Source organism: Peromyscus californicus, unplaced genomic scaffold (assembly GCF_007827085.1).
Source record: "Peromyscus californicus insignis strain IS unplaced genomic scaffold, ASM782708v3 Scaffold_2__1_contigs__length_46816999, whole genome shotgun sequence".
Classification (NCBI taxonomy): domain Eukaryota; kingdom Metazoa; phylum Chordata; class Mammalia; order Rodentia; family Cricetidae; genus Peromyscus; species Peromyscus californicus.
The window spans coordinates 36,109,677-36,253,855 of record NW_026294540.1 but is presented as its reverse complement, the minus strand read 5'-3'; the positions used below and the strand labels follow the sequence as shown (position 1 = coordinate 36,253,855).

The 144,179-nt window shown below is 36.5% G+C and overlaps 2 protein-coding genes and 2 pseudogenes across 2 annotated transcripts in view; all 4 read left to right on the top strand.

The window, feature by feature from the left end:
* Positions 1-30,060, top strand: part of LOC128120828 (vomeronasal type-2 receptor 116-like) — a 38,903-nt gene extending 8,843 nt beyond the window's left edge. Inside the window, exons 2-7 of the mRNA XM_052755032.1 lie at positions 8,853-8,980; positions 17,407-17,698; positions 18,042-18,845; positions 19,743-19,970; positions 21,062-21,185; positions 29,132-30,060. Coding sequence (XP_052610992.1) covers positions 8,853-8,980; positions 17,407-17,698; positions 18,042-18,845; positions 19,743-19,970; positions 21,062-21,185; positions 29,132-30,060 — 2,505 coding nt within the window. The remainder of the gene's footprint in view (positions 1-8,852; positions 8,981-17,406; positions 17,699-18,041; positions 18,846-19,742; positions 19,971-21,061; positions 21,186-29,131) is intronic.
* Positions 30,061-59,980: 29,920 nt separating this feature from the next.
* On the top strand, positions 59,981-69,746 carry LOC128120823 (vomeronasal type-2 receptor 116-like; annotated as a pseudogene).
* A 10,849-nt stretch (positions 69,747-80,595) lies between these two features.
* LOC128120822 (vomeronasal type-2 receptor 116-like) lies at positions 80,596-94,046 on the top strand. The gene is made up of 7 exons (XM_052755027.1): positions 80,596-80,610; positions 81,232-81,395; positions 86,466-86,757; positions 87,120-87,902; positions 88,673-88,900; positions 90,009-90,132; positions 93,118-94,046. Exons 1-7 carry the CDS (start codon positions 80,596-80,598, stop codon positions 94,044-94,046), a joined length of 2,535 nt encoding a protein of 844 aa, XP_052610987.1.
* Positions 94,047-112,217: 18,171 nt separating this feature from the next.
* LOC128120820 (vomeronasal type-2 receptor 116-like) lies at positions 112,218-134,119 on the top strand (annotated as a pseudogene).
* Positions 134,120-144,179: the final 10,060 nt, after the last annotated feature.

Here is a 144,179-nt window from a genome sequence, read left to right as displayed (position 1 = left end):
ACAGAGATCTACCTAGCTCTGTCTACCAAGTGCTGGGATTAAAGGCATGCGCCACCACCGCCATGCTCTTGCTATGGCTCTGATAGCTCTGACCCCTGGGCAACTTTATTTATTAACATACAATTAAAATCAAATTTCAGTACAAATAAAATACCACCATAACCTATGTTTATATACCCAGTGAGATTACATTGGAGAAGATTATACTATCTTGTGAGTCTAAGGTTTTGTAACAAATTCACATGCTATCTTAACTAAGGAAAAATATAACTATGACTGTCTAGTCTTCAACTTCATAAAAGACCCCAGAAGTGTGAAAAGTTATGCATCAACAGGGACATCTCACTATCTGGACAGTCACTCAAAGTTCTTCTTTAACAATGGGGCATCCATCTTTTGCCCGTAGACCTAGTATATTTGACAGATGTTCCTGTGAAGCAAGGAATTCTGGAGGAAAGTCCTACCTTGTCTTGGCAAATTTCAGTAGTCCCTTTTCTTGCATCCTGCTAGTCCAGTTTGGACAGTATATTGTCAGCAATGGACACAATGACAGTTTCTTTGCCCACATGGCTAGCGTTTGCCATAAAAGAAAGAAACTCCATATAGAGTTTCTTTGATGTCCATCATCTTCTCTGACATCGATTGGTGCTGCCAGGAGTAGATGTGTCAATGTCATGAAAAGCCTTAGTTTATTAAATATATTAAATTCCATACTCTGTAGTTCATTGTAGTTTTTGAAGACTAGATATTGAAATACATCTGTGAATGACCTTGAAAACATACCTAACATGAGTATAAATTTGACTATTATAGAAACCATTAATTTATATTTCTTAATTATTTTACATTAAATTTTAAATGAGCTGCCAAAGTACATTATCCCAAATAAGAGTAGAAACATACATACAGCATAACACAAATAACTTTAAATTTGTATTAATAAACTAAAATCCATACCAATGTAAAATTATTTGAGATTAACAGTTATTTTTTAAATTAAAGTAGATTCATGACTCACAAATATAGGATAGATAAAATATTTTTTTTAATTTTACAAAATACTGATAGACTAGATATTGTAATTGTAATTCTTGCTTGATATATGTAATTTACTAGTTTAAAGTTAAAACCTTTTTGTTTAGAAAGAAAAGGGGAAGTGATGAGAGAATGTCTCTTTGTATGCTGTGAAAATATGTTGATTTGATTGGTTAAAAAGTAAAGCTGTTTGGCCAATTGTGAGGCAGAATAGGGTTTGGTGGAACATTCTAACTAGAGAGGAGGAAATTGAAAGGCAGAGCAAAGAAGACATTGCCAGCTGCCACCATGACAAGCAACATGTAAAGATACCAGTAAGCCACGAGTCATGGGGCAAAGTATAGATTTGTAGAAATGGGTTAATTTAAGATGTGAGATCTAGCTAGCAAGAAGCCTGAGCCAATAGGCCATACAGTTCATAATTAATATAAGCCTCTGTGTGGTCATTTGGGTCTGAGCAGCTACAGGATTTGAGGATGCAGGAGAAGGGTGGGCACAGGAAAACTTTCAGCTACAATAATCTGTCATTTTGTTCCATTGTTTCTATATCATATCCCCACTTTTTCCCTTTAGAAAGAGATCTCTGAATTGAATATTTTTCTTTATCTTTTTTTTTTACTATTACCCATAACATCTTGTAAACAATCCCTCTTAAATTTTGACAAACATCCATAACCAATCTTTTGGGAAAGTGGGCATAGTTCTCTAGAGAACTTTCTCTTGTTTGGGGCCACTGGTAATCTTTTGGGGACATGAGAGAATTCAGGACTATGGTCAAGTCCTCATGGGAGTACTCTGTGAGGCTGGATAATTCCAGCCAGCAGCATTGAAGCTGTTCTGGATGCAGAACTCTGAGAAAACTTCAACAGAGGCATTTTTACATTCTTGACCAGTTGGGCCACTCATTTTTCAATGTTGTCTGGTCTACTTGTTCTGAAAACACATAAATTTTTAAAGGTAACTTACATATGTGTATCAATAGAGGTAAAAAATATGCATTGTACACATGTCAGTCAAACATGACATTTTGTTTTGTGTTTTACCAGGTAAAATATACAACACATGTCTTGCAGTTCTTTTAGGATTATTTCTTTATATCTGCAATCAGGATTTTCAGGGGTTCTTCCTCAATCAAACCTGATTTTCTTAACTTTGAATGAATCCACAGCATTTTAGTTTCTGTGGGAATAAAAGCAGAACCTCTTTCACAAAGTAACATATCTTTTGATTTCCACTTTGAGGTCAAGAAATTTTAAAAAATATGTAGGTTGCTTCAATCAAGTAGCATTTATAATCAATGTCTCTTAGCAGCTATTGATCCTTCCTTAGCAATCCAGAAATTAATTCAAAGAGAACACAATAATATACAGTATCAAGACTCTGTGCATTTCCATCTTTACATGACTTATTTTATATTATATTACTCCCTTTTTAAGGACTTTATTATTCCTAAACAATTTTATATACTTTTTCTCTTTATAATTTCAAGCATACTAACATTTTAAAACACACTGTAACACTTTTAGAGCTTTCTCCCCTCTGAAACCCTTATTTACTGCATAACCTCAACCTTTTTCTGACTGCATGAGTTTAAAGTGCTAATCTCCATGGCTGGGCATGGCTAGGGCCTCCAACTCTGTTCTGGCTGTTGGCTCCTCCTGCCTGGTGATCTAAGAGCCCAGGGTTTGGTGAAAGCACCATCGAGAGTCACATTTATCACCACAACTCTGAGGAGCTTCTGGGCTCATGATGGCCCCAAGCAGCACTCTGCTGCTCATAAACCCCATCTGAGTGTTTGGTAGCAGGGCCTCTCAAAAAAGCCATCCATGCTACTAGCATGAACCAGGAAGTTATGTCTTAAAGGAGCCCTAGAGGGAAATTCCAATCTCTAGATAAAATAAGCAATGTTCAAATTTATTTTTCTAGTAACAGCATGTGCATCAACTTTTGGTGAGAGTCATCAGCTGTAACAAAGTATTTATACTCTAAGATGCCAAACTTAAAGTTAAGGAACATCTTTTTACATGCACCTCTCAAATTCAAGTATGTTCATTTTTGTAATGAATCAAACATAAACATCAGTACATGTGTGAAAGATTGTGTTGAATTATGAGCAAAAAATTGTTCTTCTTTTATATTAGTTACTTCACAATTCCCTGAAAATAATTACCTGATTTTTAAAACATGAAAGGAAAGATAAGCCTATTTTGCTTCCTTTTCAGGAGAAGTATCATCATTATTGCAGGGCAGACACAGTAAGAGGAAGATAAGCTCTAGGTGGTGAGAGCATGTGTTATCATCTCTTAAAATCATAGTGGACAGGAAAACTGATAATGAAGGCCAAAATCTGAGGTCGGTAGAACTTTCAAACATCTGTGACTAATAACATACTTCCATTATATAGGCTCAAAACCTTAACAGCACTACAGCCTCCATGTACCACCAGAACCTGGGTACCAAAAAAGACTGAATTAAGCCAGAAAAGAAGGAATTGAGCAAAGACCCCGAATTTCAGGTCTAAATCCAACATCTAAGAGTACTATTGGGATGATCTAGTCCAAGCTAGGGCATCTCATACCTTCAAATCAGCTTCTGTACACACATTACCTAAGTCTTGGATCAGCACCACAGCATTCATATGGTTGTTCTCAGCAAAAGACGTTTCAGATGCAATATCATTTAAGAGTACCCTTACAGGACTATGGGCATGCCTCACATGACTTGTCAGTGAATTATGAATCCTTGATACAAGCTTCCTTGGATCCCTCATGATAGCAAGTCTTTTTCATTCCTGTAACACAGAACCATTTCTAAACTTCTGACATGTACTGCCGTGTCTAAAATTATACCCTGGTGCATGGGTCAAAGTTACAGTAATCTCTTTGTAATAATCCATGGGGATATGTCTATATTTCATTAGGCTCATGCATAGTTATATTTGATCGGCATTCTCAGTCAACTATATTTCAAAGGAATTGTCATTTTCTCATTTTGAATATTCTATAGGTGCTGTTTCACCCCGTCGAGATTGTAAATATTTTCCTTGTGCAGAGCGTTTGTTTTCTGTTCAATGATTGTATTCTGTTTGCCAATTACAGGAGCTTTGCAACAACTTTGCCTGCAGCTTTACCTCCCTAAGTTTTATACAAGATAAAGTAATTCTTCATTTTTATTAACCCTTTGTGAATTTCGTTTAGTGGGTTTGATGATATTCTTCACCTCGATTTAGGAACTTTTGATCTAACCTCTATCTTTATCAGCTTAACTTTGTGCCCTATTTTTCAAACATCATTTAATAGGTCTTGTCCATATATGTCTGAATTATTTGTAAATCCCGTGGAACACAGTAGAGACATCAAGGGTATTTTTCTTTGAGAAAATTTGCATTAGTCCTGGCAAAGATGTATCAAATGACAGTAGTTCTCAGTCAGTGGTAGGTCTTCATTGCTACCTCCCATCTTTTTTTTTTTTTTTTTTTTTTGGTTTTTCGAGACAGGGTTTCTCTGTGTAGCTTTGCGCCTTTCCTGGAACTCACTTGGTAGCCCAGGCTGGCCTCGAACTCACAGAAATCCGCCTGGCTCTGCCTCCCGAGTGCTGGGATTAAAGGCGTGCGCCACCACCGCCCGGCTTCTACCTCCCATCTTAATACAGGTATTTGGTCACCCCTGTGCTTGTATTAGGCATGTGCATTCTGCCACATTTAATGTGAGTTCATATGCTCAACTGCCTTCTTCTGGACTAAGAAACTGTTTCCTTATAGTAAAACAAATGCCAGTGACTCTTATAATCTTTCTACACTTTCACAATGATCCAGGAGCCTTGTGGGGAGCAGATGTGAAGTAAATGTGTCACTTATGACTGACCATTTTCTACACTTATGCAATGTACCTTGGTCAATTTTTTTGTCTCTGTATTAGTTACTATCTGCTCCAAAGAGAATCTTTCTTTCATGTTAGTTAATTCTGAGATCACTGTTCTTACAGTTTGGAATATAACACCTATTTGTTTGGAAATTAAATACTTGATTGTAATTGAGATCACAATGTAAAAATAATTTGGTTATCAGCAGCCTAAAGAGAACAGGTAACAGTATTGTCTTCACTTTTGTGATCTTATGCAAATAAAAATACAAAGCGTGAGAAGTCATAGGTTGGTGTTGTGAGATATTTTGATCACACTCTGACACTTCTGATTCCACACAATAAAGTTATACCTTGAATTAAAGGGTGGGTCCAGTGACTAGTTGAGTGGAATTGGCCATAGACAAGCCAACACTTTGGATTGAGAAGATGAACAGGAAGGAAGGGCAGAGACTAGAATTTGGGTTTGCTCTTGGTTCTGGGATGAGGGGAGAGACACCAGGAAGCAGAACAAGCAAGATATGAAAGAGGAATAGTAACAGCCACAAGCTACATGGAAGCATATAGATTAATAGAAATAGATGAATTTAAAGTATAAGAACTAGTTAGGAACAAATGTAAGTTATAGGCTAATCTTCCATAATGAATGAGTCTCTGTGTTGTTATTTGAGGGCTGACTAAAATGTACTGTTACATGGTGGCCTATTTTGCTCAGTAAATCACTTTGGATATATCTTTGGGTTTTCATCCAGCATTTTGCACATCAAGATTCAATAAATTGAAAATCCTTCACATAAACAGATAATAAAGTATTGACTTCATATTTCTCTATCACTGTGACATCTTATCTGCCCAGTTGATTATGAGCAGCATGCACTGGAATTTAAGTATTTTTAGATATTTAATTGAGGGATTGGTGTACACTGACTACAAAAATATCATTCTGCTTTTATGGTTTTTACTTAATGTTCAGTTTTCTAGCCTGTGATATTTTGATGAGATGTCTCCAACCTAATGAAATTAATTTTGAAAGTGTCTTAAATTTGAACATTTTGTCATGATGGCGATGGGGTTCAAATTGAGTGTCTTCTCTATTCAAATCACGTCCTGTACTACTTTCTTCAATACCCTTTTTGGGGGTCATAGCTCCACATCTTCAGATAAGAATCTGTGACTTGAAGCAAAAGAGAAATCAGGAAAAAAGAAAGCAAACATTGCAGGGTGGGGGGGCATAAATAGGAAGAGCAGTGCACCAGTGATCCGAAGGGAAATGATGAAATGGGATGGGGTGACTTTATTTGGGATAGGGAGGGAGGTAAATACAGAAGGGGCATGAAGGAGGGCTAAGTGACTTGAAATGTGATAATTTAAAAAGGAATCATGCTATTAACTGTCTATACAAAATATATAAATGGATATAAGTCAGTGCATATATATTGCATATGGAAATTTCTCATCTGACTGAATGTCCCTCTGAAGAGCAACAGAGCACCTAAAGAATGTTAACTCCTGTCATGAGAAACAAATTCCAAAACTTTTATCCAAGAAACTTCTAAAATATTAGAATTTAAGTTCCTGCTACCAAAAAGAAGATACATTTTAGAAATAGCATCCAGACAATCTGAATTAAACATATTCTGGAAATCACTGTAAAGCCCTGCTTCAGTGTAAGAGAAGTTTTTCTGTAAGGTTCAAAAGAAGAAATGGTATGTAAGGAATTCTGATTGCAGAAGAAATAGTCTCCCCTAGTGAAGAGCACACAGCTTTAAAGAAAGAACTGGAAACAGGACACATTTAAAATGGAAGGATGTAGGTGAAATGAGGCAGAAGGGTACTTCAAGGATGTCTAGATGGTTAGAAAATGGTAAGGAGAACCAATAAAAACTAACCTTTGCAGAAATACTCTAATGAACCCATTACCTTATAAGCTAATTTAAATAAACAGTAACATTAACTCAGAAACAGCCTGACTCAAGGCTATTGTTCTGCATCATAATTTCTAAGACCCCTCTCATATCAATGTCCACTTTGTTCAAATTTCCACAATTTTCTCCCCATTCTAATGAAAATATAAAGTGTTTTGATTTCTATCATACTGACATATGGATTGTAAGGTAAACATACATGTGACAGATCACAGGAAGGGACTTACATCCTAGTGATAATGTGAACTCCCAAGTGTCAGACAATAAAACAAGAAATGAGATAAAAAATATGTCAGTCATATACAAGAATTGTGTGGTGTTTTCTGTGTTACCCAGCAGATTGTTTTCTGAAAAATATTTGCACCAGCTCACCCATCTATGTACATAGTGCTTTGTTCTGTTAATGCTACAAAACTGAACCAAATATGAGTGTTTTAACACATGAGAAATATATTCTCCCACAAACCTGGAACACAGAAATTCAAGCTCCATGTTTCCCTGGATCTGCTGATACTCTGAACCTCTGATACTCAGGAAACTCTGGTTTTCCTGAGTGCCAAATCATGATGTCTTAGTAGTCCTAGCTTCCATATTCTCCATCATGGCCATCAGTCTTTCCAGCGACATCAGGTCCAACCATAATGACCTTATCCACACTGATCACCTCATAAAATTACACATTTTCAATCGGGAGTCACGGGAATCAGGGCCTAGACACTTAACAGAGTCATCTGGGAGACACAAGTCTAAAGTTTTTTATAGCCATTGTCAAGTTGAAGAAAGTGCAGGCTCCTGTGACAGTAATTATTTCTATTTTCAGAACTTGCTCCTTTCTTCAGCAGATGAGTATTGATGTATGTGGCAGTGCTCAGGTTGGAAGCTAGTTGGTATATTCAACTTTACCACTTAGGTTCTGTAAAGGAACCTTAGTGAAGTTATGGCTAACATGTTATGTATATTTGCATATGTGAAATTAAATTTACAATCATGACACATTCTGCTCCTAAGATAAACTTCACTTAAAATATTACAAATGAGCATTTTATACATGATGCATGAAGTATATAAGCTATTATTTATGGATTTAGGGAAAAAGAAGGAGTGCATTCAATACTTCACATTCAAAGAAAACATAAATAGTGGCTGAATCTTTTCTCTGGCTGTAGGAAGGGATCAGGATTTTATATTAAATGAACAATTCAACATTGAAAAAACACAATAGCAAAGTAGATCTGAGTTCAAGACTTAAACAGAAAGTTTAGTCTCATCTTTTATTGAGCCATTGATTTGAATTTCATGAATTCAGCCTATCAGTTTCCCAGGGTTGGCAAAGAAAACATTTGGAATACAGGGAGACATGGAAAAAATATACAGACTTGCAAGATTTATACAAAAAGTGTTTTTAGACTCCTCCAGGCCATTGATAAGTTAGATTGGTATAGGAAATAATCAGTTTTAAAGAGTAGGGAATCCTACTGATTTTCACTGAGTCATGTCTGGTTGGGACATTTTCCAGGATGTTTTCCTTCTGATCTCCCCTGGCATCCTCCCTTGCAAGGTCTTTGCATCATCCTGAGTCACTGTCTCATGTAACTTTTGTGATAGAGTGTTCTTGCCAAGTCCATTCAAGAGGAGTCATCACTGGAGTCTTGCTGTTCTGTCTTCCTAGATGAAGTCATGGGGCCTGTGGATAAAGAAGATCCCAAATGAGTTTTGAAACTTGTTTTTGTCTTGAGTGCAGGGTCTCAGATGGGAAGTCTCAGGGAAGAAAATTGTCCAAAATTGTCCATGGAGTATAGAAGAGGCCTGTCAAAAATATCTGTGATTAGAGTGATGATGTCAGTCACCAAAAATAGTACAAACTCTTGTACCCACAAATACATGTTCTCTATATGTGGCGGCTGAACACGCTGGGATCTATGTCCCCCATGCTTACTGTGGCAGACACTTGTATTTTACGATGTTCTCTCGGGTTTTTCTTTTCTTGCTCCTGCAGACTCTTGTTCCTTTTTCCTCTTTTGATGCTTTTCAGTGTGATTCCGAAGCACTAAGCACTTTACATAGTGATGGAAATGTGATGATTGCTGCACTTTTTACACTTTTTAATGATTATTGCATGAAAATATATGATTTCAGATGTGAAGATAAAAAGACAATAGAGTAAGTGCTTTTAAAATTTATTCCTTTCCAGAATTCAGATTTCATTGTCTTCAAGTAAATTTGGATTCACATGAATTTAACTTTAATTTCCCATCCTGGCATTCCCTCTCTTGAATTCACAAAACTTTTTTTCATGTGTGTCTTCATGTTCCCTTTTTTACTCTCAAGAAAGTAGACTATGTATGAATGCATGCTATTTTACACATTTGGTACTCTGAATCTCTCTACATTCCTCTGCCTTGCATTTAGTTGTTTAGTGGTGAGACATTTTTGGGTTTCTCTGCATACAAAATATTTTTTAAAAAGTTTACGGTTTTTTGGGGGCAATTTTCAAAGTATAGTTTTTCTCATTGAGAAGAAATAATGTCATTGATTGCAGTGACTATAGACTCCTTATATGATGGTAGACTGACATGGGACTGCCTGTGCTAGCTGCTGCTGTTTGGGAAGTCAGAATATGAGAATCTGGAGTTGGGACCTCATCTGCTAAAATGATTTCAAAATGACTTAAATTTTTGTCTATAATCTTGATTAGTAATCTTTAAGTTTCTGTCAATTTGCATCATTCTCTCCATTTCATTCTAGTATTTCCAATTATTTACAACTGGTGTGGGTGTGTTCTGCAAGACACATAGATGTTGTTGGTGACCTCTGAGGGTTGTTTCTTAGTTTGATGTCTGTAGGATTAGAGGGCATGGCAGACAAATTAGTAGAATTGAGTGGACTCTGCTAGAGAGAAATATCTATGTAGGATTCTTTGTGAAGGATGTAAAATTTTTTTTATTACATGCAGACATTTCTGTAGCTATAGAATCAACTTATTAAGGTCTGAAATGGAGGAAGATGGCTTGCATTCAATTTAGAACAAAACTCTCTAAAATGGAAATGCAGAAGCAAGGTATAGGTAGAGAGTCATCAGATAGGCAATTAGGAGTGAAGATAAATTTAGGTTCTTGTGATACAATTGTGTTTTGCTGAAACCTGGATGTAGTGTTAAGTCATCAGCTCTGGTAATATAGAGCAGGAAAAATTATCAAGGAGGAAAAGATGATAGATATAAGTATGTAATGACAGGTTTGTCTGAAATATACACAGCAAATATGATGACAGATATCCATTTACAAGAGTGTGCCTATGTGACTATATGTGGAAAGTGGTTTTTTTAGTTTTTTCCCTAGTACTTGATTTTCCTCACATTATGATTCCATGCACACAGGCCTGATCTTTCTGATAATCATAAGAAAAATAACATATAATGTGTGGCCAGGAATGTATTCCATTACAATAACACTTCATTGTCTTAATCTCAATTTTATTTTACATTTGTGAAGCCTTACTTAAAAGATTATAGGTAAACACTATATACATATATATATCATAATATATACATACACACACACACATATATATATTACAACTTAATAAGTGGATACATATTTATTACCAGGTATTATATATATATATATATATATATATATATATATAACATGAAAAATATTTTCTTCAGATTAATACATATTAATTCACATGAGCCACAATGACAATGTTTTCTTGTCAGGTACATTTTTAAGTTATTTTATGAATGACTACAATATTCCTTCTAAGAGACTACAAACAGAGAATCTTTCTACTCATCTGTGAGCATCATTTTTTTTTCAAATATACTTAAAGGTAAAGTTGGCATGGTATGTCAAAATGGCATTTGAACAATACAGTTACAAGTATATGTGTTGTGTTCAGAAACTGAAACAAATGCATGCTTCCTTCCATCCCCTTGAGCCCTCCTTGTTACTTAGCTTCTATGGGTCTGTGGATTGTAGCATAGTTCTCATTTATAGCTAATATCCACTTATAAGTGAGTACATGCCATGTTTGTCTTTCTGGGTCCAAGTTACCTCACTCAGGATGATCTTTTCTAATTCCATCCATTTGTCATCAAATTTCATGATGTTATTTTTTTTTACCCGCTGAGTAATACTCCATTATGATAATGTACTACAATTTCTTCAGTCATTCATAGGTTGAAAGGCACCTAAGTTGTTTCCAGTTTATGTCTATTACAAATAGAACTGCTATGAACATAGTTGAGCAAATGCCATTGTGGTACAGTGGAGCATTCTTTGGGTTTATTTCCAGGAGTGGTATAGCTGGGTCTTGATCTCCATCTATTCCTAATTTTCTGAGACACCAACATATTGATTTCCAAAGTGGCTGTACAATTTTGCACCCCCACAAGAATTTTTCAGTGTTTCCCTAGCACCACATTCTCACCAGCATGAGCTATCACTTGAGTTTTTGATATTAGCCAAATTTCTGGTATGTGTAGAATGGAAGACCAGTTTTCTTTTGATTTGCCTTTGCCTAATGACTAAGGATGATGAATATTTCTTTAAGAGATCCTTGGCCATTTGAAATTCCTCTGTTGACAATCTCTGTTTAGGTGGTACCACATTTTTGTATTGTATTTTTTGGTATCTCAATATCTAGTTTCCTGAGTTTTAATATATTTTGGATATTAGTCCTCTGTCAGATGTGGAGTTGGTGAAGATCTTTTCCCATTCTGTAGACAGCTGTTTTGTATTTTTGACAGTGTCCTTTGCCTTACAGAAGGATTTCAGTTTCATAGAGAATATATTAATTGATAATTTGGACTTCATAATGTTTCTAATTAGATACCTTCTTTCTAATAATCATGTTTCATGTTAAAGGACACAAAATTTACTGTGTGGTTATTATAAAAATTCTCATAGTATTATGTTCATTTCCAATAGTTTTTACATTTCTTTTTATGAAAATAAAAATATGAATTACAAGACTATTCAAAAGTCTTCCATTCTTATCTTTATTTTTCATTTTTCTCATTTATACTCACAATATACAGACATAAGTATGTCAAATTTTCTACTCCATTTACCTTTATTAATAATATGAACTGCATATCATTCAATGTCCTCTGAAATATCAATGGTTTAAACACACATTAATTTTTCCAGTCTTTATTTTATCCTTTTTACTGAATTTCTAACATATTCTATATCTTTCGATTTTTTCAAAGGAAATGATGGGCATTGGAAACATTCAGAAATTCATAGTGGACATTTTTGCTCTTTGTCTCTTCCTGCTCATTGGTCTTTGTATCTTGAAACATTATCAAACTACTCAAAATATTGGAAACAATCAATGTTTATTTTTTTTTTTAGTTTTGAATTTACCTGATGATCAATGATGTTGAAAACTTTGTAAAGTAGGTTCTAGCTGTATGTGTTTTTTTTGGTACAGGATCCGTTCATGCCATTACCCATTTGTTGGTTGGAGGGTTTATTTCCTTAATTTATAACTTCTTTATTTAATTGAAATGTTTTGACACTAGTCTAGCATCTAAAGAACAAATGGAATGTGTTTTCTCCCATTGTATGATGTTTTTATTGATAGTTTTCTTCATGTACAGAATATTTTTTCTTTTTTTTGTAGTTGCATTTTCATTTAGTGTGCTTCCATCTTATGATATCTGAGGCTGATTTCTGTAACATTGGCATTCTATTCAGTAGGTTCTTCCCTACACTAATGTCTTGATAATTATTAGTTGTGCATTCTTCTATCACATTCAGTGCTTCATGTTTTAAGCTAAGGACTATGATCATATTGAATCAATTCCTATACAAGATAGAGGATAATGGTCCCTTTTCACTCTACTGTATGTTGATACACAGCCTGTCAGCTGCCTTTTTGTATAGACAGTTTGTCCTTAACTCCTCATTTTCCTCTTTGTTTAAAAAGTATTTGACTGTAACATTGGGGTGTAAAGATAATTACAGCTATCTAGAAATATCAGCTTACCCCAGTATAATGGTTTATCATCAAGAAATCTAATCATAAGTATTTAAAAGTCTGTAGGAAAATAGAAATCCTTATTTGATGTAGGTGGGCATTAAATTGTATAGAGATATTCTAAAAATCATTTTGAGCATTCATCAACTTTAAAAATAGAAATAAAATGACATAGGAAACAGTAATTCCACTTCTGGTTTCATCTCTAGATAACTCAGCATTCAGTCATGGAGATTTTCTGTCACTGTGAATAGTGTTCTTATCATTTTTTGTTTTATATTACTTTTGTTTTATTTTATAATTTAAATACATTTTATTTTTTATTTTTCAGTATAAATTTACATTTGTTTCAATATGTTTACATAACTACATATACATTTCATCAAAATATTAACCATTTCTTCATGATGAAAACATTCTTTTTCTTTCTAGATCTTCAAATGCATGAGGAGTGTGTGTGTGTGTGTGTGTGTGTGTGTGTGTGTGTGTGTGTGTGTATGTGTGGGTAAGTGTTTGTTGAATTTGTGGACAATATGGTATAGGTTATTTTAACCAGCTTCCAAATTCTATGAATATATTATTTTCCCTAATTACATGTTTTTTTTTTATTTTTATTCTACTCATTAATATTTGTTTTATCTCTGTTGGCAGTGTAGTTTTTATTCTGTGTATTACAACTCTGGATACTTTTTTAACTTTGCACATATTTGCATGTATACATATAGTTCTTTGAATACATTATAAAGAGGATCAAGGTACATCCCAGGGTTAGAAATTTCAAAGCCACATATCTTGATACATATTTGGAATCCAGAATATATAGGTTCTAATGCCAGTGAAGAAATGGAATTGGTAGTGGGGTGATAGCAAGCAGGCAAAAGGCAAACGTTTCCTTCTTCCATGTCCTTATATAGGCATCCATCATATATGATCTCCATTAAAGATATGTCTTCCAGCCTAACACTCAAGATTAAGGAAGTGAGTAAAATACCAGGATTAAAAGAATGTTTCCCTACCTCTAAGATCCAGATTATATATAATGAGGTAGATAACAAAGAATAGCCATTGCAAGTCCACCCTTTGACAAATGGACATACAATCATACATCATTTCCATGTGATTAATATCCAAATGAACATACCATGAGACATAGGAGGTTTAACAAATACATTTACTATGTTTTGTGAGAATATTCCGTCAATGGGGAAGCTTCAAGTAGTGTCTGTCCCTTCTCTTTAAGTTCTCAATAATACCAACTTTCATAATTATAAATGTTCATCATCGGGACCCATGGATTCATGAGCCTTACTTATAGAAAATAGGTAAGGTAGCCGGGTGGTGGTGGTGCACGCCTTTAATCCCAGCACTCGGGAGGCAGAGGCAGGTGGATCTCTGTGAGTTCGAGGCCAAGCCTGGTCTACAAAGCGAGTTCCAGGAAAGGCGCAAAGCTACACAGAGAAACCCTGTCTCGAAAAAACCAAAAAAAAAAAAAAAAAAAAAAAAAAAGAAAATAAGTAAGGTCTTTCTGATGAATGTGCAGTGATCCAGAGCTGGTGACACTGAAAATTCTTTATTCAGTATGTATGATGATAATTTATCATTTCATAGGTAGTATTCCCCTCCCACCTCTTAAAATATAATCAAGTCATCATCTTATTTTTTAAAGTTGCATTAATTATTAAGATGTCCCTCTGTGGTTATTTTTGTCATTTGAAGGTATTAAGGTAACTGTTGTTTAACTTATCAGATAGGAAAAAAAATCCCTGTGTTGGATCTTCAAACACATATTTCTTCATTTATTTGTTTTAATGAGGTTTCATTGTTGGGAAATATCATTATTGTTGGGTCTGTGATTGCAATATGATGAGGGAGAGAACACTAACATCTGTTAAACCAGAAGCAAACTTTATTCTAGAAGAAAATCAAAGAAAGAAATGAAGATCACCAAGGGGAACATATGCTTATCAGCTAGTTGAGACCACAACCAGAGTTCACAATCTGGAGCTGTCTCAAAAGGGGTGGGTTTCAAGCCCCTTTTTATAGAAAAAGTAAGCATCAAGCATGGGTTGCATGCTGGGAGTCATATAGAAACATAAGCATGGGACAATTGCTAGAAGTCACATAGAAACAACTATTAAAAGTTGACTTTGGGCCGGGCGGTGGTGGCGCACGCCTTTAATCCCAGCACTCGGGAGGCAGAGCCAGGTGGATCTCTGTGAGTTCGAGGCCAGCCTGGGCTACTAAGTGAGTTCCAGGAGAGGCGCAAAGCTACACAGAGAAACCCTGTCTCGAAAAACCAAAAAAAAAAAAAAAAAACAAAAAAAAAAAGTTGACTTTGGTCCAGGCAGTTGTTGGCTATATGCGGCAAGGTGGTTAAAAGTTAATCCCTGGCTATTGACAAAGGAGCTGGCTGAAAGCAGAGATATGCTGTTAGAAGTTAACCTTTGGAGCTGATGACTGACAGCTTTTATTCTTTTAGGTAAACAGTTTTATATTTCTATATTTCTCTGCTCTTCATTTATAATCATTAAAATATTAATTTCTATATGTGATTTCATATATGTATGCATATTTTGTATATATATCACATTTAAAGAACAGATATAACTTATTTGCACATAAAGGATGGCAATTTTCCAATATCAGTAGCATATACTGGTTTACGAACAATAATATCTTAAAAATAATTGATAAATTTAAGGGATATGAACCATATTGTAGAACTAGAGTTGGGGTAAGCATCAAGGAGATATCATTTTGACTGGAACTGTATGATTCCATATGTCTTTGACTTAAAAGTACACATTAAATTTATATGTAAAACCTCAGGTTAGTTATTCCAAAGAAGTATTCAGGAACATACTCATTTCTATTTATTGTACCTATGTGGTCGGGTTGATTAAGTACATATTTTATTTAAGATTATATTAAGTTTAGTATTACTATGAACAAATTGAATGAAGGCCAAGTCAACAATTTTACTTTTCAGGAGCATTTACTTATAATTTTTTTATTAAATACATAATGTGAACAACAAACCATGATTTCACGTGGACAGTCTATACATAATTAATACAAAAGAAAATTCTAATAAACCAAGATTTTATAATGATTGCTTGTTGGGATTAGATTTTTATCTTTTTCATTGTAAAAGGGAAACAACAAGAGATCTTTAGTAAACATGTTGTTAGTTTTGGCAGAAACAAAAGCAGACATTCAGCGAACAAAGGAGCATGAGAGACAAAGGACATTTTATCTCAGTTAGAGGAAAATGGACTTGGACTTACTAGTCATAATTAGCAGTGAGACCAAATAGAGCCTACATAGTTGTGCTTTCCTGGCTACAGCTTGTCCCTCAAATTGCAATTCATCCTTAGAGTCTCTGTTGAGATCTTTAAATTCATATTAGGATCTCTGTAGAAGCTAGTAATTTTATCACATAATAACCTATTAATGTTAAAAACAAAACACAGGTAAAAACATTAAAAATAAAACAAAATAAACAACATAGAGTTCTGATATTTTCTCCATGGTCATATATAAAATGAGTATGGGGATTCTACTGGACTCAATGGGACCATGGTATATCATGGTGGCCACCATTTCAGATTGTCCCAAGAAGTCACATGGCATATGCTTTCTTTATGATATCATTAGTAAAATTAGCTGCCAAATCACATGGTTGCTTCCATTTTGATGAGGATCCACAAGTCATGTGTCCAATAATCAAGGTCATATTTTTTTGCTCAAGTTGAACTCAGCTGCAGAGTAATGTAATTACATATATCATCAGGGCATTCCAGGTTGTGTAATCCACTTTGTGTGGGAGGTAAGAACACACTGAAGGGATAAAGAATGAGGCAGGCAGATGGTGGAAAATACAAAATCCTAGCACACAGTACTCCAGAGGATTCAAGTTATGACTGTAGGCTGTTAAACTATAGGAAGCTCACTCAGTTATTCTGATTCATTGTATGGCTCTCAGAAAGGAGAGGGAGATGTCAATCAGAGAAAGGAAAGGTTGTTCAAAAAGATATGTGTGGGTGTTGGAAAACCTAACCCCTCCCAGGTTCATATCCAGGATTGCTTTGGACTTGATGCATGTGACACAGGCAGACATCCCCATAAGCATCAGTGGCCCTTATTCAGAAGAACAGAAGGCAGCAGTCTCCATCTATGTACACACAGAGTGAATGTGGTGTGGGAGCACTGGAGTTTATACAGCAGAGAACAGGAGAGCCTTTAACGATGGAAGTGTTCCTCTCCTGGTTATTTCACTAAAGTATCAAAGAATTATAAGGTTTTTGTTTGTGTTTTCCCATACTAGAGATTCCAAGGTTGTTATCAGTTCAAGGCAATTTTCGTGTCCAAAAATTTTAGAGATACCTGAGGCTTTTAGGTAATTAAAACATTTTTTACTATATACCGTGGCATTCAAATTATAATCATTATCTTAATGACAAAAATTATTATTTGTAGATGTATAACACTGACAGTATACAAGCCTTTGGTACCGTATTATCAGATTGTGATCCAGCATCATACTGTTAGATAAGATGTGAGTCCCCAAAATAAATACTGACAATCTTTCTCTCCAGGTTCAAATTGAGGAGCTACCAGTCTTCTTTGGCCTTCATATTTGCCATTGAGGAGATCAACAGGAACACTCACATTTTACCCAACACATCTCTAGGATTTGAGCTCTATAACGTCAAAAGCAATCAACTGGATATTCTGCAGGAAACTTTTCATTGCCTCACAGGAATGGGAATAAACATTCCCAATTACACATGCAGAAGGGAGAACAAGGCTGCTGCTTTACTTACAGGAACAGCATGGGAAACATCTGCACGTGTTGGGAGACTGCTGAATCTCTACAACTATCCACAGGTGAGGAACATGTCTGTGAGTGAACAAGAAACCCATATTAAACTGCAGACATTTCAGGTGTTTTCAAATGCAAAGAAGTGAGGCTGTGTCATTCATCTGGATATATGTCCTCATATACTTTGCTTGAGATAGAGAAGAGGAAGAGGTTGGAGCCTATAAAAGGTGTTTAGAAAACTTTGTGTCTTGTGAGGAATTCTTTATAAATGTCTTCAGAAACAGGATGGGAGTTTAAAACACCATGAGTAAAAATCAGTATGTACCAACCCAAAGTGTCACTTCAGGTGTAAGACTATGCTATGTGTCAATGTTTTCCTTCTTGTTTCCTATTTGAAATTTCCTTCAGCTTACTTTTGGGCGATTTGACACTGTTCTTAGTGACAGAGGCCAGTTTTCTTCTCTCTACCAGACAGCACCCAGGGACACATTTCTGTCACATGGCATTGTGATTTTGATGGTTCATTTCAGCTGGACCTGGGTGGGACTGGTTCTCATAGATGACCACAATGGGGCTGAGATTCTATCAGACCTGAGAGGAGAGATGGACAGGAACAGAGTGTGTGTAGCTTTTGTAGAAATGATTCCTGACAACTGGATTAACTCTGGCTACAAATCCAGAACAAGTCATAGGCAGATCCTGAAATCATCTGCAAATGTGATTTTCATTTATGATGTCACTATATCTTTATATGGTATAATACTATATATAAGTATACACTCAATTACTTGGAAAGTCTGGATCATTAAGTCACAATGGGATGTATCTACTGATGTTCCTTTTTTCATATTTGATCCATTCCATGGGAGTCTCATTTTTGCACAACACCATGCTGAGATTTCTGATTTTAGGAAGTTTATCCAGTCATACAAGCCTTCCACATATCCAGAAGACCATATCCTTGCTCTTTTGTGGAAGAGATATTTCAATTGCTCTTTTTCTGGACCTGATTGTAAAAGTTTGGTTAACTGTCTACCCAATGCTTCCTTGGAAATGTTGCCTGGAAATGCTTTGGAAATGGACATGACTGAAGAGAGTTACAATGTATATAATTCTGTATATGCTGTGGCTCACAGTCTCCATGAGATGACTCTGAAACACGTGGAAATTCACCCTCATGGAAATGAGGAGGTAAATACCTACCATTGGGAGGTAATTTCTCTTCCTATATATTTTATCAATAGCCCTGTGATAGACTGAGGTTTTCAAAAAGTCCACAATACATGATACTGTGGAGGTTTTACCAGAAAGCACCTGAGAGACTGTATGTTATTCATCATCAAGAAGTCTTTGCAGACACATATGGCATGTTCATGATAAATGGGTCGAAATAAAAAGATTTAAATGAGCCGGGCGGTGGTGGCGCACGCCTTTAATCCCAGCACTCGGGAGGCAGAGTCAGGCGGATCTTTGTGAGTTCGAGGCCAGCCTGGGCTACAGCGCGAGATCCAGGAAAGGCGCAAAGCTACACAGAGAAACCTTGTCTCAAAAAACCAAAAAAAAAAAAAAGATTTAAATGTGTATATGTCATTATCTACTTTGTGTTACAATTAGCCTCAGAATCTGCTCATGATACTATGCTCAACTGAAACCCCATTATCTCTAAGTATATTTCAAAACAGAGATAGGAGAATTAGATCCTAAATGGTCAAATGCTACTAAATCCATATAGTTCAAATTCTGAATCTATGGTTATGTTTCCTATCAGACCATTTTATTACTTTTTGTACATAAACACTGAAATTTACATACTGAAACTTTGAGTAGATTAAATATTTCAAGATTGTAAAATTTGCTTGAATCAACATTCATGGAGTAAATATTTTTGTGAGTCTGCTTGTTATTCTCTAAGTGTGTGTGAATTCTTTCTTTTGAAATAACAGTCTAGAACCATGATATATTTTTATTCTTCATCCATTAAAATGCTGATAGCTTGGTGTAGCTTGCAATTAATGTCAGGGATCTGGGACAATGAGAGCTATTGATTCATTGGGTTCTGTTGAACCTTTAGGGAAATAAATTCATCATAAAATTCTGCATTTCTTATAGCTTCACCCTTATCTCAAGACTATCCATTACAAAAATGGTGCTGGAAAAATTATGGTTTTGGATTCACAAAGGAAATTAGATGCAGAATATGATATTCTCAACCTCTGGAATTTTCCAGATGGTCTCAGACAAAAGATAAAAGTTGGAACATTTTCTCCAAATGCTCCACAGGGCCAAGAACTGTTTCTGTCTGACCATATGATACAGTGGGCTATAGGATTTACAGAGGTGGGCTGGATCTTATCTCCTTGTTTTGATCCTCATGTCAATAGACATTTGTTTGTGGATGTAATGATTGTTGGTTCCTTACTCAATGCCCATCTGCATGCCCCAAACTACTGTCATTTGAGAAAGTTTTTGTAGCCTTATACAGCATGTGATTGTTTGTTTTTCCATACTTTTATCTTCGGACACATTTTTCCAATAATAAACACAGTGTCTATTTATTAAGTTTTCATTCCCGTCCTGAAACCACCTGCCATGAGTCGTAATTTGACTCCCAGATCAGGAAATATCAGGACATGGTCATTTTGCTTTCAGGCACCTGGCAATGCACTGTAGCATGGAGGGCACATGTGCATGTGTTAATTACATGTCTTCCTCTTGAATAAGGAAGCAATTTGTCAAACACTCAAAAAAACATGATTACATAACTTATGAACATAGACTTTATTGGGCCACACTTAGCATGAGCAGTTCATAATGATTCAGTCAATCATGTTGGGAAGAACCTGAGAAAGTGAGTCATGTATCTTCAGTCAGGAAAAAGATAGATATGAACACTCTCTTCAGACTTTTTTGTTTCTTTTTTCAGTTCTTAATAGCAGCCAATAAAATTGTGCTATCTAATTATAAAATACATCTTCCTACTTCAGGTACCCTAATGTAGATCATCTCTTATAGAAAGGTAGAAGGACTAGTTCATATGGTAATTCTGAATCCTGTCAAATAAACAAATGTAAATTAAACATCGTCATTGGGAAACAAACATGCTCTCACTCCAGCTGTCAGGAAGTATACAACAAGATCAGGATGGCATTAGAGTTGCCCATTTAAACATTCAGCTAACTTCTTATTTTGCCCAACCTCTTATATTTTCACAATGATTCAGATTTCAATTGTCTTTAGATCATTGTTTAAACACATTGATCTTCATTGGTATACTATATTTAAATTAGAAGCAATGCAGTAAATCAAGATTCTGAAAAGGAATAATTATAAAAACTTGTCATCTCATTGTTCAACATTGAGAAATAATGCTTTTATTGTTTTAAAACTATAGACTCCTGAGTATTTTCTCTTCACTTTATAATTCTCAGCTTCCTCGCTCTGTGTGCAGTGAGAGCTGTGTTCCTGGATTCAGAAAATCACCCCAGGAGGGCAAGGCTGCCTGCTGCTATGATTGCATTCATTGTCCAGATAATGAGATTTCCAATGAGACAGGTAAGTGTCAGTGTTACTGGGATATTTCCCACCTCTTCACAGTGTTCTGAAATGTTTAAGCAGATGGACAAGTTCTGTAATTTAGAGATAAGTCCTGTGATTCTTTCAGTTAGAAGTAATAATAATATTTTGGTTCATTTTATCATCATTTTAAATGGTGCTCAGGTCATAAAAACTCCTACTTGATTCATGTATTTGATTCACTATAGCCATTGTTCCTTTCAGAGAACAACTTTACCGATCACAGAGTAGTCTGCTTTATTTCACCATGGCATTTAACACACACACACACACACACACACACACACACACACACACACACACACACACACACAAGCATGCATGTACACACAAATACTCTATGAATCAATGACTTTCCTTGTATTTCAGTTCATAGTTAGCACACATTAATTTAAGGACTGGATCCTTAAGACCTTCATTTGCATAATTTTAGTCATGATTCTAGGTTCATCAGATGTGATCAGAAATGTCATATTTGATTTACCTGTGGACATATTTAAAAATGTTTTATTTTAGATTCTTTTTCATTTTGTTTTATTTCTGAGTGTTTTGTCTGCATGCATGTATGTACACATGTACTTGCTTAGTGCATATCAAAGTTAGAAGAGGGCATCAGATCTCCCGGAGGTGGAGGCACAGATAGCATTGACATCCCTACAGGTGCTTACAACTGAAACCAGGTCCTCCTTAAGAGTAACAGTATCCTGAACCACAGATCCATTTGTCTACCTTCATCTTTTTTATTTCCCCTATAAATAACGTTCAGTATTCACTTAATGAGTATCTTTTCTTCCCCTTTTTCCTCCATCCCCATGTGAGTACTAGAAACTTCAAGCTAACTTCCATGGAGAGGGATATCCTTCAGTAACATAGGTATTAAAGATCTAAAACTTGTTGTGTACCAGAATATATCCACTAGGTAGATATGTCAATAACCTATTAAGAGAATCTTACATTGAACAAAATTGATTTTAAATCAATATTTGCTATGTATCATAAATTTGAATCTAGATTTGTATCCTTTCTTTGTTAATTTGAATAACATAAGCTAATGATTGTGATAAGTAGTCATTATCTCATTGTATACAATTGACTCTATTTTTATAAAAAGTTAACGATAGCATTATTAAACATAGAAGAGGTAAATTACGGGACGGGACAATGCCTTGTGACAGCTAGTTGAAAAGACACATCATCACTTTCGTTAATGATACTGTTGTGAATAATCCATGCATAGATGCATACCCTTGTTCTCAGAACAAGGCAGGGCATTAAATTTGAAGGACCCTCTTTTCCAGGAATAGGTGGACAAAGTAGAGGAACCTTATGTCAGAATATATCCAAGGAAGAGGAAATAGGCATGAGACAATTGACAATATTAAATGTGAGGAGCTAACACAGACACAATATTGAACATGGAGAGAGAATATAAGAGGATCCCTCAACCTTAACATTTTTGTCTAATGAGATTTTTCATATATTAATTGGAATATTTTGAGTAACACAATGGGTTTCCTGAACACTCAGATATTTTAACTTTAATTCTTAAAGATAAAACTTGCAATTTTTTGGTTGCTTTAAATTACCTAATTTAAAATGTACATATTAAGACTGATTCTACAGACCATCAAAGACTTATTGTTCATACAGGTGCTTTGTGTACACTGGGAACATGATAAGTTCATGCATATGATAATTATATTCATTAGTGGAAACTAAAACATCAATATCAAATTCTGCATGGTTGCAGTTTTTTGTTTTTTTTTTCTTTCTGTTTTTTTTAAATTTTCCTTGAGGAGTTTTTTTTTTTGAGTTGATTTTTTTTTTTTAATTTTGCAATACAATTCAGTTCTACACATCAGCCATGGATACCCCCGTTCTCCTCCATCTGGCTCCCCCCACCCTCCCTCCAGCCCACCCCCCATTCCCACCTCCCCCAGGGCAAAGCCTCCCCCGAGGACTGAGACCAACCCGGTAGACCCAGTCCAGGCAAGTCCAGTCCCCTCCTCTCAGGCCGAGCCAAGCGACCCTGCATAGGCCCCAGGTTTCAAACAGTCAACTCATGGAATGAGCACAGGACCCGGTCCCACTGCCTGGATGCCTCCCAAACAGATCAAGCCAACCAACTGTCTCACCCATTCAGAGGGCCTGATCCAGTTGGGGACCCCTCAGCCATTGGTTCATAGTTCATGTGTTTCCATTCGTTTGGCTATTTGTCCCTGTGCTTTATCCAACCTTGGTCTCAACAATTCTCGTTCCTGATTTTAGAGGAATTGCTTTGAGTTTCTCTCCATTCAATTTGATGTTGGCTGTTGGCTTGCTGTAAATTACCTTTAGTATGTTTAGGTATGTTCCCTGTATTCCTGACCACTCTAAGACCTTTATCATGAAGGGGTGTTGGATTTTGTCAAATGCCTTTTCTGCATCTAGTGAGATGATCATGTGGTTTTTTTCTTTGAGTTTGTTTATATGGTGTATTACATTGATGGACTTTCGTATGTTGAACCACCCTTGCATCCCTGGAATGAAGCCTACTTGATCATGGTGGATAATTGTTTTGATGTGTTCTTTGAGTCTGTTTGCCAGTATTTTATTGAGTATTTTTGCATCAATGTTCATGAGGGAGATCAGTCTGTAGTTCTCTTTCTTTGTTGTATCCATGTTTGGTTTAGGAATCAGGGTAATTGTAGCCTCATAGAAGGAGTTTGGTAATGTTCCTTTTGTTTCTATTGTGTGGAACAATTTAGAGAGTATTGGTATTACCTCTGCTTTGAAGATCTGGTAGAATTCTTCGCTGAAACCATCTGGTCCTGGGCTTTTTTTGGTTGGGAGACTTTTAATGACTGTTTCTATTTCGTTAGGGGTTATTGGACTATTTAAATAGTTTATCTGGTCTTGATTTAACTTACATATGTTGTTCCTATCCAGAAAATTATCCATTTCTTTCAGATTTTCCAGTTTTGTGGAGTAGAGGTTTTTGAAGTATGACCTGATGATTCTCTGAATTTTCTCATTGTCTGTTGTTATGTCCCCCTTTTCATTCCTGATTTTGTTGATTTGGATGCTCTCTCTGTCTTGTGTTTAGTTTGAATAAGGCCTTGTCCATCTTGTTGATTTTCTCAAAGAACCAACTCTTTGTCTCATTAATTTTTTGTATTGTTCTCTTTGTTTCTATTTTATTGATTTCAGCTCTCACTTTGATAATTTCCTGGCGTCTATTTTTCCTGGGAGACTTTGCTTCTTCTTGTTCTAGAGCTTTCAGGTGTGCTGTTAAGTCACTAGTGCGAGATTTCTCCAACTTCTTTATGTGGGCATTTAGTGCTATGAATTTTCCTCTTAGCACTGCTTTCATAGTGTCCCATAAGTTTGGGTATGTGATGTCTTCATTTTCATTGATCTCTAGAAAGTCTTTAATTTCTTTCTTTATTTCTTCCTTAACACATTGGTGATTCAGTTGAGTATTATTCAGTTTCCATGAGATTGTAGGTTTTCTGTAGTTTTTGTTGTTGTTGAAATCTAACTTTAGACCATGGTGGTCTGATAGAACACAGGAGGTTATTCCAATTGTTTTGTATCTGTTGAGATTTGTTTTTTGGCCAAGTATGTGGTCGATTTTAGAGAAGGTTCCATGGGGTGCTGAGAAGAAGGTATATTCTTTTTTGTTAGGATGGAATGTTCTGTAGATATCGATTAAGTCCATTTGAGTCATAACATCAGTAAGTCCTTTATTTCTCTGTTAAGTTTTGATTTGGGAGATCTGTCTAGTGGTGAAAGTGGGGTGTTGAGATCTCCCACTTTTAATGTGTGGGGTTTTATATGTGGTTTAAGCTTTAGTAATGTTTCTTTTACATATGTGGGTGCCTTTGTGTTTGGGGCATAAATGTCCAGAATTGAAACTTCATCTTGGTGGATCTTTCCTGTGATGAGTATGTAATGTCCTCCTTGATCGCTTTTGATTGATTTTAGTTTGAAGTCTATTTTGCTGGATATGAGGATGGCTATGCCCGCTTGTTTCTTAAGACCGTTTGAATGGAAAGTCTTTTCCCAGCCTTTTATTCTTAGATAGTGTCTCTCTTTGAATTTGAGATGTGTTTCTTGTATGCAGCAGAAAGATGGGTCCTGCTTTTGAATCCATTCTGTAAGCCTATGTCTTTTTATAGGTGAATTAAGTCCATTGATATTGAGGGATATTAATGACCAGTGATTGTTCATTCCTGTTATTTTTTGGTGGTAATGTGTGTGTACTTCTCTTCATTGGGGTTTACTGCTGTGGCTTTATCTATTGCCTGTGTTTTCGAGGGTGTATCTGACTTCCTTAGGCTGGAATTTTCCTTCTGGTGCTTTTTGTAGGGCTGGGTTTGTGGATAAGTATTGTTTGAATTTGGCTTTGTCTTGAAATGTCTTGTTCACTCCATCTATGATGATTGCAAGTTTTTCTGGGTATATTAGTCTAGGCTGGCATTGGTGGTCTCTTAGTGTCTGCATTACATCTGCCTAGGTCCTTCTGACTTTCAAAGTCTCCATTGAGAAATTGGGTGTTATTCTGATGGGTTTGCCTTTATAAGTCACTTGGCCTTTTTCCTTTTCTGCTCTTAATATTCTTTCTTTATTCTGTACATTTAGTTGTTTAATTATTATGTGGTGAGGGGACTTTTTTTGGGGGTCTAGTCTGTTTGGTGTTCTATAGGCTTCTTGTATTTTCATAGGCATTTCCTTTTTTAAGTTGGGAAAGTTTTCTTCTATGATCTTGTTGAATATATTTTCTGTGCCTTTGAGTTGGTATTCTTCTCCTTCTTCTACCCCTATTATTTGTAGGTTTGGTCTTTTCATGGTGTCCCAAATTTCTTGGACATTTTGGTTCATGACTTTGTTGGCTTTAGTGTTTTCTTTGACTGATGAAACTATTTCTTCTACTGTATCTTCCACACCAGAGATCCTCTCTTCCATCTCTTGAATTCTGTTGGTTATACTTGCATCTGAAGTTCCCATTCGTTTACTCAGATTTTCTATTTCCAGCATTCCCTCTGTTTGTGTCTTCTTCATTTTTTCTATTTCCCTTTTCAGGTCTTGGACTGTTTCCTTCATTTGTTTCATTGCTTTTTCTTGATTTTCTTTCAGTACTTTATTGTTTTCTTCCAGGACTTTATTGTTTTCTTCTAATTTGTTGCCCTTTCCTCTAGTTGTTTACAGCGTTCTTCCCATTTTTTGTCTTTTCCTCTACCTTCTTCATGATGTCATTCATAAGGCTGTTTTCTTCTGCTTCTTCCAATTTTTGATGTTCAGGTCTAGATGTTGGAGGAGGGCTAGATTCTGGTGATGCTGTATTCCTCTTCATTTTGTTGTATGTATTTGTGCTTTGACACATGCCCATCTCCTTGTGGTTCGTTCTTGGTCTTATCAGCACACTTGGTTCAGACAGAGCTGACAGATTCAGGAAGTCTCTCTCTCTTGTCCAGATGGAAGCTCTCTTGTCCAAATGGGAACTCCGGAGCAGGATGGGAGCTCTTGTCTAGATGGGAAGTCCAGGGAAGTATGGGAGCTCTTGTCCAGACAGGAAGTCTGGGGCAGGATGGGCACTCTTGTCCAGAAGGGAAGTCCGGGGCAGGATGGGAGCTCTTGTTTCTCTCTCTCTGGTCCAGAAGGGAAGTCTGGGGCAGAATGGGAGCTCTAGCCCAGAAGGGAAGTCCGGGGCAGGATGGGAGCTGGGGGGCCGGTCTCTGAGTCTCAGGAAGTGGCTGAGGTTTCAGGCGGATGGGTGTGGGGGCAGGGCGTGGAGATTGCAGTGTCTGCCGGTCTTGGAGAAGGGGATGCTCTGGTCCGGAAGGGAAGTCCGAGGCAGGATGGGAGCTGGGGGCCGGTCTCTAAGTCTCAAGAAGTGACTGGGGTCTCGGGTGGATGTGTGTGTGGGGGCAGGGCGTGGAGATTGCAGGGTCTGCTGGGGTTCTTGGAGAAGGGGATCCTTCCTGGTGGGACTAGAAGGGAACCTGCCCAGTGGCCGGAACCTGGGGTCAAGTTGGGCAGGTCTTCCCTGGAGTGGCTGGTGCCCAGGGATGGGGTCCAGGCTGAGCCAGGACACTCACCTCTGGTCCAGAAGGGAAGTCCGGGGCAGGATGGGAGCTGGGGGCCGGTCTCTAAGTCTCAAGAAGTGGCTGGGGTCTCGAGCAGATGGGCGTGGGGGCAGGGCTTGGAGATTGCAGGGTCTGCCAGGGATCTTGGAGAAGGGGGTCCTTCCCGGTGGGGCTAGAAGGGAACCTGGCCGGTGGCCAGAACCTGGGGGCAAGTTGAACAGGTCTTCCCCGGAGTGGCTGGTGCCCAGGAATCACAGTTTTTTTTAACTAACTCTTTTATTTTTCATTATTTCTTTTTTTATAAATATTTTTATTTTATAATTAATTTAATTTTACATATCAGCCATGGATTACCCTGTCCTCCCTCCTCCCACTCCCCAGCCCTCCAATATCAAGACCATGATTGGAAAAAGCACAGGGACAAATAGCCATACTAGTGGAAACACATGAACTGTGAACCAATAGCTGAGGAGCCCCCATGGAACTGAACCAGGCCCTCTGAATAAGTGAGACAGTTGATGAGCTTGAACTGTTTAGGAGGCCCCCAGGCAGTGGGACCAGGACCTGTCCTTAGTGCGTGAGCTGGCTTTTTGGAACCTAGGGCCTATGCTGGGACACTTTGCTTAGCCTTGGTGCATGGTTGCAGTTTAAGAAGACACTTAAAAATATTATTAGTAAGAAAGAAGAAAATAAAATATAAATGCTAAATATTCCAAAAGAGTGAATCCTATACTTTCAATCCTATAATATGAGATGTATGTACATTTAAAAGACTCCTGTTTATGTCTCTATAAAATATTTGTCATAACTTATATACCCCATGCTTTCACTAAAGAATACATGGGGTTGTGCTGATGAATCATTCATGATTTGTTAGAAACCAATAGAAGTAAACACATGGGATATAGTAGAGACAGATTCCCTTGAGAGTCTGAGCACAGCAGGAAGGCATATCTGAAATAAACAAATAAAATGCTGATAATGGAATAAAAGACTCTATAGACACTAGCAAGAAGATGAATTCAATAGATTTTTAATTAGAATTTTAAACACCAATTAAACAGCAAATTCTACTTTGGAAAAATTTGAAAAATTTAAATGAAGTATGAAATGAAAATATTTTAAAGAAAAAGTGTAATAAATACATGATACTTATATCTTTTGAATTCAAAATGTAACACAAAAATTATAAATGATAGAGTATCACGAATCATTCCATTATCAACTAAGTCTAAACTTGATAAAGAGTTTTATATCTACCTGTTAAATAGTTCATTTCTCCCTGGATATGATTAAATAGTTTCACAAGGGGAGTTTTTACATCTCTCAAGAATCTAATAATTCTCATTCATACAAGTACCATCAGAGAATGAACACATAGGAGTATTCAATAAATTCTTTAGAAATAGGTAGATTTTGATATTAGGACTGAGAAAACATTAGAAGAAAGAAATTTCAAAGCACATAATCATATACTTAGCTCACATGAAAAAGTCACACAAGGGAATTCAGAAGGAGGTCTAACTATAATCAAGTCAGGTTTATGTAATTTAATTCAATAATTTATGAAACATACAAAGAACAAATACAAATGATCACATAATTAAAAATATATAGAAGTATAATCATGGAAAGGCTAGATTTGTTCACTTTGTGTCCAACAAAGAAGATAGGCAGTATCGATGTGGAATAATTGATAAAGAGAATTTGAGAATTTTCACTACTGACCACTGATTTAATTGAGTCTCGAACAATAAAGGAAATGTGGTTAAAAGTCAGAGAGCTGATGCTGTGAATTGGTTTGAGATAAAAGGGTAACCTGAGCAGAGACTCACGATAAATTTTATTCCTGAGTAGATATGGATCATTGTGTGAGGTGTCCAGAAAGTCATTATGCAAACACAGAGCAGAACCACTGCCTCCAGAAAGCAGTGACTTTTCTGTCCTACGAAGACACTTTGGGGAAGGCACTCACCTACTTGGCCCTGGGCTTCTCTGCACTAACAGCTGTTGTTCTTGGTGTCTTTGTGAAGCACCACCACACTCCCATTGTCAAGGCCAACAATCAGGCTCTCACTTATATCTTGCTCATCACTCTAATCTTCTGTTTTCTCTGTCCATTGCTATTCATTGGCCATCCCAACACAGTCACCTGTGTCCTGCAGCAGAGCACATTCGCAGTCCTGTTCACAGTGGCTCTTTCCACAGTCTTGGCCAAAACTATTATTGTGGTTCTGGCTTTTAAGATCACATTTCCAGGGAGGCTAATAAGGTGGATAATGATATCAAGGGCTACTAACTTCATTATTCCTGTCTGCACCCTTATCCAACTTGTGCTCTGTGGAATTTGGCTGAGCACCTCTCCTCCATTTATTGACTCAGATGCTTACACTGAACATGGCTACATAATTATTATATGCAACAAGGGCTCCACTATTGCCTTCCATTCTGTCCTGGCATACCTCTGCTCCATGGCACTTGGAAGCTACACTATGGCTTACCTGTCCAGGAACCTGCCTGACACATTCAATGAAGCCAAGTTCATCACTTTCAGCATGTTGGTGTTCTTCAGTGTGTGGGTCACCTTCCTCCCTGTCTACCACAGCACCAAGGGGCAACACATGGTGGCCATGGAAGTCTTCTCCATCTTGGCTTCCAGTGTAGGTCTCCTAGGTTGCATCTTTTCCCCCAAGTGCTATATTATTTTGTTCAGACCACATAGGAATGTGCTTTATCATGTCAGGAACAAAGTACCTTCTAGAGGAAAAGTGGGTCTTACAGCTTAGTCCATGTTTTTCTGAGTTACATAGAACAGTTCAAGCCTGTATAGCACAAATCCAATTGTCAGAGATTATATAGCAATTTAAGATTTTACATTTATTGCTGTAATTCATCTTTATTCTTTCTTTGTGTAATATTTTTACATATTTCTCTAAATTAGAAAAGCTATTTCCATAAAATTCATGGTCTATCTCAACTAATATTATAGAGAAGATGAATGGGACATGTATATATTCTTTACCTCTTCAACACTGCATAACTTTGCTTAATAGAACCAAATGTTTTTATAGGTATCCATGTGTTTTTTATGCTCTTGGTATGATTTTTAAATTCATCGTGCTTATGTTTCATGTATGCTTTTTCTATGAAGGAAGGCATATTTTTAAAATGAATATAATTTGGTCATGAATATATTACTCTGCTAAATAATTAATTTCATAATGAGCGGCATACTAGAGTTGAATCAAGACCAAATTATTTCTTAATACAACCCAAATCAGATACCAGAAATTAGATATTATACAATCAGTTCCATGATGTTACTGTTAAATCTCTGAAAAATGTGAAAATTCCTGCTGTAACCACTTCTGTAGAATTCATCATGTCTTTCTTTGACAAAAGATATCCGAATGATTTGTGTACTCAGTCATTCATAATACTTCAATTTTGAAAAACTACTCTACATTCTTTCAAATGAAACTGTATATTATGTAACTTCTGCATATTTATGAGTAATCATTTCTCCATTTTTATCAACATTTATTAAAACTTATGTAATTCTTTGGGAATAACATTTCTGACTCTTGTTAGTTCTTGTGTATTTGCAAAAATGTCTAAGACATTATGTACTCTGTGACTTGTATCTTGTTATTTGTTTGTAATCAGTCTTTTTATGGCTCACTAGCTGTTAAACTTTCAAGAATAAGGAGGATGGTAAATTATAACTATAACTGTAATTAAATTAAAAACAAGCCAGATTCTGTCTTTCAGAACAAGTCATCAGAGTGACTTTTAAAAATTTATTTTCATGTATAATATTTTGTGATCATAGTTTGTCCTCCCTCATTTCCTCCCAGATTCTCCTTAAATTCCAAACAAACACTTAATGGCTTCTTTTCTTCTCTCTTTAGAAAACAAACAGCAAAAACTCAACTAGAACAAAACAAACAAGCAAACAAATAAACAAAACAATAAAAAGTATGTAGAATACTTGGAAATGCAGACACACACACATACACACAAACATACATTCACACACAGGTGTACAGCCTGCAACATAAGCTACTGCAATAGTGACATACATCTTAGGGGAGTAACCAATCAACATCTGATTTGACTCTTGGTCCAATCCATGAAATGGAAAACATACCTGACACTGTTTTCCTGTGTCAATACATCTGAAGCTAGACAGCTCAAGGACCTAGGGTAAAACCAAATATTATACTTCTAGTAACGGAACATAGCAATAAAATGACTACTAATGACATTCTGGAACACATCAGTGTCTTCCTCAACCATTGTCAAAGAAGCTTCCTCCTGAAGCAGATGAGAGCCATTATAGAGACCCTGAGCCAGACATTATGCTGAGAATGATAGACCTTGGAATTTGCAGTCCTAAACTGTGTGCCTCCATCTAATCCCTCCCCTCAGGACCTAGGGAACACTGTGGCAAATTAGACAGAAAGAGTGTTGGAGGCAGAAGGGATAGAGGATACCATGAGAACAGGACCCTCTACATCCAAAAGATAAATGCACATATGCATTCTCAGAGACTGAGGTAACATGTACAGGGCCTGCATTGGTCCTTAACAATTGGGACCCCAGAGCTGAAATGGGAAGTGTTCACATTCCTTCATTCCTAACCCAACAGGTATTTGCAATTACTAGGAAATTACCAATGAAAGTCTAGTATTGTCTAAGAGAGTCTCATTAAGGCAACAAAAAAGTTCTTGTAAACATAGGGTGCAAAATTAGCGCTAGATTGCCAAGAGAAAATAGAGTCAATGGTGTCTTTGCAGCTTCCCTGTATCATAATGTCCTCTCAGGGCTTTTCATTTTTTCTCTTTTATTTTATATTATGTATTTTGTGTATGTATTATGGCTTCTAGATTCATGATATTATGAGATTCCTGAGAGTGTGAATAAGTGGGTCTCTGTGTCTATATGTTTCCCATGTGCTTTCTTGGGTAATTTTCCTTTTGTGCAGTAGTTTTGTACTATTCTGATATGTTAGGCTTTGCTTCATATGACACTATCTTGTATTATATTTTATAAGTATCCCTTGGAATCCTGATTGTTTTCTAATGAGAGACAGAATGGGGTTTGTTCTGAGCAGGAGGAGTGATGGGGAGGAACACAGAGAAGAAGAGATTGGGAAAAGTGTAATTAGGATATACCATGTAAGAAAAAAAAGATATTTTCTATAAATGAAAAGGAAAGATAAAAAGACATAAAAAACATAATTAGAAACCATAATATCTAAGCAAATGATATTAGCTAAACTATTTTAAAAAAGAGAATTATGAGCCCTAAAACTTCCAAGGTATAATAATTTCAATTTTTTTTTATTAATTTATTTTGCAATACAATTCAGTTCTACATATCAGCCACGGATTCCCTTGTTCTCCCCCCTCCCGTCCCCCTCACCTTCCCCCCAACCCCCCCCCCATTCCCATCTCCTCCAGGGCAAAGCCTTCCCCACAGACTGAGGTCAACCTGGTAGACTCAGTCCAGGTAGGTCTAGTCCCCTCCTCCCAGGCCGAGCCAAACAATCCTGCATAGGCCCCAGGTTTCAAACAGCCAACTCATGCAATGAGCACAAGATTTTCTTATTTATTGAAAATAGATTTTTTCATACACTGTATTCTTATCATGAATTTCTTTCCCTCATTACTCCCAGACCTTACCCAACTTTCTACCCACCCAAAAGTACATGCTCTCTCTTTCTCTCTCAGTAAAAACTCACAGACATGTAAAATATATACATAAGTAAATAAAACAATCCATAATAGGAAACAAACAAACAAAAAATTGAAAACTCACAAATCCCCATGAGTTCCTTTTTTGTTGCCATCTATGGGACGATGTAGGCCTTCTTTGTGGTTTCTGTACCCTGAGAAACCTCAATGGAGAAAACAAATGCTTCCTTTCATTTCCTAAGCAGGTTTATGTTTCTGTAGTGATTAACTGAAGAAATTAGAATTTTCTTCATAAAGCATCTGTAGCAATGAAAAATTGTTCATAAGACAAGTGGAAATTGTCTTTTAAATGAGCTCATGATCGTTCCTTAAAATGTAATAAATACCTTTTATGGGAAATTAAACCTAGACAGATTATCTCTCTAAAGTTAACATGGGGCTCTAGTTAAAATTTTTTCAAAATATGCAATGATCACATTTATTCTTATAATAACAGGCACAACTATTGTGGTGAGAGACAACACCTAAAAGACAGATATTTGCACTCAATCTTCATAGTTTAAGCTAACATATTTCTTTAATAAGAGACTCTCCAGTTTAAGCATTCCAATATTCCAAAAGAGTCCAACTTACATATCAGGGCACATGTACAAGGACTGCATTGATTTATGAATATATGATTGTTCATGATTTTGATTTGTTGCTTCTCTCTTTCCTGTGAAAACATTGACCTGGAATGAAAAAGAAATAGCAGACAGGCTTATTTTTCTTCATGGTGTTTATGAGATATCAGCATTATTAAAAGAAAGACATATAGGATTCAGGTGAGCTACATGTAGTGAGATTTGGGTGTATCAGCTCTTCATAGTAGAGGACAAGGAACCTGAGACTGAAGGCCAGAGCCTAAGGTAGGTAAAAATACCTTCAAAAGTCTTTGAATTAATGGCCTACTTTCACTATATGGTCTCAAACTCATTAAAATCCTACAGTCTCCCCATCTTACCAGAAACTCAGTATCACAAAAGACTGAATTAGACAGCAGTCATCAATAAAATACTCCACATTTCAGACGCACACCTAATATCTAAGATTAATATTGAAATGATGTGGTCCATGCAGCAGCATCCCATAACATCAGTTCTGCTTGCTATAACACAAATTACTTCTGTGTGGGTTCAGCTCCACTGCAGGCATATGGCTTTCCTCAGCAAAAGACATCCCAGATACAATATGCTCTCAGGCCCTCCCTCCTAACAGGACTCTGCCCTTGCCTTTGACCATTGTCAGTTAATTCTGAAACCTTGATGCAAGCTTCATGGGCTCCTCATGTTGGCAATTCTTTTTAATTCCTGCAACAAAAAACACTTTTTAAATTCTTTCATATCCTGTCACCATCTTAAAAATTCCACCGATGTCTTGGGTCATAGCAACAATAGTCTCTTTGTGATAGCCATGTGAATGTGTCTGTATTTGGACAGTTGCTAGCAGGGATTCATTTGGCCAGCATTTCCAGCAAAATACATTCTAAAGATATTGGCATATTCTCATTTTGATTTTTCTATGGGTGCTGTTATAACCAGAGGGGAACCTAAATATTTACACTGTGCTTCAAAAAAGTTTTCTGTCTAGTGGTATTCCTCTCTTTGCCAATTCCAGGAGCTTTGTGAAAAAATGACAACTTTAAATCACTGTGTTTGAACCAAGATTAAGAAAATAGTTATTTCTTTTTATTAGTTCTTTGGGAATTGTGTTTAGTGGGTACTGTAGATTTTCTTCCCATTCCTCCAGTTATATTAGTTCTAACATTGATCTGTATCCTATGAACTTTCTGCCATAGTTTTCAACCATCAAGTAATATAAGTCCTGTCCATAGAGACATTTGGATTGCATTCCACTGGAACATAGTTGAATAACCCAGGGTATAACTCTTGAAGAAACACATGTGTCAAATGACAATTACTCTTCAGCTACTGATGTCTTCATGGCTACCTCCAATCTCAAAGCAGGGATTTGTTTCCCTGTGTGCTTGCAAAAGGTGTGTGCATGTTGTCACACTTAATGTGAGTTCATATGCTCAGCTGCCTAGCTGTGTACTGAGGAAACTGTTTCCTAGTAGTTATCAACCATTTCTGTCACTTTTAATATTTCCATTCATTCATAATAATTCCTTAACCTTTAAGAAAGAGATACAATGTAAATGTCTCAAATACTGGCCAGTATCCACTCTTTCTTTAAAAAGATTTGCTTATTTATTTAATTTTTTCATTTTCCATGCAACCCACTCTATGTACATCCCTTCCCTCCCTTTTTCCTGTTCCCCCAAACTTCCCCCATCCCACTCCCACCAACTCCTCATAGGGTGTAAGGTCTCCCTTTGGCATTCAACACAGGATGGCATACCAAGTTGGGCCAGGCCCAAGCCCTCCCCACTGCATCAAGGCTGAGTAAGTCATGACACCACAGGGAATGGGCTCTACAAAAACCAGTTCATGTACTCAGGATGAGTTCTGCTCACATTGCCAGGAGACCCACAAACAGATCAAGCCACACAAGTGTCACCCTCTTCAGATGGCTTAGTGTGGTCCTATGCAGGCTCCCCAGCTGTCATTCTACTGTCTTTGGGCTCCCACTAGCTTAATTGAGACCCAGAAAGACAAACACAGTATATACTCACTTGTAAGTAAATATTAAATACAAAGCAAATGGTAAACAGGCTACAACCCACAACCCCAGCAAAGCTAGGAAAAGAGGAGGACCCTAAAATGGACACCCATGGATCACTCTAGGAAGGGAAAAGGCTTATGATCTCCTGGGCAAACTGGAAGAGGGGAGTAGAGAAGTGGAAATAGGGGTAGGAACTTGAAGTTCCAAGATGGCCGAGTACAGGGAGGGACAGAAATAAAGATCAATGAAAGAGATATCTTGACAGAGTGAGCCATTATTGGGTTAGGGAGAAATCTGGTGTTAGGGAAATCCCCAGGAACCCACAAGGATGTCCCCAGCTAAGACTCATAGCAATACTGGATATGGTGTATGAACTAGCCTTGCCCTGTACTCAGACTGAGGCTACCACAATTGTCATCATAGAACCTACATTAAGTGTCTGAAGGAAGCAGATGCATAGACCCACAGCTACGCACTTGGCCAAGCTCCTAGAGTTCAGTTGAAGAGATAGAGGAGGAATTATAGGAGCAAGAGGAGTCAAAATCACAATGGGAATAACCAAAGAGACAGTGGACCCATTATTCACTAATATTCCATGTACTTTGGCCAATAGTTTCTCTCAGTGTTAGTCTCCACCTGGTCTGAATAAATGTATCTTTTTGCATAACTTAAAACGAGGTACTATTTACATAGTGTTGCAAATATAAATTTGTAAGGAATATAATACATAATTGATTGGATATTAAATACTTGATTGTGATTGAGATCACAATGCAAAAACATTGGAAGTCTGCAGCCTAAAGACAATGGATAATAATGTTGGTCACACATTTATAGTCATAAGGAAATGAAAACAAAAAGCTGAGAAGTCTCAGTGTAGATGGAAGTCTCAGACAACATTTCCATGATACAAGATAAGTAGAAAGGGTCTGAGTGACAAATGAGAGAGTCTGTTCCTTGGAGTGCAAAAAAGGAAGGCCAATGGAATCCATAAAGAGGAGTCAGGACCCATTTAAAGTGGAAACCAGAAAGGCATTGCAGAGAGAAGGAGGAAACAGCCTACATTTCCCAAATGGAAATCAGGAGATATTATATCAGAGGACCCACACAGGATAAGGCATCTGTGACAAAAGCCCTATTTCTGAAAGCCTGGGACAGTATATGGATCAGTACCCCAAAGAGCCTGGGGATTGTGTTGTTCAAATATTAGATGGTCTTTTAATAAAAACCCAGAGCCAGATATCAGGGTGAAAGATGAAAGTTCAGAAATACATAATAGCCAGCCACTAGTTCTTACCTCAACGAAATATCAGCCTAAAGAGAGAGAGAGTACCTGTTTCCTCACACCTTGTATACTTTTCTTTGCCCTGCCATATTACTTCCTAGGATTAAAGGCATTTTTGCTTCCCAAGCAAAGTCATGACATCTCATGTGCTTAAGTAATTAAAGGTGTGTGCAACCACTGCCTGGCCTATATATAATCTAGTGGCTGGCTCTGTCCTCTAACCTGCAGGCAAATTTGTAAGATACTAAAACTTATGAGACACTCTGAAAGCAATGCTACGAGGAAAATCATAGCACTAAATGTCCACATAAAATACATGGTGAAATCTCACACTAGTGACTTAACAGCACAACTGAAGGCTCTAGAACAAAAAGAAGCAAACTCACTCAGGAGGAATAGATGCCAGGAAATAATCAAATTGAGGGCTGAAATCAATAAATAGAAACAGAACAATACAAAGAATCAACGAAACAAATTGTTGGTTCTTTAAAAAAATCAACAAGATAGATAATCCCTTATCCAAATTAACCAAAAGGCAGAGAGAGACCACCCAAATTAACAAAATCAGAAATGAAAAGTGAGACATAACAACAGACAATGAGGAAATCCAGAGAATCTTCAGGTTATACTTCCAAAACTTGTACTGTACAAAAATGGAAAATCTGAAAGAAATGGACAATTTTCTGAATAGGTACCACATACCAAAACCAAAGTAAATCAAGAACAGAAAAGCTATTTAAATAGACCAATAACTCCTAAGGAAATAGAAACAATCATTAAAAGTCTCCCAACCAAATAAAGCCCAGAACCAAATGGTTTCAGCTCAGAAGTCTACCTGATTTTCAAAGAAGAGGCAATCACAATACTCTTCAAATTGTTCCACACAGTAGAAACAAAAGGAACATTACCAAACTCTTTTTTTGAGGCTACAGTTACCCTGATTCTGAAACCACACAAAGATGCAACAAAGAAAGAGAATTACAGAACAATATCCCTCATGAACATTGATGCAAAAAAATATTGGCAAACTGAATCCAAGAACACATCAAAAAATTATCCACCGAGTAGGCTTTATTCCAGGGATGCAAGGGTGTTTCAACATATTAAGATCTGTCACTGTAATACACCATACAAACAAACTAAAAGAAAAAATACCACCTGGTCATCTCATTAGATGCTGAAAAAACCTTTGATAAAATCCAACATCCCTTCATGACGAAGGTCCTAGAGAGATCAGGAATGTAAGGAACATACCTAAACATAACAAAGACAATTTACAGCAAGCCAACAGCCAAAATCAAATTAAATGGACAGAAACTCAAAGCAATTCCACTAAAATATGGAACAAGACAAGGCCAACCACTCTCAATATATTTATTCAATACAGTACTTCAAGTTCTAGCTAGAGCAAAAAGACAGCAAAAGAAGATCAAAAGGATAGAAATTAGAAAAGAAGAAGTCAAACTTTCACTATTTGCATGCTATAAGATCATATTCATAAGTGATGCCAAAAATTCTACTGCTGAATTCTTACAGCTGATAAACTCCTTCAGTAATGTGGCAGGATACAAGATTAACTAAAAAAAAAAATCAGTAGCCCTCCTATATACATGATAAATTGACTGAGAAATAAACCAGACAAACAATACCCTTAACAACAGCCACAAATAATACAAAATACCTTGGGATAACTCTAATTAAGCAAGTGAAGGACCTGTATGATATGAACTTTAAGTCTCTGAAGAAATAAATTGAAGAAAATATCAGAAAATAGAAAGATCTCCCATGTTCAAGGATAGGTAGGATTAACATAGTAAAATTGGCAATCTTACCAAAAGCAGTCTACAGATTCAATGCAATCCCCATCAAAATCCCAACACAATTCTTCACAGAGTTGGAAAGAACGATTCTCAGCTTCATATGGAAAAAAAAACCTGGATAGCTAAAAGAATCCTGTACAATAAAGCAACCTCTGAAGGCAAAATGATCCCTGACTTAAAGCTCTACTATAGAGATACAGTAATAAAAATAGCTTCTTATTGGCATAAAAACCAACATATGGACCAATGGAATTAAGTTAAAAACCCTGAAATTAGTCCACACATGTATGAACACCTGCTTTTTGAAAAAGAAACCAAAACTGTGCAATGGAAAAAAGAAAGCATCTTCAACAAATGGTGCTAGCATAACTGGATGCTAACATGTAGAAGATTACAAGTAGCTCCATATCGGTCACCACTCACAAAATTCAAGTAAAAGTGGATCAAAGACCTCAACATAAATCCAGTTACATTGAACTTGATAGAAGAGAAAGCAGGAAGCAGTCTCGAATGCATTGGAACAGGAGACTACTTCCTAAATATAATACCAGTAGCAGAGGCACTGTGAGCAACAATTAATAAATGGGACCTCTTGAAACTTTGAAGCTTTTGTCGGGCAAGGACAATGGTCAATAAGATGAACTGACAGCCTACAGAATGGGAGAAGACCTTCACCAACCCCATTTGGGCAAGAAACTATTCTTGCCTGGACTGATTGACAAAATGTATTGACTGGACCTGCAGGACCCATAGAAAAGTGACCACTGAACTTTGCAAGGCAAGATAGTCCGTCAGGTTCCTGCTTCACAGAAGAAACTGACAGACATTCTGCAGGACACAGAGAGAAGTGACTGTGAAACTCTAGGCCTGTGGGCTGAAGATGGATGCCCCAGCATTGCAGAAGAACTTTAGGTGACTGTCTAGACAGCCAGTTATCTCTATAATTCTAGATTTTTGGAAGTTGCTTATAATGCTCTTCCAGTTTACTTAGATAATATTATATCCTTCTGGGGTCTTTGATGTAGTTGAAGACTAGATAGTTACAATTATAATTTCCTTGGTTATGTTAAAAGATAAATTAGATATAAAACTTTAGACTCACAATTATAGGATAGATAGAATATTTCCTTACTTTTGCCAAATACAAATAGACTAGATATTATAACTATAATTCTTGCTTTGTAACTGTTTTGGTATACATAATTTTTTATGTGAAAGTTAAAACTTTCCTTTTAATTAAACAGATAAGGGGAAATGATGTGGGATAATGCTTTTTTACATTGGTTTAATAAAATGCTGATTGGCCAGTAGCCAGGCAGGAAGTATAGGTGGGATAAGCAGACAAGGAGAATTCTGGGAAGATGAAGGCTGAGTCAGGAGATATCATCCAACTGTCCAGGGAGCAGCATGTAATGGCACACAGGTAAAACCATGGAATCTGTGGTGACATATAGATTACTGGATATGGGCTGAGTTTAAGTGAAAGAGTTTGTCAATAGTTAGCCTGAGCTAATGGCCAAGCAGTTTTAATTAATATAACCCTCTGTGTGTTTACTTGGGGCTGAGCAGCTGTGGACCAGGTGGAACACAAGAAAACTTCCAGCTAGAGTTATCCAAGTTTTCTCTGCAATGCTGGGGATCCTTCTTTGGCATACAGGCCTAGCATATCTGACAGAGTCATCTTTGAAGCAGGGTTTTTTAAAGGGCATACCTACCTTGGCTTGGCAAGGTTGGGCTATCCTTTCTTTTGTGTCCTTTTTGTCCATTTTGGACAGCATACTGTTAGCAGTCAAAGCAATGGCATTTTCTTACCCAACAGTTAACTTGCCACAAAGAAAGTAAACTCCACATGAAGTTTCCTCGTTGCCCATCTTCTCTGAAGTATATTGATGCTGTCAGGAGGAAACAAGTCTCAATGTCATAAAAAAGAATCTATGTTATTAAAAGATCTTAAATGCTATATTCTATCGATCTCTGAAGTGTTTGATTATGACCTATCTATCTAAAACATATTTCTCTTTGACCTTAAAACCATGCCTCACCTGATTGCATGTTTGATTGTAATAGGTGACAAAATACTAACTTGCATTTCTTTATACTCTGATTAGTTGGTAATAACTTTCAAGGACTAGCAATTTGCATTATATTATTAAATTAGCTGTATATGTGCAATACCTTGGACAATATTAGAAATATATGAACAGTATTTTCTAACAAACTTAATCTCAAAATTGTATCAATATGCATAATTTGTCTATAATATATAAATTCCAACACAATATAAAATATTTAAAAGTAGTAGTTGCTTTCTAAAAGTAGACTCAATAATCTATCTTTGTGTTTTATCATATATATATATATTTTTTTCTTTTCAGAGTAGATTCAATAATTTATCATTTTATTCTATTATTTCTAAATCGTTTTTTCAAAGTAGATTCAAAAATCTTCTTCTTACTTATTTTTTATTTTTCTTTTTTTTCATTTAAGAAGAATCTAATCTCCCTTGTTTAGACTTTTTCATTACCTTTAACAATTAATGACTTGTAACCAACCATCCTAAATAATGACAATTATCCATAATCCATATAAAGAACAAAAACTCCTAATACCATCTCTTGGGAATATAGGTATCATGTTCTTAAAATTACTTCTCCTGTCTTGGGGTGAAGACATCTTTAGGGTATCCTGAAAAGAAATTTTTTTGGGTTAATTGCCAGGTCCTGGGAGAGTTAGTTGTATAATTTGTCCATTCTCAGCATAATGAGAAAGCACCAGGCTTGTCTCAAGTCCTCCCTTGAGTAGTCTGTGAGGCTGGATAATCTCACATAGCCACTTCAAAATTGTCCTGAGGCGGTTGTATTCCAAAGTCGATCTTTGGGTGGTGTTTGTCATCTTAGTGGTTTTATCATCGTCCTGATGGAATCATCATTGTGGGAACCCATCACCTTTTTGAGATTTCAAAGTCAATATTAGGTGTGATCATGGATATCTGCAGAAAACTGATAGAGACTCAAACCCAAAATTATGTACAGGAAGCAAGATGAAGACATTTTCTAGGATTGGTTAGTACTCTATATGACCATTAATATCATGATAAAAGTGATATATATATATATATATATATATATATATATATATATATATATATATATATATATATATGCATTATGTGTCTGTAGAGAACATCAGAAACAAACATTTGGGAAGACTTATGAAATGTTATCCTGTAAGATAGGTGATATACCATTAGGCCAATTTATTCTTTTTCTTGGGACATTTTTCTGGATGGCTTGTCATTTTTCTTCAGATGTCTCATTTGTCCAGTTTTCTTCAGATTCCTTAGCCTTCATTCTCCTGAAAGACAAACACAAAGACTTTCCCCAATGCTAACTTTGGGGAGTTTCCAAATGTAATTTTGATTTATAGTTTCTCCTGATTTTTTTGTTCTCTCTTCTATAGCTGCTCTATCATCCAGAGAAGTATGGTTTTTGGCAATAGGCATTAGGCTCTTTACATGCTCTGGAAAAGGGTTATTCCATGATGTCAGGAAAGGACTGAATCAATTTGTAATGGAGGCCTGCAAGAGGCCCCTCAGGGAGTTTCACCAAGGCAAAGGATTCCCATGTCTCTCCTATGTTGAGCTACATTCATTATTCCAATTTTTCTCTTGCCACAATGTCTGCATAATCCAGAAGGGAGGAGAGTTATATTGACATTTTTCCTTGAAGACAATTGTTTTTTAGGAACCCCCTATTTACAGTCACTTTTTAGGTGACATTGTTTACCACAATTGAAACATCTGACATGACTATTTTTCTTCAAACCTATAAAAATCACCTATCCTATCCAAGTATCATCATGGTCAGGAGATTCAATATTAATGGTATCTTGGATCCACTCCTCCCTTTTGCACTGTGCCTTAGCATTTTCAAAAGCCAGAGAAGCAATTATTATCTGTCTATCTTCTGAATTTTATCATTCTATTTACTGCTGGAGACAGCCTTTGTAAGAAATCAGTGACAGTTTCTTTTGAGCCCTGTATAACTTTTGTAAATGACTCAATTTTCTTTCTTATTTCTTCAATTCTGTCCCAAGCATTCAAGGCTGTCATTTGGCATAAAGCTGGGATAGGGCCACCATATAGAGATTGCCTCTCTACAGTAGCATAATCTCCCTCTCCAAGAAGTAGAGCTGGGAAAATTTTTATACTTCTAGACCTGCTTCATTGTTCAATGGTCTTAGCCTCATCCTTCCATCAGATCCTCCATTGTAGTTGGGGACCAGCTTCTAAGACAGCTGTAACCCAATCTCTCCAGTCTTGAGGGATAATTCTATTACAAGTTGACCACAAGTTTAACATCTGCTTTACAAACAGGGAATTCATACCATATGATACTTTAGCTTCTTTGAATCTCCTCAAATATAACATTTGCACAGGAGTCCAGTCAGCTCTTTCACAGCCTTGAGCAGTTGGCAGTTCCTGTAAGGTTACTGGATAGATTAATGTTGGCTGTTTGAAAGCCTTGGGCTGTTTCTCTGTAACCATATAATGTAATGCCCAGGTTGCTTCACCTTTAAATTCTTCTGTCTGCGTCTCAATGTCTCTATGATCTGTTTTAACAAGATTTTTCTAAAATTTTTATCTTGGCACTGATATTAACCAACTTTTTTTAGTGGTAAAACAAAAATTATCAAACAAATACTATTTATCATTGATGGTACATCTATCTTTTCAGCATTAATTATACTTTCACTCATTTTTCCCATTTTCACACCATTTAATATATAGTAAGATAGAGGCCAAATGCCTTCCATTGTAAAAATATTTCCCATTTTTAAAGTGGGAAAACTTCCCTTTAAGAAATTCCAATTGACTCATCAAGTCTCATTGCAGCAGTGATTCAGAAGACAGTGTGGCACAATCCTGAAAAGTGAACCCAGAGAAAGCCATGTTCTACTGGGAGAGGGGAGAAACCAAGGAGCCAGCAGTCTGCACAGGGGACCATGCAAAAGCAGTTAATTCCAGTGTGTTTGGGGCCTGGACCTGGGAAGTTTGCTGCAGAGAGGCTGGAATGAAAACTTAGCCAGCAGGTTACAGACTCTGGCCCATATGTCATGGAGATTCCAGCTACATATAGCTCAGACACAAGCTGGGGCCTGCAAGGTTCCTGGCAAGCATCAATTTTGTGACTTTATGCCCCAAAAGTTGGACATCAGATGCTGTTCAAATCTTTGATAGTTTTATAATAAAAAAACCATAGCCAGATATAAGAATGAAAGCTGAAATATCAGTGAAGCAGAACAGTGAGCCAATAGTTCTTACCACTACAAAATCCTCAGCCTAAACAGAGTGAGCTCCTATTGCCTCAAACCTTATATACCTTTCTCTGTCCTGCCATATTACCTCCTTGGTAATATGTGTGTGTGTGATTCCCAAGTAAAGGCATGGGATCTCAAGTGCTTGGATTAAAGGTGTGTGCTACTACTGCCAGACCTCTATGCTTAGACTAGTGACTGGTACTGTCCTCTGATCCTCAGGCAAATTTATTAGGGTACACAATATATCATCCAGGATAACACTGACTAAATTTGTTGTGTCAGGTGGCCACAGTAGATAGTCATGGAATGTAGCCTGTTCAGACACAAACACTCTAATTAAATTCAAGGAGAAAAAGGCTTGAGGGGGTAGATTTCCATTTCTTCCCTTCTGTGATGAGACGTGACTTACTCCTTGTAGCCAAGGTGATAGTATAGGTGTAGGGAGCCCAGAGTCAATAATTGGCTTGTTATCCACATTTTTTTATTTCTATACTTGGTTTACTGACCATATGACTAATACCTTATCTACAGCCTTACCCCTACTTTTATACTCACTGCTCAATGGGCTGTGAAAGCAGTGAGGTGCTCATGCTGAAGCTAATTCTCCACAGTTCCATACCTCAGAGACTTCATTTGTCTTAGATTTCTGCCTTCCATCAGTGCAAAAATATATTGTGGCTTCTGCATCACATAGTGTCATGCATAACTCAGAAACTCTTCATGTTATTGAAGTTATCAGTAACCACTTCTATGTAAATAGATATGGTTTTTTTAGTTGAATGCCTTCTTTTTGATGATAAGAATACCTTGATGACTCCAGATTATATCAAGCACACAGCACATAGATAGCCATTGTGGTGGTGGGATTGCTGTGTCCCACAATACAATTTATCTGAGGATCAGAGGAAAAAGACAGCCACTATATTTAATATAGACATAAGGCAATGGTAGCATGTGCCTTTAATCCTATCACTTGGGAGGCAGGGATCTCTCTAAATCTCTGTGAGTTCAAGCCACACTGGCGAACAGAGCCAAGCGTGGTGACACACACCATTAATCCTAGCACTAACCACAGAGGTGTGGAGGTCTGTACTGACAGACAGGAAGTGACAGAGCTGAGCATAATGAGGAAGTGATGTAGCTGGGCTGAGAAAGCCAATGTGAGAACAGAACAGAAAGGCATATAGGTGTGGGAATACAGGAAGTACGTTTCCCTTTGGAGACTGAGGTGTTGGTGATATGAGTTTAGTTTGTGGTTTTTCCTATTTCCATGATCTCTCAGGTTTTCACCCCTATATCTGGCTCCATGTTTTTCATTTCATGTAGTAATTTGTCTACAATTAGCACTCCAAAAATTGTGGCAAGAATTCATTAAAAAACCACTTGTGACCTTACAGTGCTGCCAGCTCATGCCTGAGCTGCACAGCTCAGGCTGGAGGTGCACACGGCCTGAGTTTCTTTGACTTTTTTCTCCTGCAGGGTGGTGAGCTCTCTCTGGATTACCATCTTTGAATGCCATCACACTAGGTAGCTAATTTGAAATTACCTAGGACTTCTACTGTTCTATGCAGTCAGCAGACTTGATGAGTCAATTAAGATATCTTAAAGGGAGAAATTAGTTAAAAGAAAATTTTTTCCCATATTAAAAAAAATGTGAAGCATTTTTACAAGGGAGGAAATTTGGTCTCTGTTTGATAACACATTAGGTAGTCTGAAAATGGAGCAATTAAATAACAGGATATTTAATGTTCATGGGATTTACATAATGTCAGTTGTGAATATTATTATGTTAATATAATTATGTTTAGTTATTTTTGTTTTGTCATTAAAAAGGTTGAATAATTTAAGTGCCAAGATAGATGTTTTAGAAAAACTTGTTAAAATAAATCATAGAGAAATTCATACCCAGACAGAAGAATTTAAAGGTGAACCTATCTCAGCATTGAATTATACAGTTACAAAGAAACAACCTAAGGTTTTCAAATAGCCAACATTAATCTATCCAGTAACATTACAGGAACTACCAAATGCTCAAGGCCTACATGATGGCCTCTTATAGTTATTGGTTTAAAAGAAAGTTCCTTCTCAATAGCTTTACAAGAAAAGGACAGAAAATGATTTGAATTCATGGTGTCAACTTATAATAATTCTCAGCTGGTTAAGAGATATCAATGAAGGATTCTCCCAAGGGGATGTTAAATAGCTCAACCCTATGCAAATATTTTGTACAACATCCATTGGACATAATATGTAAACAATTTCATAAATCTATAATTTTTCATTACTAGCTGACTCAAATGCAGATAACTTAGAAAGAATGTTGGAAGAAATAAAGAAAAGTTTGCCTTAAGTGGGCATTACAATTTGCTCCTGAAAAATATACAAAGAGGAGATTCTATTTATTGTTTAGGATATAAAGTAGGTCTACAAAAAATTAGACCCCAAAAGGTACAAATTAGGAGAGCTCAATTATGATCTCTTAATGACTTTCAAAAATTATTAGGAGACATTTATCATCTATGAACTATTGTTGAAGTGAAAAATGATGAACTGAGACATTTGTTCAAATCCTTAGAAAGTGACAAAGACTTAAATAGCCCAAGAGAATTATCTGCTGAAGCTGAGATAGGATTGGCCTTGGTGAGAAAGAAAGTACAGGAGGGACATGTGGATCATTTGGTTATGTTACCTTCTAAGCATTCACCTACAGGAATTTTAATGCAGAGGGAAGATATATTGTAATGGATATTTCTACCAAATAAACAGAGTAAAAAATGTAAAATTTATGTGGAAAAGATCTGTGACTTGATTTTTTTATTTTATAATTTAATTTAATTTTGCATATCAGCCATGGATTCCCTTGTTCTCCTCCCTCCCACCCCCCATCCCGCCTTCTCCCAGCGCACCCCCCATTCCCATCTCCTCCAGGGCAAAGACTCCACTGGGGATTGATTTTAACCTGGTAGATTCAGTCTAGGCAGGTCCAGTCCCCTTCTCCCAGGCTGAGCCAAGTGTCCCTGTATAAGCCCCAGGTTCCAAATATCCAGCTTATGCACTGAGGACAGGTCCCAGTCCCATTGCCTGGCTGCCTCCCAAACAGATCACGTGGACATGTGGATCGTGTGGATCCAAAGCTTGATGGCATTTTGGTTATGTTAACCTCTAAGCATTCTCCTATAGAATTTTAATGCAGAGGGAAGATATTATATTGCAATGGATATTTCTACCAAATAAACAGAGTAAAAAATGTAAAACTTGTGTGGAAAAAATCTGTGACTTGATTTTAAAAGCAAAATTAAGACTGTCAATTAGCAGGAATAGACTAAGCAGATATTGTAGTACCTTTAACTAAGGATGACATTGACAAATTATGGATAGTAAATTAACCTTGGCAAAGAGCTTGCAGTAATGTTTTTTGGAGAGATTAACAGCAAATAGCCCCAAAATGTTAGAATTCAACTCATAAAGAGAGCTAATTAGATTCTGCCTCACATTATATGGGAAACACCCATATCTGGAGCCCACACATTTTATATGTATGCAAACAAAAAAGCAAAAGGAGGTTACAAAGCAGAAAATTTAAGTAAAGTGGTCCAAAGTCCTTACAATTTGGTTCAAAAATTGGAATTCTATGCTATTCTGATGGTAGTAATGGATTTTTCAGAACCTCTCAACATAGTTACTTACTCTCAGTATGCTGAAAGAGTGGTCTTACATATTGAGACTGAAGAATTTATCCCAGATGAGTTGGAATTAACTTTGTTATTTATTCAGTTACAAGATATAATCAGGAATAGGAAGCATCCCTTATATATAATCCACACATGATCCCATATGGGGCTGTCAGGCCCTCTAGCACAAGGTAATGATGAGATCAATAAACTATTGATGGGAAATGTGCTGGAGGCCTCATAATTTCACAAAAAATTGTGTCAATAGTAAGGGTTTATAAAAGGATTTTTCTATAACCTGGCAACATGCCAAGGAAATTGTAAGAAAATGTCCTACTTGTTCTTTTTACAACCAGACTCCACTACCAGTAGGATGTAACCCAAAGGTACTCAGAGGAATGAAATCTTGCAGATGGATGTGTTTCATTTTGCAGAATTTGTAAATTGAAATATGTACACTACACTATTGATATTTATTCAGGATGTCAATGGGCAACTGCTTTGAGTTATGAAAAAGGTGATTTAGTAATCTTGCATTTGTTAGAAGTTATGGCCATCATGGGTATACCTGCATAAATTAAAATTGACAATGCTTCAGCATATGTCTCTGGTAAAATAAAAGGTTTCTGCTTATTATAATAGAAAGCATATTATAAGTATACCACATAATCCTACAGGCCAAGCTGTCATAGAAAGATTAAATCTAACTCTAAAGGATATGTTAAGTACACAGAAATTGGTAACAAGTTCCCCAGAAATAGATTACATAATGCTCTATTAACTTTGAATTTTCTCAAAGCTAATGAGAAAGGAACAGCAGCTACAGAGAGACATTAGACAATAGAAAAAACTATGGCATTATATCAGCCTATATACTTTAAAGATGTGCTGACCTCAGAAGCAACCAGGATATGTATTATGTTGGGGACAGGGTTTTTTTTTGTTTCTACAGGAGAAGAAAAGCTATGGATACCATAAAAATTGATAAAGTTTTGATTTGAACAAGAGAGACCTCTTAAATTGGTGATAGTTCATCAACCAGCATAATCATCTAATTTAAATTAACTTATACCACAAACAAATGCTTTTCAAATAATCAGATATAACTTGCCAACAGGAAACCTCCACAAAGTTAGTGATTCACTGAAGAAGTTCTCTCTTTCTTCTTAAAGCATCTGATATCTTTAATTAATTAATAGAAAGTAAATAAAAAAGCATCCAGTGTTATGAAAACTTGAACTAAGAGAAGTAGGAATTGTTTTTAAAGCAAACTCATGTTCTTACTTTCAAATTTAATAAACACTCGGTAGTGGCACAGACACATCTAGAAAAATTACCTTCCTGGAAAGAAATTTGTAGTTCTAGATGAAATAAACAATATGCAAATTTATTCATCTAGTAACAGCACATGTAACTACTTTGGTGAGAGACATGAACTGTAACAAAGTATTTATATTCTTAGATGCCAAAGCTAAGGTTAAAGAAATTCTTTTTACATTTACCTCTAGAATTGAAGGTTTTAATATTCTTACAGAATGCTACACATACATCAGTTCACATATGGAAAGATTGTGTAGTCTTATGAGCAAAAAATTGTTCATTTGTATTAGTCACTTCTCACTCTCATGAAAAAAATATCTGAACTGAACAATGTAAAGGAAGCTAGCCTATCTTGCTTCCTTTTTAGCAGAGATATCATTATTTCAGGGTAGAAACAGAAGGATGCAGGTGAGCTCTATTTGGTGAGAGCATGAAGCATCAAGTCATGTATTAGAGGACAAGAAAGGTGAGACTGAAGGCCAGAGCCTGAGGTCAATAGACTCTCCAAATGTCTGTGAATAACAACCCACTTGCGTTACATAGGTCCAAACTTTCAAAAGTCCTAGAGCCTCCATATATCTCCAGAACCTGGGTTCTACAAACAATTGAATAAAAGCCAGGAAAACCACCACTGAGCAAAGATCCTGAATTTCAGATCTACATCCAACATCCAAAAGTAGTATTGAGATGATGTAGTCCCCACTAGTGTGTGTCATACCTTCAGATCAGCTTCTGTAACACACATTATCCCAGTCTTGGATCAGCACCACACCATACATATGGGTTTCCTCAGCAAAGGACATCCCAGAGGCAATATCATTTCAGGGCCTAATTACACGACTGTGGGCATTCCTCACACCATTTGTCAGTGAATTATGAAACCTTGCTGCAAGCTTCCATGGATCCCTCATGTTTGCAACTCTTTTTGCTTCCTGTAACACAAAACCATTTCTAAAATTCTGACATGTCCTGCCATCATATTCAAATGAGCCCAGGTGCATAGGTCAAAGTTACAGTAATCTCTTTGTGATAATCCTTGAGAATATGTCTATATTTTATCACTCTCTGGAAAGGATCTACCTATATGATCAAAATTTTCAGTCAAATATATTTCAAAGAAATTGTCATTTTCTCATTTTGTGTCTTCTATACATGCTGTTTTACTCTGTCATGACCCTAAATATTTTCACTGTGCAGAGCATAAGTTTTCTGTTTAATGATGTTAATCTCTTTACCAATGACAGGAGCTTTGTCACAATCTGTGACTGCATCTTTAACTCCCCAGATTTGACCTAGATCAAGAAATTCCTTATTTATTTTTATTAGTTGCCTTTGTGAATTTTGTTCAGTGGGGTTTGATAATTTCTATCCTCTCAATCTAGGGATTCTAGATCTAACCGCATCTTCACCAGCCTAACTTTCTGCCCTACTTATCAATCATCAAGTAAATAAGTCTTGTCCATGTATGTCTGGGTTGCTTGGTAATCCCATGGAAAACAGTTGAGGTACCGGGGATATCAAACCTAAGAAAATCCACACTACTTCTCCCTGAGCAAGTATCAAATGCCAGTAATTCATGAGCTAGTGGTAGGATTTCTTTGCTACCTCCTTCTCAATACAGGGATTTGTTCACCCCTGTGTTTGTAATAGGCTTCTGCATGCTGTCGCACTTAATGTGAATTCATATGCTCACCTGGGATGAGGGAGCTGTGGTTGGGATGGGAAGGGAGGCAAGTAGAGAAGGGGGAGGTAGAAGGCTAAATGACTTTTAGGATCTGTACCAACATCAAAAGTAATCATATTATTAACTATATGTATAAACTATGCATAATGCATATAAGTCGATATCTAAATATATAAAAGTAGTTCATATGGGAATTTTCCATTTGATGGAAGGCTCCTCTGAAGAGTAACAGACCACTTAACAAAAACTGTAATACCTGCCATGAGAAACACATTGCTGAGTTGTTGTTGAGATTTGTATAGAGACTTCCAAAATACCAGAATTTAAGCCCCTGCTACTTGAAAGAGCATGCACTTTGGAAATAGTGCTAGAGACTCATGAGTTAAAACTATTTTGAAAATCTCCTTCCTGATGTCTTTCTTCAGTATAAGAGAAGTTATCTAAAGTTCAAAGAGGGAAATGGTAAGTAATTCTTGTAATAGAAGAAATAGTCTACCCATGAAACATCACACATCTTTAAGGAAAGTAGTGGAAACAGGACAAGTTTAAAATGAAAGAAGGTAGGTATAATGAGGCAGAACAGTGTTCCAACAATGTGCATGGGATATAAGATGTGGAGAGGTATCAGTAAAATCTAAGCTCCTGTGGAAATAATCTAGGCAAACTCACTGTTTTATAAGCTAATAAAAAACTAATAATAATTGAGATACAGTCTAACTAAAGATCTTTGTTCTGCATCATGATTTCTAAGTTCTTTCTTATCTCAATGTCCACTTTGTTCAAATTTCCACATTTCTTTCCACCTGTAATGAACATGTAAGTTGTTTCAATTTCTAAAATATTGACATATGAACTGCAGTTTAAACATATGTTGGCAGATCAAAGGAAGGGATCTTAAGTCCTACTGCTAACATGAAAATCCAAGTATCAGATAGTAAATTAATTATTGAGAATAAAAATATATATCAGTAATACAGAAGAATGGTATGGCTTGTTTTAAATTACCCAGGAGAATATTTGCCGAATATATTTTCCACCAGCCCAATACCAAACAAAACATGAGTGTTGTAAAACATGAGAAATCTGTTCTCCCACAGTTCAGGAATACAGGAATTCAAACTGGCATGCTTACATTCTGAAACTCTGAATAAAAGTAATTACGTTTTTCTGTGGGTCAGGTCATGACATATCAGCAGTCCTCAACTCCATGTTCTCTGTCTGGCCTATTGGTCTTTCCAACCACATCAGGTCCAACAATAATGGCCGTATACACACTGATCACCTCATAAAATAACCAATTTTCAACCAGGTGTCTTAGGTATTAGTGTTTAGAGGCTTAACTGAGCCTTCTGGGAGACACAAGTCTAGAGTCATTTATAACCTTTTTCAATATGAAGAAACTTCAGGTCTCTGTGACAGTCATAAATGACATTGTTGTATTTAGAACTTGTTCTTTAATATGTAGCAGATGTATAGCTGAGCTGTGAGGCAGTGCTTGGGTTAGAAGCTAGATGATACATTCAACTTTGCCACTAGAGTCTGTAAACTGGTAGAATGGAACCCATGTGAAGCTATGGGTGAGATGTTAGGTATATGTGTGCATGATTATGTTTTCAGAATTTATATTCACAATTATTGAACTTTCTGCTCTTCATATAAACTACATTTAATGTATTGTCAATGAACATTTTATACATGCTGAGTGGAGTATATAAGCTCTCATTTAATTAATTAATTAGTTAATTAATTAAGGAAAATGGAGGGGATGTTTTCAGTACTTCATATTCAAAGAAAAGCAAAAATAGTTGCTGAATCTCTTTCTCTGGATGTACGGGGTATCAGGATTTTATATTAAATGAATGATTCAACATTGAAAAGAACAAATAATAGCATAGTAGGTCAGAGGTCAAAAAGTAAAGAGAAAAACTAATCTCATCATTGATTAAACCATTGATTTGGAATTTATGAATTCAGGCTGTCAGTTTCCCAGGATTGAGACAAAAAAACCATTTTGGAGTATAGAGAGACATGGAAGAAATATTGGTATGTAGTCATGCAAAATTTGTAAAAAAAAATAAAAATGTTTTTAGATTCCTCCAGGACATTGGCAAGTTAGATTGGCAATTTTAAAAGTTTTAAAGAGCAGGATGCACTACTGCTTTTCACTGGACCATTCTGTTCAGCACATTTTTTTAAAGATCTCCCTTGACCTCCTCCCTTGCAAGGTCTTTGCATCATCCCGAGTCACTGTTTCATGTAACTTTTGTGGTAGAGAGTTCTGGGCAAGTCTATTCAAGAAGTGTCATCCCTGGGGTCTTGCTGTCTGACCTCTTAGATGAAATCAAGGGGCCTGTGGCTAAAGAAGATCCCAAATGTCTTTTGAAGCTTGTTTTTATCTTGAATGTCAGGTCTCAGATGCAAAGTCTCAGAGAAGAAAGGTTTTCTAAATTCTCCATGGAGTGTAGATGGAACATGTCAAAAAGTGTATGTGATTAGAGTGATGACTTCAGTCACCAACAATATTGCAAACTTTTGTCCCCCACCCCCAAAGAGCTCTATATGTAGCTACTGAACACATTGGGATCCCTGTCCCCCATGCTTACAGTGTGGTAGACACTTCTATTTTATAATGGTCTCTTTGATTTTTCTTTTCTGGCTCCTGAAGTCTCTTGTTCCTTTGTCCTCTTTTGATGCTTCTCAGTGTCATTCAAAAATACAACAACATTTACATCATGATGAAAATGTGCTGATTGCTGCACTTGTTCCACTTTTTTATGTTTTTGACAGCACAACAAATGATTTCAGAAGTGAAAAACAGAGTATGGTCCAGTAAGTACTTTTAAAATGTATGTCTTTTCATTATTCAGATTTTATTATCCTCAAGTACATTTGAATTCACAAGAATTTGTTTTTTTCCCATTTTGACACTCCCTCTCTTATACTCATAAAACTCTTTTTCAGGTACGTCTTCCTGTTTCCATTTTTCTTCTCCCAAATATAAAAGTTTGTTTTAATTAATGTTATTTTACCCATTTGATACTCTGAATCTCTCTAAGTTCCTCTGCAGTGCCTTTATCTATTCAATGATGGGACATTTTCATGGCTTATTATGCAGATGGAATATCCCACAACTTGACTCATTGTTTTGGACCATTTTCAAGGGTAGTTGTTCTCCTTTGAGAAGAAATGACGACATTCATTTCAGTGTCTACAGAGTCCTTATGTGATGGTAGAGTGACAGGGACTGCCTGTAGTAGTTAGTGCTGATTAGCAAGTAGGTATATGAGAATCTGGAGTTCACTCCTCTTCTGTTCCAATGCTTTCAAAACAACTTACAATTTTTATCTATAATTTTGATTAGTATTCTTTTTAATTCTGTCAATTGTGTACCATTTGCTCCATATCATTCCTATGTTTGTAACTATTTACAGTTGGTACAGATGTATTCTGAGGTTACATAGATAGATGTTGATGGTGACCTCAGAGGGTACTATCTAAGTTAGTTTTGCAAAGATTAGAGGACAGTCTCAGTCAAGTTAACAGAAGTTCTTGGACTCTGCTGAAGGGAAATGCCTACACATAGTTCTTTATGAACCAAGTAAGATCTATTTTATTCTGTGCATACATTTCTGTGGCTGTAAGATTCATGGGACCTGAAATGGAGGATGACAGCTTATACTAATTTTTAACACAATACTATAAAATGGAAATGCAGAAGCAAAGTTAAGGTAGAGAGTCAGAATCAAAATATAGACAATTAGGAGTGACGATGAATTTAAGTCCTCGTGATATGATTGTATTTTTATTGAAAGCTAGATGAAGTGCTAAGACGTACAGGGCCTGCAGAGTAGGAGAAATAATCAGAGGGGAAAAGTTGATGGATATTATGTTTTGACAACTTGTTCTGAAACAGATAAAGCAAATATGGTGACAGATATCCATTTACAGGAGTGTATCATTGTGACTACATGAAGAAAGTGGGTTTATTTTGTTTTACCCTCTTACTTGATTTTCCTCATATTTTGATTGGATGCACAAGGGCATGTTCTTCCTGATAATCATAAGAAAAAGAACATAGAATGTGTGGCCAAGAATATAACTCATTACAGTAATTTTTATGCATTATTCTCTAAATTTATTTTACTTTCATGTGGGTCTAATTTTAAAGATGATAAGTAAACAGGATATATAAATATATCCATAATAGTGATATATTTGTATATACATATATATACAGACATACACATATGTATATTTTTCCAATTTTATATACATTTATATATGTATTTCAAGGAATACATATATAACATACATATATAACATATATGTAAATATATAACCTTTCAGATTAATTCTGGTTATGAATATGAGTGGGACGCCTAGTTTCCTGGTAAGGTACATCTTAAAGTCTTTTGGTGAATGGACGAAAATATCCCCTCTAAGTGATTACAAACAGACAATCTCTCTACTCATGTGTGAGCATTATTTTTTTCACATTTACTTCAATGTACAATTGACATGACAATTGAAATGCCATTTTAACAATACAACTATGAGTGTAGTTGTTGTGTTCAGAACATGAAACAAATGCATGTTTCTCAAACTCCCCCTTGAGGCCTCCTTGTCAATTAGCTTCTCTGTGTCTGTGGCTTGTAGCATGGTTATCCTTTATGACTAATATACACTTATAAGCTAACACAAACCATGTTTATTTTCCTGGGTCCAGGACACCACACTCAGGATGATCTTTTCTGGTTCCATCTCTTTGTCAGTAAATTTCATGATGTTTCTGTTTTTAACAGCCAAATAATACTCCATTGTGTTAATGTACCTCATTTTCTTAATCTGTTTTTCAGTTTAAGGACACCTAGGTTGTTTCCAGTTCATAGCTACTATGAATTAAACTTCTGGGAACATTGTTAACCAAGTGTCCTTGTCAGAGTGTTGGAGGATCTTTGGGTGTATTCCCAGGAGTGTTATAGGTGAGTTTTGGGGTAGATGTATTCCCAGTATTTGAGAAACCACCATAATGATTTGCAAAATGGTTGTACAAGTTTGCACTCCAACAAGCAATGGAGCAATTCCCCTTGCTCTACATCTGCACCAGCTTGAGCTGTCAGTTGAGTTTTTGATCTTAGCCATCCTGAAAAGTTTAAGATAGAATACTAGCGTTGTTTTGATATTCATTTTTCTAATGGTTAAGAATGTTTCATATTTCTTTAAGTGATTCTCAACCATTTGAGGTTCATCTGTTGAGAATTTTCTATTTAGAGTGTACCCCATTTTTAATTGAATATTTGTGTTTTTTGCTATTTAGTTTTCTGAGTTTTTAAAATATAGTTTGGATATCAGCCCTATATCAGATATGGAGTTTGTGAAGATCTTTTCCCATTCTGTAGGCAGTCATTTTGTCCTTTTGACAGTGTCCTTGCACTTACAGAAAATTTTCAGTTTCTGGAGAATATATTCCTTGATAATTTGGAGTTCATAATGTCTCTAATTTGGTGCTTTATTCCCAATAAAAAATGTTTCATGTAAAGGACATAACATTTGCTTTGTGATTATTCTAAAAATTCTCACAATGTTATATTCATTTCAAATATTTTTTATATTTCCTTTTTGTGAAAAATTATATATTTCAAGATTGATCAAAATCTTTTCATCCATTTCTTGATTATTTATTTTTCTCATGTATACCCATGCTCTAACTACAAATATAAGTTCATCAATTACCCTCCCATTTACATTCATTAATAATATGAACTCCATGTGATTTGATTTTCCCTGAAATATCAATGATTTAAGCACCCATTAATTTTTCCAGTATTGTATATTGTACTTTTAACTGAATTTCTAACACATTCTATCTCCTTTAGATTTCAATGGACATGATGTGACTCAGGAAACATTAAGACATCCATACTGGCCATTTCTGTTATTCATATCTTTGTAATGATGTATCTTTGTATCTTGAAACTTTGTCACTCTACTCAAAATACTGAAAACAATCATCACTTAATTTATTTTTTTACATTTGCATTTATCTCTTGATCAGTGATGTTGAAAACTTTTTAAAGTAGCTGCTGGTTGTATGTGCTTTTCTTTTGTACAAGATTTGTACATGCCATTACCCCATTTGATGAATTGAGGTTTTGTTGCCTTGATCTACAACTTCTTCAGATTGAATGCTTTTGACATTAGTCTACCATCTAAAGAACAAAAAGCAAATGATTTATCCCATTTATGGTGCTCTGACGATTGTTTTTATTTTTTTTCTGTAAAGAATATTTTATTTATTATTTTTGTAGTTGAATCTTCTTTTTGTGCAGGTCTGTCTTTTGTTAGCTGAGGCTAATTTGTGTGACATTGGCATTATCTTCTATAAGTTCTTGCCTACACCAATACCTTGACAATTATTAGGTGTGTGTATTCTATAACTTTTAGTGTTTCATTTTTAAAGCTAAGGACTGTGATCCATTTTGAATTGATTTCTATAAAAGGATAATGGTCTAATCTCACTCCCCTATATGTTGATGCCCAGACTGTCATCTCTACTTATTGTATAGGCTGTTTTTCCTCAAATGCTTATTTTTTCCTCCTTTGTTAAAAGAAACAGTTAGTTGTTTCTTTGGTGTTTAAAGGAAATCACAACTATCTAGATGTAAGTACCATCTTACAACAATATAATTGTTATCAACAAGAAATCTAACCATACGTATTTGAAAGTCTGTTGGCAAAGACAAATCATTATTTTCTGCAGGTGGGCATGAAAATGTATAGAGATGTTATGGAAATCATTTTGGAGGCCCATCAAATACTTAAAATAGAAATAAAATGACATATGGAACATTTATTCAACTTCGGACCTCATTTTCAGAAAGGTCTTCATCCTGTCCTAGAGATTTTCTTTTACTGTGAATGAGGTTGTCGTCATTATTTTTTTTTTGGTATAGCTCTATTGTTTTGTAATTTTTAATCACTTTTAAAATTTATTTTTTCAGTATACATTTATATTTAGTTCAACATGTTTACATAACTAGATATACATTTCTTCAAAATATTAGCCATTTCTTTATGATGAGAAAATTCTATTTTCTTTTCTAGGTCTTCAAATGCATGGGTTTGTGTGTTTGTGTGTATGTGTGTTGAATTTGTGTATTATATGATGTAGCATAAATACTTTCAGTTCCAGAAAACAGCTTTCAAATTCTATGAATATTATTTTATTTTTCTATTTACATATATTATCTGTAACATTATTATTCTAGGTAATAAAGTTTATTTTACCAGGATTGCATTATAGTAACTATTTGTGAATTATTGCTCAATGAATTTCTTGTACCTTTTACTTGACACATGTTTGCATGTATACATATACTTCTGTGAGTACCTGATATAGAGGATCTATATAAATCTCACAGTTAAGTATATCAAAGCCACATGTCTTGATATCCATTCTAGAATTCATCAGAAGTAGATTCTAATTCAAGTAAAGAATGGACTTGTTAGTGGGGTGATAGCAAGCAGACAAAGAGCAAAAGCTTCCTTCTCCCTTTTCCTTGTACAGGTGTCCATCAGAATTAGATCTGCATTAAAACTTTGTCTCCCTGCCTCAAGGTCTTGATTAAGGAAATGTTCACAATATCTGGATTAAAAGGGTGCTTCATGACCTCTAAGATTGAGATTATATTTAGTCAAGTTGGAAAACAAGAAAAGCCATCACAACTCCACCCCTTGCCAAATAGACATGTAATCATATTTCCTTTTGCTGTGATTCATTTCCAAATGAAAACCCCATGAGACATAGGAGGTTTAACAAGTAAATTTGCTATATAATGTGAGAATATTCTTTCAATGGGGAGTGCTCAAGTAATGTCTATCCCTTCTCTTTAAATTCTCATTAACTCCAAGTTTCATTCTCATCAAAGTTCACCATACAGAATCCATGAATTCATAAGGTTATTTACAGAAAATGACGATGGTCTTTCTGATGAGAATGTGGGTGACCCAGATATAGTCACACTGAAAATTCTCTACTCACTATATATTAAGATATTTTATCATTACCATAATTAAAGGCATATTAATATTTAAGATGTCTTGGTGTGCTCATTTTTCATTTCAACAGAATTGAAAGTAGTAGTTTGTTGTGTTTTACTTTTTAGGATAAAATCACTGTGTTGGATCTTCAAACACATATTTGTTCATTTATATTTTAATCAGGTGTCCTGGTGAAAAATATCCACATAATCATTAAAATAATTATTACTGCATATGCGTTCATAAATTGTACATATATATCACATTTAAAAGCACAGATATAATGTGCTTGCATATGAAGAGAGGATAATATTGCAATATGAGTAACATATCCTTCTATAGAAACAATAATATCTTAAATAAAATTGATAACCATAAGAGACATGAACCATATTGTAAAAATAAAGTTCATATAAGAATCAGGAAATATGATTTTGACCTGAATTGTATGATTCTCTATGTCTTTGACTTAAAAGTAGACATTAAGTTTATATGTAAAACCTCAGGTTAATTGTTTCAAAGAACTGTTCAGTAACATAGACATTTTTATTTATTTTACCTATGCAGTCATATTGATTAAATAAGTATTTGAATTTAATATTAATTTGTAATTTTAGTATTACTATGAACAAAATGAATGAAGTCAAATTCCTCAGGTTTAGTTTACAGAAGCATTGACTTATAATCATTTTGTTATCAAATACATGATATGAATAACAAACAATAATTCCATATGAGTAATCTCTACATTCATGACACAAAAGACAAATTCTAATAAACTAAGATTTTTATAATTAAAGCATATTGAGTTTAAATTTTTATCACTTCCATTGTAAAAGGGAAACTTAACAGCAATCTTTAATGTACATGTTGTTAGTCTGGGCAGAAACAAAAGCAGACACTCAGAGAACAAAGCAGCATGAAGGGCAAAGGACATTGTATTTTAGTGAGAGGAACATTGAGTGGATTTACCAGTCAGAATTAGCAGGGAGACCCTGTGGAGCCTAATATAGTAGCTCTTTTCTGGCTGAAGCTTGTCTCTTATTGGCAATACTAATCTTTTGAATGTCTGTTGGTATCTGTGAATTTCAATTAAGTCTCTATAGAAGCCAGTAAATATATCAGGTAAAGCCTATTCATGTTAAAGCAAAACAAAACAAAAAAAAACCATTAAGAATTACAAAATAAACACCTTAGAGGTCTGATGTTTTCTGAATGTCCAAAATCTGCCAGCAGGGTATTCAAGGTTCTTGTGAAGTCCACTTTTTTTGGGAGGTAAGGACATAATTGAGGGATAGAAAAAGAGGCTGGCAGATGAGGGAAAATACAAAAAATTCTGAGAAAATAACCAGAGGGTCGGATTCATGCCTGTAGGCTATTAAACCATAAGAAGCTCACTCAGTCATTCTGCTCTTCATTGTATGGCTCGAAGAAATGAAAAGATGATGGCACTGGTAGAAATAAAAGGTTGGTCAATGATATGTGCTTGGTTGGGGGGCTCTTAACTTCCCCCCCAAGTTCAGATCCAAATGTTTCTTTGGGGTTGATGCATGCAAAACAGCCAGGCGTACCCACAATCATCATTGATTTTAATTAGAACAACTGAAATGCTGAAGTCTTTCTCTCTATGTACAGACAGGGTGAATGTGTTGTGGGGTCCCTTGGGTTTTATAGCACCCATTAGGCGAGCCTTAAAGGATGGAAGTTGCCATCTGCTGGTTAAAGCATCAAAGATTTAGGGGTGTTTGTATGTGTTTCTACTTACCAGAAGATTGCACGGGTAATATCAGTTCAAGTCAACTTTCTGTCCCGAAATTTTAGACCCATCTGAGGCTTTTAGGTAATTAAATCACCACTTACTATATACCCTGGCATTAAATTCTAGCCATTACCAGGACAGCAAAAAATATTGTTTATAGATAAATAACACAGAAGATATGAGAGGCATTACATCATACTGGTAGACAGTATGATATGAGTCCCATTCATAAATAATGATAATCCCTCTCTGTAGGTACAAGATGAGGAGCTACCAGTTTTCTTTGGCCTTCATATTCACCATTGAGGAGATCAACAGAAACACTCACATTTTACCCAACAAGTCTCTAGGATTTCATCTCTATAATGTCCCTAGCAATCAAGGGAGTACTCTTCTGGGAGCTTTTGCTTGCCTCACAGGATTTGAAACTATACATCCTAATTGTGAATGTAGAAGTGAGAAGAAGACTGCTGCTTTATTTACAGGAGCATCACGGGCAACATCTGCACTTATTGGGAGACTGCTGAATCTCTACAAATATCCACAGGAGAGGGACGTGGCTGTGAGGGAACAAGAAACTTGAATTAAACTGCAGACATTTCAGATGTTTTCAAATGTAAGGAAGTGAGGCTGTGTCATTCATCTATCAAAGAAAATAAAACAGGCATTTGGTAATGTAGCCCCATATACTTTGCTTGAGACAGAGAAGAAGAAGAGGTTAAATTCTACAGCAGGTGTTTAGAAAATTCTGTGTCTTGTGAGGAATTTTCTATAATTGTCATAAGAAACAAGATGGGAGTTTATGACACCATGAGCATATGTTAGACTATTCCAATCCAATGTGCCACCCTTGCTTTAAGATTGTGTTCTATGTCAGTGTCCTCACTCATATTTCCTATCTGAAATTTCCTTCAGCTTACTTTTGGGCCATTTGACACTATCCTGAATGACAGAAGCCTGTTCTCTTCTCTCTATCAGAAATCACCCAAGGACATATCTCTTTCACATGGCATTGCCATTTTGATGATTCATTTCAGTTGGACCTGGGTGGGACTGGTTCTCATGGATGACTACAAAGGGGCTGAGAGTCTATTAGACTTGAGAGGAGAGATGGACAGGTACAGAGTGTGTTTAGCTTTTGTAGAAATGATTCCATTCTCCCAATTTCCTCCTACTATGAACCTTCCATAAAAACTCACCTGCAGATACAGAAATCATTTGCAAATGTGGTTATCATTTATGGTGACAATGAATCATTACATGGTGCAATTATGATTATAGCAACACATGTATTGAACAGGAAAGTCTGGGTCCTGAATTCACAATGGGATGAAACCTCTCTTACTAAATCTTTCATATTTGATACATTCCACGGGAGTCTCCTTTTTGCACATCACCACATTGAGGCTTCTGATTTTAGGAAGTTTATGCAGACATACAATCCTTCTAAATACCCAGAGGACTATTTTCTTGCTAAGTTCTGGAACACATACTTCAATTGCTCTTTTTCTGGACCTGATTGTAAAATTTTGGGTAACTGTCTACCCAATGCTTCTTTGGATATGTTGCCTAAAAATGTTTGGGAAATGGATATGAGTGAAGAGAGTTACAATGTATATAATTCTGTATATGCTGTGGCTCACAGTCTCCATGAGATGACACTCAAACAAGTACAAATTCAACCCCATGGAAATGAGGAGGTATATACCTTCCCTTGGGAGGTAATTTCTCTTTCTGTATATTTTATCAGAAGCACCTGACATATTGAGGTTTAATAAAAGCACTCCGGACATGATTGTACACTGTGGCAGATTTTGCCAAAATCCACCCAAGAGATTATATGTAATTTATCATCTAGACGTTCTTGTAAAAGCATGTGTCATTGTTCATGATGACTGGATGGCATTAACATGGCTAAAATGTGTCTATGTCATATCTACTTTGTGTTACAATTAACCTCAGAAACTTCTCATGATAATATACTCAATTGAAACTCAAATATCTCTAAGTATATTTCATAATAGAAATAGAACTAGAGTCTAAATTTTCAAATGCTACTAGATCTTTATACTTCACATTATGAAGATAAGATTATGTTACCTAACTGATCACTTTAATACATTTTGGGCATGCAATCTCCATTTACAAACTGAAAATTTGAGATTACTTACATATTTGGATGTGACTATCACGTAAAACTGTGGACATTTTCTTGAATCAACGTTCATTAATTAAATCTTTCTGTTTGTTTGTTTGTTATTGTTTGTGTGTCAAATCTTTCTTTTGCAACTAACTGGCTGTATAGAAACATGATATATTTATTTTTGGTCTTCATCCATTAATGTTGATAGCTTAGTATAGCTTGCAATTTATGCTAGAGATTTATGATAATGAGACCCTTTGCTTCATCAAGTTCCACTGAAATTTTCTGGGAATTTTTAATCATCAGATTCTGCATCTCTTTTAGCTTCACCCTTTTCTCAAGAAGATCCATTTCAAAACTGGTGCTGGAAACCTTGTGGTTTTGGATTCACAAAGGAAACTAGATGCAGAATATATTATCAATATCTGGAATTTTCCAGAGAGTCTCAGAAAAAAGATGAAAGTTGAAACATTTTCTCCAAAAGCTCCAGAAGGGCAGGAACTATTTTTGTCTGACCATATGATACAATGGGCTATAGTATTTACAGAGGTGCGCTGGATCTTATCGCATTGTTTTTATCTCTATGTCAATAAACATTTGTTTGTGGATGTAATGATCATTGTTTCCTTACTTAGTGCTCTTCTTAATGTACAAAAATAATGTCATATGAGGAAGAGTCTGTTGCCTTATTCTGAGTAATGGAATTGTTTATTTTTCCATACTTTATTCTATGGGCACTTATTTGCAGTTATAAATATAGTGTCTATTTCTTAAGATTTAATCCCTGCACTGAAACCAACTGACAAAAGCATTAATTAAGCTGCCAGATTAGGAAATATCAGTGCATGAGTATTTTGGTTTCAGGCACCTGGCAATACACATTAGCATGGAGGGCACATATGCATTGGTTAATTAGTTGTCTTGCTGCTGAAAAGGAAGCACTTTGTCTATGCATCACAGCATACCTTAAGAACATAGGTTTTACTTGATTCACATTTGGGATGAGCACTCAATAATGATTCAGGCAATCGTGTTGGCAAGAGCCTGAGAAAGTGATTCACATTGTATTTTCAGTCAGGAAGTAGATAGACATGATCACTGCTCTTCACCTCCCTTTTTGTTTTTCTTTTAGTGCTTAGCAACAGCCAATGTAATGTTGCTAACTAATTATAGAATATATCTTTCTACTTCAAGTGTTGTAACAAGATCATTTCTCATAGAAAGTCACAAAGATTAGTTTATATGATAATTCTGAATCCTGTCAAGTTGACAAATGTAAATTAAGCAACACCATTGGGAAACAAAGTTGCTCACTCCATCTCTGAGGAAGTACAGAATAGGATCAGTATGATATTACATTTGCCCACTTTGATATGTACTCAGTAAACCAACGTCTTATTTTCTTATTTTTATAATAAATATAAAAACTTTCTATGTCATTGTTCAATATGGAAAAAGAACAGTTTTATTGTTTTAAAACAGTACACTCCTGAGTGTTTTCTCTTCTATATTTACTTCCTAGCTTCCTTATTCTGTGTGCAGTGAAAACTGTGTTCCAGGATTCAGAAAATCTCCCCAGGAGGGCAAGACTGTCTGCTGCTTTGATTGCACTCCTTGTTCAGCTAATGAGATTTCCAATGAGACAAGTAAGTGTCAGACTCACTGGGGAATTTCTCACCTCTAAAGAATCTTCTGCAAAGGCTAAGCAGATTGAAATGTTCTGTGAAGGAACATTTGAGATAACTCCCCTTCTTCTTTCAGTTTGAATAAAAATGTTTTGGTTCATTTTATCCTCATTTTAATTGATGTTCTGGCCATTGAAACTCAGATTTGATCCTCTACAGCCATTGTTGCAGAGTTGTTTTAAGAGAACAACTTTACCCATCACAGAGTAGTCTGCTTTATTTCACCATGACATTTAACACACATACACACACACACACACACACACACACACACACACACACACACACACACACATACACACACACAAATACACACATGCAGGCACACACTCATGTGCACATGCACAAATTTTAGAAATTACTGACATTTCTTGTATTTCAAATCATATTTATCTCATAGTTAGCACATCCTAAATGGTTGGATCCTTATGGCCTTTAGTTGCATAATTTCAGTCATGGTTTTAGGTTCATTAGAGGTGTTAGAAATGTATTTAATTACATGGACATATTTAGAAGTGTTTCATTTTTATAATTTTTCATTTTGTTTTATCTGTGACTGTATTGCCTGCATTCATGTATGTGTACCATGTACTTGCTTGGTGCAACTCAGTGTTAAATGTAGCATCAGATCACTTGTAGGTTGATCAGAGATAACATAAACCACCTTGTAAGTGCTTGCAATGGAAACCAGGTCCTACTTAAGAGTAACAGGTATCCTGTTAACATCTTGTGAAACTAGTTGAACTGGCACATTAACACTTTTTATTAATGATAGCGTTGTGAATAAGCCAGGTATAGATACACACCCTTGTTCTTAGAACAAGTCAGGACACTGAATATGAAGGACCATCTTTTCCAGGCAAAGGTAGATATAGTAGAGGATTCTTATGTCAAAATATATCCAAGAAACATAAAACAGGCATGAGACAATTGATAACAGTGAATATATGAGGACATATACTCACAATGTTTAATATGGAGAGAAACTTAAAGAGGATTCCTCAACTTCATCATTTATATCAAATGAGTTCCTTTGTATAATAGCTGGAATTCTTTGAATGACATAATGGTTTTCCTGAAAACTCAGATGTTTTAATATTTATTCATAAAATTTAAGACATTCAAATTTTTTGGTGACTTTAATTTGCCTACTTTAAAAAATGCATATTGAGACTGACTGTACAGACCCTTTAAAACTTAATGTGCAAAGAGGCTTTGAGTACACGGAGTCACAGTTTGTTCATGCACACGTTAGTTATATGCATTTGAGGAAACAAGAAATATCAATATCAAGTATTGCATGACTGCAGTTTAATGAGACACTTTAGTAAGAAAGAAAAAACACTAAAACATAAGTGCTAAATATTTCAAAACAGTGAATCCTGTACTTCAAAACCTATATAATAAGATGAATCTATCTTCAAAAGAACCACTTTAAATGTCTAAAAAAATATTTGTCATGACTTATATACCCTGTGCATTTGCTAAAGAAGATATATGATTGTGCTTATAAAGCATTCATGCTCTGTTAGAAATGGATAGATGTAAGCACATGGGATATAGAAAAAACAGAGTACCTTGAGAATGAGAAGTTAAAGGAAGGCACATCTGAAAAACTAACAAATTAAATGATAATCAAATAAAGGCTATAGTAGGGAATAGAAAATGTTAAATTCAATAGACTTTAATTAAAAAATCCACATTGCAAAAATATTGAACATTTTAATAAAATATGAAATAGAAATATTCTTAATGTAAATATGTAATTAATACAGAGATATGTATATCTTTTGAATTTAAGATGAAACTCACAAATTACAAGTGATAAAATATCAAAACATTATTCCATGACCAACTAAGACTAAAACTATCATTGTAGCTAGAGCTTTCCTGCCTGGCCCACGGTCAGGGCAAATCTCTCTCACCTGCCCGTCCCACAGCCACTCAGACACAACCAAGCAAACACAGAGACTTATATTGCTTACAAACTGTATTGGCCGTGGCAGACTTCTTGCTAACTGTTCTTACAGCTTAAATTAATCCATTTCCATTAATCTATACCTTGCCACATGGCTTGTGGCTTACCAGCATCTTCACATGCTGTTTGTTATCGTGGCGGCTGGCAGTGTCTCTGACTCAGCCTTCCACTTCCCAGCTTTATTCTCCTCCTTGTCCCGCCTATACTTCCTGCCTAGCCATTGGCCAATCAGTGATTTATTTATTGACCAATCAGCAACACACTTGACATACAGACCATCCCACAGCACTTCCCCTTTTGTTTTCTGTTTTTCAAAAAGGAAGGTTTTAACCTTAACAAAGTAAAATTACATATAATTTGGGAATTTGGGTGTAGCTTCTCTTACTACTTCCTGCTGGAGGGGGGCGCTGTATCTTATGGGGACACAACAAAAATTTTAGGATTATGGAATAGTCCATGAGGGTGTATCGTCTGAGCCAGTTGCCTTCAAACCATTCTGGATGTTGAATCATCTGGGCCATGGTGTCATTGGAGACCTTTCAGGGGGTCTTGGCTGGTCAAACCTGATGTATCTTAATCTGGAACAAATCCATAGCCTCTGGCTTTCTGTGGGAACGAAAACAGAGTCTCCTTTCCAAAGCAACATATCCTTGTATCCAAATTTTGAAGTCAAGGTATCCTTAAAATATACATATTGGTTTAACTCAACATCTTTTATGATCAAGTGTTTTTCTGCAGTTAAAAATCCCAAAGACAACACAATCCAGATTCTCTGTGTAATATTCATCTTCACATGGCTTATTTTTTATATTAACTTTACTGTCTCTTTAAAGACTTTATTTTTTTTTTTGTTTTTTTCGAGACAGGGTTTCTCTGTGTAGCTTTGCGCCTTTCCTGGAACTCACTTGGTAGCCCAGGCTGGCCTCGAACTCACAGAGATCCGCCTGCCTCTGCCTCCCGAGTGCTGGGATTAAAGGCGTGCACCACCACCGCCTGGCAGACTTTATTTTTTAAAACTATGTATTTGTTTATATAACTGTATATATCACCTTTTTGGTCTCTTTCAAACCTATGTATATTTTACACACATTGCAAACTATTACATCTGAATCTGTCTTATTGTGAATTTTTTGCTTTAAACTGCAGCAGCTGTGGCTGCTGGCTCTGCGCACCTCAGCTTCCCAACACGGCAGTGTGACGTTTACCGCCAGCTCTGGGAGCTATCATGGGTCTGTGCTTTTATCCAAGCAGCGTGTAGCCCAGAAACCTCTTTTTTTTTGTTTTGTACTAGCAAAGGCTAAATCCACCATGCAGCTTAATGTGCCACTTGCAGAGGCCTCATTCCCACCATACTGCAGGTCGAGCGCGCACACTAGGAACCCACAAGTAGCTCAAACTGGCAGCTGCCGCTCATTTGAGAGAGACAATTAGGAAGCTGTTTTTAGCTCCATTTTAGAATCTTTTTTCTCAGTTTTTAGGTGGAAACTCTTAACCTGTGAGCCATCTCTCCAGCCCCAGGTGGAAACTCTTGCCACCATGTTGGACGCCATTTGTAGCTAGAGCTTTCCTGCCTGGCCCACGGTCAGGGCAAATCTCTCTCACCTGCCGTCTCACAGCCACTCAGACACAACCAAGCAAACACAGAGACTTATATTGCTTACAAACTGTATGGCCGTGGCAGACTTCTTGCTAACTGTTCTTACAGCTTAAATTAATCCATTTCCATTAATCTATACCTTGCCACATGGCTTGTGGCTTACCAGCATCTTCACATGCTGTTTGTTATCGTAGTGGCTGGCAGTGTCTCTGACTCAGCCTTCCACTTCCCAGCTTTATTCTCCTCCTTGTCCCACCTATACTTCCTGCCTAGCCACTGGCCAATCAGTGATTTATTTATTGACCAATCAGCAACACACTTGACATACAGACCATCCCACAGCATAGAGTTTTGTATCTATTTGTTAAGTAGATCTTTTCTGCTTAGAACCAATTAAACAGTTTCACATGAGGAGTTCTTCCAGCTTTCAAGAATCTAAAAATTCTCATTCCACAAGCAGAGAATGAACACACTGGAGTATTCAATAAACACAAGGGGAATTGCTAAATTTGATTCTTTTGTTGAGAACATTACAAGACAGAAATTTCAGTGATCCTATGATCAAGTTAGGTTTATGTAATTTTATTCAATAACATGAGTATACGAATAAATAAAAATGCATTTTATCACTTAAATGAAATATATAACAATATAAAGGATCGACTTGCTCACCTTATGTGCAACAAAGAAGATAGGCAGTATCATCCTGGAAGGATTTATTAGAGAGCACTTGAGAATTTTCCCTGTAGAGGACAGATTTACTTGAGTCTGGAACAACAAAGGAAATGTGGGCAAATTCCAGACAAATGTTGCTGGGAAATTGCTGGAAATAAAAGGGGAACATGAGTAGAGACTCATTATAAATTTAATTTCTGAGTAGATATGGATCATTGTGTGAGGTGTTCAGAAAGTCATTATGCAAATACAGAGCAGAAGCAATGCCTCGAGAAAACAGTGACATTTTTGTCCTATGAAGACACTTTGGGGATGGCACTCACCTGCTTGTCCGTGAGCTTCTCTTCACTAACAGCTGGTGTTCTTGGTATCTTTGTGAAGTACCACCACACCCCCATTGTCATGGCCAATAACCAGGCTCTCACTTACATCCTGCTCCTTACTCTGATCTTCTGTTTTCTCTGTCCATTGTTATTCATTGGCCATCCCAACACAGCAACCTGTATCCTGCAGCAGAGTACATTTGCAGTCCTGTTCACACTGGCTCTCTCTACAGTCTTGGCCAAATCTATTACTGTGGTTCTGGCTTTCAGAATCACATTTCCAGGGAGACTGATAAGGTGGATAATGATATCAAGGGCTCCTAACCTCATTATTCCTGTCTGCACCCTTATCCAGCTTGTGATCTGTGGCATTTGGCTGAGCACCTCTCCTCCATTTATTGACTCAGATGCTTAACTGAACATGGCCACATAATTATTATATGCAACAAAGGCTCCAGTATTGCCTTCCATTCTGTCCTGGCATACCTCTGCTCCATGGCACTTGGGAGCTACACTATGGCTTACCTGTCCAGGAACCTGCCTGACACATTCAATGAAGCCAAGTTCATCACTTTTAGCATGTTGGTGTTCTTCAGTGTGTGGGTCACCTTCCTCCCTGTCTACCACAGCACCAAGGGAAAAATCACTGTGACCATGGAGGTCTTCTCTATCCTGGCTTCCAGTGCAGGTCTCCTAGGTTGCATCTTTGTCCCCAAGTGCCATATTATTTTGTTCAGAGCACATAGGAATGTGCTTCATCATGTCAGGAATAAAGGACATTCTAGAGGAAAAGTGAATTTTACAGCATAGTCCATGTTTTTTTAAAATTATATAGAAGTCTTCCATCTTGTCTATCACCAAGGTTTTAGTTGTCACAGATAAAATAGTGATTTAAGATTTTATATATATTGATTACTTTTATTGATGAAATCCATCTTTATTCTCTCAATTCTAATATTATTTACAAATTTCTCTAAATTAGAAAGTTGAATTCATAAAAAATTATTGTACTCTCAATATTAAATAAGAGATGAATGAGATGTGTATGTATTCTTCACCTCTTCAACACTGTATAACTTTAACGTTATAACACCGTAAGATCTCATACATTTCCATGTGTTTTTATGCCCTTGATAGGTTTCCTGGATTCATCAAGTTTACAGTTCATGAATGTCTTCTCTATGAAGAAAAGCACATATTAAAAAAAGAATACTATTTTGACATGAAGGAATTGCACTCTTTATTAATTGCATAATGAGCTGTATACTTAAGTAGAACAAAGACCAATACATGTTTTAATTACAGGCTAATGTCAGATTTCACTTAATCAGATACATACCCAAGCAGTCAATTACATAAAATTTATGTTAAATCTACAAACATTGTTCAACTCTCTGCTGTAAATGGTTCTGTACAACCTGTCCTCACATCTAATTTGACATACATGCCTAAAGATTTTCTGTTCTCAGCTCTTCACAGTTCTTCAATTTTGATAAACTGCCCTATATTCTTTCAGCTGAAACTCTGTATTGTGTGACTACTGCACATTTATGAGAACCCATTCCTCTACATTTTATCAACATGTCATAACTGATAAATAATTTCTTTGGGAACAACATTTATGACTCTTCTTATTTCTAGTCTATTGTATATTTGTATAAATGTGTAAGACATCACGTGCTTCATGCCTTGCTTGTTGTCATTTATCAGTAACCGGTCTTTTTATAGTTTACACGATGTAAACTCTCAAGAAGAAGATGGAGGATAAATTATATCAATCACTATATTTAAGTTGAAAACAAACCAGATTCCGTCTTTGAGAATTGGTTCATCAGGGTAACATTTAAAAATATATTTTCTTGTACAATATGTGGTGATCATAGTTTCTCCCCCAAGATACTCCTTAAATGCCCAATCACCCCACTTCATGACCTCTTTTTCTCCATTTGGAAAAAAAAACTAAGAAAAACTTTCAAATGGAAAAAAAACAAAACAAATAAAAACAAACAATGACAGAACAATTTAAAGTATGTAGAATACATTTTAAACTTAACACACACACACACACACACACACACACACACACACACACACACATTCACACACAGGTGTCTGGCTTGCAAGACATGGTAGTGCTGTAGTGTCGGGGAGGTTCATGGAGCAATCATCCAACATCTGATTTGACTTAAGATCCACACCATGAATTGGAAACCTGACAGTTTCATGGCCATGCACCTGAAGTTAGACAGTAAAAGGACCTAGGATAATAACAAGTACTACATTTCTTCTAAAGGAATATAGCAATAAAATGACTCCAGTAACATTCTGATATACAACAGTTCCTTCCTCACCTATAGTCAGAGAGGCTTCCTTCTGCAGCAGATGAGAACAAATACAGAGTTCCACATCCAGACATTATGCTAAGAGTGACAGACATTGGAATTCTCAGGCATAAATTGTGTGCCTCCCTCTAATCCCTCTGCACAGTACAAGGGAACACTGTGTCAGATGAGGCAGAAAAAATGTAGGAGGCAGAAGGAATACAGGGAAAAGCCAAGGGAAAAGCCATCGGCATCAACATGATAGATGCACATATGATCTAACAGAGATGTAAGCAACATCCACAGGGCCTGTACCTGTCTGTACCAGATGAGGTCCTTCAGCTAAAAGGGGAAGTGTACACATTCCTCTATTCCTAACGAAGTATCAATTTCTAATTGCTAGCCAATTACCAATGAAAGTCTAGTTTTTCTCCATGAGAGTCTTACTGGGGAAACAAAAACTACTTCTAAGTATAGGCTGTAAAACTAGCACTAGATTGCCAACAGAAAAGAAACTTAGTGGTGTATGTGGTGATTCCTAGAATCATACTGGCCTGTCAGGGCTTTTCATTTTTTCTCTTTTATTTTATATTATGTATTTTGTGTGTTTACTATGACTTCTAAATTAGTGGGTTTATGAGGTTCCTAAGAGTGTGAACAAATGTGTCTCAGTGTATATATATGTTTCTTATGTGATATCTTTGGCAATTTTCCTCTTGTGTGTTAGGATTGTACTATTCTGATGTGTTAGTTTTTTTCATATACTATTAAAATATATTATAATGTATAAGTACTTCTTAGAGGCCAGGTTGTTTTCTAATGAGAATCAGTAAGGCTGTTGATTTGAGGAAGGGTGATGGGGAGGATCATGGAGCAGAAGAGGGTGAGGAAACTTTAATCAGGATATATCATGTAAGAAAAATAGATATTTTATATTAATAAAAAGAAAAGATGAAAAAGACATGAAACCATCTATCTATGCAAATGATGAGTAAGCTACATTATTCAAAAATATAGAATTATTCACCCAAACCTTCCAAGTCATCATTGATTTCATATTTTTATTATCTTATTTATGGAAATAGATTTTTCTTATACTGTATTTTTTATCATAGTTTCCCCCACATTCTTTCCAGATCTTGTCCACCTTCCTACATGCCAAAGAACACACACTTTCTCTCTCCCTCTCATTAAAACCACACAGACATGTAAAATAAAGAAATAAATAAAAATATCCAAACAATTCAGTATAGGAACCAAACAAACAAGCAGAAAAAGTCATAATCCCCCATTGAATTAATTTTGTGTTGCCATGTACAGCTAAGCATGGGGCCTGCCCTTCAGTGTGGTTTATGTATCCTGAGAGACAGCATTGGATAAAACTATTTTTTCCTTTCATTTCCTGAGGAGGTCTAAGTTTCTATAGTGATTAATTGAAGAAATTGGAATTTTCTTTTTAAAGCAATTGAAGTAATGAAAAATTGATCATAAGGAAAGTGGCAATTATCTTTAAAAATGAGCTCATGATATTTCTTCAAAATTTAGTAAATGTCTGGTGGTGAAAAACTAACCTGGACAGATGATCTCCCTACAGAAAACTTGTGGATCTAGGTAAAAATTTATAAAAATAAGCAATGTTCAAAGTTATTCTTATAGTAAAAAGTAAAATTACTATGGTGAGAGACATCAGCTACAACAAAGATATTTATAGTATCAGACCCATATTTTAAGGTAAGGAACTTCATTAATATGCACCATTATAGTTCAAGTATTCCAATAATCTAACTGAATCCAACATACATATCAGCTCACATATGCTAGGACTGCATTGACTTATGAACAAATAATTATTTGTCATTTTCACAAGTTACTTCTATCTTCTCTGTGCAAAAGATGACCTGTAATGAAAAACGCAAGGCAAGATAGGATTTTTGTGCTTCCAGTGTGTAAAAGACATCATCATTATTAAAGGATACATATAGTAGGATGCAGGTGAGCTCCAAGTGGTGGGATTTGGGTATATTAACTCTTCATATAGTAGAGGACAGCAAATCTGAAAGTGAAGGCCAGAGCCAGAGGTAGTTAGAACCTTTGAAAGGCTGTGAATAATGCCCTACTTTGCCAAATTGGCTCAAAACTCTTCAAAATCCTACATTTCCACAGATCACCAGAACCTGAGTATTACAAATGTCAGAATTAGAGAAAGAACAGTAGTCATCAATAAAAGTATCCTTAATTTCAGACCCACACCCAATAGCTAAGAGTAGTATTGAGATGATCTGGTCTGCACTGCAACATCCTATGATATCAGGTCTGCTTGCTCTAATACATATTACCAGAGTGTGGTTTCAGCTTCACACCATGCATATGACTTCCTCAGAAAATGGCATCCCAGATGCAAAACCATCTGATGCTCTTCCTTCCTACAGGACTCTGGCCTTACGTTAGAGTACTTGTCAGTTAATTCTGAAATCTTGATACCAGCTACCTTGAGCTCCTCATGTTTGTAACCCTTTTTACTTCCTGAAACACAGAACTGTTTTAAAATGCTGTTATTTCCTGTCATCATTAAACTTTTGGTGACTTGCATCATGGTTACAGTAGTATCTTTGTGATAATTCTTGGGAATGTATCTGTAGTTGATCAGTCTTTAGTAAGGATCTATTTGATCAGCATTTTCAGCCAAACACATTCTGAAGAAATTGGCATATTTTTATTTTGAGTGTCCTAAGTTGCTGTTTTTAATCAAGAAGAACCTAAATATTTTCACTGTGCACAGCATAAGATTTCCATTTATTTGGATTCATTTTCTTACCAATTACAGGATCTTCGTCACTAACTGCCTGGCACTTTGACTACCAGGTTTGACCCAAGCCATTAGTTATTTGAGAATTGTGCTCAGTAGGTACTGAAGATTTTCTTCCCCTCCCCAAGAGTTATATTAGGTATAACACCCTTCTCTATGTCCTGAAATTTCTGCTGTGTTTTCAACCATCAAGTAAAATGAGTCCTGTCCATATATACTTTTGGATTGCATCACATTGGAACACAATTGAGTAACCTAGGGTATTTACTCTAGATGAATATACATACTACTTCTCCCATGCATATTTCAAATACCAGTGACTCCTCAGCTAGAGGTAGGTCTTCCTGGCCACCTCCAATCTCAGTGCAGGAATTTATCCCCTGTGTAGTTTCACTAGACTTGTTCATGCTTTCACACTTAATGTGAGTTCATATGCTTAAATGCTTTGCCATGTATTGGGAAAACTGTTTCCTTGTACTAAGAAACCACATCTATCCCTTACAATCTTTCCACTCCTTCACAATGATGCATGACTTTGAGGAGGGGATACGATGTAAATGTCCCAAAGGGCTGACCATTGTCCACTTTTATTCCATGTACCTTGGCCATTTTTTTTCTCTGTGTTAGTCACCACGTGCTCCAAAGAGAAGCATCTATTTGAGTTAGCTAGCTTTGAGATTACTATTTTCACAGTTTAGAACAGAATAACTGTTTGGCAATTAAATACTTGATTGAGATTGAGATCACAATGTAAAAAGAAAGTTGTAAATTAGCAGCCTAAAGATAATGGGTGATACTGTCGGACTCACATTTATAGTCTTAAGAAAATGAAAATAAAAATCCGGTGAAGTCTCAGAATGAATTTGATGGAAATATAGAGAGTTTTCCATTTACAAGATGAGTAGAAAGGGTCAGAATAACAAAGGAGAGTTCATTACTTGAAGTGCAGGAAATAAAGGACACTGGAATCCAGAAAGAGGTGTCAGGACCCACATAAACAAGAAATCAGAAAGGCAATGTAGTGAGAATAAGGAAACAGTCCACACTTCCAACGTGGAAAGCATGCAATAGTAGAATGGAGGACTCATACTGGCTAAGACATCTGTGCAATGAGTCTTGTTTCTGAAAGACTGGCATTGCTTTTCAAAGGAGGAACGTGATGCTGGTACATGTTAACCTAGTGGAGCAATTATCTGTGACAGGGTTTCCTTCTTTATGGCAGACTAGATTTGTGAACACAGGGACTCTATTTATTCACAATTTGTAGAGTTCTAAAATCTGGGGCACACAGGAACAATAGATGAATCAGTAAAAAACCGAGGAGCCTGGGGGTCGCACTGAATGAGTTTGTGTGTGTAAGGTGGCCACAATAGACAGACAGTCATAAACACTGCCCATAAACACAGATTTTGTGTCTGTCCTTTTGTGATGAAAAGTGAGCCTGTTTGTTGTAGTAATTGTGGTAGTATAGCTATACTGAGCACAGAGACAACAATTTTCTTATTATCTACATTGTTTATTTTCTATTCTTGGTTTACTGCTCCAAGAGACTTAGCTCTGAGCTACAAGATTCCCCCTAGATATATATGCTCATTGCTGCTGTGAGAGCAGCAGGGTGCTCATGCTGAGGCTAATTTCCCTCTGATTTCCCCCAGTATCAAGCTTCTAAGACTCTTTTTATCTTAGATTTCCACTTTCTATTGATTGAAAAATATTTTGTAGTTTCTTTAGCCAGTAGTGTGATGCTACCTCATAAACTCACAATATTATTGAAGTCAGCAGTAGCTCCTTCTCTGTCAACAACTATTGTTTATTGTTGAATGCCATCTTGCTGTTTATGAAAGTATCTTGATGAGGCTAGCCTATTTCTAGCACACAAAACATAGCTAGCACAAAGTTTGATAGTGAACATAGGACATGATAAGACATGACCTATACCTTCAAAAAACCCTAAACTCTGCTAGCAGATTCTAGTACTAGATGTTATTGACCAAACACTTCTATACTTGTTTATTTCCTTTCTTCTTCTATGCATTAATACTATAATTTTAGGTATGTTTCACTTTGTTTTCTACATTGAAATATTTCATGCGTGAAATTTTCTTTCTTTTTCAACTGTGTAATTTTATGTATATTTTTTCTGTATGTTGTCATGAAACTCTGGTTTTCTTATTCTTTTATACATCCTTTTCTTGTTGTTTCTATTTTCATTTGGCTTAGTGTTTTTCCTGTATTCTGTCAACACTATTGTCTTATTTTTTATAAGTTTTCATCACAAATTGTTCTGAATAATGCAATTTTCCATAATTATTAGTAATATGTCTGTTACATTTACTATTACTTTTTAAATTTATATTTATTTAAAATTTTACATCATTTCCCTCCTACTCTTTCCCTCCAACCCTGACTCCCTCCACTGCTGCTACCTTGAAAGTTACCTTTCATTTTTAAGTGTGTGTGTGTGTGTGTGTGTGTGTGTGTGTGTGTGTGTGTAAAACATGTCTGTGTATTTCTGTGTTTGTTTTATATAAATAAATAAATGTCTTATTATAGGAACCCATTTCAAATTATAACTTCAGTTGATTATAGATTATTCCAAGTACACAGTTGCAACTAACCACCACATAACTTTCCAAAGCAATCAAATGCCACTATTCTATATAAAAATATTTCTTTTACATAGCTAACTGAAAGTAACTGAAGATGCTCAAATATTTGACAAAAGTGTAAAGAGACAGTACTGGAAATAACAATAACCTATTCTATAAAACCTGGCTATACATGCATAGAAGAATCAAAGTATATGTTCTATATTTATACAGCCTGAATAATGTATTCACATCATTTTGTGACTGGTATTACAAAATAAAATTCCTGACAACAAGAAAGGGAATCTTAGGGAAAACACTTTTGGATATAGGTACCTGTGAGAATTTTTAATAGAACCTTAAGAGCATAAGAAACAAGCCCCCAAATTGACAGTATCATTACATGAGGTTACTCAGCTTTTCGACAACAAGACAAATAGCTAAGGAGTGAACACAGAGACATTCTGCACAAAGGGAGTAACCTTTTTCCTCTCTTCTGTAGAGTGTTAATATGTGGAACATGTGAAGAAGAGTTAAAATTGAACAACAAAACTAAAAATATATTTAAACCACCCCAAACTATTGAGCAGAAGTCGGTATACACCTGAAAGGACAGGACCCAAAACCAAAATCCAGGAAAGGGTTTTTCAAATTTATTTTACATACCAATCACAGATCCCTGTCTCTTCCCTTCTCTTGCCTCTCCTGCCTTCCCACCCAGTCCACACCCCATTCCCTCCTTCGACAAAGCAAGTATTCAATCACATCCTGTACTACTTTCTTCAATATCCTTTTCTTTGGGTCTTAGCTCCACATCTTCAGATATGAATCCATGACCTGAAGGAATTGAGAAATCAGGAAAAGAGAAAGCAACCACAGCAGGGTGTGTGTGGGAGGAAATGAAGAGGAAGAGCAGTACACCAGTGATCTGAATGGGAAATGACAAAATGGGATGGGGTGACTTCAGTTGGGATAGTGAGGGAAGTAAATACAGAAGGGGGAAGAAGGGAGGCTAAATGACAGGCTATGTGACAATTTCAATAAGAATCACACTATTAACTCTCTCTACAAATATACCTAAAATGCATGTAAGTCAATACATAAATATATATAAATAGTTCATTTGTGAAGTTTCTATCTTACTGAATGCTTCTCTGAAGAGCAAAAGAGCGCCTAACCAAATGTTAACACCTGTCATGGGAAACAAATTTCTGAGTTTTTTTTCCAGGGTTGTCCAAGAAACTTCTAAAATACCAGAATTTAAGTTCCTACAGCCAGAAAGAACATCTAATTTAGAAATAATACCCAGAGACCCCGAGTTAACACTATTCTGAAAATCTCCCCAAAATCTTGTTTCTGTATAAGAGATGTAGTTATTTAAAGTTCAAAGGGAGAAATGGCAAGTAAGGAATTCTGATTGCAGAAGAAATAGTTTCCCCTAGAGTAGAGTGTACAGTTTTAAAAAACAAACTGGAAACAGGACACATTTAAATGGAAGGAAGTGGTTTGACTGAGGCAGAAGGGTACAGCAAAGATAGCTAAAAGTTAGAAAATGGGAAGGAGAACAAAAAAAAATCTAACCTCCCGCAGAAATATTCTAAGAGAACTCATTGCTTTATAAGCTAATTAAAATACAATGTAGTCTAAGGTGGGGTCTTCATTAATCATGGTATCTATTTCCTTGCTCTCCCACTCTGTCCCTGTTCCAGCTCAAAACTCCCATTTCCTTATGTTCTCATCCCCCATCCCTTGCCCTCTATTACCCAACCTCACCCCATTTGTTCCTGTACATCTCCATCTATTTCTCCTTTGCTGGGCTCTCTATGCATCCCTGTTAGGGTCCTCCTTGTTAGCTATCTACTCTGGAGCTACGGTTGTAGTCTGGTTATCCTTTGCTTTATATCTAGTATCCAATTATGAGTGAGTTTATATACCTGATACTACTTGCAATAGTCGAGAGGGTGCCTGAACTGGCCTACTCCAGTAATCAGATTAGTGAATACCCTAAGTGTCATCATAGAGACTTCATCCAGTAACTGATGGAAGCAGATTCAGTGATCCATAGTGGGGCACCAGGCCGAGCTGCAGGTGTCCAATTGATGAGAGAGGGGAGGGATTGTATAAGCAAGGGACATGGAGATCATAATGGAAAAATGTACAGAGATGGCCAGCCAAACTAGTGGAAAATCATGGACTGTGGACCAATAGATGTGGAGCCTTCATGAGACTGGACTAGGCCCTCTGGATAGGTGAGACAGTTGTTTAGTTTGAACTGTTTTTGGAGCCCCCACACAGTGGGTTCAGTATCTGTCCCTGCTACATGAGTGAGGTTTTTGGAGTCCAGTGCTTGTGGTGGGACACCTTGTGCAGCCTTGGTGTGGTGGGGAGGGGCTTGGACCTGCCTTAACTGAATAAACCAGGAACTGTTGACTACCCATGGGAGACCTTGCTTTGGAGGAGGTGGGAATGGGGGGTGGGTTGGGAGGGAAGGCTGGAGGGTGGGAGGTGGGAGGAAAGAGGGATCTGTGATTGGTATGTAAAATGAATAGAAAATTTCTTAATAATAGAAATTTAAAAAATAAAAAGTAATGTGGACTCAGATACAGCCTGACTCAAGGTCATTTTACTGCATCTCAGTTTTTATGATCTCTCTGATATCAATGTCCACTTTGTTCAATTTCCACATTTTTCTCCCCACTCTAATGATAAGGTAAGGTGTTTTGATTTCCATCATACTGACATATGAATTGTAAATTAAACATTCATGTGGCAGAACACAGGAGGGGATCATAAGTCCTAGAGATAATATGAAATCCCAAGTATCAGACAATAAAATAAAAATGAGAACAAATATGTGGCAGTCATATAGAAGAACTGTATGGCTTGTTCTGAGTTACCAAGGAGACTGTTTGCTGAAAAAGATTTGAACCAGGCCACCCATCTGTATACATAGTGCATTTTTCTGTTAATGCTATAAAACAGAACCAAATATGAGTATTTTAACACATGAGAACTATATTCTCCCACAACCTGAAAGACAAAAATTCAAGCTGAAGGTTTCCTGGGTCTGCTGATACTTTGAACATCTGAATAAAAGTGACTAGGTTTCCCTGAGAGTCAGATCATGATGTCTCAGCAGTTCTCGTTTCCATGTTCTCCATCTTGGCAATTGGTCTTTCCAGCCATATGCGGTCCAAAAATAACGACTTTATCCACACTGATCACCTCATGAAATTACACATTTTCAATCTAAAGTCATATGTATCAGTGTTTAGAGGCTTAACAGAGCCATCTGGGAGACAAAAATCTAGAGTCATATATAACCTTTGTTAAGATAATGAAACTGCAGGTCCCTGTGACACTCAGTAAATGTAATTGTTTTCAGAATTTGCTCCTTTATTCAGAAATAAATATTGAAGTGTGTGGCAGTACTCAGGTTAGAAACTAGCTACTATATTAAACTTAGCTACTAAGGTTGTATAAAGTAATAGAATGGAACTTATGTGAGGTTATGGCTAACATGTTGGGTATATTTGCACATGTGAAATTAAATTTACAATCATGGCACTTTCTACTCCTAAGATTAACTTCATTTAAAGTATTAAGAATGAACACTTTATACATGATGTATGGTGTATATAAACTCTTGTTTGTTTATTTGTTTATTTATTTGGGGAAAATAGAAGGGTTATATTCAATACTTCACATTAAAGAAAACATAAATAGTGTCTGAATCTTTTCTCTGGATGTAGGGAGTGATTGGGATTTTATATTAAAGGAATGATTCAACATAGAAAAAACAAACAAAGCCCAGTAAGTCTGAGTTCAAAAAGTAAATAGAAAACATAGTCTCACCATTGAGTGAGCCATTAATTTGGAATAAGTGAATTCGGCCTATCAGTTTCCCAGGGTTGGTACAGAGACCTTTTGAAGTATAGGGGGATATGGAAGAAATTTTGGTATGCAGACATGCAAGGTTTGTAGAAAAAGTGTTTTTTTGATTCCCCCAGGCAATTGACAAGGTAGATTGGTATAGGAAATAATCAGTTTTAAAAAGCAGGATGTCCTACTGATTTTCCCTGAGCTACATCTGGTTGGGATATTTTCCAGAATGTTTTCCTTCTCATCTCCCCTGGCATCCTCCCTTGCAAGGTCTTTGCATCATCCTGAGTCACTGTCTCATGCAACATTTGTGATAGTGTTCTTGCCAAGTCCATTCAAGAGGAGTCATCACTGGAGTCTTGCTGTTCTGTCTTCCTTGATGAAGTCATGGGGCCTGTGGATAAAGAAGATCCCAAATGAGTTTTGAAACTTGTTTTTATCTTGAGTGCAGGGTCTCAGATGGGAAGTCTCAGGGAAGAAAATTGCCCAAAATTCTCCATGGAGTGTAGAAGTGGCTTGTCAAAAATATCTGTGATTAGAGTGATGATGTCAGTCACCCAAAATAGTACAAACTCTTGTACTCACAAATACTTGAGCTCTATAAGTAGCTGCTGAACACATTGGAATCTGTGTTACACTGTGGTAGACACTTGTATTTTATGATGTTCTCTTGGATTTTTCTTCTCTTTCTCCTGCAGACTCTTGTTACTCTTCACTCCTTTGGTGCTTTTCAGTGCAATTTAAAATCACTGCGTCCTTTACATAGTGATGGAAATGTTACGATTGATGCACTTTTTTCAGTTTTTCATTATTACTGCATGACTTTGTATGATTCTAGATGTGAAGATGAAAAGCCAATAGAGTAAGTGCTTTTACAATTTATTTCTTTTTCAGAATTCAGATTTCATTGTCCTCAACTAAGTTTGTATTCACATGAATTTAACTTTCATTTCTCATCCTGGTATTCCCTCTCCTGTATACACAGAACTCTTTTCAAGGTATGTCTTCCTCCTGTTCCATTTTTTTCATCTCTCAAAGAAAGAAGAGTTTGTTTTAATTCATGTTATTTTGTACATTTGGTACTCTGAATCTCTCTACATTCCTCTGCCTTGCCTTTCGTTGTTCACGGGTAGGACATTTCATGGCTTTCTCCACAGAGATAATGATTTTCAAAAGTTGACACCTTGTTTTAGGGAGTTGTTAAAGTGTAATTTTTTTCCTTTGAGAATATATAATGCTATGAATTGCAGTGACTACAGAGTCTTCATATGATGGTAGAGTGACAGGGACTGCCTGTGCTAGCTGCTGCTGTTTTGGAAGTCAGAATATGAGAATTTGGTTTTGGGACCTCATCTGTTAAAATGATTTCAAAATGAAATACAACTTTTGTGTCTAATTATGATTAGTAATCTTTTAGATTCTGTCAATTTTGCACCATACTCTCCACTTCATTCCAGTTTTTCTAATTATTTACATCTGGTATGGGTATGTTCTGCAAGACACATAGATATTGTTGGTGACCTCTGCTTGTTGTATCTTAGTTTGATGCCAGTTGGATTAGAGGCCATGGCAGACAAGTTGCTAGCATTGAGTAGACTCTGCTGGAGAGAAATGTCTAAGTAGAATTCTTTGTGAAGGATGTGGGATTTATTTTATTCCATGCAGATGTCTGTAGCCATAGAATCTACTTATTAAGGTCTGAAAGGGAGGAAGATAGCTTGCATTCAATTTAGAACAAAACCTTGTAAAATGGAAATGCAGAAACAAGGTACAGGTGAAGAGTCAGCAGATAGACAATTAAGAAAGAAGATACATTTAGGTCGTGGTGATACAATTGTGTTTCTGTTGAAACCTGGATGCAGTGCTAATTCATCAGTCCTGGGGATATAGAGCAGGAAAAATGATCAGGGAGGAAAAGTTGATAGATATAAGTATGTATTGACAGCTTAGTCTGAAATAGACACAACAAATGTGTTGACAGAAATCCATTTACAGGAGTGTGCCTATGTGCCCTTATGTGGAATGTGGGTTTTTTTTTGTATTTTCCTCTCATACTTGATTTTCCTCACATTTTGATTGTATGCTCACAGGTATTTTCTTTCTGATAATTGTAACAAAAAGTACATGGAATGTGTGGCCAGGAATATATTCATCACATTAATATTTTTGTGTCTTAATTTCTAATTTTATTTTACTTTCATGCAGTCTTAACTTAACAAATAATATATTCTCCAAACAGAGAATCCCTCTACTCATCTATGAGCATCATTTTTTAACGTTCACTTACAGGTAAAGCTGACATGACAAGTCAATATGGCATTTGAACAATACAAATACAAATAGATCTGTTGTGTTCAGAAACTGAAACATGCAACCTCCTCTCCCATCTGATGATCCCTCCTTGTTACTAAGCTTCTGTGGGTCTGTTAATTGTAGTGTAGTTCTCATTTATAGCTAATATCCACTTATAAGTGAGTACATACCATGTTTGTGTTTCTGAGTCCAGGTTAACTCACTCAGGATGACCTTTTCTGGTTCCATCCATTTGCCACCAAATTTCATGATGTTATTGTTTTTAAAAGTTGAGTAACACTCCATTGTGTTAATGTGCCACAATTTCTTCATACACTCACCAGTTGAAAGGCATCTAGGTTGTTTCTAGTTCATGGCTACTACAAATAAAGCTGCTATGAACACAGTTGAACAAAACCATTTTGATATGGTAGATCATCCTTTGGGTGTATTTTCCAGGAGTGGTATAGCTGGGTCTTGATCTACATCTATATTTAATTTCACTGAGAAACCAACATATTGATTTCCAAAGTGGATGCTCAAGTTTTCACTCCCACCATTATTGTAGGAGTGTTCCCCTAGCTCCACATTCTCTCCAGCATGAGCTGTCACTTGAATTTTTGATCTTAGCCATTCTGAAATGTGTAAGATGGAAGACCAGTGTTCTTTTTATTTGAGTTTGCCTGATGGCTAAGGATGTTGAACATTTCTTTAAGTGATTCTCGGCCATTTGAGATTCCTCTGTTGAGAACCTCTGTTTAGGTCTGTACCCCAATTTTTAATTGGATTATTTGGTTTCTTAATGTTTAGTTTCCTGATTTTAGTATATTTTGGATATTAGCGCTCTGTCAGATATGGAGTTGGTTAATATCTTTTCCCATTCTGTTGACTGCTGTTTTGTCCTTTTGACAGTGTCCTTTGCCTTACAGAAGGTTTTCAGTTTCATGGAGAATATATTCCTTGATAGTTTGGACTTCATAATGTTTCTAATTAGGTGCTCTCTTCCCAATAAATGTATTTCATGTTACAGGACAAAGATTTGCTTTGTGGTTATTCTAAAATTTCTCACAATTCCTTTCAAATAGGTCCACATTTCTTTTTCTGAAAATAAAAATATGAATTTCAAGATTGATCAAAAGCTTTCCATTCTTAACTTCACTATTCATTTTTTTCATGTATACCCCCAGTCTACAAGTATAAGTACTTCAATTCTTCTATTCCATTTACCTTCATTAATAATGTGATCTGCATGTCATTTATTGTTCCCTGAAATATCAATGGATTAATCACCCATTAATTTTTCCTGTCTTTCATATTATTCTTTTAAGTGAATTTCTAACATATTCTATCTCCTTTGTTTTTTTTTAGTGGAAATCATGAGAATTGAAAAACATTCAGAAATCCATAGTGGACATTTTGTCCTTTTTCTCTTTCTGCTCATGTATCTGTGTATCTTGAAACATTATTGCTCTATATTAATTACTGGAAACAATCAATGCTTAATCTTTCTTTTTTAGTTTTACATTTACTTGATGATCAGCGATGTTAAAAAGATTGTAGGTGCTAGCTGTATGAGATTTTCTTTGGTACAAGATTAGTTCATGTCATTACCGATTTGTTGGTTGGAGGTTGTGTTACCTTGGTTTAAAACTCCTTCAGTTAACTGAAAATATTTGAAATTAGTCCAAGAACTAAATAACAAATGGAATGTGTTTTCTCCAATTATACGGTGTTGTGATGATAGTTTTCTTTGGTGTAGGGAATACTGTTTTGTAGTTCCATATTCATTTTGTGCAATTCCTTTTTTGATATCTGAGGCTAATTTGTATAACATTGGCATTCTCTAAGTAAGTTCTTGCCTACACTAATGTCTTGACAATTATTAGGTGTGTTTTTTTCTATCACATTTAGTGTTTCATGTTTTAAGCTAACGACTATGATCATTTTGAATTGATTCCTATACAAGTTGTAGGATAATGGTTCCTTTTCACTCTACTGTGTGTTGATACCCAGCCTGTCAGCTGCCTTTGTTGTATAGGCTCTTTGTCCACAACTGTTCATTTTCCTCCTTGCCTAAAAAATGTTTGGCTGTACCATTGATGTGTAAATGTAATTACAACTATCTAGAAGTACAAGCTTACCTCAGTGTAATGATTATCATCAAGAAATCTAACCATGTGTATTTGAAAGTCTGTTGGCAAACAGAAATCATTATTTGATATTGGTGTGCATTCAGATGTACAGAGATATTAGGGAAATTGTTTTGGAGGTTCATCAAATTTTTAATATAGAAATAAAATGACATATGAAACAGTAATTCCACTTCTGGCCTCCAGAAAACTCTACATTCAGTCATGGAGATTTTCTATCACTATGAATAACATTCTTATCATTTTTTTGCTTTTAGTTATTGTTTGGTTTTGTAATTTAAATACATTTTTTAATCTTATTTTTATTTAATTTTTCAGTATAAAATTAAAATTATTTCAATATGTTTACATAACTAGATACACATTTCTACAAAATATTAACCATTTCTTCTGATATGTTCTCCATTGTCATATATTAAATGGGTATGGGGATCCCATTGGACTCAATGGGACTGTGACATATAATAGTGGCCACCATTTTGGACTGTCCAAAGTGGTCACGTGTACCAAGATGGTGTAGAAGTCACATGACATATGCATTCTTTATCATACTACTAGCAATGTTAGCAGCCAAGTTACATAGTTGGTTCCATTTGATGAGGATTCTCAAGTCATGTGTTCCATAAACCAGGTCATATTTTCTGTTCAAAATGAACTCAGCTTCAGAGTAATATAATTACATCTATTATCAGGGCTTTCAAAGTTGTTGTGTAATTCACTTTGTGGGGAAGGTAAGAACATAGTGAAAGAATAAAGAAAGAGGCAGGCAACAGAGGAAAATAAAACAAATAGCACAAAGTACCCAAGAGGATTTAAGTCATGACTGTAGGCTGTTAAACTACAGGAAACTCACTTGGTCATTCTGCTCTTCATTGTATGGCTCTTAGAAAGGAGAGGGGGATGGCAATTGGAGAGAGGAAGGTTGTTCAAAGAGATGTGCATGGGTGTGGGAAGCCATAACCGCTGCCAGGTTCATATCCAAGATTGCTTGGGGTTGATGCATGTGACACAAGCAGACATCCCCATAAGCATCATTGGTCCTTAATCAGAAGAACTAAAGGCTGCAGTCTCCATCTGTGTACAGACAGAGTGAATGTGGTGTGGGAGCCTTGGAGTTCTTATAGTACAGAACAAGGGAAACTTAAAGGATGGAAGTGTCCCTCTCCTGGTTATTTCATTAAAGCATCAAAGAATTATGTTTGTGTTTTCCCATACTAGAGATTCCAAGGTTTATATCAGTTCAGGTCAATGTTCCAGTCCAGAAATTTTAGATATACCTGAGGCTTTTAGTTAATTAAAACATCACTAAACATATATACCATGATATTGAAACTATAACCATTACCCTGATGACAAAAAAAATTGTTTGTAGAATATAATATTGACAGTATAAAAGCCATTGTTACTATGTCATCAGGATGTGGCCCAACATCTTACCAAAAGATATGATGTGAGTCCCCATCATAAATATTGACAATCTTTCTCTCCAGGTTCAAATTGAGGAGCTACCAGTTTTCTTTGGCCTTCATATTTGCCATTGAGGAGATCAACAGGAACACTCATATTTTACCTAACACATCTCTAGGATTTGAGCTATATAATGCCATAGACAGTCACTGGAATATTATGCAGGAAACTTTACTTTTCCTCACAGGAATGGGAATAAATATCCCCAATTACACATGTAGAAGGGAGAACAAGGCTGCTGCTTTACTTACAGGAACATCATGGGAAACGTCTATACAAATTGGGAGACTACTGAATCTTTACAAATATCCACAGGTGAGGTACATGGCTGTGAGGAAACAAGACACTCATATTAAACTGGAGACATTTCAGATGTTTTCAAATGTAAAGAAGTGAGGCTATGACATTCATCTATTGGAGAATAAATCAGGCATTTGTTTATATGTCCTCATATACTTTGCTTACGATAGAGAAGAGTGTTTGCAACCTATAGTAAGTGTTTAGAAAACTCTGTGTCTTGTGAGGAATTCTTCATAAATGTCTTCAGAAAAAGGATGAGAGTTTAAAATACCATGAGCAGTAGTTAGTCTATACCAATCCAAAGTGTCAACTCAGGTTTAAGACTGTGTTCTGTGTCAATATTTTCACTCTTGTTTCCTATTTGAAATTTTCTTTAGATTACTTTTGGGCGATTTGACACTATCCTAAGTGACAGAGGCCAGTTTTCTTCTCTTTACCAGACAGCACCCAGGGACACATTTCTGTCACATGGCATTGTGATTTTGATGGTTCATTTCAGCTGGACGTGGGTGGGACTGGTTCTCATAGATGACCACAATGCGGCTGAGATTCTATCCAACTTGAGAGGAGAGATGGATAAAAACAGAGTGTGTGTAGCTTTTGTAGAAATGATTCCATTCAACTGGATTAACTCTGACTTTAAATCCAGAGCAAGGCATCCACAGATCCTGAAATCATCTGCAAATGTGGTTATCATTTATGATGTCACTAAATCTTTATATGGTATAATAATATATATAAGTATACATTCAGTTACTTGGAAAGTCTGGATCATAAAGTCACAATGGGATGTAGCTACTGATGTTCCTTATTTCATATTTGATCCATTCCATGGGAGTCTCATTTTTGCACAACACCATGCTGAGATTTCTAATTTTAGGAAGTTTATCCAGACATACAACCCTTCCAAATATCCGGGAGATCATATCCTTGCTCTTCTCTGGAACACATATTTCAATTGCTCTTTTTCTGGACCTGATTGTAAAAGTTTGATTAACTGTCTACCCAATGCTTCTTTGGAAATGTTGCCTGGAAATGCTTTGGAAATGGACATGAGTGAAGAGAGTTACAATGTATATAATTCTGTATATGCTGTGGCTCACAGTCTCCATGAGATGAATGTCAAGCAAGTAGAAACCCACCATCATAGCAATGGGGAGGTAAATACCTACCTTTGGGAGGTAATTTCTCTTCCTGTATATTTTATACATAACCCTGTGACATACTGAGGTTTCTAAAGAACACAATACATCATTGTATACAGTGGCAGGTTTTACAAAAAAAAGCACTCGAGAGACTATTTAAAATTCATCATCCAGAAGTTATTGCAGACACATGTGCTATTGTTCATGATGAAAGGGTGTTATAAATAATATTTAAATGTGTGTATCTCATCATCCACTTCATGTTACAATTAACATCAGAATCTTGCTATCCTCAATTGAAACCTCATTATTTTTAAGCATATTTCAGAACATAAATAGGAGAATTAGATCCTAAAACATCAAATGCTATTAGATCCTTGAAGTTTACATTCTGAATCTATGGTTATGATTCCCAACTGACCTTTTTATTACATTTTGGACATAAGCACCCCAATTTAGAAACTGAAACTTTGAGTAGATTACTTAAATATTTGGATGTGGCTAACACTTCAAGGTTTTGGAATTTGCTTGAATCAACATTCATGGAGTAAATCTTTTTGTTTCTCTACTTGTTATTGTGTAAGCATGTGTGAATTCTTTCTTTTGAAATAACAGTCTAGAAACATGATATATTCAATTTTAGTCTTCATCCATTAAAATGTTGATAGCTTGGTATAGCTTGCAATTAATGTCAGGGATTTAGGACAATGAGACCTATACCTTCATTGGATTCTATTGAACCTTTCTGGGAATAAATTCATCATAAAGTTCTGCATCTCTTTTAGATACACTCTTATCTTAAGAATATCTATTTCAAAAATGGTGCTGAAAAACTTATGTTTTTGGATTCACAAAGGAAATTAGATGCAGAATATGATATTCTCAACCTCTGGAATTTTCCAGATGGTCTCAGACAAAAGATAAAAGTTGGAACATTTTCTCCAAATGCTCCACAGGGCCAAGAACTGTTTCTGTCTGACCATATGATACAGTGGGCTATAGGATTTACAGAGGTGGGCTGGATCTTATCTCCTTGTTTTGATCCTCATGTCAATAGACATTTGTTTGTGCATGTAATGATTATTGGTTCCTTACTCAATGCCCATCTGCATGCCCAAAACTACTGTCATTTGAGAAAGTTTTTGTTGCCTTATACAACATGTGATTGTTTGTTTTTCCATACTTTTATCTTCGGACACATTTTTCCAATAATAAACACAGTGTCTATTTATTAAGTTTTCATTCCCGTCCTGAAACCACCTGCCATGAGTCGTAATTTGACTCCCAGATCAGGAAATATCAGGACATGGTCATTTTGCTTTCAGGCACCTGGCAATGCACTGTAGCTTGGAGGGCACATGTGCATGGGTAAATTACATGTCTTCCTGACGAAAAAAGAAGCAATTTGTCAAACAACAAATAAAAAATAAATAAATAAATACATAGGCTGACATAACTTAAACACATTGACTTATTGTTCACACTAGGTGTGAGCAGTTCATTAGGATTCAGGCAATCATGTTGGCAGGAACCTGAGAAAGTGAGTCATGTTGTATCTTCAGTCAGAAAGTAGACAGATGTGAACACTCTCTTCACATACGTTTTTCGTTTTTTTTTCTGTCTTTAACTACATCCAATGAAATGGAATACCTAATTATAGAATATGTCTTCCCACTTCAAATACCCTAATATAGATCATCTCTCAAAAGTCACACAGCCCAGTACATATAGTAACTCTGAGTCCTGTATAGTAAACAAATGTGAATTAAGCATGACCATTGGGAAACAATGACACTCTCACTCCAGCTGTCAGGAAGTATACAACAAGATCAGGATGACAGTACAGTTGCCCATTGAAACATGTACTCAGTTAACAAACTTCTTATTTTGCCCAACCTCTTATATTTTCACAATTGTTCAGATTTCTATTATCTCTAGACCATTATTTAAACACATTGAACTTCATGTATATACTATATAGAGATTAGAAGCATCAAAACAAGAATCTGCAAAGAATAAGTATAAAAACTTGCCATCTCATTGCCAAATATTGAGAAATAATATTTTTTGTTTTAAAACTATACACTCCTGAGTATTTTCTCTTCACTATATAATTCTCAGCTTCCCCGCTCTGTGTGCAGTGAGAGCTGTGTTCCTGGATTCAGAAAATCACCCCAGCAGGGCAAGGCTGCCTGCTGCTATGATTGCACTCATTGTCCAGACAATGAGATTTCCAATGAGACAGGTAAGTGCCAGTCTAACTGGGGTATTCCTCACCTCTCCACAGTGTTCTGCAATTTCTAAGCTGATAAGTTCTGTGAAGGAAAAGTAGAGATAAGTCCTGTAGTTCTTTCATTTAGAAGTAAAAATAATTTGGTTCATTTTATCATCATTTTAAATGGTGCTCAGGCCACTGAATCTCATACTTGATTCATGTATTTCATCCACTGGAGCCATTGTTCCTTTCAGAGAACAACTTTACCAGTCACAGAATAGTCTGCTTTATTTCACCATGGCATTTAACACACACACACACACACACACACACACACACACACACACACGCACGCACGCACGCACGCACGCACCCGCGCGCGCACGCACGCACGCACACGCACATACACGCACAAACACACATATTATAAGTACTCAATTTTCTTGCATTTCAAAGCATATTTAGTTCATGATTATCACATATTTAAGGATCGGCCCCTTATGCCACTCATTTCATGATTTCAGTCATGGTTCTAGGTTTATCAGATATGTTCAGAAAGATCATATTTGATTTACCTGTGGACATGTTTTAATATGTTTTATTTTTAGGTTCTTTTTCATTTTGTTTTTTATGTGTTTTGCCTGCATGCGTGTATGTGCACATGTACTTGCTTAGTGCACATCAAAGTTAGAGGAGGGCTTCAGATCTCCTGGAGGTGGAGGCACAGTTAGCATTGATGTTTCTGTGGGCACTTGTAACTGAAACTAGGTCCTCCTTAGGAGTAATAGTATCCTGAACCACAGAACCATTTATCTACCTTCATCTTTTTGATTTCTAGTATAAATAACATTCAGCCTTCCCTTAAAGTGTATCTTTCTTCCCCCTTTTCCTCCATCCCCATATGAGTACTAAAACTTCAAGCTCCTTAACTTCCATGGAGTGGGATGTGCTTCAGTAACATAGATATTAAATATCTAAAACTTGTTGTGGACCAGAATATAACCACTAGGGAAGTATGTCAATAACCTATTATGAGAATCTTATATTGAACACAATTATTTTAAATCAATAGTTGCTATGTATCATGAATTTGAATCTAGATTTGTGTCACTTCTGTGTTAATTTCATTAACATAAGCTAAAGAATGCAATAAGTACTCATTGATTCATTATATACAATTGTCTCTGTATTTAAACAAGTTAATGGAAGCATTATTAAACATAGAAGAGGTAAATTATGGGACAATGCCTTGTGACAACTAGTTGAAATGGCACATCACCACTTCTGTAATGATACTGTTGTGAATAATACATAATGATACATGAATGTAAACCTTTGGTCTTTTAACAAGGCAGGACACTAAATTTGAAGGACCCTCTTTTCCAAGAATAGGTGGACAAAGTAAAGGAACCTTATGTCAGAATATATCCAAGGACAAGAAAATAGGCATGAGACAGTTGAGAACACTGACTGTGCAAAGCACACACAGACACAATGTTGAATATGGAGAGGAAATTAAAGAGGATTCCTCAACATTAATGTCTAGTGAGAATTTTTCATATATTAATTGGAATACTTTGAGTAACATAATGTTTTTCCTGAACATGCAGATGTTTTAACTTTACTTTATAAAGATAGAAACTTGCAAACTTTTTGGTGGCTTTAATTTGCCAAATTTAAAACATGCATATTGAGACTGACTATACAGATCATCAAAGACTTAATGTGCATATAGGTACTCTGTGTACATTAGGGCCATGGTAAGTTCATGAACATGCTAATTTTATTCATTGGAGGAAACTGAAAACATCAATATCAAATCCTGCATGTTTGTAGTTTAAGGAGACCCTTTAAATCATTATAAGTAAGAAAGAAGAAACTGCAACATAAATGCTAAATATTTAAACATAATGAATCCTAAACCTCAAATCCTATAGAGTGAGGTGTATCTATATTTTAAAATTCATATTTAAATCTTTATTTAATGTGTATTATGACTTATGTACCCTGTGCATTTGCAAAATAATATGGGGTTGTGCAGATGAATCATTCATCATTTGTTAGAAACCAATGGAAATAAACACATGGAATATAGTAGAGACAAATTGCCTCGGGAGTGTGAGCACAACAGGAAGGCACATCTGGAAGAAACAAATAAAATGCTGATAATGGAATAAAAGATGCTACGGACTCTACCAAAAGGATGAATTCAATAGATTTTTAATTAGAATTTTCAACACCAGTCAAATTGCAAATTCCACTTAAATAAAATTTAAGTATTTTAATTGAAGTATGAAAAGGAAATATTTTAATGAAAATATGTAATAAATAGATTGCCATTTATATCTCTTGAATTCAAGATGAAACTTATAAACTTTAAATGATAAAGTATCACAAAACTTATTCCATGATCAACTAAGACTAAACCCAGAGTTTCATATCTATCTGTTCAGCAGATATTTTCTCCCTGGGAATGATTAAACAGATTCAGAAGGGGATTTTTTTCCATCTTTCAAGAATCTAATAATTCTCATTCCCACAAGAATTATCAGAGAATGAACAGTTTGAAGAATTCAATAAATTCAATGTAAATAGATAAATATTGTTATTAGGACTGAGAAAAACATTAAAAGAAAGACATACCAAAGCATGTAATTTTTACTTAACTCACATGAAAAAGTCACACAAGGGAATACAGAAGGAGGTGATTATATGATTAAGTTAGGTTTATGTAAGTTAATTCAATAGTTTATGACAATATAAAGAAAAAATACAAATTATCACTTAATTGAAAATATATTTAAATATAACAGTGAAAAGGACAGAGTTGTCAGTATCAATGTGGAATTGTTGATTAGATATCATTTGGTAATCATCACTATTGAACACTTATTTACTTGAGTCTGAAACAACAAAGGAAATGTGGGCAACTGCCAGAGAGCTGGTGCTGGGAAGTGACTTGAGATAAAATGGGAACCTGAGCAGAGACTCACAATAACTTTAATTCCTTAGTAGATGTGGATCATTGTGTGAGGTGTCCAGAAAGTCAATATGCAAACACAGAGCAGAACTACTGCCTCCAGAAAGCAGTGACTTTTCTGTCTTATGAAGACCCTTTGGGGATGGCACTCACCTACTTGGCCCTGGGCTTCTCTTCACTAACAGCTGGTGTTCTTGGTGTCTTTGTGAAGTTTCACCATACTCCCATTGTCAAGGCCAACAATCAGGCTCTCTCTTATATCCTGCTTGTCACTCTGATCTTCTGTTTTCTCTGTCCATTGTTATTCATTGGCCATCCCAACACAGCCTCCTGTATCCTGCAGCAATACACATTTGCAGTTTTGTTCACAGTGGCTCACTCCACAGTCTTGGCCAAAACTGTTACTGTGGTTCTGGCTTTCAAGATCACATTGCCAGGAAGACTGATAAGGTGGATAATGATATCAAGAGCTCCTAACCTCATTATTCCTGTCTGCACCCTCATCCAACTTGTGATCTGTGGCATTTGGCTGAGCACCTCTCCTCCATTTATTGACTCAGATGCTTATACTGAACATGGCTACATAATTATTATATGCAACAAGGGCTCCACTATTGCTTTCCATTCTGTCCTGGCATACCTCTGCTCCATAGCACTTGGGAGCTACACTTTGGCTTACCTGTCCAGGAACCTGCCTGACACATTCAATGAAGCCAAGTTCATCACTTTCAGCATGTTGGTGTTCTTCAGTGTGTGGATCACCTTCCTTCCTGTCTACCACAGCACCAAGGGAAAAATCACTGTGGCCATGGAGGTCTTCTCTATTTTGGCTTCCAGTGCAGGTCTCCTAGGTTGCATCTTTGTCCCCAAGTGCCATATTATTTTGTTCAGACCACATAGAAATGTGCTTCATCATGTTAGGAACAAAGGACATTTTAAAGGAAATGTCAATTTTACAGCATAGTCCATGTTTTTCTTAATTATATAGAAGTCTTCCATCTTGTTTGTCACCAAGGTTTCAGTTGTCACAGATAAAACAGTGATTTAAGATTTCAGATGTATTGATTTCTTTTAGTGATAAAATCCATCTTTATTCTCTCAATTCTAATATTATATACAAATTTCTCTAAATTAGAAAGTTGAATTCATAAAAATTATTGTGCTGTCTATATTAAATAAGAGATAAATGAGATATGTATGTATTCTTCACCTCTTCAACACTGTATAACTTTAACATTATAACACCACATGATCTCATACATTTCCATGTGTTTTTATGCCCTTGATAGTTTTCCTGGATTCATCAAGCTTACAGTTCATGAATGCCTTTTCTATGAAGAAAATCACATTTTAAAAAATGAACACAATTTTGACAGGAACGAAATACTCTCTTTAATAATTGCGCAATAAGCTATGTGCTTGAGTAGAACACAGACCAATACATTTTTTAATTATAGGCTAATGTCAGAGTTCAGTTAATCAAATACTTACCCAGCAGTTAATTACATAAATTTTATGTTAAATCTACAAACATTGTTCAACTCTCTGCTGTAACTGGTTCTGCATAACCTGTCCTCACATCTAATTTGACATACATACCTAAAGTGTTTCTGTACTCAGCCCTTCACAATTCTTCAATTTTGATAAACTGCTCTATATTCTTTCAGCTGAAACTCTGCATTGTGTGACTACTGCACATTTAAGAGGACCCATTCCTCCACATTTTATCAACATGTCATAACTGGTAAATAATTCTTTGGGAACAAAGTTTATGACTCTACTTATTTCTAGTATAATGTATATTTGTATAAATGTGAAAGACATCACATGCTGTATGCCATGTATCTTGTCATTTATCAGTAATCAGTGCTGTGGGATGTTCTGTATGGCAAATGTGTTGCTGATTGGTCAATAAATAAAACACTGATTGGCCATTGGCTAGGCAGGAAGTATAGGCAGGACAAGGAGGAGAATAAAGTTGGCAAGTAGAAGGCTGAGTCAGAGAGACATGCCAGCCGCTGCGATGACAAACAGCATGTGAAGATGCCGGTAAGCCACGAGCCACGTGGCAACTTATAGATTAATAGAAATGGGTTAATTCAAGATAGAAGAAGTAGATAACAAGAAGCCTGCCATGGCCATACAGTCTCTGTGTTTACTTGGTTGGATCTGAGTGGCTGTGGGACTGGCAGGTGAGAGAGATTTGTCCTGACTGTGGGCCAGGCAGGAAAACTCTAGCTACAAATCAGTCTTTTTATAGTTTATAAAATGTAAAATCTCAAGAATAAAAAGGTTAAATTATGTGAATCACTATATTTAAGTTGCAAACAAACCAGATTCCATCACTGAAAATTGATTCATCAGGGTAACTTTTAAAAATATATTTTCTTGTACAATATGTGGTGATCATAATTTGTAACCCAAGATCCTTCTTAAATGCCCACCCACCGCCCTTCATGACCTCTTTTTTCTCCATTTTGAAAACAAACTAAGAAAAACATTCAACTGGAATAAAAAAAACAAATAAACAAAAACAATGACAGAACAATCTAAAGTATGTAGAATATATGTTAAACTTAACACACATCCACACACAGGTGTCCGGCTTGCAAGACATGGTAGTGCTGTAGTGTTGTAGAGGTTCATGGAGCAACCAACCAATATCTGATTTGACTTAAGATCCACACCATGAATTGGAAAACATACCTGACACGGTTTCATGACCATGCACCTGAAGTTAGACAGAAAAAGGACCTAGGATAATAGCAAATACTACAGTTCTACTAAAGGAATGTAGCAATAAAATGACTCCTAGTGACATTCTGATATATAACAGTGCCCCTCTTAATTATTATCAGAGAGGCCTCCTCCTGCAGCAGATGAGAGCAAATACAGAGTTCCACAGCCAGACATTATGCTAAGAGTAATAGACATTGGAATTCTCAGCCCTAAACTGTGTGTCTCCCTCTAATCCCTCTCCTCAGGGCACATGGAACACTGTGGCAGATGTGGCTGGAGGGATATCTCAGCCGTTAAAGGCTAGGCTCACAACCAAAAATATAAGAGAATATATCATGTAAGAAAATTTTTTTTTATATAATTAAAAAGAAGAGATACAAAAAGACATGAAACATACTTGGAAACCATCATAGCTAAGCAAATGATGAGTAAGCTAAATTATGCAAAAGCAGAGTATTATGCACATAGAACCTTCCAAGATATCATTGATTTTGTTTTTTATTATCTTATTTATGGAAATAGATTTTTCTTACACTATATTTTTATCATCGTTTTCCTTTCCCCAATTCCACCCAGACATTATCCTACTTCCAACATTCCCAAGAACACACACTTTCTCTCTCCCTCTCATTAAAAACATGCAGACATGTAAAATAAATATATAAGTAGATAGAAAAATAAATAGATAAATAGATAACTAACTAACTAACTAACTAACTAACTAACTAACTGACTGACTAACTAACTAACTAACTAACCACCTAACCAATCCAGTATAGGAACCAACCAATCAAACAAACAGAAAAAGTCATAATTCCCCATTGAGTTCATCTTGTGTTGCCATCTACACCTAAGCATGTGGCCTGCCCTTCAGTGTGGTTTGTGTTCCTAAGAGACTTCATTGGATAAGACTAATTTTTCCTTTCATTTCCTAAGGATATCTAAGTTTCTGTAGTGATTAATTGAAGAAATAGGGATTTTATTTTTAAAGCACCTGAAGTAATGTGATAGCGACCATAAGGAGAGTGGAGATTATTTTATAATGAGCTCATGCTTTTTCTTCAAATTTTAATAAATACCTGGTGTTGGAAAACTAACCTGGGCAGATTCACACCCTACAGATATCTTGTGGCTCTAGATAAAAAATTATGAAAATAAGCATTGTTCAAAGTAATTCTTATAGTAAAAGTAAAACTACTGTAGTGAGAGATATCAGCTGCAACAAAGATATTTATAATCTCAGACCCCATTCAGTTGTGATTTTATTATGCTAATATAATTATGTTTGGTTATTTTTGTTTTGTCATTAAAAATGTTGGTTAATTTGAGTGCCAAGATTGATGTTTTTAGAAAAACCTGTTAAAATAAATCATAGAGAAATTCATACCCAGACAGAAGAATTTAAAGGTGAGCCTATCTCAGCATCGAATTATACAGTTACAAAGAAACAGCCTAAGGTTTTCAAATAACCAACATTAATCTATTTGGTAACCTTACAGGAACTACCAAATGCTCACGGCTGTGTTGAGCTAATTGGACTTCTGTGCAAATGTTAGATTTGAGGTATTTAAAGAAGCTGTAATCTCATTTGTTACGCATTCTCCATTTGTAAAGCAGATGTTAAACTTGTGTTCCACTTGTAAAAGAATTATCCATCATGACTGGAAAGATTTGTATACAGCTGTCCTAGTGCCTGATCCACAGTTACAATGGAGAACCTGGTGGAAAGAGGAGGCTAAGACTATAGAACAATGAGGTATTGCTAGAGAGATGGAAATTCCCCAAAATCAACTTGGAGAAGACGATTTTGCTGATATACAAAGACAATCTTTGTTTATATGATGATCACATCCTAACTTTATGCCAAATGGCAGCTCTGAATGCTTGGCACACAATTGAAGGAGATGGAAAGAAAATTGAGTCATTTATAAAAGTTATACAGGGCCCAAAAGAAACCTTCACAGATTTCATACAAAGGCCGTCTTCAGCAGTAAAAAGAATGATACCAATAAAAGAACCTAGAGAGATAATAATTGCAGCACATAATAGGATAATTTGGCCATTAAAGGCAAGATCAGTCTCCTTGGAGAAATGGATCCAAGATACAATTAATATTGAATCTCATAACCATGATGATACTTGGATAGGAGAGATGATTTCCAGAGAGTTATAGAAAATAATCATGGCAGATGCTTTAATTGCAGTAAACAAGGTCAACAAAAAAGGGACTGTATACAGAGAGTTCCTAGGAACAATGTTTCCTCAAGAACAATTGCAACAGAACTCCACTCTCTTCTGGATTTTGAAATAGGTGTGGTTAAGAAAACTTTGAACTAATGAATGTAGATCAATAAGGGACAGACAAGGTAATCCTTTGCCTTTGTTGTTGAAAACTCCCTGAGGGGCCTCTTGCAGGCCTCCCTGGCAAATTCAGTTCAGTCCTTTCCTTCCATTGCAGAAGAAAGCCCTTACCAGAGCAATTAAATAATCATATGCCTATTACAAGAAAAGTACTGCACAAGGTGATAGAACAGCTATAATAGAGAGAACAAAAAATTCAGCAGAAACCAGAAAGCGAGGTTTTTTTGGCAAGCTTCTATAAATGAACAAATACCAAAATTAAAAGTATGAATAAATGTCGTTCTCATTGAAGGTATTGTAGACACAGGTGCAGATGTAACAAGAATTGCACCATCATCTTGCCATCCAAATTATTCTCTTCAGGAGGTAAATTGTCAGCTGTTAGGCACTAGAACATTATCCCATGTGAAACAGAGTGCAAGTCTGGTCAAATGTACAGGGCCAGAAGGCAAGAAAGAAAAATTAAAGCCATATGTGGCTTATATAGCTCTGAAGTTATGGGGCTATGATTTATTATAACAATGGAATACCCAGATTAACATTCCTCCAATCTCAGAAACAAACCAAAAACTAACACATGTTTCTGAGAGAAATATTCGGAGGTATTATATCAAAGACACCCACAAGCTCTACCTTTAAAATGGTTAACAGACAAGCCTGTATGGGTTCAGCAATGACCTTTAACAACAGAGAAACTGTGGGCTTTAGAAGAGCTGATACAAGAGCAGTTAAATGCTCAGCACATTGAAGAATCCACCAGCACTTGGAATTTTCCTGTATTTATTTTTAAAAAGAAATCTGGAAAATGGAGAATGATAACAGACGTAACAGCAATTAGCAAGGAAATTGAGCCAATGGGCTCTCTACAATCTGGAATTCCTTTGCCTACTCTGGTACCTACATGATGGGCTCTCATAGTTATTGGTTTAAAAGAATGTTTCTTCTCAATAGCTTTACAAGAAAAGAACAGAGAATGATTTGAATTCATGGTGTCAACTTATAATAATTCTCAGATGGTTAAGAGATATCAATGAAGGGTTCTCCCAAGGGGAAGTTAAAAAGCCCAACCCTATGCAAATATTTTGTACAACATCCATTGGACATACTATGTAAACAATTTCATAAATCTATAATTTATCATTACATGGATAATATTTTACTAGCTGATTCAAATGCAGATAACTTAGAAAGAATGTTCAAAGAAGTAAAGAAAATTTTGCCTTGAGTGGGCATTACAAATTGCTCCTGAAAAGATACAAAGAGGAGATTCTATTTATTATTTAGGACATAAAGTAGGTCTATAAAAAATTAGACCCCAAAAGGTGCAAATTAGGAGAGATCAATTATGGACACTTAATGACTTTCAAAGATTATTAGGAGACATGTCCTATCTATGAACTATTGTTGAAGTGCAAAATGATGAACTGAGAAATTTGTTGAAAACCTTAGAAGGTGACAAGGACTTAAATAGCCCAAGAGAATAATCAGCTGAAGCCGAGATAGAATTGGGCTTGGTGAGAAAGATAGTACAGGAGGGACATGTGGATCGTGTGGATCCAAAGCTTGATGGCATTTTGGTTATGTTACCCTCTAAGCATTCTCCTACAGGAATTTTAATGCAGAGGGAAGATATAATTTTGTAATGGATATTTCTACCAAATAAACAGAGTAAAAAATTTAAAACTTATGTGGAAAAAAATCTGTGACTTGATTTTAAAAGCAAAATTAAGACTGTCAATTAGCAGGAATAGACTAAGCAGATATTGTAGTACTTTTTTTTTTATTAATTTATTTTGCAATACAATTCAGTTCTACATATCAGCCACGGATTCCCTTGTTCTCCCCCCTCCCGTCCCCCTCACCTACCCCCCAACCCCCCCCCCCCATTCCCATCTCCTCCAGGGCAAAGCCTTCCCCACAGACTGAGGTCAACCTGGTAGACTCAGTCCAGGTAGGTCTAGTCCCCTCCTCCCAGGCCGAGCCAAACAATCCTGCATAGGCCCCAGGTTTCAAACAGCCAACTCATGCAATGAGCACAAGATCTGGTCCCACTGCCTGGGTGCCTCCCAAACAGATCAAGCCAATCAACTGTCTCATCCGTTCAGAGGGCCTGATCCAGTGGGGACCCCTCAGCCATTGGTTCATAGTTCATGTGTTTCCATTCATTTGGCTATTTGTCCCTGTGCTTTATCCAACCTTGGTCTCAACAATTCTCGCTCATATAAACCCTCCTCATTCTCGCTAATTGGACTCCCAGAGATCCACCCGGGGCCTAGTCATGGATCTCTGCATCCAGATTCCTCAGTAGTTGGATGAGGTTTCTAGCACAACAATTAGGGTGTTTGGCCATCCCATCACCAGAGTAGGTCAGTTCGGGCTGTCTCTCGACCACTGCCAGCAGTCTGTTGTGTGGGTATCTTTGTGGATTTCTGTGGGCCTCTCTAGCACTTTGCTTCTTCCTATTCTCATGTGGTCTTTATTTACCATGGTCTCCTATTCCTTATTCTCCCTCTCTGTTGTTGATCCAGCTGGGATCTCCCGCTCCCCCAAGCTCTCTTTCCCTCAACCCTCGCCTTTCATTACCCCCACTCATGTCCAGGCTGTTCATGTAGATCTCATTCCATTTCTCTGTCATTGGGTGATCCCTGTGTCTTTCTTGGGGTCCTGTTTTCCAGGTAGCCTCCCTGGTGATGTGAGTAGCAGACAAGTCATCCTTGTTTCATGTCTAGTATCCTGCTATGAGTGAGTACATACCATGTTTGTCTTTCTGAGTCTGGGTTACCTCACTCAGGATGATTTTTTCTAGATCCATCCATTTGTCTGCAAACCTCATGATGCCATTGTTTTTCTCTGCTGAGTAGTATTCCATTGTGTATATGTACCACATTTTGTTTATCCATTCTTCAGTTGAAGGGCATCTGGGTTGTTTCCATGTTCTGGCTATTACAAACAATGCTGATATGAACATAACTGAACAAGTGCTCTTATGGTGTGGTTGAGCATTTCTTGGGTATATGCCCAAGAGTGGTATAGCTGGATCTTGGGGGAGATTGATTCCCAATTTTCTAAGAAAGCGCCATATTGATTTCCAAAGTGGTTGTACAAGCTTGCATTCCCACCAGCAGTGGAGGAGAGTTCCCCTAGCTCCACATCCTCTCCAGCATAAGGTGTCTTCAGTGTTTTTGATCTTAGCCATTCTGACAGGTGTAAGGTGGTATCTCAGAGTTGTTTTGATTTGCATTTCCCTGATGATTAGGGATGTTGAGCAGTTCCTTAAATGTCTTTCGGCCATTTGAGTTTCCTCTGTTGAGAATTCTCTGTTTAGTTCTATAGCCCATTTCTTAATTGGACTGTTGGGCATTTTGATGTCTAATTTCTTGAATTCCTTATATATTCTGGATATCAGTCCTCTGTCAGATGTGGGGTTGGTGAAGATCTTTTCCCATTCTGTAGGCTGTCGCTTTGCCTTGTTGACCGTATCCTTTGCTCTACAAAAGCTTCTCAGTTTCAAGAGGTCCCATTGATTGATTGTTTGTCTCAGAGTCTGTGCTACTGGTGTTCTATTTAGGAAGTAGTCTCCTATGCCAATGCGTTCAAGACTACTTCCTACTTTCTCTTCTAGCAGGTTCAGAGTAGCTGGATTTATGTTGAGGTCCTTGATCCACTTGGACTTAAGTTTTGTGCACGGTGATAGATATGGATCTATTTGCAGCCTTCTACATGTTGATATCCAGTTTTGCCAGCACCATTTGTTGAAGATGCTTTCTTTTTTCCATTGTGCACTTTTGGCTTCTTTGTCAAAAATTATATGTTCATAGGTGTGCGGATTAATGTCAGGGTCTTCAATTCGATTCCATTGGTCCACATGTCGGTTTTGATGCCAGTACCAAGCTGTTTTTATTACTGTAGCTCTATAGTAGAGCTTGAAGTCAGGGATCGTGATGCCTCCAGAAGTTGTGTTATTGTACAGGATTCCTTTGGCTATCCTGGGTTTTTTGTTTTTCCATATGAAGTTGAGTATTATTTTTTCCAGGTCTGTGAAGAATTGTGTTGGTATTTTGATGGGGATTGCATTGAATCTGTAGATTGCTTTTGGTAAGATTGCCATTTTTACTATGTTAGTCCTGCCTATCCATGAGCATGGGAGATCTTTCCATTTTCTGACATCTTCTTCAATTTCTTTTTTCAGGGACTTAAAGTTCTTGTCATATAGGTCCTTCACTTGCTTGGTTAGTGTTACCCCAAGGTATTTTATGTCATTTGTGGCTATAGTAAAAGGTGATGTATCTCTGATTTCCTTCTCCGCTTCTTTGTCCATTGTATATAGGAGGGCTACTGATTTTTTTGAGTTGATCTTGTATCCTGCTATGTTGCTGAAGGTGTTTATAAGCTGTATCAGTTCCTTGGTGGAATCTTTGGGGTCGCTCAAGTATACTATCATGTCATCTGCAAATAGGGAAAGCTTGACTTCTTCCTTTCCAATTTGTATCCCCTTAATCTCCTTATGTTGTCTTATTGCTCTGGCTAGAACTTCAAGTACTATATTGAATAAGTATGGGGAGAGTGGACAGCCTTGCCTCGTTCCTGATTTTAGTGGGATTGCTTTGAGTTTCTCTCCATTTAATTTGATGTTGGCTGTTGGCTTGCTGTAAATTGCCTTTATTATGTTTAGGTATGTTCCCTGTATTCCTGATCGCTCCAATACCTTTATCATGAAGGGTTGTTGGATTTTGTCAAATGCCTTTTCTGCATCCAGTGAGATGATCATATGGTTTTTTTCTTTGAGTTTGTTTATATGGTGTATTACATTGACGGACTTTCGTATGTTGAACCACCCTTGCATCCCTGGAATGAATCCTACTTGATCATGGTGGATAATTGTTTTGATGTGTTCTTGGAGTCTGTTTGCCAGTATTTTATTGAGTATTTTTGCATCAATGTTCATGAGGGAGATCGGTCTGTAGTTCTCTTTCTTTGTTGTATCCTTGTTTGGTTTAGGAATTAGGGTAATTGTAGCCTCGTAGAAGGAGTTTGGTAATGTTCCTTCTGTTTCTATTGTGTGGAACAATTTAGAGAGTATTGGTATTAACTCTTCTTTGAAGATCTGGTAGAATTCTGCACTGAAACCATCTGGTCCTGGGCTTTTTTTGGTTGGGAGACTTTTAATGACTGTTTCTATTTCATTAGGGGTTATTGGACTATTTAAATAGTTTATCTGGTCTTGATTTAACTTAGGTATGTGGTACCTATCCAGAAAGTTATCCATTTCTTTGAGGTTTTCCAGTTTTGTCGAATAGAGGTTTTTGAAGTATGACCTGATGATTCTCTGGATTTCCTCAATGTCTGTTGTTATGTCCCCCTTTTCATTTCTGATTTTGTTGATTTGGATGCTCTCTCTCTGTCTTTTGGTTAGTTTGGATAAGGGCTTGTCTATCTTGTTGATTTTCTCAAAGAACCAACTCTTTGTTTCATTAATTTTCTGTATTGTTCTCTTTGTTTCTATTTTATTAATTTCAGCTCTCACTTTGATAATTTCCTGGCGTCTATTTTTCCTGGGAGACTGTGCTTCTTCTTGTTCTAGAGCTTTCAGGTATGCTGTTAAGTCTCTAGTGTGAGATTTCTCCAACTTATTTATGTGGGCATTTAGTGCTATGAATTTCCCTCTTAGTACTGCTTTCATAGTGTCCCATAAATTTGGATATGTGGTGTCTTCATTTTCATTGATCTCTAGGAAGTCTTTAATTTCTTTCTTTATTTCTTCCTTAACCCATTGGTGATTCAGTTGGGTATTATTCAGTTTCCATGAGATTGCAGGTTTTCTGTAGTTTTTGTTGTTGTTGAAATCCAACTTTAGACCATGGTGGTCTGATAGAACACAGGAGGTTATTCCAATTGTTTTGTATCTGTTTAGATTTGTTTTGTGGCCAAGTATGTGGTCAATTTTAGAGAAGGTTCCATGGGGTGCTGAGAAGAAGGTATATTCTTTTTTTGTTAGGATGGAATGTTCTGTAGATATCGATTAAGTCCATTTGAGTCATGACATCAGTTAAGTCCTTTATTTCTCTGTTAAGTTTCAATTTGGGAGATCTGTCCAGTGGTGAAAGTGGGGTGTTGAGGTCTCCCACTATTAATGTGTGGGGTTTTATATGTGATTTAAGCTTTAGTAATGTTTCTTTTACATATGTGGGTGCCCTTGTGTTTGGGGCATAAATATTCAGAATTGAGACTTCATCTTGGTGGATCTTTCCTGTGATGAGTATGTAATGCCCTTCTTGATCTCTTTTGATTGATTTTAGTTTGAAGTCTATTTTGCTGGATATCAGGATGGCTACACCCGCTTGTTTCTTAAGACCGTTTGATTGGAAAGTCTTTTCCCAGCCTTTTATTTTTAGGTAGTGTCTATCTTTGAATTTGAGATGTGTTTCTTGTATGCAGCAGAAAGATGGGTCCTGCTTTCGTATCCATTCTGTAAGCCTATGTCTTTTTATAGGTGAATTAAGTCCATTGATATTGAGGGAAATTAATGACCAGTGATTGTTCATTCCTGTTATTTTTTGGTGGTGATGTGTGGGTACTTCTATACGTTGGGGTTTACTGCTGTGGCTTTATCTGTTGCCTGTGTTTTCGAGGGTGTATCTGACTTCCTTAGATTGGAATTTTCCTTCTAGTGCTTTCTGTAGGGCTGGGTTTGTGGATAAGTATTGTTTAAATCTGGCTTTGTCATGGAATGTCTTGTTCACTCCATCTATGGTGATTGAAAGTTTTGCTGGGTATATTAGTCTAGGTTGACATCCATGGTCTGTTAGTGTCTGCATTACATCTGTCCAGGTTCTTCTGGCTTTCAAAGTCTCCATTGAGAAATCGGGTGTTATTCTGATGGGTTTGCCTTTATATGTCACTTGGCCTTTTTCCTTTGCTGCTCTTAATATTCTTTCTTTATTCTGTACGTTTAGCTGTTTAACTATTATGTGGCGAGGGGACTTTTTTTGCGGGTCTAGTCTGTTTGGTGTTCTATAAGCTTCTTGTATCTTCATAGGCATTTCCTTCCTTAAGTTGGGAAAGTTTTCTTCTATGATCTTGTTGAATATATTTTCTGTGCCCTTGAGTTGGTATTCTTCTCCTTCTTCGACCCCTATTATTCTTAGGTTTGGTCTTTTCATGGTGTCCCAAATTTCTTGGACATTTTGGTTCATGACTTTGTTGGCTTTAGTGTTTTCTTTGACTGATGAATCTATTTCTTCTACTGTATCTTCAACGCTAGAGATCCTCTCTTCCATCTCTTGCATTCTGTTGATTATACTTGCATCTGAAGTTCCCAATCGTTTTCTCAGATTTTCTATTTCCAGCATTCCCTCTGTTTGTGTCTTCTTCATTTTTTCTATTTCCCTTTTGAGGTCTTGGACTGTTTCCTTCATTTGTTTCATTGATTTTTCTTGATTTTCTCTCAGTATTTTATTGTTTTCTTCCAGGACTTTATTGATTTCTTCTAATTTGTTTGCCCTTTCCTCTATTTGTTTACAGCGTTCTTCACATTTTTTTGTCTTTTCCTCTACTCAAGCCTCTAGCTTCTTCATGATGTCATTCATAAGGCTGTTTTCTTCTGCTTCTTCCAATTTCTGATGTTCAGGTCTAGGTGTTGGAGGAGGGCTAGGGCCTGGTGATGCTGTATTGCTATTCATTTTGTTGTATATGTTTCTGCCTTGACGTCTGCCCATCTCCTTGTGGTCCGTTCTTGGCCTTATTCGCACACTTGGTTCAGACAGACCAGTGTTCCAAAAGGGAAGTCAGTGTTCCAAAAGGGAAGTCCGGAGCAAGATGGGAGCTGGGGGCCGGCCTCTAAGTCTCAGGAAGAGGCTTGGGGCTCAGGCGGATGGGCGTGGGGGCAGGGTGTGGAGACTGCAGGGTCTGCCAGGGGTCTTGGAGAAGGGGATCCTTCCCGGTGGGGCTAGCAGGGAACCTGCCCGGTGGCCAGAACCTGGGGCCGAGTTGGGCAGGTCTTCCCTGGAGTGGCTGGTGCACAGGGATGGGGTCTGGGGCAAGGAAGGGTACTCACGAGTGTTCCAAAAGGGACGTCCGGAGCAAGATGGGGATATTGTAGTACTTTTAACTAAGGATGACACTGACAAATTATGGGCAGTAAATTAACCTTGGCAAAGAGCTTGCAGTATTTTTTTTGGAGAGATTAACAGAAATAGCTCAAAAATGATAGAATTCAACTCATAAAGAGAGCTAATTAGACTCTGCCTCATATTATATGGGAAACAGCCATATCTGGAGCCCACACATTTCATGTGAATGCAAACAAAGAAGGAAAGGCAGGTTACAAAACATAAAATTTAAGTAAAGTGGATCAAAGTCCTTACAATTTGGTTCAAAAATTGGAATTCTATGCTATTCTGATGGTATTAATGGATTTTTCAGAACCTTTCAACATAGTTACTTACTCTCAGTATGCTGAAAGAGTGGTCTTATATATTGAGACTGAAGAATTTATCCCAGATGAGTCAGAATTAACTTTGTTACTTATTCAGTTACAAGATATAATCAGGAATAGGAAGCATCCCTTATATATAACTCACATATGATCCCATATGGATCTGTCAGGCCCTCTAGCATAAGACATTGATGAGATTAATAAACTATTGATGGGAAATGTGCTGAAGGCCTCATAATTTCACAAAAACATCATGTCAATAGTAAGGGTTTATAAAAGGATTTTTCTATAACCTGGCAACATGCCAAGGAAATTGTAAGAAAATGTCCTACTTGTTCTTTTTACAACCAGACTCCACTACCGGTAGGATGTAACGCAAAGGTACACAGAGGAATGAAATCTTGCAGATGGATGTGTTTCACTTTGCAGAATTTATAAATTGAAATATGTACACTACACTATTGATATTTATTCAGGATGTCAATGGGCAACTGCTTTGAATTATGAAAAAGGTGATTCAGTAATCATGCATTTGTTAGAAGTTATGGCCATCACGGGTATACCTGTACAAATTAAAATTGACAATGCTTCAGCGTTTATCTCTGGTAAAATAAAAGTTTTCTGCTTATTATAATATAAAGCATGTTATAAGGATACCACATAATCCTACAGGCCAAGATGTCATAGAGAGATCAAATCTAACTCTAAAGGATATGTTAAGTACACAGAAATTGGTAACAAAGCTCCCTAGAAATAGATTATATAATGCTCTATTAACTTTGAATTTTCTCAAAGCTAATGAGAAAGGAACAGCAGCTACAGAGAGACATTGGACAATAGAAAAAACTATGGAATTAAATCAGCCTATATACTTTAAAGATGTGCTGACCTCAGAATGGCAACCAGGATATGTATTATGTTGGGGACAGGGTTTTTCTTTTGTTTCTACAGGAGAAGAAAAGCTATGGATACCATAAAAATTGATAAAGATTTGATTTGAACAAGAGAGACCTCTTAATTAAAAGTGGTGATAGTTCATCAACCAGCATAGTTATCCAATTAAAATTAACTTATACCACAAACAATTGCTTTGCAATTAATCAAATATAAACTTGCCAACAGGAAACCTCCACAAATTAGTGATTCAATGAAGAAGTTCTCTCTTTCTTCTTAAACCATCTGATATTTTTAATTAATTAATAGAAAGTAAATAAAAAAGCATCCAATGTTATGAAAACCTGAACCAAGAGAAGTAGGAATTGTTTTTAAACTCATGTTCTTACTTTCAAATTTAATAAACACTCGGTAGTGGCACAGACACATCTAGAAAAATTATCTCCCTGGAAAGAAATTTGTAGTTCTAGATGAAATAAACAATGTGTAAATTTATTCATCTAGTAACAGCACATGTAACTACTTTGGTGAAAGACATAAGCTGTAACAAAGTATTTATATTCTTAGATGCCAAAATTAAGGTTAAGGAAATTCTTTTTACATTTACCTCTAGAATTCAAGTTTTTTTAATATTCTTACAGAATGCTACATATATATCAGTTCACATATGGAAGGATTGTGTAGACTTATGAGCAAAAAATTGTTCATTTGTATTAGTTACTTCTCACTCTCATGAAAAAAATTCTGAATCGAACAATGTAATGGAAGCTAGCTTATCTTGCTTACTTTTTAGCAGAGACATCATTATTTCAGGGTAGACACAGAAGGATGCAGGTGGGCTCTATTTGGTGAGAGCATGAAGCATCAAGTCACGTATTAGAGGACAAGAAAGGTGAGACTGAAGGCCAGAGCCTGAGGTCAATAGACTCTCCAAATGTCTGTGAATAACAACCCACTTGCATTACATAGGTCCAAACTTTCAAAAGTCCTAGAGCCTCCATATATCTTCAGAACCTGGGTTCCACAAACAATTGAATTAAAGATAGGAAAACCACCACTGAGCAAAGACCCTGAATTTCAGATCTACATCCAAAAGTAGTATTGAGATGATCTATTCCCCACTAGAGTGTGTCATACCTTCAGATCAGCTTCTGTAACACACATTATCCCAGTCTTGGATCAGCACCACATCATTCATATGGGTTTCCTCAGCAAAAGACTTCCAAGAGGCTATATCATTTTAGGGCCTCATTACACGACTGTGGCCATTCCTCACACCACTTGTCAGTGAATTATGAAACCTTGCTGCAAGCTTCCATGGATCCCTCATGTTTGCAACTCTTTTTGCTTCCTGTAACACAAAACCATTTCTAAAATTCTGACGTGTCCTGCCACCATTTTCAAATGTACACCGACACATAGGTCAAAGTTACAATGATCTCTTTGTGATAATCCTTGAGAATATGTCTACATTTTATCACTCTCTGGAAAGGATCTACCTATATGATCAAAATTTTCAGTCAAATATATTTCAAAGAAATTTTCATTTTCTCATTTTGTGTCTTCTACATGTGCTGTTTTACTCTGTCATGACCCTAAATATTTTCATTGTGCAGAGCATAAGTTTTCTGTTTAATGATGTTAATATCTTTACCAATGACAGGAGTTTTGTCACAATCTGTGACTGCATCTTTAACTCCCCAGATTTGACCTAGATCAAGAAATTCCTCATTTATTTTTATTAGTTGCCTTTGTGAATTTTGTTCAGTGGGGTTTGATAATTTTTATCCTCTCAATCTAGGGACTCTAGATCTAAGCCCATCTTCACCAGCCTAACTTTCTGCCCTACTTATCAATCATCAAGTAAATAAGTCTTGTCCATGTATGTCTGGGTTGCTTGGTAATCCCATGGAAAACAGTTGAGGTACCGGGGATATCAAACCTAAGAAAATCCACACTACTTCTCCCTGAGCAAGTATCAAATGCCAGTAGTTCATGAGCTAGTGGTAGGATTTCTTTGCTACCTCCTTCTCAATACAGGGATTTGTTCACCCCTGTGTTTGTACTAGGCTTCTGCATGCTGTCACACTTAATGTGAATTCATATGCTCACCTGGAATGAGGGAACTGTAGTTGGGATGGGCAGGGAGGCAAATAGAGAAGGGGGAGGAAGAATGCTAAATGACTTTTAGGATCTGTACCAACTTATTATTAATTATCTGTGTCAACTATGCATAATGCATATAAGTCAATGTATAAATATATAAAAATATTTCATATGGAAATTTTCCATTGGATGGAAAGCTCCTCTGAAGAGTAACAGACCACTTAACAAAAACCGTAATACCTGCCATGAGAAACACATTGCTGAGTTGTTGTTGAGTTTTGTACAGAGACTTCCAAAATACCAGAATTTAAGCCCCTGCTACTTGAAAGAGCATGCACTTTGGAAATAGTGCTAGAGACTCATGAGCTAAAACTATTTTGAAAATATCCTTCCTGATGTCTTTCTTCAGTATAAGAGAAGTTATCTAAAGTTCAAAAGGGGAAATTGTAAGTAATTCTTGTATTAGAAGAAATAGTCTCCCCATGGAACATCACCCATCTTTAAGGAAAGTAGTGGAAACAGGACAAATTTAAAATGGAAGAAGGTAGGTATAATGGGGCAGAATAGTGTTCCAACAATGTGCATAGTGGTGTAAGATTTGGAGAGGAATCAGTAAAATCTAAGCTCCTGTGGAAATAATCTTGGCAAACCCACTATTTTATAAGCTAATAAAAACTAATGAAAATTTAGACACAGTCTAACTAAAGATCTTTGTTCTGCATCACAATTTCTAAGTTCTTTCTCATCTCAATGTCCACTTTGTTCAAATTTCCACATTACTTTCCACCTGTAATGAAAATGTAAGTTGTTTCAACTTCTAAAGTATTGACATATGAACTGCAATTTAAACATATGTTGGCAGATCAAAGGAAGTGATCCTAAGTCCTACTGCTAATATGAAAATCCAAGTATCAGATAATAAATTAATAATTGAGAATAAAAATATATATCAGTAATACAGAAGAATGGTATGGCTTGTTTTAAATTACTCAGGAGAATGTTAGCCGAAAATATTTCGCACCAGCCCAATACCAAACAAAACATGAGTGTTGTAAAATGTGAGAAATCTGTTCTCCCACAGCTCAGGAATACAGGAATTCAAACTGACATCCTTACATTCTGAAACTCTGAATAAAAGTGATTATGTTTTTCTGTGAGTCAGGTCATGAAATATCAGCATTCCTCAAATCCATGTTGTCTGTCTGGGCTATTGGTCTTTCCAACCACATCAGGTCCAACAATAATGACCTTATGCACACTGATCACCTCATAAAATAACCAGTTTTCAATCAGGAGTCTTAGGTATTAGTGCTTAGAGGCCTAACTGAGCCTTCTGGGAGACACAAGTCTAGAGTTATTTATAACCTTTTTCAATATGAAGAAACTTCAGGTCTCTGTGACAGTCATAAATGACATTGTTGTATTCAGAATTGTTCCTTAATACATAGCAGATGTATAGCAGATGTGTGAGGCAGTGCTCAGGTTAGAAGCTAGATGATACATTCAACTTTGCCACTTAGGGTCTTTATACTGGTAGAATGGAACCCATGTGAAGCTATGGGTGAGCTGTGAGGTATATGTGTGCATGATAATGTTTTCAGACTCTATATTCACAATTATCAAACTTTCTGCTCTTCATATAAACTTCATTAAAGTATTGTTAATGAACATTTTATACATGTTGAGTGGAGTATATGAGCTCTCATTTAATTAATTAATTAATTAATTAATTAATTAAGGAATATGGAGGGAGTGTTTTCAGTACTCCATATTCAAAGAAAAGCAAAAATAGTTGCTGAATCTCTTTCTCTTGATGTAGGGGGTATGAGGTTTTTATATTAAATGAATGATTCAACATTGAAAAGAACACACAATAGCACAGTAGGTCAGAGTTCAAAAAGTAAACAGAAAAACTAATCTCATCATTGATTAAATCACTGATTTGGAATTCATGAATTCAGGTTGTCAGTTTCCCAGGATTGAGACAAAAACACATTTTGGATATATAGAGTCATTGAAGAAATATTGGTATTGGTATGTAGTCATGCAAGATTTCTAAAAATAAATAAAAAATGTTTTTAGATTCCTTCAGGAGAATGGCAAGTTAGATTGGCAATTTAAAAGTTTTAAAGAGCAGGATGCACTACTGCTTTTCACTGGACCATTCTGTTCAGCACACTTTTTAAAGATGTTTCTCATATCATCTCCCTTGACATCCTCCCTTGCAAGGTCTTTGCATCATCCTGAGTCACTGTTTCATGTAACTTTTGTGGTAGAGAGTTCTGGGCAAGTCTATTCAAGAAGCTTCATCCCTGGGGTCTTGCTGTCTTAAAGAAGATCCCAAATGTCTTTTGAAGCTTGTTTTTATCTTGAATGTTAGGTCTCAGATGGAAAGTCTCAGAGAAGAAAGGTTTTCTAAATTCTCCATGGAGTGTAGATGGAACACGTCAAAAAGTATATGTGATTAGCGTGATGACTTCAGTCACCAACAATATTACAAACTTTTGTTCCCCCCCCCAAAAGATCTCTATATGTAGCTACTGAACACATTGGGATCCCTGTCCCCCATGCTTACAGTGTGGTAGACACTTCTATTTTATAATGGTCTCTTTGATTTTTCTTTTCTGGCTACTGCAGTCTCCTGTTCCTTCGTCTTCCTTTGATGCTTCTCAGTGCCATTCAAAAATACAACAACATTTACATCGTGATGGAAATGTGCTGATTGCTGCACTTGTTCCACTTTTTTATGTTTTCGACAGCACAACAAATGATTTCAGAAGTGAAAACCAGAGTATGGTCCAGTAAGTACTTTTAAAATGTATGTCTTTTCATTATTCAGATTTTATTATCCTCAAGTAAGTTTGAATTCACAAGAATTTGGTTTTTCTCTCCCATTCTGACATTCCCTCTCTTATACTCATAAAACTCTTTTTAGGTATGTCTTCCTGTTCCCTTTTTTCTTCTCCCAAATATAAAAGTTTGTTTTAATTAATGTTATTTTACCCATTTGATACTGTGAATCTCTTTATGTTCCTCTGCAATGCTTTTATCTGTCCAACGGTGGGACCTTTTCATGGCTTTCTATGCAGATGGAATATCCCACAACTTGACTCATTGTTTTGGACCATTTTCAAGGGTAGTTGTTCTCCTTTGAGAAGAAATGATGGCATTCATTTCAGTGACTACAGAGTCCTTATGTGACAGTAGAGTGATAGGGACTGCCTGTAGTAGCTAGTGCTGATTAGCAAGTCAGAATATGAGAATCTGGAGTTCGCTCCTCTTCTGTTCAAATGTTTTCAAAACGACTTACAATTTTTATCTATAATTTTGATTAGTATTCTTTTTGATTCTGTCAATTGTGTACCATTTGCTCCATATCATTCCTATGTTTGTAACTATTTACAGTTGGTACAGATGTATTCTGAGGTCACATAGATAGATGTTGATGGTGACCTCAGAGGGTACTATCTAAGTTAGTTTTGTAAAGATTAGAGGACAGTCTCAGTCAAGTTAAAAACGTTCTTGGACTCTGCTGAAGGAAAATGCCTACATATAATTCTTTGTGAATGAAGTAAGATCTATTTTATTCTGTACATACATTTCTGTGGCTGTAAGATTCATGGGATCTGAAATGGAGGATGACAGCTTATACTAATTTTTAACACAATACTATAAAATGGGAATGCAGAAGCAAAGTTAAGGTAGAGAGTCAGAATCAGAGTATAGACAATTAGGAGTGAAGATGAATTTAAGTCCTCGTGATATGATTGTATTTTTATTGAAAGCTAGATGAAGTGCTAAGACGTACAGGGCCTGCAGAGTAGGAGAAATAATCAGAGGGAAAAAGTTGATGGATATTATGTTTTGACAACTTGTTCTGAAACAGATAAAGCAAATGTGGTGACAGATATCCATTTACAGGAGTGTATCAATGTGACTAATTGAAGAACGTGGGTTTATTTTGTTTTACCCTCTTAATTGATTTTCCTCATATTTTGATTGGATGCACATGAGCATATACTGCCTGATAATCATAAGAAAAAGAACATAGAATGTGTGGCCTGGAATATAAACCCATTACAGTAATTTTTATGCATTATTATATATATTTATTTTACTTTCATGTGGTTCTAATTTTAAAAATGATATTTAAACAGGATTTATTTATATATGCATATAAATATATATCCATAAATAGTGATACATTTGTATATATACATATATATACAGACATACACATATGTATATTTTTCCAATTTTATATACATTTATATATGTATTTCAAGGAAATATATAACCTTTCAGATTAATTCTGGTTATGAATATGAGCAGGACGCCTAGTTTCCTGGTAAGGTACATTTTAAAGTCTTTTGGCAAATGGACGATAATATCCCCTCTAAGTGATTACAAACAGACAATCTCTCTACTCATGTGTGAGCATCATTTTTTTCACATTTACTTCAATGTACAATTGACATGGCAAGTGAAATGCCATTTTAACAATACCATTATGAGTGTATTTGTTGTGTTCAGAACATGAAACAAATGCATGTTTCTCAAACTCCCCCTTGAGACCTCCTTGTCACTTAGCTTCTCTGTGTCTGTGGCTTGTAGCATGGTTATCCTTTATGGCTAATACACACTTATAAGCCAACACAAACCATGTTTGTTTTCCTGGGTCCAGGTTACCACACTCAGGGTGATCTTTTCTAGTTCCATCTCTCTGTCATAAATTTAATGACGTTTCTGTTTTTAACAGCCAAATAATACTCCATTGTGTTAATGTACCTCATTTTCTTAATCTGTTGTTCAGTTTAAAGACATCTAGGTTGTTTCCAGTTCATAGCTACTATGAATTAAGCTTCTGAGAACATAGTTAGCCAAGTGTCCTTGTCATATTGTGTAGGATCTTTGGCTGTATTTCCAGGAGTGTTAAAGGTGAGTCTTGGGGTAGATCTATTCCCAGTTTTTGAGAAACCACCATAATGATTTCCAAAATGGTTGTACAAGTTTGCACTCCAACGAGCAATGGAGAAATTCCCCTTGTTCCACATCCTCACCAGCTTGAGCTGTCATTTGAATTTTTGATCTTAGCCATTCTGAAAAGTTGAAGATAGAATACTAGCGTTGTTTTGATATTCATTTTTCTAATGGCTAAAAGTGTTTCAATTTTTTTTTATTTTGCAGTACAATTCAGTTCTACATATCAGCCACGGATTCCATTGTTCTCCCCCCTCCAACCCCTCTCACCTACTCTCAGCCCACCCCCCATTCCCACCTCCTCCAGGGCAAAGCCTCCCCCGAGGACTGAGATCAACCTGGTAGACTCAGTCCAGGTAGGTCCAGTCCCCTCCTCCCAGGCTGAGCCAAGCGACCTTGCATAGGCCCCAGGTTTCAAACAGCCAACTCATGCAATGAGTACAGGACCCGGTCCCACTGCTTGGGTCCTCCCAAACAGATCAAGCCAATCAACTGTCTCACCTATTCAGAGGGCCTGATCCAGTTGGTGACCCCTCAGCCATTGGTTCATAGTTCATGTGTTTCCATTCGTTTGGCTATTTGTCCCTGTGCTTTATCCTAGTTGTCGTGCTAGAAACCCCATCCAACTACTGAGGGATCTGGATGCAGAGATCCATGGCGAGACCCTGGGTGGAGCTCTGGGAGTCCAAATAGTGAGAATGAGGAGGGTTTATATGAGCGAGAATTGCTGAGACCAAGGTTGGATAATGTTTCAAATTTTTAAGTGATTCCCACCCATTTGAGATTCATCTGTTGAGAATTTTCTATTTAGATTGCACCCCATTTTTAAGTGAATATTTGTTTTTTTGATATTTAGTTTTCTGAGTTTTTAAAATATAGTTTGGATATCAGCCCTATATCAGATATGGAGTTTGTGAAGATCTTTTCCCATTCTGTAGGCAGCCATTTTGTCCTTTTGACAGTGTCCTTGCACTTACAGAAAATTTTCAGTTTTTGGAGAATATATATTCCTGATAATTTGGAGTTCATAATGTCTCTAATTAGATGCTTTATTCCTAATAAAAATGTTTCATCTTAAAGGACATAACATTTGCTTTGTGATTATTCTAAAAATTCTCACAATGTTATATTCATTTCAAATATTTTTTATATTTCCTTTTTGTGAGAAATTATATATTTCAAGAGTGATCAAAATCTTTTCATCCATTTCTTGATTATTTATTCTTCTCATGTATACCCATGCTCTAACTACAAATATAAGTTCATCAACTACCCTCCCATTTACATTCATTAATAATATGAACTCCATGTGATTTGATTTTCCCTGAAATATCAATGATTTAAACAGCCATTAATTTTTCCAGTATTGAACCGAATTTCTAACACATTCTATCTTCTTTAGATTTCAATGGAAATGATGTGACTCAGGAAACATTAAGAAATCCATACTGGCCATTTCTGTTATTCATATCTTTCTAATGATGTATCTTTGTATCTTGAAAATTTGTCAGTCTAACTCAACATACTAAAAACAATCATCACTTAATTTATTTTTTACATTTGCATTTATCTGATGATCAGTGATGCTGAAAATTTTTAAAGTAGCTGCTGGTTGTATGTGCTTTTCTTTTGTACAAGATCTGTACATGCCATTACCCCATTTGATGAATAGAGGTTTTATTGCCTTGATCTACAACTTCTTCAGATTGAATGCTTTTGACATTAGTCTACCATCTAAACAGAAAGCAAATGATTTATCCCATTTATGGTGCTCTGACAATTGTTTTTGGTTTTTTTTTTTTTGCTGTAAAGACTAATTTATTCATTATTTTCGTAGTTGAATCTTCATTTTGTGCAGGTCTGTCTTTTGTTAGCTGAAGCTAATTTGTGTGACATTGGCATTGTCTTCTGTAAGTTCTTGCCTACACCAATACCTTGACAATTATTAGGTGTGTGTATTCTATAACTTTTAGTGTTTCATTTTTAAAGCTAAGGACTGTGATCCATTTTGAATTGATTTCTATGAAAGGATAATGGTCTAATCTCACTGCCCTGTATGTTGATGCCCAGACTGTCAGCTCTATTTATTGTATAGGCAGTTTTTCCTCAACTGTTTATTTCTGCCTTCTTTAGTAAAAGAAATAGTTGGTTGTTTCTTTGGTGTTTAAAAGAAATCACAACTATCTAGATGTAAGTACCATCTTACAGCAATATAATTGTTATCAACAAGAAATCTAACCATAAGTATGTGAAAGTCTGTTGGCAAAGACAAATCATTACTTTCTGCAGGTGGGCATGAAAATGTATAGAGATGTAATGGAAATCATTTTGGAGGCCCATCAAATACTTAAAATAGAAAAAAATGACATATGGAATATTTATTCTAATTCTGACTTCATTTTCAGAAAAGTCTTCATACTGTCTTAGAGATTTTCTTTCACTGTGAATGAGGTTCTCATCATTATTTTGGTTTTTGTTGTAGCTCTATTGTTTCATAATTTTTAATCACTTTTAAAATTTACTTTTTCAGCATATATTTATACTGGTGGGAATGCAAGCTTGTACAACCACTTTGGAAATGAATATGGCGCTTTCTTAGAAAATTCGGAATCAATCTCCCCCAAGATCCAGCTGTACCACTCTTGGGCATATACACAAGGAATGCTCTATCATACCACCAGGGCACTTGCTCAGCTATGTTCATAACAGCATTGTTTGTAATAGCCAGAACCTGGAAACAACCTAGATGCCCTTCAACTGAAGAATGGATAAATAAAATGTGGTACATATACACAATGGAATACTACTCAGCAGAGAAAAACAATGACATCCTGAGGTTCGCAGGCAAATGTATGGATCTAGAAAAAATCATCCTGAGTGAGGTAACCCAGACTCAGAAAGACAAACATGGTATGTACTCACTCATAGGAGGATACTAGATGTGGAACAAGGATGACTGGACTGCTACTCACAACACCAGGGAGGCTACCTGGAAAAGAGGACTCCAAGAAAGACATGGGGATTGCCCAATGATGGAGAAATGGATGAGATCTACATGAAGAGCCTGGACGTGAGTGGGGGTAATGAAGGGCTAGGATCGAGGGAAAGAGAGCTTGAGGGAGCAGGAGATGCCAGCTGGATCAAGAACAGAGAGGGAGAACAAGGAATAGGAGACCATGGTAAATGAAGACCACATGAGAATAGGAAGAAGCAAAGTGCTAGAGAGGCCCACAGAAATCCACAAAGATGCCCGCACAATAGACTCCTGGCAATGCTTGAGAGACAGCCCAAACTGACCTACTTTGGTGATAGGATGACCAAACACCCTAATTGTCATGCTAGAAACCCCATCCAATGACTGAGGGAACTGGATGCAGAGATCCACGGCTAGGCCCCAGGTGGAGCTCCAGGTGTCCAATTGGTGAGAAAGAGGAGGGTTTATATGAGCGAGAATTGGTGAGACCAAGTTTGGATAAAGTACAGGGACAAATAGCCAAACGAATGGAAACACATCAACTATGAACTTTTTTTATTTTACAATATAATTTAATTCTATATGTAGAATTAAATAATATTGTAAAATAAAAAAGCAAAAAACCCTGCAACCATCAAGAATACAAAAAAATTCTTTTTCAGTATACATTTATATTTATTTCAACATGTTTATAAAACTAGATACACATTTCTTCAAAATATTAGCCATTTCTTTATGATGAGAAAATTCTATTTTCTTTTCTAGCTCTTCAAATGCATGGGTTTGTGTATTTGTGTGTATGTGTGTTGAATTTGTGTATTATATGATGTAGCATAAATACTTTCATTTTCAGAAAAAAGCTTTCAAATTCTATGAATATTATTTTATTTTCCTATTTACATATATTATCTGTAACATTATTATTCTAGGTAATAAAGTTTATTTCACCAAGATTGCATTATATTTACTATTTGTGAATTATTGTTCAGTGAATTTGTTTTATCTTTTACTTTACACATGTTTGCATGTATACATATACTTCTGTGAGTACCTGATATGAAGGATCTATATAAATCTCACAGTTAAGTATATCAAAGCCACATATCTTAATATCCATTCTAGAATCTATCAGAAGTAGGTTCTAATTCAAGTAAAGAATGGACTTGTTAGTGGGGTGATAGCAAGCAGACAAAGAGCAAAAGCTTCCTTCTCCCTTTTCCTTGTACAGGTGTCCATCAGAATTAGATCTGCATTAAAGGTATGTCTCTCTGCCTCAAGGTCTTCATTAAGGAAATATCTACAATATCTGGATTAAAAGGGTGCTTCATGACCTCTAAGATTGAGATTATATTTAGTCAAGTTGGTAAACAAGAAAGGCCATCACAACTCCACCACTTGCCAAATTGACATGCAATCATATTTCCTTTTGCTGTGATTCATTTCCAAATGAATTCAATCCCAATGAGACACAGGAGGTTTAACAAATAAATTTGCTATCTATTGTGAGAATATTCTTTCAGTAGGGAGGTCTCAAGTAATGTCTATCCCCTCTCTTTAAATTCTCATTAACTCCAAGTTTCATTCTCATCAAAGTTCACCATACAGAATCCATGAATTCATAAGGTTATTTACAGAAAATGACGATGGTCTTTCTGATGAGAATGTGGGTGACCTAGATATAGTCACACTGAAAATTCTCTACTCACTATGTATTAAGATATTTTATCATTACCATTTTTAAAGGTATATTAATATTTAAGATATCTTGGTTTGCTCATTTGGGTCTAACAGAATTGAAAGTAGTAGTTTGTTGTGTTTTACTTTTTCGGATAAAATCACCGTGTTGGATCTTCAAACACGTATTTGTTCATTTATTTTTTAATCAGGTTTCCTGGTGAAAAATATCCACATATTCATTAAAATAATTATTACTGCATTTGCATTCATAAACTGTACATATATATCACATTTAAAAGCACAGATATAATGTGTTTGTATATGAAGAGATGATACATTGCAATATGAGTAACATATCCTTCTATAGAAACAATATCTTAAATAAAATTGATAATCATAAGAGATATGAACCATATTGTAGAAATAAAATTGATATAAGAATCAGGAAATATCATTTTGACCTGAATTGTATGATTCTCTACATCTTTGACTTAAAAGTAGATATTAAGTTTATATGTAAAACCTCAGGTTAATTGTTTCAAAGAACTGTTAAGTAACATAGACATTTTTACTTATTTTACCTATGCAGTCATATTGATTAAATAAGTATTTGAATTTAATATTAATTTGTAATTTTAGTATTACTATGAACAAAATGAATGAAGTCAAAGTCTTCAGTTTTAGTTTTCAGAAGCATTGACGTTTAATCATTTTGTTATCAAATACATGATATGAACAACAAACGATAATTCCATATGAGTAATCTCTACATACATGACACAAAAGACAAATTCTAATAAACTAAGAATTTTTTAAAATTTTATTTTACAATATAATTTAATTCTACATATCAGCCACGGATTCCCTTGTTCTCCCCCCTCCCGCCCCCTTCCCCTTCCTCCCAGCAGGCCCCCATTCCCATCTCCTCCAGGGCAAAGACTCCCCTGGGGATTGAGATCACCCTGGTAGACTCAGTCCAGGCAGGTCCAGTCCCCTCCTCCCAGGCTGAGGCAAGCGTCCCTGCATAAGCCCCAGGTTTCAAACAGCCAACTCATGCACTAAGCACAGGACCAGGTCCCACTGCCTGGATGCCTCCCAAACAGATCAAGTCAATCAACTGTCTCACCTATTTAGAGGGCCCGATCCAGTTGGGGGCCTCTCACCCATTGGTTCAAAGTTCATGTGTTTCCATTCGTTTGGCTATTTATCCCTGTGCTTTATCCAACCTTGGTCTCACCAATTTTCGCTCATATAAACCCTCCTCTTTCTCGCCAATTGGACTCCTGGAGCTCCACCTGGGGCCTAGCCGTGGATCTCTGCATCCAGTTCCCTCAGTCATTGGATGGGGTTTCTAGCATGACAATTAGGGTGTTTGGTCATCCTATCACCAAAGTAGGTCAGTTTGGGCTCTCTCTCGAGCATTGCCAGGAGTCTATTGTGCGGGCATCTTAGTGGATTTCTGTGGGCCTCTCTAGCACTTTGCTACTTCCTATTCTCATGTGGTCTTCATTTACCATGGTCTCCTATTCCTTGTTCTCCCTCTCTGTTCTTGATCTAGCTGGGATCTCCCGTTCCCCCAAGCTCTCTTTCCCTTGACCCTCGCCCTTCATTACCCCCACTCATGTCCAGGCTCTTCATGTAGACCTCATTCATTTCTCCGTCATTGGGCATTCCCCGTGTCTTTCTTGGGGTCCTCCTATGAGTGAGTACATACCATGTTTGTCTTTCTGAGTCTGGGTTACCTCACTCAGGATGATTTTTTCTGGATCCATCCATTTGTCTACAAAATCCATGATGTCATTGTTTTTCTCTGCTGAGTAGTATTCCATTGTGTATATGTACCACATTTTATTTATCCGTTCTTCAGTTGAAGGGCATCTAGGATGTTTCCATGTTCTGGCTATTACATACAATGCTGTTATGAACATAGCTGAGCAAGTGCTCTTGTGGTATTATTTGGGCATTCCTTGGGTATATGCCCAAGAGTGGTATAGCTAGATCTTGGGGGAGATTGATTCCGAATTTTCTAAGAAAGCACCATATTGATTTCCAAAGTGATTGTACAAGCTTGCATTCCCACCAGCAGGGGAGGAGAGTTCCCTTAGCTCTACATCCTCTCCAGCATGAGCTGTCTTCAGTGTTTTTGATCTTAGCCATTCTGACAGGTGTAAGGTGGTATCTCAGAGTTGTTTTGATTTGCATTTCCCTGATAATTAGGGATGCTGAGCAATTCCTTAAATGTCTTTCAGCCATTTGAGTTTCCTTCGTTGAGAATTCTCTGTTTAGTTCGAAAGCCCATTTCTTAATTGGTGTGTTGAAGTCTCCCACTATTAGTGTGTGTGGTTTTATATGTGGTTTAAGCTTTAGTAATGTTTCTTTTACACATGTGGGTGCCCTTGTGTTTGGGGCATAAATGTTCAGAATTGAAACTTCATCTTGGTGGATCTTTCCTGTGATGAGTATGTAATGCCCTTCTTGATCTCTTTTGATTGATTTTAGTTTGAAGTCTATTTTGCTGGATATCAGGATGGCTACATCCACTTGTTTCTTAAGACCGTTTGATTGGAAAGTCTTTTCCCAGCCTTTTATTTTTAGGTAGTGTCTATCTATGAATTTGAGATGTGTTTGTTGTATGCAGCAGAAAGTTGGGTCCTGTTTTCGTATCCATTCTATAAGCCTATGATTTTTTTTTTTCGAGACAGGGTTTCTCTGTGTAGCTTTGCGCCTTTCCTGGAACTCACTTTGTAGCCCAGGCTGGCCTCGAACTCACAGAGATCCACCTGGCTCTGCCTCCTGAGTGCTGGGATTAAAGGCGTGCGCCACCACCGCCCAGCCTATGTCTTTTTATAGGTGAATTAAGTCCATTGATATTGAGGGATATTAATGACCAGTGATTGTTCATTCCTGTTATTTTTTGGTGGTAATGTGTGTGTACTTCTCGTAGTTGAGGTTTACTGCTGTGGTTTTATTTATTGCCTGTGTTTTTGAGGGTGTATCTGACATCCTTAGGTTGGAATTTTCCTTCTAGTGCTTTCTGTATGGCTGGGTTTGTGCATAAGTATTGTTTAAATCTGGCTTTGTCATGGAATGTCTTGTTCACTCTGTCTATGATGATTGAAAGTTTTTCTGGGTATATTAGTCTAGGCTGGCATTGGTGGTCTCTTAGTGTCTGCATTACGTTTGTCCAGGTCCTTCTAGCTTTCAGAGTCTCCATTGAGAAATTGGGTGTTATTCTGATGGGTTTGCCTTTATAAGTCACTTGGCCTTTTTCCTTTGCTGCTCTTGATATTCTTTCTTTATTCTGTAGTTTAGTTGTTTAATTATTATGTGGCAAGGGGACTTTTTTGGGGGTTCTAGTCTGTTTGGTGTTCTATAGGCTTCTTGTATCTTCATGGGCATTTCCTTCTTTAAGTTGGGAAAGTTTTCTTCTATGATCTTGTTGAATATATTTTATGTACCTTTGAGTTGGTAGTCTTCTCTTTCTTCTATCCCTATTATTCGTAGGTTTGGTCTTTTCATGGTGTCCCAAATTTCTTGGACATTTTGGGTCATGACATTGTTGGCTTTAGTGTTTTCTTTGACTGATGAATCTATTTCTTGTACCGTATCCTCAACGCCAGAGATCCTCTCTTCCATCTCTTGCATTCTGTTGGTTATACTTGCATCTCAAGTTCCCATTTGTTTACTCACATTTTCTATTTCCAGCATTCCCTCTGTTTGTGTCTTCTTCATGTTTTCTATTTCCCTTTTCAGGTCTTGGACTGTTTCCTTCATCTGTTTTATTGCTTTTTCATGATTTTCTTTCAGGACTTTATTATTTTCTTCTACTTTATTTGTCCTTTTCTCTAGTTTTTTATAGTGTTCTTCCCATTTTTTTTTGTCTTTTCCTCTATATAAGCCTCTACCTTCTTCATGATGTTATTCATAAGGTTGGTTTCTTCTGCTTCTTTGAATTTTTGATGTTCAGGTCTAGATGGTGGAGGAGGGCTAGGTTCTGGTTATTCGGTATTGATCTTCATTTTGTTGTATGTACATCTGCCTTGACGTCTGTCCATCTCCTTGTGGTTCTTTCTTGGTCTTATCAGCACACTTGGTCCAGACAGAGCTGACAGATTTAGGAAGTCTCTCTCTCTCTTGTCCAGATGGGAGCTCTCTTGTCCAGATGGGAACTCCGGGGCAGGATGGGAGCTCTTGTGCAGACGGGAAGTCCGGCACAAGATGGAAGCTCTTGTCCAGACGGGAAGTCTAGGGCAGGATTGGAGCTCTTGTCCAGACAGGAATTCCAGGGCAGGATGGGTGCTGGGGGCCGGTCTCTAAGTCTCAGGAAATGGCAGGGGTCTCAGGTGATGATGGGCGTGGGGGCAGGGCTTGGAGTTTGCAGCATCTGCCAGGGGTCTTGGAGAAGGGGAGCCTTCCCAGTAGGGCTATAAGGGAACCTGCCCGGTGGCCAGAACCTGGGGTCCAGTTGGGCAGGTCTTCCCCGGAGTGGCTGGTGCCCAGGGATGGGATCTAGGCTGAGCCCAGGCTGAGCCCAAGCACTCACCTCTTGTCCAGAAGGGAAGTCCATAAACTAAGATTTTTATGATTAAAGCATGTTGAATTTAAATTTTTATCACTTTCGTTGTAAAAGAAAAATTAACATAGCAATCTTTAATAAACATGTTGTTAGTCTGGGCAGAAACAAAAGCAGACACTCAGAGAACAAAGCTGCATGACGGGCAAAGGACATTTTATCTCAGTTGGAGGAAAATTGGCTTGGACTTTCCAGTCAGAATTAGCAGGGAGACGCTGTGGAGCCTACTATAGTAGCTCTTTTCTGGCTGAAGCTTGTCTCTCCTTGGCAATACTAAACCTTTGTGTGTCTGTTGGTATGTGTGTATTTCAATTATGTGTCTTTAGAAGCCAGTAAATATATCAGGTAAAGCCTATTCATGTTAAAGCAAAACAAAACATTAAGAATTACAAAATAAACACCTTAGAGGTCTGATGTTTTCTGAGTGTCCAAAATCTGCCAGCAGGGTATTCAAGGTTCTTGTGAAGTCCACTTCTTGGGGAAGTAAGAACATAGTGAATGGATAGAAAAAGAGGCTGGCAGATGAGGGAACATACAAAAAGTGGGGGAAAAACCCAGAGGGTTTGATTCACGTATGTAGGATATTAAACCATAAGAAACTCACTCATTCTGCTCTTCATTGTATGGCTCTAAGAAAGGAAAAGATGATGGCACTGGTAGAAATAAAAGGTTAGTCAATGATATGCACTTGGTTGGGGGACTCTCAAACCCCCCCAGGTTCAGATCCAAATGTTGCTTTGGGGTTGATGCATGCAAAACAGTCAGCCATACCCATAATCATCATTGATTTTAATTAGAATAACTGAAATGCTGCAGTCTTTCCCTCTATGTACAGACAGAGTGAATGTGTTGTGGGGTCCCTTGGGTTTTATAGTACACATCAGGGGAACCTTAAAGGATGGAAGTTGCCATCTGCTGTTAAAGCATGAAAGAATTAGGGGTGTTTGTATGTGTTTCTACTTACCAGAAGATTGCACGGGTAATATCAGTTCAAGTCAACTTTCTGTCCCGAAATTTTAGACCCATCTGAGGCTTTTAGATAATTAAATTACCACTTACTATATACCCTGGCATTAAATTCTAACCATTACCAGGACAACAAAAAATATTGTTTATAGATAAATAACACAGAAGATATGAGAGCCATTGCATCATACTGGTAGACAGTATGATATGAGTCCCATTCATAAATAATGATAATCCCTCTCTGTAGGTACAAGATGAGGAGCTACCAGTTTTCTTTGGCCTTCATATTCGCCATTGAGGAGATCAACAGAAACACTCACATTTTACCCAACACGTCTCTAGGATTTCATCTCTATAATGTCCCTAGCAATCAAGGGAGTACTCTTCTGGGAGCTTTTGCTTGCCTCACAGGATTTGAAACTATGCAATCTCTTGTGAATGTAGAAGTGAGAAGAAGACCACTGCTTTACTTACAGGAGCATCATGGGCAACATCTGCACATATTGGGAGACTGCTGAATCTCTACAAGTATCCACAGGTGAGGGACGTGGCTGTGAGGGAACAAGAAACTTGAATTAAACTGCAGACATTTCAGATGTTTTCAAATGTAAGGAAGTGAGGCTGTGTCATTCATCTATCAAAGAAAATAAATCAGGCATTTGGTAATGTAGCCCCATATACTTTGCTTGAGACAGAGAAGAAGAAGAGGTTGAATCTTAACAGTGAGTGTTTAGAAAATTCTGTGTCTTGTGAGGAATTTTCTATAATTGTCTTAAGAAAAAAGATGGGTGTTTATAACACCATGAGCATATGTTAGACTATTCCAATCCAATGTGCCACCCTTGCTTTAAGATTGTGTTCTATGTCAGTGTCCTCACTCATGTTTCCTATCTGAAATTTCCTTCAGCTTACTTTTGGGCCATTTGACACTATCCTGAATGACAGAAGCCAGTTCTCTTCTCTCTATCAGACAGCACCCAAGGACATGTCTCTTTCACATGGCATTGCCATTTTGATGGTTCATTTCAGCTGGACCTGGGTGGGACTGGTTCTCATGGATGACCACAAAGGGGCTGAGAGTCTATCAGACTTGAGAGGAGAGATGGACAGGTACAGAGTGTGTTTAGCTTTTGTAGAAATGATTCCATTCTCCTAATTTCCTCCTACTATGAACCTTCCATAAAAACTCACCTGCAGATACAGAAATCATCTGCAAATGTGGTTACCATTTATGGTGACCATGAATCATTACATGTTGCAATTATGATTATAGCAGCACATGTATTGAACAGGAAATTCTGGGTCCTGAATTCACAATGGGATGAAACTTCTCTTACTAAATCTTTCATATTTGATACATTCCATGGGAGTCTCCTTTTTGCACATCACCACATTGAGGCTTCTGATTTTAGGAAGTTTATGCAGACATACAATCCTTCCAAATACCCAGAGGACTATTTTTTTGCTAAGTTCTGGAACACATACTTCAATTGCTCTTTTTCTGGACCTGATTGTAAAATTTTGGGTAACTGTCTACCCAATGCTTCTTTGGATATGTTGCCTAAAAATGTTTGGGAAATGGATATGACTGAAGAGAGTTACAATTTATATAATTCTGTATATGCTATGGCTCACAGTTTCCATGAGATGACACTCAAACAAGTACAAATTCAACCCCATGGAAATGGGGAGGTATATACCTTCCCTTGGGAGGTAATTTCTCTTCCTGTATATTTTATCAAAAGCACTGTGACCTACTGAGGTTTAATAAAAGCACTCCGGACATGATTGTACACTGTGGCAGATTTTGCCAAAACACACCTGAGAGACTGTATGTAATTTATCATCTAGACGTTCTTGCAAACGCATGTGTCATTGTTCATGATGACTGGATGGCATTAACATGGTTAAAATGTGTCTATGTCATATCTACTTTGTGTTACAATTAACCTCAGAAACTTCTCATGATAATATACTCAATTGAAACTCAAATATCTCTAAGTATATTTCATAATAGAAATAGAACTGGAGTCTAAATTTTCAAATGCTGCTAGATCTTTATACTTCACATTATGAAGCTAAGATTATGTTACCTAACTGATCACTTTAATACATTTTGGACATAAAATCTCCATTTACAAACTGAAAATTTGAGATTACTTAAATATTTGAATGTGACTATCACGTAAAATTGTGAACTTTTTCTTGAATCAACATTCATTAATTAAATCTTTCTGTTTGTTTGTTTGTTATTGTTTGTGTGTCAAATCTTTCTTTTGCAACTAACTGGCAATATAGAAACATGATATATTCATTTTTGGTCTTCATCCATTAAAATGTTGATAGCTTAGTATAACTTGCAATTTATGCTAGAGATTTATGATAATGAGACCCATTGCTTCATCAAGTTCCATTGAAATTTTCTGGGAATTTTTAATCATCAGATTCTGCATCTCTTTTAGCTTCACCCTTTTCTCAAGAATATGCATTTCAAAAATGGTGCTGGAAACCTTGTGGTTTTGGATTCACAAAGGAAATTAGATGCAGAATATGATATTATCAATATCTGGAATTTTCCAGATGGTCTCAGAAAAAAGATGAATGTTGGAACATTTTCTCCAAAAGCTCCAGAAGGGCAGGAACTGTTTTTGTCTGACCATATGATACAATGGGCTATAGTATTTACAGAGGTGTGCTGGATCTTATCTCATTGTTTTTATCTCTATGTCAATAAACATTTGTTTGTGGATGTAATGATTGTTGTTTCCTTACTCAGTGCCCTTCTTAATGTACAAAAATAATGTCATATGAGGAAGAGTCTGTTGCCTTATTCTGAGTAATGGAATTGTTTATTTTTTTCCATACTTTATTCTATGGGCACTTATTTGCAGTTATAAATATAGTGTCTATTTATTAAGATTTAATTCCTGCACTGAAACCAATTGACAAAAGCATTAATTAAGATGCCAGATTAGGAAATATGAGTGCATGCGTATTTTGATTTCAGGCACCTGGCAATACACATTAGCATGGAGGGCACATATGCATTGGTTAATTGCTTGTCTTGCTGCTGAAAAGGAAGCAAATTTGTCTATGCATCACAACATACCTTAAGAACATAGGTTTTACTTGATTCACATTTGGGGTGAGCACTCAATAATGATTCAGGCAATCGTTTTGGCAAGAGCCTGAGAAAGTGATTCACATTGTATCTTCAGTCAGGAAGCAGATAGACATGATCACTGCTCTTCACCTCCCTTTTTGTTTTTCTTTCAGTCCTTAACAACAGCCAATGAAATGTTGCTAACTAATTATCGAATATATCTTTCTACTTCAAGTGCCGTAACAAGATCATTTCTCACAGAAAGTCGCAAAAATTAGTTTATATGGTAATTCTGAATCCTGTCAAGTTGACAAATGTAAATTAAGCAACACCATTGGGAAACAAAGTTGCTCACTCCAGCTGTGAGGAAGTACAGAATAGGATCAGTATGATATTACATTTGCCCACTTTGATATGTACTCAGTAAACCAACGTCTTATTTTCTTATTTTTATAATAAATATAAACTTTCTATGTCATTGTTCAAATGGAAAACAACAGTTATTGTTTTAAAACAGTACACTCCTGAGTGTTTTCTCTTCTATATTTACTTCCTAGCTTCCTTATTCTGTGTGCAGTGAAAACTGTGTTCCAGGATTCAGAAAATCTCCCCAGGAGGGCAAGACTGTCTGCTGCTTTGATTGCACTCCTTGTTCAGCTAATGAGATTTCCAATGAGACAAGTAAGTGTCAGACTCACTGGGGGAATTTCTCACCTCTAAAGAATCTTCTGCAAAGGCTAAGCAGATTGAAATGTTCTGTGAAGGAACATTTGAGATAACACCCCTTCTTTCAGTTAGAATAAGAATGTTTTCTTTCATTTTATTTTCATTTTAATTGATGTTCTGGCCATTGAAACTCAGATTTGATCCTCTACAGCCATTGTTGCAGAGTTGTTTTAAGAGAACAACTTTACCCATCACAGAGTAGTCTGCTTTATTTCACCATGACATTTAACACACATACACACACACACACACACACACACACACACACACACACACACACACACACACACACAACAAATACACACATGCAGGCACACACTCATGTGCACATGCACAAATTTTAGAAATTACTGACATTTCTTGTATTTCAAATCATATTTATCTCATAGTTAGCACATCCTAAATGGTTGGATCCTTATGGCCTTTAGTTGCATAATTTCAGTCATGGTTTTAGGTTCATTAGAGGTGTTAGAAATGTATTTAATTACATGGACATATTTAGAAGTGTTTCATTTTTATAATTTTTCATTTTGTTTTATCTGTGACTGTATTGCCTGCATTCATGTATGTGTACCATGTACTTGCTTGGTGCAACTCAGTGTTAAATGTAGCATCAGATCACTTGTAGGTTGATCAGAGATAACATAAACCACCTTGTAAGTGCTTGCAATGGAAACCAGGTCCTACTTAAGAGTAACAGGTATCCTGTTAACATCTTGTGAAACTAGTTGAACTGGCACATTAACACTTTTTATTAATGATAGCGTTGTGAATAAGCCAGGTATAGATACACACCCTTGTTCTTAGAACAAGTCAGGACATTGAATATGAAGGACCATCTTTTCCAGGCAAAGGTAGATATAGTAGAGGATTCTTATGTCAAAATATATCCAAGAAACATAAAACAGGCATGAGACAATTGATAACAGTGAATATATGAGGACATATACTCACAATGTTTAATATGGAGAGAAACTTAAAGAGGATTCCTCAACTTCATCATTTATATCAAATGAGTTCCTTTGTATAATAGCTGGAATTTTTTGAATGACATAATGGTTTTCCTGAAAACTCAGATGTTTTAATATTTATTCATAAAATTTAAGACATTCAAATTTTTTGGTGACTTTAATTTGCCTACTTTAAAAAATGCATATTGAGCCGGGCGGTGGTGGCGCACGCCTTTAATCCCAGCACTCGGGAGGCAGAGCCAGGCGGATCTCTGTGAGTTCGAGGCCAGCCTGGGCTACCAAGTGAGTCCCAGGAAAGGCGCAAAGCTACACAGTGAAACCCTGTCTCGGAAAACCAAAAAAAAAAAAAATGCATATTGAGACTGACTGTACAGACCCTTTAAAACTTAATATGCAAAGAGGCTTTGAGTACACGGAGTCACAGTTTGTTCAGGCACACATTAGTTATATGCATTTGAGGAAACAAGAAATATCAATATCAAGTATTGCATGACTGCAGTTTAATGAGACACTTTAGTAAGAAAGAAAAAACACTAAAACATAAGTGCTAAATATTTCAAAACAGTGAATCCTGTACTTCAAAACCTATATAATAAGATGAATCTATCTTCAAAAGAACCACTTTAAATGTCTAAAAAAAATATTTGTCATGACTTATATACCCTGTGCATTTACTAAAGAAGATATATGATTGTGCTTATAAAGCATTCATGCTCTGTTAGAAATGGATAGATGTAAGCACATGGGATATAGAAAAAACAGAGTACCTTGAGAATGAGAAGTTAAAGGAAGGCACATCTGAAAAACTAACAAATTAAGTGATAATCAAATAAAGGCTATAGTAGGGAATAGAAAATGTTAAATTCAATAGACTTTAATTAAAAAATCCACATTGCAAAAATATTGAACATTTTAATAAAATATGAAATAGAAATATTCTTAATGTAAATATGTAATTAATACAGAGATATGTATATCTTTTGAATTTAAGATGAAACTCACAAATTACAAGTGATAAAATATCAAAACATTATTCCATGACCAACTAAGACTAAAACTATCGTTGTAGCTAGAGCTTTCCTGCCTGGCCCACGGTCAGGGCAAATCTCTCTCACCTGCCCATCCCACAGCCACTCAGACACAACCAAGCAAACACAGAGACTTATATTGCTCACAAACTGTATTGGCCGTGGCAGACTTCTTGCTAACTGTTCTTACAGCTTAAATTAATCCATTTCCATTAATCTATACCTTGCCACATGGCTTGTGGCTTACCAGCATCTTCACATGCTGTTTGTTATCGTGGCGGCTGGCAGTGTCTTTGACTCAGCCTTCCACTTCCCAGCTTTATTCTCCTCCTTGTCCCGCCTATACTTCCTGCCTAGCCATTGGCCAATCAGTGATTTATTTATTGACCAATCAGCAACACACTTGACATACAGACCATCCCACAGCACTTCCCCTTTTGTTTTCTTTTTTTCAAAAAGGAAGGTTTTAACCTTAACAAAGTAAAATTACATATAATTTGGGAATTTGGGTGTAGCTTCTCTTACTACTTCCTGCTGGAGGGGGGCGCTGTATCTTATGGGGACACAACAAAAATTTTAGGATTATGGAATAGTCCATGAGGGTGTATTGTCTGAGCCAGTTGCCTTGAAACCATTCTGGATGTTGGATCATCTGGGCCATGGTGTCATCGGAGACCTTTCAGGGGGTCTTGGCTGGTCAAACCTGATGTATCTTAATCTGGAACAAATCCATAGCCTCTGGCTTTCTGTGGGAATGAAAACAGAGTCTCCTTTCCAAAGCAACATATCCTTGTATCCAAATTTTGAAGTCAAGGTATCCTTAAAATATACATATTGGTTTAACTCAACATCTTTTACGATCAAGTGTTTTTCTGCAGTTAAAAATCCCAAAGACAACACAATCCAGATTCTCTGTGTAATATTCATTTTCACATGGCTTATTTTTTATATTAACTTTACTGTCTCTTTAAAGACTTTATTTTTTTTTTGTTTTTTTTCGAGACAGGGTTTCTCTGTGTAGCTTTGCGCCTTTCCTGGAACTCACTTAGTAGCCCAGGCTGGCCTCGAACTCACAGAGATCGGCCTGGCTCTGCCTCCTGAGTGCTGGGATTAAAGGCGTGTGCCACCACCGCCTGGCAGACTTTATTTTTTAAAACTATGTATTTGTTTATATAACTGTATATATCACCTTTTTGGTCTCTTTCAAACCTATGTATATTTTACACACATTGCAAACTATTACATCTGAATCTGTCTTATTGTGAATTTTTTGCTTTAAACTGCAGCAGCTGTGGCTGCTGGCTCTGCCCACCTCAGCTTCCCAACACGGCAGTGTGATGTTTACCGCCAGCTCTGGGAGCTATCATGGGTCTGTGCTTTTATCCAAGCAGCGTGTAGCCCAGAAACCTCTTTTTTTTGTTTTGTACTAGGAAAGGCTAAATCCACCATGCAGCTTAATGTGCCACTTGCAGAGGCCTCATTCCCGCCATATTGCAGGTCGAGCGCACACACTAGGAACCCACAAGTAGCTTAAACTGGCAGCTGCCGCTCATTTGAGAGAGACAATTAGGAAGCTGTTTTTAGCTCCATTTTAGAATCTTTTTTCTCAGTTTTTAGGTGGAAACTCTTGCCACCATGTTGACGCCATTTGTAGCTAGAGCTTTCCTGCCTGGCCCACGGTCAGGGCAAATCTCTCTCACCTGCCCGTCCCACAGCCACTCAGACACAACCAAGCAAACACAGAGACTTATATTGCTTACAAACTGTATGGCCGTGGCAGACTTCTTGCTAACTGTTCTTACAGCTTAAATTAATCCATTTCCATTAATCTATACCTTGCCACATGGCTTGTGGCTTACCAGCATCTTCACATGCTGTTTGTTATCGTAGTGGCTGGCAGTGTCTCTGACTCAGCCTTCCACTTCCCAGCTTTATTCTCCTCCTTGTCCCACCTATACTTCCTGCCTAGCCACTGGCCAATCAGTGATTTATTTATTGACCAATCAGCAACACACTTGACATACAGACCATCCCACAGCATAGAGTTTTGTATCTATTTGTTAAGTAGATCTTTTCTGCTTAGAAGCAATTAAACAGTTTCACATGAGGAGTTCTTCCAGCTTTCAAGAATCTCAAAATTCTCATTCCACAAGCAGAGAATGAACACACTGGAGTATTCAATAAACACAAGGGGAATTGCTAAATTTGATTCTTTTGTTGAGAACATTACAAGACAGAAATTTTAGTGTTTCTATGATCAAGTTAGGTTTATGTAATTTTATTCAATAACATGAGTATACGAATAAATAAAAATGCATTTTATCACTTAAATGAAATATATAACAATATAAAGGATCGACTTGTTCACCTTATGTGCAACAAAGAAGATAGGCAGTATCATCCTGGAAGGATTTATTAGAGAGCACTTGAGAATTTTCCCTGTAGAGGACAGATTTACTTGAGTCTGGAACAACAAAGGAAATGTGGGCAAATTCCAGACAAATGTTGCTGGGAAATTGCTGGAAATAAAAGGGGAACATGAGTAGAGACTCATTATAAATTTAATTTCTGAGTAGATATGGATCATTGTGTGAGGTGTTCAGAAAGTCATTATGCAAATACAGAGCAGAAGCAATGCCTCGAGAAAACAGTGACATTTTTGTCCTATGAAGACACTTTGGGGATGGCACTCACCTGCTTGTCCGTGAGCTTCTCTTCACTAACAGCTGGTGTTCTTGGTATCTTTGTGAAGTACCACCACACCCACATTGTCATGGCCAATAACCAGGCTCTCACTTACATCCTGCTCCTTACTCTGATCTTCTGTTTTCTCTGTCCATTGTTATTCATTGGCCATCCCAACACAGCAACCTGTATCCTGCAGCAGAGTACATTTGCAGTACTGCTCACACTGGCTCTCTCTACAGTCTTGGTCAAATCTATTACTGTGGTTCTGGCTTTCAGAATCACATTTCCAGGGAGACTGATAAGGTGGATAATGATATCAAGGGCTCCTAACCTCATTATTCCTGTCTGCACCCTTATCCAGCTTGTGATCTGTGGCATTTGGCTGAGCACCTCTCCTCCCTTTATTGACTCAGATGCTTACACTGAACATGGCCATATAATTATTATATGCAACAAAGGCTCCAGTATTGCCTTCCATTCTGTCCTGGCATACCTCTGCTCCATGGCACTTGGGAGCTACACTATGGCTTACCTGTCCAGGAACCTGCCTGACACATTCAATGAAGCCAAGTTCATCACTTTCAGCATGTTGGTGTTCTTCAGTGTGTGGGTCACCTTCCTCCCTGTCTACCACAGCACTAAGGGGAAACTCATGGTGGCCATGGAAGTCTTCTCTATCCTGGCTTCCAGTGCAGGCCTCCTAGGTTGCATCTTTGTCCCCAAGTGCCATATTATTTTGTTCAGAGCACATAGGAATGTGCTTCATCATGTCAGGAATAAAGGACATTCTAGAGGAAAAGTGAATTTTACATCATAGTCCATGTTTTTTTAAATTATATAGAAATCTTCCATCTTGTCTATCACCAAGGTTTTAGTTGTCACAGATAAAATAGTGATTTAAGATTGTATATATATTGGTTACTTTTATTGATGAAATCCATCTTTATTCTCTCAATTCTAATATTATTTACAAATTTCTCTAAATTAGAAAGTTGAATTCATAAAAAAATTATTGTGCTCTCAATATTAAATAAGAGATGAATGAGATGTGTATGTATTCTTCACCTCTTCAACACTGTATAACTTTAACGTTATAACACCGTAAGATCTCATACATTTCCATGTGTTTTTATGCCCTTGATAGGTTTCCTGGATTCATCAAGTTTACAGTTCATGAATGTCTTTTCTATGAAGAAAAGCACATATTAAAAAAAGAATACTCGTTTGACATGAAGGAATTGCACTCTTTATTAATTGCATAATGAGCTGTATACTTAAGTAGAACAAAGACCAATACATGTTTTAATTACAGGCTAATGTCAGATTTCACTTAATCAGATACATACCCAAGCAGTCAATTACATAAAATTTATGTTAAATCTACAAACATTGTTCAACTCTCTGCTGTAAATGGTTCTGTACAACCTGTCCTCACATCTAATTTGACATGCATGCCTAAAGATTTTCTGTTCTCAGCTCTTCACAGTTCTTCAATTTTGATAAACTGCCCTATATTCTTTCAGCTGAAACTCTGTATTGTGTGACTACTGCACATTTATGAGGACCCATTCCTCTACATTTTATCAACATGTCATAACTGATAAATAATTTCTTTGGGAACAACATTTATGACTCTTCTTATTTCTAGTCTATTGTATATTTGTATAAATGTGTAAGACATCACATGCTTCATGCCTTGCTTGTTGTCATTTATCAGTAACCGGTCTTTTTATAGTTTACACGATGTAAACTCTCAAGAAGAAGATGGAGGATAAATTATATCAATCACTATATTTAAGTTGAAAACAAACCAGATTCCGTCTTTGAGAATTGGTTCATCAGGGTAACATTTAAAAATATATTTTCTTGTACAATATGTGGTGATCATAGTTTCTCCCCCAAGATACTCCTTAAATGCCCAATCACCCCACTTCATGACCTCTTTTTTCTCCATTTGGAAAAAAAACCTAAGAAAAACTTTCAAATGGAAAAAAAAACAAAACAAATAAAAACAAACAATGACAGAACAATTTAAAGTATGTAGAATACATTTTAAACTTAACACACACACACACACACACATTCACACACAGGTGTCTGGCTTGCAAGACATGGTAGTGCTGTAGTGTCGGGGAGGTTCATGGAGCAATCATCCAACATTTGATTTGACTTAAGATCCACACCATGAATTGGAAACCTGACAGTTTCATGGCCATGCACCTGAAGTTAGACAGTAAAAGGACCTAGGATAATAACAAGTACTACATTTCTTCTAAAAGAATATAGCAATAAAATGACTCCAGTAACATTCTGATATACAACAGTTCCTTCCTCACCTATAGTCAGAGAGGCTTCCTTCTGCAGCAGATGAGAACAAATACAGAGTTCCACATCCAGACATTATGCTAAGAGTGACAGACATTGGAATTCTCAGGCATAAATTCTGTGCCTCCCTCTAATCCCTCTGCACAGGGCACAGGGAACACTGTGTCAGATGAGGCAGAAAAAATGTAGGAGGCAGAAGGAATACAGGGAAAAGCCAAGGGAAAAGCCATCGGCATCAACATGATAGATACACACATGATCTAACAGAGATGTAAGCAACATCCACAGGGCCTGTACCTGTCTGTACCAGATGAGGTCCTTCAGCTAAAAGGGGAAGTGTACACATTCCTCTATTCCTAACAAAGTATCAATTTCTAATTGCTAGCCAATTACAAATGAAAGTCTAGTTTTTCTCCATGAGAGTCTTACTGGGGAAACAAAAACTACTTCTAAGTATAGGCTGTAAAACTAGCACTAGATTGCCAACAGAAAAGAAACTTAGTGGTGTATGTGGTGATTCCTAGAATCATACTGGCCTGTCAGGGCTTTTCATTTTTTCTCTTTTATTTTATATTATGTATTTTGTGTGTTTACTATGACTTCTAAATTAGTGGGTTTATGAGGTTACTAAGAGTGTGAACAAATGTGTCTCAGTGTATATATATGTTTCTTATGTGATATCTTTGGCAATTTTCCTCTTGTGTGTTAGGATTGTACTATTCTGATGTGTTAGTTTTTTTCATATACTATTAAAATATATTATAATGTATAAGTACTTCTTAGAGGCCAGGCTGTTTTCTAATGAGACTCAGTAAGGCTGTTGATTTGAGGAAGGGTGATGGGGAGGATCATGGAGCAGAAGAGGGTGAGGAAACTTTAATCAGGATATATCATGTAAGAAAAATAGATATTTTATATTAATAAAAAGAAAAGATGAAAAAGACATGAAACCATCTATCTATGCAAATGATGAGTAAGCTATATTATGCAAAAATATAGAATTATTCACCCAAACCTTCCAAGTCATCATTGATTTCATATTTTTATTATCTTATTTATGGAAATAGATTTTTCTTATACTGTATTTTTTATCATAGTTTCCCCCACATTCTTTCCAGATCTTGTCCACCTTCCTACATGCCCAAGAACACACACTTTCTCTCTCCCTCTCATTAAAACCACACAGACATGTAAAATAAACAAATAAATAAAAATATCCAAACAATCCAGTATAGGAACCAAACAAACAAGCAGAAAAAGTCATAATCCCCCATTGAATTAATTTTGTGTTGCCATGTACAGCTAAGCATGGGGCCTGCCCTTCAGTGTGGTTTATGTATCCTGAGAGACAGCATTGGATAAAACTATTTTTTCCTTTCATTTCCTGAGGAGGTCTAAGTTTCTATAGTGATTAATTGAAGAAATTGGAATTTTCTTTTTAAAGCAATTGAAGTAATGAAAAATTGATCATAAGGAAAGTGGCAATTATCTTTAAAAATGAGCTCATGATATTTCTTCAATATTTAGTAAATGTCTGGTGGTGAAAAACTAACCTGGACAGATGATCTCCCTACAGAAAACTTGTGGATCTAGGTAAAAATTTATAAAAATAAGCAATGTTCAAAGTTATTCTTATAGTAAAAAGTAAAATTACTATGGTGAGAGACATCAGCTACAACAAAGATATTTATAGTATCAGACCCATATTTTAAGGTAAGGAACTTCATTAATATGCACCATTATAGTTCAAGTATTCCAATAATCTAACTGAATCCAACATACATATCAGCTCAAATATGCTAGGATTGCATTGACTTATGAACAAATAATTATTTGTCATTTTCACAAGTTACTTCTATCTTCTCTGTGCAAAAGATGACCTGTAATGAAAAACGCAAGGCAAGATAGGCTTTTTGTGCTTCCAGTGTGTAAAAGACATCATCATTATTAAAGGATACATATAGTAGGATGCAGGTGAGCTCCAAGTGGTGGGATTTGGGTATATTAACTCTTCATATAGTAGAGGACAGCAAATCTGAAAGTGAAGGCCAGAGCCAGAGGTAGTTAGAACCTTTGAAAGGCTGTGAATAATGCCCTACTTTGCCAAATTGGCTCAAAACTCTTCAAAATCCTACATTTCCACAGATCACCAGAACCTGAGTATCACAAATGTCAGAATTAGAGAAAGAACAGTAGTCATCAATAAAAGTATCCTTAATTTCAGACCCACACCCAATAGCTAAGAGTAGTATTGAGATGATCTGGTCTGCACTGCAACATCCTATGATATCAGGTCTGCTTGCTCTAATATATATTGCCAGAGTGTGGTTTCAGCTTCACACTATGCATATGACTTCCTCAGAAAATGGCATCCCAGATGCAAAACCATCTGATGCTCTTCCTTCCTACAGGACTCTGGCCTTACGTTAGAGTACTTGTCAGTTAATTCTGAAACCTTGATACCAGCTACCTTGAGCTCCTCATATTTGTAAGCCTTTTTACTTCCTGAAACACAGAACTGTTTTAAAATGCTGTTATTTCCTGTCATCATTAAACTTTTGGTGACTTGCATCATGGTTACAGTAGTATCTTTGTGATAATTCTTGGGAATGTATCTGTAGTTGATCAGTCTTTAGTAAGGATCTATTTGATCAGCATTTTCAGCCAAACACATTCTGAAGAAATTGGCATATTTTTATTTTGAGTGTCCTAGGTTGCTGTTTTTAGTCAAGAAGAACCTAAATATTTTCACTGTGCACAGCATAAGATTTCCATTTATTTGGATTCATTTTCTTACCAATTACAGGATCTTCGTCACTAACTGCCTGGAACTTTGACTACCAGGTTTGACCCAAGATAGTAGTTATTTGAGAATTGTGCTCAGTAGGTACTGAAGATTTTCTTCCCCTCCCCAAGAGTTATATTAGATATAACACCCTTCTCTATGTCCTGAAATTTCTGCTGTGTTTTCAACCATCAAGTAAAATGAGTCCTGTCCATATATACTTTTGGATTGCATCACATTGGAACACAATTGAGTAACCTAGGGTATTTACTCTAGATGAATATACATACTACTTCTCCCATGCATATTTCAAATACCAGTGACTCCTCAGCTAGAGGTGGGTCTTCCTGGCCACCTCCAATCTCAGTGCAGGAATTTATCCCCTGTGTAGTTTCACGAGACTTGTTCATGCTTTCACACTTAATGTGAGTTCATATGCTCAAATGCTTTGCCATGTATTGGGAAAACTGTTTCCTTGTACTAAGAAACCACATCTATCCCTTACAGTCTTTCCACTCCTTCACAATGATGCATGACTTTGAGGAGGGGATACGATGTAAATGTCCCAAAGGGCTGACCATTGCCCACTCTTATTCCATGTACCTTGGCCAATTTTTTTCTCTGTGTTAGTCACCACGTGCTCCAAAGAGAAGCATCTATTTGAGTTAGCTAGCTTTGAGATTACTATTTTCACAGTTTAGAACAGAATAACTGTTTGGCAATTAAATACTTGATTGAGATTGAGATCACAATGTAAAAAGAAAGTTGTAAATTAGCAGCCTAAAAATAATGGGTGATACTGTCGGACTCACATTTATAGTCTTAAGAAAATGAAAATAAAAATCCGGTGAAGTCTCAGAATGAATTTGATGGAAATATAGAGAGTTTTCCATTTACAAGATGAGTAGAAAGGGTCAGAATAACAAAGGAGAGTTCATTACTTGAAGTGCAGGAAATAAAGGACACTGGAATCCAGAAAGAGGTGTCAGGACCCACATAAACAAGAAATCAGAAAGGCAATGTAGTGAGAATAAGGAAACAGTCCACACTTCCAACGTGGAAAGCATGCAATAGTAGAATGGAGGACTCATACTGGCTAAGACATCTGTGCAATGAGTCTTGTTTCTGAAAGACTGGCATTGCTTTTCAAAGGAGGAACGTGATGCTGGTACATGTTAACCTAGTGGAGCAATTATCTGTGACAGGGTTTCCTTCTTTATGGCAGACTAGATTTGTGAACACAGGGACTCTATTTATTCACAATTTGTAGAGTTCTAAAATCTGGGGCACACAGGAACAATAGATGAATCAGTAAAAAACCGAGGAGCCTGGGGGTCGCACTGAATGAGTTTGTGTGTGTAAGGTGGCCACAATAGACAGACAGTCATAAACACTGCCCATAAACACAGATTTTGTGTCTGTCCTTTTGTGATGAAAAGTGAGCCTGTTTGTTGTAGTAATTGTGGTAGTATAGCTATACTGAGCACAGAGACAACAATTTTCTTATTATCTACATTGTTTATTTTCTATTCTTGGTTTACTGCTCCAAGAGACTTAGCTCTGAGCTACAAGATTCCCCCTAGATATATATGCTCATTGCTGCTGTGAGAGCAGCAGGGTGCTCATGCTGAGGCTAATTTCCCTCTGATTTCCCCCAGTATCAAGCTTCTAAGACTCTTTTTATCTTAGATTTCCACTTTCTATTGATTGAAAAATATTTTGTAGTTTCTTTAGCCAGTAGTGTGATGCTACCTCATAAACTCACAATATTATTGAAGTCAGCAGTAGCTCCTTCTCTGTCAACAACTATTGTTTATTGTTGAATGCCATCTTGCTGTTTATGAAAGTATCTTGATGAGGCTAGCCTATTTCTAGCACACAAAACATAGCTAGCACAAAGTTTGATAGTGAACATAGGACATGATAAGACATGACCTATACCTTCAAAAAACCCTAAACTCTGCTAGCAGATTCTAGTACTAGATGTTATTGACCAAACACTTCTATACTTGTTTATTTCCTTTCTTCTTCTATGCATTAATACTATAATTTTAGGTATGTTTCACTTTGTTTTCTACATTGAAATATTTCATGCGTGAAATTTTCTTTCTTTTTCAACTGTGTAATTTTATGTATATTTTTTCTGTATGTTGTCATGAAACTCTGGTTTTCTTATTCTTTTATACATCCTTTTCTTGTTGTTTCTATTTTCATTTGGCTTAGTGTTTTTCCTGTATTCTGTCAACACTATTGTCTTATTTTTTATAAGTTTTCATCACAAATTGTTCTGAATAATGCAATTTTCCATAATTATTAGTAATATGTCTGTTACATTTACTATTACTTTTTAAATTTATATTTATTTAAAATTTTACATCATTTCCCTCCTACTCTTTCCCTCCAACCCTGACTCCCTCCACTGCTGCTACCTTGAAAGTTACCTTTCATTTTTAAGTGTGTGTGTGTGTAAAACATGTCTGTGTATTTCTGTGTTTGTTTTATATAAATAAATAAATGTCTTATTATAGGAACCCATTTCAAATTATAACTTTAGTAGATTATAGATTATCCCAAGTACACAGTTGCAGCTAACCACCACATAACTTTCCAAGGCAATCAAATGCCACTATTCTATATAAAAATATTTCTTTTACATAGCTAACTGAAAGTAACTGAAGATGCTCAAATATTTGACAAAAGTGTAAAGAGACAGTACTGGAAATAACAATAACCTATTCTATAAAACCTGGCTATACATGCATAGAAGAATCAAAGTATATGTTCTATATTTATACAGCCTGAATAATGTATTCACATCATTTTGTGACTGGTATTACAAAATAAAATTCCTGACAACAAGAAAGGGAATCTTAGGGAAAACACTTTTGGATATAGGTACCTGTGAGAATTTTTAATAGAACCTTAAGAGCATAAGAAACAAGCCCCCAAATTGACAGTATCATTACATGAGGTTACTCAGCTTTTCGACAACAAGACAAATAGCTAAGGAGTGAACACAGAGACATTCTGCACAAAGGGAGTAACCTTTTTCCTCTCTTCTGTAGAGTGTTAATATGTGGAACATGTGAAGAAGAGTTAAAATTGAACAACAAAACTAAAAATATATTTAAACCACCCCAAACTATTGAGCAGAAGTCGGTATACACCTGAAAGGACAGGACCCAAAACCAAAATCCAGGAAAGGGTTTTTCAAATTTATTTTACATACCAATCACAGATCCCTGTCTCTTCCCTTCTCTTGCCTCTCCTGCCTTCCCACCCAGTCCACACCCCATTCCCTCCTTCGACAAAGCAAGTATTCAATCACATCCTGTACTACTTTCTTCAATATCCTTTTCTTTGGGTCTTAGCTCCACATCTTCAGATATGAATCCATGACCTGAAGGAATTGAGAAATCAGGAAAAGAGAAAGCAACCACAGCAGGGTGTGTGTGGGAGGAAATGAAGAGGAAGAGCAGTACACCAGTGATCTGAATGGGAAATGACAAAATGGGATGGGGTGACTTCAGTTGGGATAGTGAGGGAAGTAAATACAGAAGGGGGAAGAAGGGAGGCTAAATGACAGGCTATGTGACAATTTCAATAAGAATCACACTATTAACTCTCTCTACAAATATACCTAAAATGCATGTAAGTCAATACATAAATATATATAAATAGTTCATTTGTGAAGTTTCTATCTTACTGAATGCTTCTCTGAAGAGCAAAAGAGCGCCTAACCAAATGTTAACACCTGTCATGGGAAACAAATTTCTGAGTTTTTTTTCCAGGGTTGTCCAAGAAACTTCTAAAATACCAGAATTTAAGTTCCTACAGCCAGAAAGAACATCTAATTTAGAAATAATACCCAGAGACCCCGAGTTAACACTATTCTGAAAATCTCCCCAAAATCTTGTTTCTGTATAAGAGATGTAGTTATTTAAAGTTCAAAGGGAGAAATGGCAAGTAAGGAATTCTGATTGCAGAAGAAATAGTTTCCCCTAGAGTAGAGTGTACAGTTTTAAAAAACAAACTGGAAACAGGACACATTTAAATGGAAGGAAGTGGTTTGACTGAGGCAGAAGGGTACAGCAAAGATAGCTAAAAGTTAGAAAATGGGAAGGAGAACAAAAAAAAATCTAACCTCCCGCAGAAATATTCTAAGAGAACTCATTGCTTTATAAGCTAATTAAAATACAATGTAGTCTAAGGTGGGGTCTTCATTAATCATGGTATCTATTTCCTTGCTCTCCCACTCTGTCCCTGTTCCAGCTCAAAACTCCCATTTCCTTATGTTCTCATCCCCCATCCCTTGCCCTCTATTACCCAACCTCACCCCATTTGTTCCTGTACATCTCCATCTATTTCTCCTTTGCTGGGCTCTCTATGCATCCCTGTTAGGGTCCTCCTTGTTAGCTATCTACTCTGGAGCTACGGTTGTAGTCTGGTTATCCTTTGCTTTATATCTAGTATCCAATTATGAGTGAGTTTATATACCTGATACTACTTGCAATAGTCGAGAGGGTGCCTGAACTGGCCTACTCCAGTAATCAGATTAGTGAATACCCTAAGTGTCATCATAGAGACTTCATCCAGTAACTGATGGAAGTAGATTCAGTGATCCATAGTGGGGCACCAGGCCGAGCTGCAGGTGTCCAATTGATGAGAGAGGGGAGGGATTGTATAAGCAAGGGACATGGAGATCATAATGGAAAAATGTACAGAGATGGCCAGCCAAACTAGTGGAAAATCATGGACTGTGGACCAATAGATGTGGAGCCTTCATGAGACTGGACTAGGCCCTCTGGATAGGTGAGACAGTTGTTTAGTTTGAACTGTTTTTGGAGCCCCCACACAGTGGGTTCAGTATCTGTCCCTGCTACATGAGTGAGGTTTTTGGAGTCCAGTGCTTGTGGTGGGACACCTTGTGCAGCCTTGGTGTGGTGGGGAGGGGCTTGGACCTGCCTTAACTGAATAAACCAGGAACTGTTGACTACCCATGGGAGACCTTGCTTTGGAGGAGGTGGGAATGGGGGGTGGGTTGGGAGGGAAGGCTGGAGGGTGGGAGGTGGGAGGAAAGAGGGATCTGTGATTGGTATGTAAAATGAATAGAAAATTTCTTAATAATAGAAATTTAAAAAATAAAAAGTAATGTGGACTCAGATACAGCCTGACTCAAGGTCATTTTACTGCATCTCAGTTTTTATGATCTCTCTGATATCAATGTCCACTTTGTTCAATTTCCACATTTTTCTCCCCACTCTAATGATAAGGTAAGGTGTTTTGATTTCCATCATACTGACATATGAATTGTAAATTAAACATTCATGTGGCAGAACACAGGAGGGGATCATAAGTCCTAGAGATAATATGAAATCCCAAGTATCAGACAATAAAATAAAAATGAGAACAAATATGTGGCAGTCATATAGAAGAACTGTATGGCTTGTTCTGAGTTACCAAGGAGACTGTTTGCTGAAAAAGATTTGAACCAGGCCACCCATCTGTATACATAGTGCATTTTTCTGTTAATGCTATAAAACAGAACCAAATATGAGTATTTTAACACATGAGAACTATATTCTCCCACAACCTGAAAGACAAAAATTCAAGCTGAAGGTTTCCTGGGTCTGCTGATACTTTGAACATCTGAATAAAAGTGACTAGGTTTCCCTGAGAGTCAGATCATGATGTCTCAGCAGTTCTCGTTTCCATGTTCTCCATCTTGGCAATTGGTCTTTCCAGCCATATGCGGTCCAAAAATAAC

Coding starts and splice junctions, on each gene's coding strand:
- LOC128120822 (XM_052755027.1), top strand. Junction 81,396..86,465: donor GAAGATGAAAAGCCAATAGA/GTAAGTGCTTTT, acceptor CTTTCTCTCCAG/GTTCAAATTGAGGAGCTACC. Junction 88,901..90,008: donor GGGCTATAGGATTTACAGAG/GTGGGCTGGATC, acceptor TATAATTCTCAG/CTTCCCCGCTCTGTGTGCAG.